The sequence below is a fragment of the Chrysemys picta genome, chromosome 8, assembly GCF_011386835.1.
Source record: "Chrysemys picta bellii isolate R12L10 chromosome 8, ASM1138683v2, whole genome shotgun sequence".
NCBI lineage: Eukaryota > Metazoa > Chordata > Testudines > Emydidae > Chrysemys > Chrysemys picta.
Genome location: NC_088798.1, coordinates 7,632,090 through 7,776,268, shown reverse-complemented (window position 1 = coordinate 7,776,268; position 144,179 = coordinate 7,632,090). Strand labels below are relative to the sequence as shown.

At 44.0% G+C, this 144,179-nt stretch overlaps 2 protein-coding genes across 7 annotated transcripts in view; both read left to right on the top strand.

Moving 5' to 3' along the window:
* Positions 1-31,607, top strand: part of AGBL4 (AGBL carboxypeptidase 4) — a 1,392,624-nt gene extending 1,361,017 nt beyond the window's left edge. The window contains exons 12-13 of the mRNA XM_005284894.5: positions 11,399-11,495; positions 29,148-31,607. Of these exons, the coding sequence (XP_005284951.2) occupies positions 11,399-11,495; positions 29,148-29,268 (218 nt within the window). The 3' untranslated portion in view covers positions 29,269-31,607. The remainder of the gene's footprint in view (positions 1-11,398; positions 11,496-29,147) is intronic.
* Positions 31,608-67,440: 35,833 nt separating this feature from the next.
* Positions 67,441-134,597, top strand: SPATA6 (spermatogenesis associated 6). 6 transcript variants are annotated; one of them, XR_010589589.1, is made up of 14 exons: positions 67,444-67,656; positions 75,500-75,637; positions 77,635-77,683; positions 79,390-79,431; positions 80,722-80,846; positions 87,299-87,379; positions 90,147-90,425; positions 92,301-92,388; positions 95,470-95,510; positions 98,254-98,435; positions 111,432-111,531; positions 119,572-119,660; positions 123,670-130,312; positions 130,869-134,597. XR_010589589.1 is itself a non-coding variant. In XM_042845011.2 (14 exons), the coding sequence occupies exons 1-13, from the start codon at positions 67,450-67,452 to the stop codon at positions 123,848-123,850; spliced, it is 1,602 nt and encodes a 533-aa protein (XP_042700945.2). In that variant the 5' UTR covers positions 67,444-67,449; the 3' UTR covers positions 123,851-123,883; positions 124,517-134,597. The 6 variants fall into 6 exon arrangements, 5 of the variants coding, with proteins under 5 accessions (XP_042700946.2, XP_065409878.1, XP_042700945.2 ...); XM_042845011.2 differs by having other exon boundaries at positions 123,670-123,883; positions 124,517-134,597; XM_042845012.2 differs by lacking the exon at positions 111,432-111,531 and having other exon boundaries at positions 67,441-67,656; positions 123,670-123,883; positions 124,517-134,597.
* Positions 134,598-144,179: the final 9,582 nt, after the last annotated feature.

Genomic DNA, 144,179 nt, shown 5'->3' with positions numbered 1-144,179 from the left:
CTATACACAAAGATCCTTTTTATCCATCACTGAAATGCAGCCACCTCTTGGCTGGAATGTGGCAACGGTGATTGGCTTGATGATTTAGATGTCATTCCTTCCGGACATCCATCTCATTTTATCCTTTCCTCCTTAACAGCCCCTGGAAGCTTCGTTTTCCCAAGACGTTGATAGAATCACTGCGATGGGTCCCACGTAATAATTAATTAACATTTTTTAAAGAAAAAGGAATTCGTCATTAGATTTTTTTATGGAGATGGGTGTAGGAGACGGAAGTGTTGAGAGTCTCTGGGTTAGGCTAAAAGGGGTAAAAAAACAAGGGTGATGTCATGCTAGGAGTCTACTACAGGCCACCTAAACAGGTGGAAGGGGTGGATGAGGTTTTTTTTTAAACAACTCACAAAATCATCCAAAGCCCAAGATTTATTGGTGATGGGGGACTTCAACTATCCGGATATAAGTTGGGAAAATAACACAGCAGAGCAAAGACCATCCAATAAGTTCTTGGACTGCATTGCAGACAACTTTTTATTTCAGAAGGCTGAAAAAGCTACTGGGGGGAAACTGTTCTAGACTTGATTTTAACAAATAGGGAGGAACTCATTGAGAATTTGAAAGTAGAAGGCAGCTTGGGTGAAAGTGATCATGAAATCATAGAGTTTGCAATTGAAGCGGTGGATGTGGTATACCTAGACTTTAGTAAGGCATTTGATACGGTCTAACATGATATTCCTATCGATAAACTAGGCAAATACAACTTAGATGGGGCTACTATAAGGTGGGTGCATAACTGGCTGGATAACTGTACTCAGAGAATAGTTATTAATGGTTCCCAATCCTGGTGGAAAGGTATAATAAGTGGGGTTCCGCAGGGGTCTGCTTTGGGACCGGCTCTGTTCAATATCTTCATCAACGACTTAGATATTGGCATAGAAAGTATGCTTATTAAGTTTGCAGATGATACCAAACTGGGAGGGATTGCAACTGCTTTGGAGGATAGGGTCATAATTCAAAATGATCTGGACAAATTGAAGAAATGGTCTGAGGTAAACAGGAGGAAGTTTGACAAAGACAAATGCAAAGTGCTCCACTTAGGAAGGAACAATCAGTTTCACACACACAGAATGGGAAGAGACTGTCTAGGAAGGAGTATGGCAGAAAGGGATCTAGGGTTTATAGTGGACCGCAAGCTAAATATGAGTCAACGGTGTGATGCTGTTGCAAAAAAAGCAAATGTGATTCTGGGATGCATTAACAGGTGTGTTGTGAGCAAGACACGAGAAGTCATTCTTCCGCTCTACTCTGCGCTGGTTAGGCCTCAACTGGAGTATTGTGTCCAGTTCTGGGCACCGCATTTCAAGAAAGATGTGGAGAAATTGGAGAGGGTCCAGAGAAGAGCAACAAGAATGATTAAAGGTCTTGAGAACATGACCTATGAAGGAAGGCTGAAAGAATTGGGTTTGTTTAGTTTGGAAAAGAGACGACTGAGAGGGGACATGATAGCAGTTTTCAGGTGTCTAAAAGGGTGTCATAAGGAGGAGGGAGAAAACTTGTTCACCTTAGCCTCTAAGGATAGAACAAGAAGCAATGGGCTTAAACTGCAGCAAGGGAGGTTTAGGTTGGACATTAGGAAAAAGTTCCTAACTATCAGGGTGGTTAAACACTGGAATAAACTGCCTAGGGAGGTTGTGGAATCTCCATCTCTGGAGATATTTAAGAGTAGGTTAGATAAATGTCTATCAGGGATGGTCTAGACAGTATTGGGTCCTGCCATGAGGGCAGGGGACTGGACTCGATGATCTCTCGAGGTCCCTTCTAGTCCTAGAATCTATGAATCTATGTGTTTGTCTTTTAAGTGGGTAATATGTATTTTATTACATTGGCTTTGCTTTCATTCTTTCATGCAATACAGTGAGCAGTTTGATGGTGGGGACCGAGTCTCTCATATATGTCTATGTGGGGCTGGCTGTGTATAAATGTGAGGAGTAGGGAGAGGGATATATATGTGTGTGTGATTATTATTTTACAGAGGGGAACTGTTAGGCAAAGAAGTTTGCAAAGGCTGGCTCACGGTCACAGGAGGACACCCTGGGAGAGCGGGGTTTGGAATAGGAGTTCTAACTCCCAGTCCTACATCACCAGACCACGCCTTGCTCTCTCCAACGTTTGTTGCCCCACAGTGGGATTATACCTCACACATGACTGAGCCATGAACGGATAAAGAGCTTGTTCTCTGACCCTGAGTGGTGCTTGCATTGAAAAATAAACTGGTGTGATATAGAGAGAGCATCTTTCCTCCCTGGTCTGGCACACGCAGAATCTGCCAGGCGTGGCCTCAGCATTCCTTATCGTCAGGTGGAGCATTTGCAGTAAATGTCCTGTGCTTCCAAGCTGTTTTTGCTCCTTCTCAGCATGGTAGGAATCCTATCAATTCCATCTGTATCTATGGGTGGCTTAAGGTTTGTACCACAACAGTTCCCAGTGTTAGTCCCCATGATAAGTTCCTCTCTGTGTGGGTCCAGCTCTTGTCCCTTCACAATGCCCAGGAACCTTGCAATGGTGCCAGACACTTCCTTATATTATTTAAGGGCAAGAGGGAAAAGGAAAGAAATCCACTAAGGACCAGATTATCCTCTCCACCTTCCTGGGTGGATGGCTGAAGGACCTGACACTCGAGGTGCAGAATGGGAGAGTATCACCTCCTGGCACCATCCCCTCCTCAAACCCCAAAGAAGCCCCTTTGCTCTGCCCGTGGGGAATGACAGCATCTTCCCCCAACCTAGCTCATGGGGAAATCAGCTAAATTCACTCTGACCCAGTCTGCATTAAGTCCTTGCCTTTCCCCTCGCCCTGGAGAGTGGCAGACACCAAAGAAGAACGTTGGAAACCACCGGGAGCTGTGCTCCTATGGAGACCAGAAGTTAGTGTGCAAAAACAAGGGCCTCTGCATGAAAAGCCTAGGGGTCCTTATCACCTGTCATCCAGGGGTTCTGTGACCCACCCCTTCTGCAATCCCACAAGGAGTTTCCTCTTTAATTTAACTAAACTACACAAGGGTGGCTTGGGGTTAGCCCCGCAGCATTACAGGAGGTACGAATTGGGTCATTTCTACTGGATGGTCCCTTTCAGATGTAGTTCAAATTCAACTATTAACACCTGCATGGGGGCAGTTCCTGCATTCCTCATACACGCATAACTCCCACTGACAACCAACTGCATGTGGCCGTACTAAAATGAGGTCTGGGAAACAACACTCCCCCTAAACTGGTACTATGGGAATGGACACAGCATTGACAGCTCTATAACCTGACACGCCTGGTGTCCAGAAAGTGCAAGTCGGCTATCGAAACCAAGCTCCCATTTGAAGGAGGCCTGGGGAAGGAGGCCAAGCCTGAGAGAGACAGGGGGCACAACGATACCCCAGATGTGATCAGTACAACTTAAACCTGGTGTTGCCTAGTTCAGCTGCGCTCAAACCACGAGCAACGGGTGTTTGCCAAGTGAACTCACCGAGGAACGGCTGCTGTAAATGCAGGATGGCCGATGGCTCCTATTCCACTCTTTCAAATGAACACTTTACAGCTAGGCTGGCCAGAGTCACACACAAGGGCAGGAGAGAGGGCACTGGGAGCCCTCTGCATCGTCATATGCACTTAGGCCAGGGTATCCCTGGTCCCGGTGTTTGCACTTGAGCACAAGATGCAGAGAAATATCAGGGACTTAGCTGGGCCCCACGCTGGTTGGAGTTCTGAGGCAGGCACTGTGTGGGAGGTGTGACCTCGAAATGGTCTGAGATTCATTTTGGATAGAGAGACTAAATCCCTGTCCTTCCAGAGCGTGCTTCGTCCTGGGCCGAGGAGGCATTCGAATTGCCTCTGTGCTTCCGAGACAGTGCATCTGGGCACTGTCACTAACGCCCTGCACCTTCACACCTGCTCTCCCCTGCCCCAAGCATCCCTTAGCCACCATTGCCACAGCTGGCGCTCGAAGAAAGAACGTAGCCTGTAAATGATGGGTGAGTTTCAAGTGGTTCAGTGGTGATTCTCGTATACACACTCCCAACCCTATTAAGGGTCTGAAGGCTCTCATTGACATCAGTGATCAAGCCTTTAATCCCTTTTCTTGCCCCATTCCTAAACTCCCAATTCCCAATCACTGACCCTCCAACAGATTCCTTATCATAAGGGGACAGTGAGGCGAGCCATATGCCTAGCATTCTCTCTTCTGCGGGTCCTACCTTGTTGCTGGCTCAGAGGCTACCCAGAATGCAGTCGACAATTCAGGATTTATCATCTTCCTCCCCAAACCAATTCATTCATTCCTAATATCCACAATCTCTTGGATCATTGTGCATCTCAATCTCTCTCATATGTTTAGCTTGAAAACTAAATGTATCCAAGAGGCCTTTTAAAAATACCTCTTCTCTCCCTCCCCCCCCCCCCCCAACACACATTTCTTATTCTTCTTGGGTTCACTCGTGTCAGTGCTAGTAATTATTCCCTGTCCTGAAACACAAGCTGCAGGGAGGGGAAGAAAGAGTCAATTGCTTCCTGCATCTTGAGAAAGTTCAAAATGTGATTTTTCCATTGGCGTTCATTTGCTGCTCTGTACTTTGAGATTCCACTTGGAGCTGGAAATCGTTGTTCCGTTCTTCTTGCATTTCCAACCTAACTGGAAGTAGGAAATAAAACAACTGTTAAAGCCTCCAGCTTTCTTGCCACTCCTTCCCCAGTGTATTTAAGAACACTGGTCATGAAGAGAAGAAAATTGCCAAAGTTGAATTTTCACATAAACTGCTTACTCCCCTGACCCTTCTTTCTGTATATCAAACAAAATCAGCTCTGTAATTTTCATTAACTGCGTGAAGGGCAGAGGTCAGCTATCCCACAGATTTGGAAAGTGATATGAATTAATACAAAGATCAGAAACAGTTCAAATAACTGGAATGGACTTACCCTAGTATCTTTCTGGTACTGTATAAGAACATAGTCCCAGACTTTAATGTGAGTTCATCTCCTCAGCCTGTGTACAGTGGGCCAAATTCATTCTTGGTGTAACTAATGAAGTTGCAGTGTTCTGGTTTTAGCCAGCTTGCTTAAAACTATGTGTACCAGTTTCTCGAGGGAAGTTGGAACAATATGCATTATAACAAATTAAAATTCAATGGTGCTAATACTCACCCTCTTTTTATGGTGGTTAATATGCAGTTGACGGTGTGGTTCCTACCTGAGTCCCTCAGATAACACCCCCCCCCCCCCAAGGAACCTGCACAGCAAGCACAGCAAGAGGGAGAAAACATTTTCTACTTTGTTCTGATACTGTAGGCCTTATTCACATTGATACTACGGCCCCTTTATGCCATCCTGACAGTGCATAGGAGCCTTAAACTGATCAGAAATAAAACTGGATGATATTTTTGGTTGACCAATAGTCAATTAACTTAAAAGTGCAATTTTTGAGGTACTGAAATTGGTCACAACTTTGGTGAATAATTTCAGCTGAAAAATTTTGGAAATGTTGAAACATTTTGTTTGCACGTTTTCAAAACCCAACATTTTTGATAATTCGTTTCAAAACAATATTTTTGAAGCAAAATGTTATTTATGCATCAACATGCAAAAACATTTCAATCAACCTCAACCAAAAAAAATGTGGTGTTTTTTTTTTGTTTGTTTGTTTTGGTGAGAAAAATGAAAAACAACAACAAAAAAAAAATCCAGTTTCAGTTTGAAACAAATGATTCTTTTTTTCGGATTTTTCAGTTCAACCACCCAACTGAAAAAAGAATGATTTGCTCAGCTCTGGATGTCAATATAACTTATGTAGTCATTAGTGTTTATGAGAAATCAGGTCCTGTGTATATAGAATATTTCTGCAAAATCATTCTCCTTTCGATCAATCACATGTGGAGTCAGATATCAAACCATCTAGTCACCCTGTTGTGCATCCGGTATTATTTTGGCTGTATTTGCATTTATTTATTTATTTACATATTGATTTAAGCATTACTCACTTGCTTTATGTGCATGGTAACGATTCTGTAATTCATAATCACTGGGGATTTTCCTTAGGAGAAAAATGCATGTTGTTGGATTGTGCATAATTCCTGCCTATACACTGAGGAGGCAAAGGTCAGCCAGGAATCGCTGAGGAAACACATCTGAAGAATAACAAAGAAGAACCAAATTTGCCATTCTGTTGTGTTTTCATGAGCCTCTGTGCTTCCAGGCCCTGACTGGAACCAGAGACAGAGGACATGGGAATATACCTACTGTGATGTGATATATGTTGGAATACTGGGAGACAGCCAGCTCTTCTGATATGTCCAGACGGACCAGATGCAGGAAGTTAATAGATTCATAGAATTTAAAGCTAGACAGGACCATTATGATCATCTAGTCTGACCACCTGCATAATAACACAGGTCAGAGAGCCTCACCCAGTAATTCCCACATCAAGCCCATATCTTGTGGCTGAGGTAGACCATATCTCTTAGAGAGACATCCAGCCTTGGTTTAAAGTGCCATAACTCTGACCAAAAAGCCTGTTTGAGATATGCAGACCCAGGAGGTTCAGATATTCAATCATCTGAGGCTTTCAGGGTGCTTTCCCAACCTAAGGACCCAGGCCTGTTCCCACTGATCAATGGGAGTTTTGCCATAAGCATCAATGGGAAGAAGCTAGGCCTCAAAACCTCTGACCTTTTAGCAAGTTACCCCATTGCTAACGATTTCTGTGTATCAGATTTACATATATTTCCGGATACACTAGAACATACTTAAGCCTATGATCAGCCACAGTTTTTATGCTTCCCAGAAGTAGCTTTTTGCGAGGAAGGATGTGTTGTTTTGCCCAGAAAATCAGCACTCGCTGTTCAGCTTTGCACAGGTATGTGTGTTACATGGTGATGGCTCGAAAAGAAAAGCTCCCAGGACACCGTCTCTCCAAAAACTCCCACTCTTCGTCACTTTTATCATTGTATCTAACCTGACTGTTATGCTCGCAATCAGATCAGACCAGGGCAGCACTGGATTAGTGATGAAAGATTAATTTCAGCTCCATAGAAACAATGGGAACAAACAACTGAAAGGAGGAGAAAATAGTGCTAATAAATTATTACACCAGGGCTGATCCACCCTAGCATGATATAATGCTGTGGTTTAAAGCCAGTTAACGCCATTTCCAATTAGCATCCTCATTCAGAATGGCAGTTAGAAGTGGCTTCTATCCATTGATGGGAGTGCTTCTAAATGTACAGGAAAACATCATCTATATCTCCTGAGATAATAGGGAGCTGACAATACACTCGCTGCCCACCATCATCTGGGAGCCAAAAATGTCTTCCTCTTTTCATAAACAATATGATTTTTGTTGTGGTGGCTTGAGACTTGCTGGAGAATTCAGTGTTGTCTGATAGAGAGCAACCTCCGATTTCTAATTTGAGCTATTCCAAAGATTTAATCTTTTTTTCTCCGCGCATCTCATTTTTCTTTCCCTTTGTGCCCCTTCCCTTTCTTTAGGGTAACTTAGATGTGTTTGCCTAAACTAAAGGCGTACGCAGGTCTGGTAAGTGGTGCCTCTGGACTGGAAGGTCAATGTTTTAAATCCTGCTGAGGACTAAACTTGGATGAATTCCATAAACTAATAACCCAGCACAGTGTTTCAAATTGATGGAGGTGCTGTCCTCTAGATGAGACATAAAAACAGAACTGTGATCTGCTTGGCAGAGACCCCACAGGACTTATCAAAGACGAACAGGGGCTGCTAACTGGTTTGCCCTTGTCAAATCCTCCTCGTCACCAAAGCTTCACTTCCTGGTCCAAAGAAATGACATCAGACCTTATGAAAATGAGATGCAAACTTGAAGGAGCCGTCCTGCTTCTAATTATTTAAAGCAGTTTGCTGTGCTTCGTGAGAGGGGAAAGAGAGAGAATCCACACCCTGGGAAGTAGAATGACCCTGAATTTCTAAAAAGCAAAACAAAAGCTGATGGATGGTGCCACTGCGCTCTGCAGTAGTGACATTATTAAATGATTAGTGAGCTATTAAAGCAGCAACACTTAGTTTCTCCACTAATGACTTGTACTGCTAACTGGGTTCCAAATGGAGATTGTTACTGCGTCCTGGTGCAGACAGAATACTGGGGGCTGTGAAGCAGGCAGGCGCACAATTGGAGCAGCAAATCTTGATTGAAAACAAGTAATGGATGACTGCCTCAGTTGCCTCGCTCTTCCAATGGTGGGTGCCTTAGAAATGTGAATAATAATAAATAGTAAGAAGTCGGGGGCATTCGGCTTGGTTCGGATGAGGATCCAAAAGTTTATGTCCTTATCTGAACCTCTTGCGTGTGCAAAATTTGGCAGCTAATGTGCAAGAACAGACCCTCTCCTGTACTTTCCCAAACTTGCTGCTTCCCTTCATAGAATCATAGAATTATAAAATCATAGAATATCAGGGTTGGAAGGGACCTCAGGAGGTCATCTAGTCCAACCCCCTGCTCAAAGCAGGACCAATTCCCAACTAAATCATCCCAGCCAGGGCTTTGTCAAGCCTGATCTTAAAAACCTCTAAGGAAGGAGATTCCACCACCTCCCTAGGTAACCCATTCCAGTGCTTCACCACCCTCCTAGTGAAAAAGTTTTTCCTAATATCCAACCTAAACCTCCCCCACTGCAACTTGAGACCATTACTCCTTGTTCTGTCATCTGGTGCCACTGAGAACAGTCTGTTGGCAGCCTTAGCAAAGACATAGAGGTCTGTATCGGGCATGGAGACTGACAAGAGGCAGCTGTAAAAATGGACCTCTCCATTGAAACACAATGGTGGGGTATCATGGAGAAGCTAGCATGATGGTTGCCTAGGCTGCACCTGTTCTGTAGATGTAAATAGAGGGCTTCCCTCCCCAGTGTTGTCAGTCAGGCACTTCCCACCACCACAGCACCTACAACAAAGAAAGACAAAGAGGAGGACAGTGGGGGCTGATTCTATCAGAGGAATCTAAAGACATTAGCCCTGACAAAATGTCCTGGAGACTTTCCTGGGTCCAGTTATTGCTCAGTGTTTTTAATGTGCTGGGCAAAATGAAAGAAAGCATAAAATCAAGCCATAAATGTTTAACAGCCCTCTCCTCTTCTTTCTCCAGCTACTTGGAACTCATAAACTTTGCTGCTGCTTTGAGTTCAGCATCTGCAGGATCATAAAAAAACCCCAACCATCCCCAAATTCCAGCAACAATGAGAAAACTCTTTCCAAGAGATGCTGCCTCTATGGAGTGATAGGATCTTCTGACTCTCTAACATCACACTTCCATGCACATACAGGCAGTAGCCTTGTAATATGTAGCCAGAATGCAAGGAAACTTACCTTATACTCCAGCTATGCTAATTTTCTCCTAGGCTGACTATTACACACATAGGTAACACCCCCACAGCCCATGCATACTCCCAGATTTATAGTTCTGATTGTCCTGAGTGGTATAACAGAGCCCATAGGATATACAGTATAGATGTCAACAGCATGTGAAGTGGTAGGTTGAACATTAGCATTAAAGTCCTATTGGAGAAGCCTTTTGAAACAGACTTTCAGTAGAAGTAGTGGAGCCACTTAAAACACTACTAGGCAAAGCACTGGAAACTATATAGGAGGAACCCGATCCAGGATTGGCCGGACTGCAATTCTGAACAGTCATCAAGGGTCATCTACCACAACTAGACCTTAGCTAATTTACCAGGCCTCTTAGGGTCACATCTGTTTATAACATTTCCAGCTTCCAGTCACAGAGTCAAAACTTTCGACTATTCCGAGTTAATCTTTCCCCCTTTCTGGAAAAAAAAAATGGATAGGGTTCTGACCAGGCTGCATGAACCTGATGTCTCAATCTCATTTGTTCTGATATCCTAAGGTGAGTAGGTGGATAAGAAAAGCTTCATTTAGAAGCTGGCATCTTTATGCAAGTGGCTTAAAAACCCCTGACACGTTGCAATTCCAGAATTTCCTTCTAATGGAAGCACCAGCAGCTAATTGATATAATTTTACAAAATAAAACCGAAAGAGATTGATTTTCCTAAACTGGCAAAGGAAAATGGCACGGAGCAGCTACAATGGAAGGAGTGTTGTGGTCAATTTCGATTCACCAGGTTCTGTACAATGAGGTTCCCAGCTCACATACTGTGTAACTGCCACTGAAACAGTAGTTATTGTCACTGGCCAATGGACACCTTGAAAAATACTGCAGAGTAGAATTTAGATTTTTTTTATATATATAGTGTTTTGGCTTTGATTATCCCCAAGTGCTCGTTGGAGGCCAGCAGTTCATGACTGCGTAGGCAAACATAGCAGTCTTTATGTCCTCAGTAAAATCTCACAGGGCAGAGCCATAGATGATGAAACCTGTTTCATTCATAATGGGTGAAATTCACCCAGTGTTGAAGGCAAGCCCAGAGAACTGCCTTGTGCTGACCCTCAGCACCGGGATGCATTTCACCCAATGCAAACATTGTCCAGGACAACAGTGTTCCCATTTTTTTAAAAAAAACGACCCTGGATTGTTTAATTTCTACCAAGTCAATCACTTTAGTGAAGGCTCAGAGCAGTTGCCTTGCTGTAACATCTCAGCAAGATGCACAGGCCCTCTGATAGCGCAGTGTCTACTTAGTACTGAATGTTAAGGTTGGCATTCGGTGAAATTCATGGGGATTAGAGACAGAGTAGGTAATTTTGTGCAATGCCCTCCCCCCTTCCCAGTTCCAAGGATTAGTCTCTACCGTGTACCTCCCAGTTCTGTTTTCAAATCCAAGTCTCTAGGTCAGGAATTACACCACAGAACCAAAGTACAGGAGCTCCTTCCTAGGTCAGCAGGTGTGTGCAGCTCAAGATGAACCCACGCCAATGTTTCAGCTCCCACCTTTGAGGTTGCGTACTGAACCATTTAGCGTTCATACCATGAAATTCTAGATCTCAGCTCCTGGAGGCAAGTGCAGTACTGCTGAGATGCTGGCTGTTTTCCTGCAGGAGGATACCCTGGACCAGGAGAAGCAAGTTAATGTGCACCGTGCCTGATTAAACTTCTTGGGTATTTACTTTCCCTCATGAGAGAGGAAAGTATGCTGAGATCCCAGTGACATTTGCGAAGTACATCAGAGGGGCCTGTTTCTTTCCCTTTATGATTTCATGCAACGTATTTTCTGCCTATGAAAACAAGAAGCAAACCAGACGACACTCACTTTAGCTGCTGACATAAGTTATTTTGTTGACCCTGCCCTGACGCTTTTGGCATTGTGGGATGGTTAATGTAAAACTTGTTCATGCATCAAATAACAGTAATTTACCTTTACACTCTGCTTGTTTCCCCTCACCCCCAAGTCCTTTTCAAAGAAGTTCCTTAACTAAAAACTCACAGATATGAAGTTAGGGAGAAATGTGGCCAGAACATTCTCGGATTACTACCGGCTAAACACCATATCAGAGAGACCACTGGCACCTATCCCCAACACACGGTAGGTCAGAAAGTGATCTCAGCTCTTTTTACGTTTGTTTCTCTTGCTTTACCAGGACTACATTTTTAATACCCTTCCTGACTACACTTCGCTGGTATCTACGGGATTGTGGCTTTCTAATAAGTTTGTTATTCTAATTCTTTTTTATTTTATTGAAATTTCTTTCTAAACCAAGCAGTTACGATCTGAAAAAGACCTGGGTTATGCCTAAAATATTATTCCAGGGATTTTGGAGATCTCACGCTTGAATTCTTCTCTCCTGCTAGCTGTACGCCAAACTGCAATGTCTTCAATGGACTTATTCCTAATTTACACCAGTGTAAGAGAGAGGAGAATCAGACCTGCTGTATTTTAAATACCTTTCATTCTGGAAGTGAAATCTTGGGTGCTCGGGGGAAACGGCTCTGTTTCTCTTCAGACCAAGTCTGGTACCGGCAGTAGTGTGATAGATTCCACACACCGCCCTGCCAATGAGCCTCAGCCCTGAACGAAGGGATCACTTTGAACAGGGAGAGAGCAGCTAATGCTTCAGGTCCACTTGACACTTAGCTTCGCTGCTGAAGCAGGCTGATAATCTGACAACCGTGAACAGACCCTGGGGTTAGTCACATGTATATTTATGGTTCCTCGGCCCTCGGGACCAGTTGTAATGGCTGTTGTGATGCAGACACATGTCTACTAGGAAATGGGGTGAAACCACCTTACAAGGCAGCGTAAACTAAAGAGGACATGAGCGGAGCATTTCAAGTTCCCAGTTTCTCATCTCCGCTCTGGCACTGGCCTGCTACATAGCCTTGGGCAATTCACCTCACCTTTCTGTGCCTCAGGGTACATCTGCACTTTAGGATTTACACCTTCAGCTCTATCTCAAGGAGCCATACCAGCGCTAGCTTCTACTGAGAGAGCTCGCTAAAAATATTGTGTAGCCGTGCTGGTATGATATGCAAGAACGGCTAGCTCCCCCGAATACGATCCCATTCAAGACCTTAGGCATGTACCAGGAGCCGCGAGCCCTTCCCACCGCTCACACTGCTGTGATTACACTTCTGTTTTTAGAGCACTAGCTAAAACAGAGCCAGCACAGGTATGTCTCTTTGAGCTGGGAATTACACCCACAGCCTGAAGTGTAGAAATACACACGGTTTCACTGTCTGTGAAGCAAGGATAATAGACTTAGCTCTCCAGGGAGGATTATAATAAATACAATGCTTTGAACGCACAAAGCACTGTGAAAAGTGACAAGCAGACCAAGCAGGACTGGCATTTCCATTTCCTAGGAACGGCTGCAATTTTGACATTTGCTTTCATTCTTATTTGGAGAAAAACTAAAGAATTTGGAAATTTTCGGCCAAATTACATTTTCAGAAAAAAACTATCTTTGGGTCAATCCAAATATTTCAGTGCTGACTTTTTTATTTTGTTTTTAAATTTATTTTATCTTCTATTCCCATAAGGCCAAAACTTGGTTCTGATTCATTTTGTAATGAGGTTTCTGCAGGAACATGCGTCAGTTGAGAAAAGTCGGCATTTTCGGAGGGAAAAATGTCCGGATGGAAAACGTTTGACCAGCTCTAGTGACAATATTTCTATAGCACATTTCAGTCTAGGCCACAGACCAGCTGTCAGAGATTCTTTTGAGAACGCTGCGTCTTAAGTATGTTCCACTTGCAGCCATTTTGGGAGATGCTTATTGACATGGTCAGATTGTACCCGTTCTGCTGGAGTAACTGTTGAAACGTTCTCCATCTCCCTTTCTCCACTGATGACTTTGACATAACAGTTTGTGGCCGGGATGAAGGGGGATCACCAGCTGTGCAGTTCTTATTGCTGTCCTTCTGCTGAGACCAGCAGGGCTGGCAATGAAAAGCATCTAGCATCTTCCTCCTCTCTTTTCCTCAAACTGAATGTATCATTTCTTCCAGACTCCTAGTGTCCACTGCCTCTGAGTCTGGGAAGCCAAACCTATTACAGAACCTAATTACCACCAGGCAGTGTAATGCCCTTCAGTAGCACTACTCAGTTACCTCAGCGTAAGGATTATTTTTTAAATTAAAGAGCCACTGTCAGGGCTAACAGAAGCATTGTAATCTCTTCAGACATCCATGCCCATCTCTATAGAGACAGATACACCAGAAGGGAAGTATATACATGTATAGAATCATTTTGCACAGTGTCAATTTCTTTTGTTACCCCCTCAGCTCTCTACTGGGGGGGAGGAGGGGGAGGATTCTTTTGCCTAGACTACTATCGCATACTACTGTAAATTTCTACATATTGGCTAATACGTACCCCAGAGACGATGTATGTTTAGGGAATAGATTTTAAGTGATCCATGTTGTTAATGTCCTGAAAGCTCAGTAAATATATCAGATTCTCCCAGTAAGTAAGTAGACAAATGCCTTTTCTATTTGTATAATGGGCTTATTTACATAACATATGATCATAGCTCTTGTGTGTGTGTGTGTGTGTGTGTGTGTGTGTGTGTGTGTGTGTGTGTGTGTATACAGGGCCGTCCTTAGGTATATGCAGCATACGCAGCTCTGTAGCGCACCCAAAAATTTGGGGCATCACCGGGACCACAGCGTCAACTTCTCATCTTGCTGAGGGGTCCTCGCCCCCCGCTCCGCTCCAGGCCCAGCCCCCACTCCACCCCTTCCTCAAGCCCTGCCTCCGCTCCGCCTCTTCCCACCCCTGCTCCACCTCCGCCCCACCTCATCCTGCTCCAGAAGTGCTGGGAGGGAGGGGGAGGAGTTGGTAAGCGCAGGGCTGCCAGCGCACGAGAGGCATGGGGGGGGGAAGGACAGAGAGGGGGAGCTTGGATCATCCACTAAATTTTCCCTGTGGGTGCTCCAGCCCCGAAGCACCCATCCACGGAGTCCGGGCCTATGACCGGGACCGCAGGTAGGAGCAGGCTGGCTCCTGTTCACCCGGGGTGCACTGCAGTGTCCTTAGTAGGCAGAAGGGAGAGGGTCTGGGGGTCAGGTCTCTGCGGGGGACCGGGACTCTCCGCACATTCTGTGAATAAATCAGAATTTTTTCTTCTTTAGTGCAAGTATAGTCCATCAGCATTAGAGTGTGCTTCATTTGTTTAAACTGTTTTAAATAAAGTGCATGTGGCAAGTTTTCCAATACAGTAAGCTTATGTTTGTGTTGCTAAGAGCAAGTCGGGCACAGGGACACCAGTTTAACAATGCTGTGTAGGGCCCCATAAATCCTAAGGACGGCCGTGTGTGTGTGTGTGTGTGTGTGTGTGTGTACACACACACACAGAGGTGAATGAAATGAAGTATTTCTTTGAAGCTGTCATGTTAACTGGAAACATGTTCAAGGAGAAAGTCCTAGAGCTACTACTGGGAAGAGAGTTTTGAAGCTTTAATTATGCCTTGGCTCGGAAATGACAAAAGAAATGGATCTGAATATATAAAATGGTACCAAATATCTATGTAATGGGGGCTAATTATATGGCACAGATATTCACTTGAACCAGGACATGTTTTGACTACAGTTTATGAAAATACATTATAACATTACCAGATTCTCCATACTCATGAAAGGAAGGCGGCAAAAAGTTAATACATATGTGAAAGGAAACTAATTGGATCCTTTGTGCCAGCTACTATACATGGAACAATGGTTGTTTGAGGGAATTAGTGCTGCTGAATGGTGCTGGATTGACAGGCCTTAAAATAATAATAGTCTGTGACACTTATGTAGCGCATTTGATCAGAGGATCTCAAAGCACCAAGAGTTAAGTGGCACTGTCCCCATCTGACAGACGGAGAATTTTAGGCATAGAACATGGAAATGACTTGCCCCTGGCTACATTTGAAGTCAAAGACATCTCTAGTAATAGATTTGAGGTTCCCTGACACCTAATCTAATGCCCTGGACCAGGCTGCCTGCCACTTAAAATCATCTGTTTACCGACAGATCTACTAGACGGGTGGTTCTCAAACTAGGGCCGCTGCCGCTTATTCAGAGAAAGCCCCTGTCGGGCCGGGCCAGTTTGTGTACCTGCCGCGTCCGCAGGTTTGGCCGATCGCGGCTCCCACTGACCGTGATTCACTGCTCCAGGCCAATGGGGGCTGCGGGAAGTGGCGCGGGCCGAGGGATGTGCTGGCCGCCCTTCCCGCAGCCCCCATTGGCCTGGAGCGGTGAACCGCGGCCAGTGGGAACCGCAGTTGGCCGAACCTGCGGACACGGCAGGTACACAAACCGGCCCAGCCCACCAGGGGCTTTCCCTGAACAAGTGGCGGACCGGCTTTGAGAACCACTGCCCTAGACCATTGGAAGTGGAAGGCCTTGTTTACATGTGATGGCCACTATTTTGGCCAACGCACCAGGAATTGAACCAGAGGCTTCCAGAGCTACAGCTTGAGCTGAAGTGGGGAACGCTAACGATTCATCTCTCTGCAAATTGGCACACAGAGGGACCTGTAACACGCTCACCAGCCAGCTACTTACACACAAAAGTTGTACCACTTTAACTCTACCGGTAAATAAAGTGGTACAATCCCTCTGCCTCCTAGCACAGATGCCGTTATTCCAGGATGAAAGGGAACAGCTTTCCCCATGAGGGATCTCTATACTGATATAACTGCATCCACAGGAGGGATTGCACTGACACAACTGCTCTGGTTAAAAATCACTGCCCTAAGTGAAATCGTTATCCTGGTACAAAAACTGTGCAGATGAGGCAGGTCGACATTTCCCTTATACTGACTCATGCCCCGTCCATCAATGAGGCTCTGTCCGGTACAGGAGGGGCCACTGCTAAAGTTAAGATGGGATGTCAGTCCTTGAAGTTGCTGCTGAGTCTGCCAACAAGTGTGTCGATTGTGGTGGGGCATTTTGTGTTGTGAACATCTGGAGGCTAGAAACTAATCTCAGACCCACCGACTCGACTCTTTCTCCCCCATCCCTGTTGCATCCCTTAGTGCACATCCATGGTGAATTACAGGATGAGGATAATTGTCGTATTCTCCTCACCCTTCAGTGGGGACTCCAGCCCCCTCCCGCTTCTCATACTTCTCTTTAAAAGGGTAATTGTCCCCATCCTCCCCACAGGAGACCAGCTCCCTCCAGCTCTTCCATGTCCTTTGCCACCACAGGGTGTCCCAACCCAACTCCACCCTCACTTTGCTCCATGCCTGCTCCTCACCTCTGCCTCCCTGACCCCTATAGACATCTGCATCTGGCCAGCTAGCCTTCCGCCTCCCCGTGTCTGAGCCTTTAGCTTAGCTCCCAAGGGAAGTGCATCCCAGAGCTCAGGGATCATTTCTCACTAGGACTAGTTTCAGGCAGTAAGTCCTGATTTGCCCTGGTTCCCTGCTCCTGGAATACTTCCCTGATTTCCAAACCAGCATCCCCTTCTACACCTTAAAAACAGCCAAGGGCCTGCATCATCTGGGAGAGAAGTGGTTATTTTCCTAGAGGCTAAGCTTCCCTTTTAAAATATGTAAGTGTGTGTTTAGATGACCCAATGTGGGGGAAAGGTTGTAATGTCCTCATATGTGCACTAATGAATTAAAAGCATTGCTGGAAACACTAGACACATTATGGAGTGAGGATATATGTGTCCTGGGAATCACTAATTAAGCACCAGAAACCTCAGAATTAGAAATCATTGGTCTGTTAGAGCTGTTTGAGCAGACAACATACCAGCTTAGCGTGAAGGACTTGGAACATTTCAGAGGGACTAAATCTAAGATACAGCTCACCTTGCAGCCACAGGCTGCTATCTAAGGGTGTGTTAAGTGCACACAGACCAGAAGAATACAGTTTAGAAAGTTCTAATGGCTTTATGAGAGACCTGTTGATAAAGCGAAGGGTACGTGACTTCCATTCCTTATTGTGCTCTTCTCCTTTACGCTCCTCAGTAACTCTCAAATTCTGCCACAGTTGTGTAAGAACCATAGAATATCAGGGTTGGAAGGGACCTCAGAAGGTCATCTAGTCTTACCCCCCTGCTCAAAGCAGGACCAATCCCCAGACAGATTTTTGCCCCAGATCTTTAAATGGCCCCCTCAAGGATTGAACTCACAACACTGGGTTTAGTAGGCCCCTGCTCAAACCACTGAGCTATCCCTCCCCCCAAGAGAAGTGGGGGGCTAGATCCCCCTTATTATAGGTGGGGCTGGTTCCAGGACACTGGAACTGGCTCCTGTGCTCCTTGGTCCATATGTAATAACCTCCTGGTAAAGATGGAAAGGCCATTTATTTCATAGGGTTTATGGAGATAGGTGAGGATAGGTTCCTGGGTAGGATTGGGCATGAGCCTTGGAGACGTTCTTGAGCCCATTCTTGTATTTTCCTTCTATTTCTTCCTTTGTTTATCATGTTGTCCCAGACGGTGTCCCTTACTTTGATCCAGCCTATGCTGACGTTCTTGTTTATACCTTGATGCTTCCAGTCTTGGCTAGTGGAATTCCCTCTGTAGTGGTCTTTCTAAATCCCTACTCTGTACACTTCAAGAACCGCATCAATAATACTGTGGCCAGTTTTCATACATGCTATGGGAATCGGGACTGAGACCACCATCTTGTTTCGTAGAAAACACTAAACCGCTGTTTTCTTTCCTCCTCTTCATCTTCCTATGTTGTTCTTCACTCTGCTTATTTGCTGCTGCATCCAACTCTGGGAAGCCTCTTAGTAAAACATTTTTTGATTGTTTTTAGGAGGAACACTATGGCCCAGCTCCTCCAAGATATTTAGGCTCCTAACTTCCACTGAAATCAGTGAACGTTAGGCTCCTAAATACCTTTGGGAATCTGTGCCTAAGGGCTCAATTGTCCCTTGGCCTACATGCCTGTAAGGAGAAGTAAGAGCCATCTTCACACCCCTACCTGGGCTGCCCAGGCCTTGGTCTGCATGTGTAGGAGTGGAGTATGAATAATGAGAGCACTTCACGCCGACAGCTCCCACATGGAGCAAGTGGGCAGGGAGGGCTGAAGAACAGGTGGAGCCCTGACTCTATTTCTCCAACTCTCCAGTGAGTGCAGTGGAGTTGGCGTGGTGAAGGGGGTCATTTACTGGGGATGTAGGATAGCAGCAAATTTATCCCTTCCCTGGGCCAATGGGGAAGCAGGGAGGGAATTATGCCTCCAAGGCACAATTTCTTCCCTGGGCTGTTCCTGGGACATCACTGCTCCATGCCATCCCATACATAGGCATGTAGCAAAGCCACAATCTAGTTCCAATAGAGAATAATAATTGTAACTGTTAGGTGCTCCTGCTAAGGTGCTGAGGTTCCACCCAATGCTTTGCAAATACAATAGGATACAGATACTACACCTCACATACCATCACATCTGCCTAATCACTCCTCAGGCACGAGAACATGTACAGACTAAAATGGTCTTCAATGTATTTCTAAAGACCAGCAGGGATTGTCTCAGATAGGGAACGTCCGGGACCAGTTCCTTCCATAGTCTTAGGGTAGCCAATATAAATGTAGGGAGGTGGTGGAATCTCCTTCCTTAGAGGTTTTTAAGGTCAGGCTTGACAAAGCCCTGGCTGGGATGATTTAGTTGGGGATTGGCCCTGCTTTGAGCAGGGGGTTGGACTAGATGACCTCCTGAAGTCCCTTCTAACCCTGATATTCTATGATTCTATATTCACCCACCAGATTTGGTGCTACCAGACAGAAGCTAGAGGAGCAGTGCAGAGTGTGGTAAATCATGCAGCTGGTTCCTAATGCTAGTAATAAACTGTACTGGAGAGTTGGGAGTCAGTCCCTTTACACCGTAGAAGGAAAACTCATATGGGCGCACCCGATGGGTCAAACTTCAATATAAATTATACTGGGATAAATCTGAAAAATCCCACTGCCTCCAGTGGAGTTGCTTCGGATTTACACTGGGGTGAGATCAGAATCTGTCCCTATTTGTTTTAGCCATGAGTCCTTGGTTACGGAAAGAGATGAGATTGGTGCATTGTTAGCCATGCTGCCCTACTGGTGCAGTGACATGACACAAGAAAAGGCAATGGTTTGCCCACCAAATGCTTATACTAATTGAAAAAACCGACTTTCTGGACCTTTCAGTAAATTCGATTCAATTAACCGTCTCCATAGGCCAGAAATAGTCAAGTCAAACGTACAGTCTTCCACATCTGCTGATGGAAAAGTGACTCCGATTCCAGATTTACATTCCAGCAGCACTGACAAATGGCCACAGCCGCTCAGAGCTGTGTGTGCATGGTTTGAGTGCCTCCACTCCTTCCTTTTGGTGCCTTGTTAATAAGAAATAAAACTGACTTGTGACTTTAATGAGAGACTTCCTTGGAGCCTTCCCCCTCGAGGCATCTGCAAGTCAGGCTGCTTCTCTTGCCCACAGAGGGCTCAGGGCTCTTAACCTCCTAGGGCTGCTTGTAATGTCAACAGCTCACACTTCTCTACACAAGAGGTAGCAAGTAGACTTAGTTAGTTCTTGAGACACTGAAAAGCATCCAGTTTGTAAGTGCTATTGGCAGTGCTTCCTGCACAGACACTGCTAAATAAATGATATATTTTCCTTCTCTCTCCACTACACCCTGCCCATAAGAAGGGGGGCGGGGAGAAATCACATAAATAATATAAGGAGAAAACAAACCTGTTCTCAACATTTCCCATTAACAAATCAGGATCCTTCCCAGAAGAGGAGAATAGCAAACTTCTTCTTGTGAATTTTATTACGACGACATGGGAATGCTGTGGTAGGTGCAGTTCCCACTTCCTACCAACAGGTGTCACCAGCATGAATTACAACTATTCTATAGGTTTCAGAGTAGCAGCCGTGCCTGTCTGTATCCGCAAAAAGAACAGGAGTACTTGTGGCACCTTAGAGCCTAACAAATTTATTTGAGCATAAGCTTTTGCGGGCTAAAACCCACTTCATCAGACGCATGCAGTGGAAAATACAGTAGGAAGAGATATACACAGAGAACATGAAACAATGGGTGTTACCATACACACTATAACGAGAGTGATCAGTTAAGGTGAGCTATTACCAGCCGGAGAGAAAAAAAACTTTTTGTAGTGGTAATCAAAATGGCCCATTTCCAGCAGCTGACAAGAAGGTGTGAGGAACTGTAAGGGGGGAAAATAAACATGGGGAAATAGTTTTTGTCAGGTTGTAGCCATCCATGGGTGATGCCTTGGGATACGTCACAAGCTAACACAGAAATTATGCCTCGTGACAGTATCATTTACCTGCTGCCTACTCTTTTGTGTTCAGACAGCACCAGGCTACATCAGTTTCTAAAAATCAGCATTCCTTTCCCAAGTAGGTCAATGTATTTTAAAAAAATTGCTGAGAATTCAAACAACTTTAATCTGATTTCCAGGGCGGCAAATTGCATTAGAAATGGAAGCACTCTTACAATTTAAAGGCAAATTATATGTTTTGCCTTGAATTAATTTTTGTTTTTCCCCCTTTGCTATTGATAATTATAATCTGTCAGTTTACTCCTACATGCATCTGCACGTATTATGCAGATCCCGATACTTGTAGCTGTCGTTAAAGAAAACCTTTCAGGTTTTAAACTGTGACACATTTGCGTGGGTTCAATGAAAAGGATCCATTTACGGCGTTCTGGGAGATTTGCATTGCTTGGCTAGCCTCCAGCGGAGGGGTTCGCAAAAATACCATGTTACAACAATTACCCTGTCAAGGGCTGAGAAATCACAATCCCGGCTGGAACAATGAAGCCCTGGAGTTCAAGCACACACTAAACACACTCCCAAACCGCAGAAAACACATAAGGTTAGATCATGCCTTGAGGCACTCCCATGAGCAAATGATGGTGTATAAACCGCTGTACTCCAGGAGCAGGCCAGGGGAACATACTATCTCCAGGAAACAAAGAGGGGAGTAAATTTACTGTTGCCCTGGACCATCCATTGGTAAAGTTACTATCCCTTCCTCCCTGCTGGCTCAGCTACTCCCTAGCAAGTGGGATCCTGGAGTCAAAGCTCCATCCCTTCCCTGCCTTCCTCCCATTCCCCTCCCCCAACTCTTCAGTCCCAGAAGGAGTTCCTATGCTCCTATGCAGGTGGCCCAAAGTCTGGGTTGTAGCTGTGGATATGGGAATATAGTCAACATGACAGTCTAATCCAGACTTTCGTTCTATAATATATACGCCCTGACATATGATATTTTGCCACTATGGGATGAGGGGAGACAGAGGGACACCACCCACATAGCAGTGGTTGTGCCTGCGACCGAGAGAGAAGCACTTGCAAGTAGAGCTGGGCAAAAGTTTGCAACCGAAACTTTTTGGGGTGAAAAATGCAGATTTGGGTAGACCGACATATTTTGCAAAATCATGTCGATTTCACCAAAGCATTTCAGTTAAAATAAATGAGATTAAAATCGTAACCTTTGGTTTCACCCTTTTCAAAACGAAATGTTAGGATTCAAGCTGACGTCTTGTTTTGAAATTTCCCTCAATTTTATATAAACGGTGTTAAAAGAAAAAGCTTTAAATCCAAACAAAATGGTTCAATGGATCCGAAACATTGGTTTCGACTTTTTGCTTGGCAAGATTTTTTTTTTAAAAATAATCATTTTGGATCAACCTGAAATGATTTCTCGCAACCCTCCGGGGGTTTGTAACAACCAGTGACCCAAATAATCACTTTTTCACACGGTATAAGGTGAAAGATGGTGCTTCTCACAGCAGTAACCGGGAGCCTTCCCCAAGTGCAGCAGAATGCGTTTCCATTGCTCTGTCCCAGTGAGTAGGTCAAGTCCTCCTGGCAGCACTGTGACACACGGCCCCCTCATCCATGATGGCATGAGCTGGTGCAAATGGTACACGCACATGCGTGCACACAGGGGTGGGGGGTTGAATTTGTGCTTTTTGTCCTTAAAATAGGCAGTTGTATCCACCAAAAAATCAATACCTTGTCAGCTAATGTCTAAGGATTTCGGACCATTCCTATAACGTGGTAAATTTGTTTTCATTGTTTATAATTGGCCTAGGTTTGGAACATGTACATTACCTAACTGCCAGCGCCTCCGCTTGCATTATCTGCTGTGCCATTTGATTTCTGTTTTTATCTTTCAAACCTGTCAGGCGTTCCCAGAAATGTCAAACGTGGTGCCAGTTACTTGTGCCGCTCAGAGACTGAAACATTTGAATTAATCAGTTGTTAATTGTTTGTTTGGAAAATGTGCGTCTTGTATACCTAGGAAACATTGTAAAAATTAGATCATCAGCTACAGCAGTGCAGGAAGAGTCCATTGTTTTGTAACCATTTTCAATTCCAATGAGCCTATTTTGATCCCTGGCATGTGGACATGTATAACCCTCTATTTCTTGCCCTTTCAACATAAGATCCAATTAAATTTGTTCCCCTTTCATTTGCAGGCTGCAGAGTCACTAGTTAAAATCTACCCCTTATCAGCTGAGTGCTTAGTCTGTGGACAAACCTAGGATAAAAAAGTAGGCGTGTGGTAATCATCATCGATACAAAGGAAGATTGGAATATTGTATAGGAAGATCTGGATGTCCTTGAAGATTGGAGTAATGGAAGTGGGGTGAAATTCAATAGTACAAAGTGCAAGGTGATACACTTAGAGTCGAATAAGAAGAACTTCTGTTATAAGCTGGGAGTTCATCAGTTGAAAGCAAGAGATGAAGAGAGAGACCTGGGTGTGTGGGTCGATCACAGGGTGACTATGAGCCACTAATGTGATGCAGCTTCAAAAAAATCCCTGAGATCCTAGGATGTACCTGGTAAGGCATTTCCTGTAGCGACAGGGCAGAGTTAATGCCATTGTACACGGCACTGGTAAGATCTCATTTGGAATATGGTATACCATTCTGGTCACCCATGTTCAAGAAAGATTAATTCAAGCTGGCACAGGTGCAGAGAAGAGCTACTAAGGAGGGGGAATGGAGGCCCTATCTTATCAGAGGAAATTGAAGAGCTTGGCTTGTTTAGGCCAGCGAAATGAAAGCTGAGAGGGGAGCTGATTGCTCTCTATAAATACATAAGGGTGGTAAACACCAGAGAGGGTGAAGAACAATTTAAGCTGAAGGACAGTGTTGGCACAAGAAAAAGTGGGTGTAAACTGGCCATGAGCAAATTCAGGCTGGATATCAGAAGAAGGTTCCTAACCATCTGAGGGATGAGGTTCTGGAACATCCTCCAAATTGGAGTTGTGGGGGCAAATAACTTAATTAGGGTTGAGAGAGAGATGGAGAAATTTAGGAGTGGGATTGTATGATGGGGTTGCTTGTGATGGGTAGGGGGTCCCATCCAGTTTATGTCTTATGTTCCTAAAATCTCATGCTTCTGGGCTTTAGACAGTCACCTGCAGGGATCAGGAAGGGAGCTGTTAGCTACCTTTCCACACTGTGTGGGCAGGAAGGGACAAGCTGCTTCCAGCCACAGGGGAGAAGGGGGGGGGAGGGGAGAGAAGAGATGAACTCTGCTAAGACACAGGCCAGGTCATCCCTTCCCCCCGAAGCAGCTCCCGTCCCTTCACTCCCGCACAGTGCTGAAAGGCTGCTGCTGGCCACATTCTGGTGTGAACCCTGGCGGAAATCTGAGGAGGGGGGCATGTGACCCTGCGTGCCCCCGTACATGTTGCCTCAGGAAGACACTGTGCCAGGTACCAGGAGAGGTGGGTCTGTCCCAGGGGCCCAGCCAGGCATGGAGGGCAGAGAGCGCAGGGCAGGAAGGGGAAGGTCCGTTGGTCACACCCCCTCACCCGTGTGAGAGAGGTGTATAGGAGTATGTGTGTGTCACCTCTCCCCGTGTGAACCCTAAAGCCTTAAAGATAAGAAGTAAATAAAAAGAATCCAATTATACAGTATTTCTTTTTAATGGGCTCAGTCAATTTGATGTTAATTTGAACCTTTGTACTGCAGAGTTCTGATTGGCTGCTGTTGTACTCGCTTGAATGCAGATAATTTTACCAGGTGTCCCATATTCAGCATAGGGAAATATGGTCGCCCTAAACTTGTGCATTGGTGCACCTCAGTCCCTTCTGTTCTTTGCCTGTGGCCCATAATAGGCCCATGATATACAGATCGGACGAGATGATCTGTTGGTGTCTTCTGACCTAAAATTCTATGACTCTATAATCTGTGTGTATAAAAGTGCCCAAGACCAAAGACGGTGTCTTGCTTGCACTGTGAATCCCAAGGCAATAATCTGCCCTCCATTATGTACTTTTTCTAAAGTCTATTCTTTTATATACACCACGTTCTTGAGTTTACTGGACCATTTGCATAGCCTAAGAATTACAAATTCCTAAAGAGTTAGAATGACTCAGACAGTTTCTGTATTTGTTAACAACGGGTAATACATTGGGCTTAGGGCATATGTGATCTTGGCTCTCTGTTGTCTGGCTTAGATAGCTGATGTAAGTTGAAGTAGTAGCCCCATTTTGCAAACAAGGGAGGGAAAAGAAGGCCCTAGGACACTAGTCATCAGTGTGGACTCTGCCAATGCCAAGTTGCAGACTTGAACTATTTTTCCTGTTGAAATTAGAGTGGTTCAATTTTTTATACCCTAGGAAAAAATTGTTTTCCACATTTCCTTACCTCAGAAATGGTTTTTTTAGGGCGCAATCAAGTGTGGCAAATTTCAGCATAAAGGTGACTGTGTTTAGATTGCTGGAGAGGTATGTTTTGGGTACATAGTAAGTTGACTGCAAGTTTTGATCTAAGTATGGCCTTGTAGCTGGCATGCCAAGTGCCCGGGAGAGTTAAGTTTGCAGAACAGTTTGCCATTACTGTAACATTAATGATCATGTGCTCCATGAGCACCTCCGAAAAGCCATAGTTAGATCACTGGCTGCTGTCAGTTTATTGTATTTCCAAAATCACCTTGTCGTATGGACCTGAAGTGAACAGTGCTCGTGGTATTCATGAACCAGCAGATGCTATAGTTCACCAGGTACTTAGATTACATCTAAAAATCACACCGTAAAATCTATTGCTGCGGCTGAAAGGTGAAGCACTGTTTCCCTTATCTGTGTTACAAATAACACCCTAGATTATTAAAAATGAGTGAGTTTTAAAGATCTGTTTTATCTTCTTGCCCCTGATCATATTGTTGTACTTCTTCACTTCACTCAGTGGACCGGGAGTAATGAGACTGGTCAGTTTCACTTTCTGGGGATGGGTCTGGACTATGCTAGTCTAGTTTGACGCCAGAGTAACTGCATAGAAATCAAAGGATTTGTACCGGAGTAAAGAGGGAGCGATGCTGTGAAGAATCAGGCCCTTTGTTTCTGATCAGTTTCATGTTTGTTCTTAAGCATTTACTGCAGCTGCTGTTGGGTTTCGGTTTCCATCACTGAGCCCAGAAATATTCATATTTAATCAAATAAAACATAAAAAGCCCGTTCTTCATTCAATCTCCAGGCACATTAGGTTCATGAGTCCCCCATTTCCACGCCAAACCAATTGTTTTATTTAAATGTAAACAGTCCCCTTTTCAAAACATCATTGTGCCTTAGGATGGTGATTTAGCAAAAGGAAGTACCGTGTAAACGTCCATTATTTTCACATCTATTTTAACAAATCTTTCTACTAATAAAAACAAAGGAGCTAACCAATATCCAACTACGGTTACAGCTCCCGGGTGAAAGTAGATCCCTCCATATTATCAATGTGACATCAAGGAGTAGCGGCAACTTGGTTCAGTGCCTAGGATTAGGAATCAGGAGACCTAGCTGCTCTTCCCAGCTCTGCTCCAGAGCTGCTGTGTGGCCTTGGACAAATCCCTTCACTTTCCCCCCCCTTTGTTTATTTCAGTTGTAAATCTCCTTGGGGCAGGTACTGTCTCTCATTACTTGTTTGTACAGCACCTTGCACAACGGGAGCGTGATCTTGGTTGGGCCTCTAGGCGCTGTGGTGGTCCATGTAAGTAATAATACTCCTCAAGGTGATGCTCAGAGGACAGGCAGGATGTTGCTGATCACTTAAATATTAGACCAGGAGTCTGGGGCCAGCTCTATTTGTATCTTCTCAGAGCAGCAGCGGATGAACAAACAGCACTGGCAGCATGACAGCTAAATGGACTCCTTCATCGGGGAGAGACTCAAGAGATACAGACTGTGTAGAATAAGGCAACTGAGTCAGTGAGGGCAGCACGGAGGGTTGATCTAAGCCTATCAGTCATTGTGAAGCAGGTTGATGGCATGTTTTGTTTTCTCTAGTCAGGCTGGAAACTGATCCCTCGGTTTATAATGGAGAAGAAAATCAAAAGTCGTCTCTGGTTTTATAGCTGCCCAATGGCCAGGTTGGCTGGAGCGAGATAATTACGTGCCATGCCAAGATAAGGAAGAGGTGAAATAGAAGGATATTATTTGTGAACCAGGCAGAGGGGTAAGTTATGGCCGCCCCAGTGCAGGTGGCGTACAGGGAGGCCTTTCTCCCCCCGCTGAATGCACCTTGCACAGAGGGCAGCCATAATTCACTCGCAAGCTTGCAGAGCTCAGCGGACGGGGTGCTGGCTAGTCTACTGCTGTCAGCACTAATCGCCCCAGAGAGGGCGTGTGTGGGCAGGGAGGGACAAGTACAAATGCCTCTTTGCACTGCGCTCCTCCAGCGCCCGAGAGACGTTGCTGCTTTTCAACAGGAAGATGCCTAGGGTCTCTGCAGCTTCTTCCCAGATGCAGCATCCGGAGAGGCAGAGCTCAGCCTAAATCACGTAACGCTTTGCGGCCTTTCAGGCCCAATTCTGCACTGCAGGCCCACAACTGCCAGGAGCTGCATGAGTGGCATCAGAATCCGGGGTGGAGGATATTGATTTAGTTCGGCCCAGCCAGGGGCGGCTCCAGGCACCAGCGCAGCAAGCACGTGCCTGGGGCGGCAAGCCGCGGGGGGCGGCCTGCCAGTCGCTGTGAGGGCGGCAGGCAGGCGGCTTTCGGCGGCATGCCTGCAGGAGATCCGCCAGTCCCGCGGCTTCGGCGACGGGGATGCCGATGGCGCGGGACCGGCGGACCTCCTGCAGGCATGTTGCCGAATCTACGTGACCAGCGGACCACCCACAGGTGCGCCGCCGAAAGCCGCCAGCCTGCCACGCTTGGGGCAGCAAAAAACATAGAGCCGCTCCTGGGCCCAGTGCTAGATTTTGTTTAAAAAAGAGAGGGGCATTACAACCTAACAGGAGTTAAATGTCTCAGGAGTTGTAAAGAATGAAGCGGAGAGAGGCTTATTTAAAAATAAGAGTAGCGAACACTTCCCTGTGGTGCTGGGCACAACCAGGACAGCACTCTGCTTGGGCGTGAGAAGCAGGAAGTGAAACAGACTAGAAACAAAAGTGACACTATCTGGGTCTGTTTCATTGAAGAAGCTGAAGGTGAAGGGCAGAAAAGTAAACAAGTAGCAAAAGCAATGAAAAGAAAATGAGACATTTCCAAGGCTTTGAGTCTTAATAATCTAAGTAGGGCCTGGATATGTAGGGTGGGAAGTCGCAGGGGTTCTGAGCTGGTCTCTCTCTGCTCCCGTTGAAGTTGGTGGTGCAACTCCCTTGGACTTCACTGGCAGCAGGGTTTGCCCAGTGGAAAGAGATAGGACCCATCGTGGTGACAGGATTCAGCCCAAGAGCTGAGGCACTCTCAATTCCTATCGCAATATTGGCAAAGAAGCCCAAGGAAATTCCGGCTGTTTTACACCCATGGATGAACTTTGCATTAGCAAGCTCAAGGTTAGAGAGGTTGGAAGGAATTCGGAGAAGAGCATCAAATGTCACTGAGGCTGGAGGGGCTGACTTCGGAGAACATTTGAACAGTATTCAATATAATAGTTTGACTCAGGGCTCGTCTACACGGTGCCGCAGTCCAGATGACGGCGGTGTGAATTGTAAAGTGCTCTAACGTGCTGCGCTCAAACTGCCCTGTGTAGACCCTGCTGGCATGAACGAAAAGCTTTATGTCAACATAGTCCTGGCTGAACATGACTACGTCACGAGAACTTGGCACCTTTCTGTTTGCACCAGCAGTGTCTACACAGGACGGCTAGAGTACCCTGCAATTCACACACCCCTAATCTGGACTGTGGCGCTGTGTAGACAGGCCCTCGGAGGACATGTGTGTCTGCCAGTAGTGGGGGAAAGGGCATACGTGTGATGGCCACCATCTCAGGGACTGAAATGGGGACCTCCAGAGCTAAAAGCATGAGCAGCTATGACTTGAGCTGAAGAATGAGGCTTTGGAACCAGCTGCTTTGGATATCCTCTGTGGACTGGCATAGAGGCAGGACCTGTAACGCACGTTCGCCAGTGGGTTACATACACATTGGAGAAATACTCCACAGTGGTGCAAGGGGGGATAACTAGGAGAAATTGTGTGGAATAAAGCAAAGAGAATTTTTAGTTGAACACCAGGAAAAATGGCTGTGAGATTACTAGACAGTGGAATGAGGGAAAAGGTAGAAACCTTCTCCAAACGGAAGAGGTAGAACCCCCATCACCAGGAATATATAAAGTTTGATTGGAGAAAACACTGGAGACTTGTGGAGGGAATAATCCTGCACTGGTCTGTAATAAATTAGACTTCCAGTTGAAGTCTCACTTGCAAACACACTCATTGCTCTGAGATTCTGCACAAAGGTTTTCCTAAGAACATCTCAAATGTGTGGTTTATGCAGTGCCGCAAGACTGTGTTACTTCACAATGGTTTTCTTCCCTCTCTTTTCCTTTTTCAGGAAAGAAAAAATGCCCTCCTTTAAATGTGCCACCCAGCGGGGCCCAGGGAATAGCCACCCAGGCCGCAAGCTACAGAAGAGAAGCCAGACGAACCCTACGGAGCTCTCTCACTCGTCATAAGGACATTGGGAAGCAGGCACTGCAGAAGTGGAGTTGGATCAGCCCCTTGGGGGGTTGAAATTGGTCTTTCTTGTCCCCCCAGATAAGTAAAATAACAAATAGTCGGGGTGGGGTGGGGGGGAGGCGAAATCAGCTAGAAATGTTACTCTTGATTTTCTTTTTACCAATGGTAAATCAGTTCCAGGTCTTTTGGCGCAGCTCTGAAAAATGTGAACAGATTGATTCACAAAAATCATTAATGGCAGCTGAACAGCCATTAGTTACAAAGCGGGGGGGGCCCAAACCTCTCCCCCTCTCTGTCTTTAAAGGAGTCGTTGATTCACTAAGCAAACAATTCAAAGCCCCCCATCACCCAGTGCAATGTCTACCCCTTTAGTGTAAAATTCAGAAGGCTTTATGCAAGTCTCATGTGCTATTGAGATACCGTGTGCTATCGTGTATAGAAATAGCCCCTGGGGGTAAGCAGGCATGCTCCCATGTACCTGGCTTTGTGCCATCCTTCATTTCCTGGCACATAGTTTTGCTCTTCCATCAGCTCTTGTCATGAGAGACTCCTGTAGCACTGTTAATTGCGAGAGACACATGCACACCAATGTGTGTGATGGTTCTCGCTCACAGAGCCTGAGCTGAGCTGTGATGGGGGAGGATGTGTGGTGCCCAGGTAGGACCCTTGGGTGTCATTATTGTGCCTGCAGAAGCCAGTTCCAGGCATTACACTCCCCAGCAGCCCAGGCTAGACCTGTATAAGAGGCATAGCCTGTGTTCCCCAAGCAGCTGCTGGGTAATGGACAGGAATACGCCCAGACCTGCCCCCAGTGCAATGCAAACTGTTGGCAGCATTGATTGGCCTCCCCTTCTTGGTTACTTCATGACGGGGCTGAGGAGCAAAGCATAGGGGGGACCCCCTGACTCTTCTTCCCCCACCTCCACAAGCTAGTCTGGCCCATAGTATCTACACGCATTGAAACTTGTGCTAAAAGCCATCTCCAGCGGGCAGCCTCCTCCCCAGGCCTCATGTGACCGACCTGAAGGGTCCCTCTGCTTTCCAGGGAAAGCGAGTTGAAACCTGACCACTGTTCCCTTCTGGGATCACCTTCTGCAGGTTCTATGGGGTTAGTGATGGGCTCGAGCTCTCCATTCCCGAACCCTGGGGAAGTTTAGATCTGGATCTTAGGGCCAGATTCTCAGCGGCTGATCCCCGATCCTGGGCCGGCCACGGCGCTGAAAAGGCCCTATGCAAAACTGAAAGCAGCTTTAGTTCATTACACTGGCTGCAGTTGTGTCACATGGACATGCAGCAGCTGGGCATCTGGCAAAGCGTCGGGCACTCCGCCTCCCTCTGAATATCCTCATCCTGTCCCCAACATGCCCCTGTCTGGTGAGTGTACATGGCTCTCCGTGGCAAGAGGATTCCCCTCTCTTAGGAGAATGCTTGGCTGGCCCATTAGGGCAGCTTTCCACTTGCTTTGCACTGACAAGGAAGCCCAGAGCAGGCAGAGTCAGGGCAGAAGATACGGCTTCGAGTTCTGCGGCTCGGGTACAGGTCTCACCCACAGCTATACGGCGATGTTTGAATAGACAGCCAAACCTACAGCCTGTGCATCAGTTGTGTCATCCCCCCCCCCCCACACACACACACACAGCCTCATGGTGGGGGTAAATGAGGGCAGAATACGGCCCTGTTTGGATCTGAAAAAGAAGCAAGTCCCAAGAAAGCGACAAAACTGTAAATGCACAGATGTTGTCAAATACAATCCATCAACCTGATTTTTTTTAATCTCTGGGAAGGGGAGAGACGGGAGAATAGGAAACAAGTTGAGAACAAGAAATAAGATGACCCACGGGAAGGAAAATGATAAAAACAAACTCAATATTGTCAGCATTTCAAGGTTACAGGGTTAAACTGTGTGCATTTTTAAGGAGGGTGAAATGCCTTAATATGATGAATACCAATGCATCTAAAAGGCACAGTGCTGCTTTCCTGGCTCTATAAGCAGAGTAATGAAGAGTGGGTGACAGCATGATAATTAAAATGACCTCTTGGAGATATGGATTAGAAGGCACGCAGAGCGGGGATAACTTGTCCTTTGAATTAATCTAGTGTTAATTTATTACTATAGTTGGATTTTATAAGGTTTTAGTGGAAGACTTTCAAAGTTGGTTTACTTGGAGGAAAAAAAAAGTTCCCTTTGCATATTGATTGAAACAAAACAGTTGCAGAATTCCTTGGTGTTTCTTTCTGAATGGCTCCATGTATCTAGGATTTCAGGATATTCTAGGATATTCGTTGGAGAAGCTACTCTGGAAAGAATGAATAAAGTGATAAATGCAACAACTGAGCATGTCTTTGCATTTTCCTTCTCTTCCTCCCTGCAGCTGTGCTCACAATCCTTGGGGTTGGCTGGACAGTGAAGGATGGCTAATGGAGGCATGGTCACTGTCCTGCTACCAGTTCTCAAAGGTTCCTATCATTTGGCTTCTGTATTCCTACTGTTTTAATTTACATGGATATTTATTTCTTTACACAATGCACTCTTTGCCAGAGGATGGTGTGAAGGCCAAGACTATAACAGGGTTCAAAAAAGAACTAGATAAATTCATGGAGGATAGGTCCATCAGTGGCTATTAGCCAGGATGGGCAAGGATGATGTCCCTAGTCTCTGTTTGCCAGAAGTTGGGAATGGGCAACAGGGGATGGATCACTTGATGATTACCTGTTCTGTTAATTCCTTCTGAAGCACCTGGCTTTGAGATAGTCAGGAGATAGGATACTGGGCTAGATGGACCCTTGGTCTGACCCAGCATGGCCATTCTTATGGCTTTATTGCCATGGAGATCAATCTCTTCACTCCTGACCTGCCTCTTTCCATTCAATCCTGCATCTCAGCCTGACCCTTCCTCCAATGTACTCCACCATCACCTCCTCTGCAACTTCATGTGCATTTCTACAGTACAGTGGGGGTTCAATCCTGCCTGTGGATCTGGCCATCACTACAATAGAAATATTAAATAATGATAATATCTGGGACCCATCATCTCCCAAGCGATAACCCTGGCCCTGCCACCAACTTGGGCAAGTCATTCCACCTTTCTGTGTTCCCATCTGTAAACAGAGAATAATAATAATAAATTGGGGCCTGATTTGACCATCCTCCCATTGAGTAGTATTTTACTCTGCAAGCAGTCCCATTCAGAGTGTGGTACAACATGAGTAAGGGTGGAACAGGCAGGCTCTTAATGTTTGTACTATGTGAAATGCTACATAAGTGCTAAATATTGTACCAAATTAAATCTCTCCTGGAATTCTGCAGGGCCAGCTTTGTGGAAGTTGTTTCTGATAGTCAAGGTGTATGTGTTTTGGATGGAGACAGATGGACCAATGCATGCAAAATGCAGGCAAGAGAACTCCCCCATTCCACATAGATTAGCGACATACAGTGATCCTATATCTCCTAGCTCATCATCTCCTTTACGGTCAGTTTTTTTGGAAGGGAAAACAGTTATCTACACATAAGGGTGAAGATTTTCTTTAAAAGAATGATGTCTATTAAAGGTCTGTGGATTAAGGGGACAGATGCCTGTATGGAGCATACAAAGATCTCCAGGGAGGACAACATGACACAGCTGTGTGATGAGGTGGTTATTTACAGCGACAAAAAAGGAAAAAGAAAGTGCTTTCAGGCAGCTGTATTTTACAACCAATACCAAATATTTATAATATTTTTCTGTCACAGCAAGGTATGGTTCTGTCGTTAATATTAGCAGCAATAAGGTTGTCCTCTGGTCAGAGCTCAGACCAATGGATAGGAGAAAAGGCTCCTTTTTTTTTGAAGCAAGAGGAATGTGTGGGGCTAGGAGCCAAATTCAGCACAGGTCTAAGCAGCCCCAACTCCCCTTGACTTGACTAGGAAAACCAATCAGTTCCATTTTATGTGATGCCAAATGGTCTCTGGAAAGTGCATTTAGAAATACTTCTTTACACATCACCAAGTTGTCTGACATGCATACCCTGCAGCAGTGAGTTTCACAGGCCAATCAAATACTAGGAGAAGACTAAATAGTTACATTACTATTTTGCAAAGAAATAGGAGCTTTTATTTCCTCTCAAGGGCCATTTATTAGATTTATTTTTTGCCTATGGATGGACATATGGGGCCCTTGTTTAAATGAAATGACAGCTGCATGTGTGGATTAGAAACAAATGTGTTCCTTATGAAACAAAGATCTTATGGAGAAAGCCCACGGTAAGAGACGTGCATATGAAATACACATGTATATCGGTATGTAGAAGAAGCGAGGAAAGCAAGAGATGGCTGGCTGGCCCCGTCTGTTAAGGTAACCTAGACTATAAGGCACAGCCCTGCATTGGGAGTGGTGTTGATGCATTGCCCATGGAGTCACCTTGCAGCCCAGTGTGTGAGGGGAGCTCGCCCACCTTCCAGATGCATGCGGTGTCCACTACCACAGCAGGCTGCCTCTGCTAGCTGGTGCAGCAGGGGCCAGGACGCCCAACGCTTAGGGGAGAACAGCGCTAGTGTGGAAGCTGGAATCACCTGGCTCTTCCGCTCCCCTCTCCCCCGCTCCCCCTCCCTCCCACATAAGCAACACCTGGGCACGTAGGGTTTGAGCCCAGGCCCACTGAAGTCCAGTGGAAAGACGCCAATGAGCTTTGGATCAGGCCCAGAGACAAGACAATAGAAGAAAAGTGATCTCTAAAAAGAAGACTTGTCCCAGTTGCCAGCTGTGAACCATTCCTGTGTCGTCTTCTTGAGAAGACACTCTGTGTCTCAGAGGCACTTGGACGTACATTATCGATCTGTACGATAAAACACTTTGATAACTCAGGGATCGGCAGCAAGGCAGAAGACAAGGGTCAGGTGCAACCAGGGCTATTTTAGAGGTTCAAAATCCCCGAGACGGGTCCCAATACTGGGCATCGTGCCAGATTTTGGAAAATGCATTACTATGTAAAATGACTCACCCTTTTATTCTGGCACAAATCGAGGCTCTTTGGTTTTGGGGAGGTGGAATCAGTTACATGCGCGCACTGGTCTCTCCCTGATCCTGGGAGACTACGCCCCTAGGACGTGCAATGGCGAATTAGCTCCCTGTACACAGAGGCTGATTCATGAATATTAAACCACTGAAATTACCTTGTTTTCTGTGCATCCCGCTCTCCTGACATGAAAATCCTGCCGCAACCCCCTGCGCAGACAGTCTAACTCTGTTGAATTGGACCCTCGCTGTGAGGGGATTATATATTCTGACTGGGGCTGCGTTTGCAATTATTTTCTCTGCTGCACCAAAGACCTTTACTGCAGAGCTGCAAACCAGTTATAGGAACATGAAATGCTTTGACTTCTTCACTAGGGAAACATTAATCAAATCACAGGTTATGTCCATTACAGACTATGGCAATATTGTATACAGGAATTCCCGGGAGAAGCGTCTACAAAAATTGGAATCTCTCTATAACCATGTTATGAGATTTACTGGTGTGGATAAAATGGGCAGAGTTAAAATTACCAGGCTGGCTATCTCTAAAAGACAGGTGAAGTCTGCTGGCTATCATTGCTTCATAATATTACAAATGGAAAAGCCCTGAAGTAATTGAATAACACATCTGCTGAAAAACCCTGTGAACTGCTATAACCTAAAGATAGACTGCAAGGAAACAATATATATACAGCAGCAAGTTAAAAGGAAAAAGATGCTTTCCTTACCTGGCACCAGAGATATCACAAATCTGGGGTTTCTCATTGCCTCCATAGAGAGAGAGAGATGAGAAACCAATTTCATCAGCACCTTAAAGAATGGTAGAGGATGGCAAAGACTTTGCAAACAGAGCAGGGCAAGTTTCCCTTTGTAGTGGGGCCTTCATATGGTTGGCAATGCTTGTGGACCAGCTTGGTTGTCTCTTTCATAACAACAAGTAAGGGTCATAATAACAGGAAGGATCTCCAACCACTTAGCGAGCATTAGTCAGGCCTTGTCTATGCTTGGAGTTAACATTCAGCAATCGGTGGCCGGTGAGTAGGGATACGTTCGGCTGGTACAAATAGCAGCGTTCCTCATCTACACTTGGGCCACTGATGGGTGCATCTCAGATACAAACAGGTCTATGTCTCATAACCCCCAGCTGAGGTAAGTATATCCTATACCCATCGTATGTATGGGGAAGCTGACACACAGGCTTGTGACTGGCACAAGACCTCTGCAAACTGGGTTGGCTTAGCTTTAGGCACGGAATGCCCCTAGACTCTCTCAGAACCAGAAATTCTGATCCCAGCATGGGCAACTCAATCCTCCAGCCTTCTAAGGTAAATCAGATGGAGTATTGGAGGTTTATTATGTGTGGGTCTTCTGAGACGCCATAAAAATGGAGGCCCTTTTTGGTCCGCATGGCCATTAAAGATCCCATAGCACTGTTGGTGAGTCGTGTTCTTCACCTGCTGAAGTTTCCGAGTGATGTTCCCAGAGCATCCCATATGAATTGCATTGCAGGAATGCAGTACACCTCTACCCCGATATAATGTGACCTGATATAATACGAATTCGGATATAACGCAGTAAAGCAGTGCTCCGGGGGGATCAGATCAAAGCAAGTTTGATATAACACGGTTTCACCTATAAGGCAGTAAGATTTTTTTTGGCTCCTGAGGACAGCGTTATATTGGGGTAGAAGTGTAGTATGATAGTCAGGGGGTTATCTTAACTAGATATCAAATATAGGAGAATCTGATTTATGCATTTATTTATTTATTTGTTAATAGATCACCCAAGCTTGTCTCTAGCAGGCTGGCATATACGTAGTAACATTTTTAAAAGAATGACTCTAAAAGGGTTTAAATAGCCTTGTTAAATGAACACTCAGAATGCGGGGGATCCTGAGTCCTTTTCAGCCTGGTAAGCTGAGAACAGTGGAAATTAGAGCTGGTTGAAAATGTTTTGTTTTTTGTTTTTTTTTCATAGAAAAATTTCAAAGTTTGAATTTTTTGACCACCTTACAGAGATTCTATTTCTCTAGCAGCGCTAGGACTTTGTCTCTGGAAAGCAGCGCTATTGAATACTCAGGGCTGAGGCACGCTGGGCTGTGATCTCATGAGGCCTAAGTAGGGGTGTGCTTGTTAATACTCGATGGGACACAATGTGGGGGGGGAAACCAGGGTGTTGCCACAAGTTGTGCTAGTCAGGGCCAGCTCTAGGATTTTTGCCGCCCCAAGCAAAAAAATTTTTGGCCTTTTTTTCGTGCCCCCTAGCCCCGCCCCAACTCCGCCCCTTCCGAACCCCTTCCCCAAATCCACGGCTCCACCTCCTCCCCCGGGGTGCCGCATTTCCCCCCCCCATTGCTTCCTGCTGCCCCCGCCACGACCTCCCGCCCTAGCTCATCTCCGCTCCGCTCCGCCTTCTCCCCCGGCGCGCCGCCACTCCACTTCTTCCTCCTCCCTCTCAGGTGAAGGACGGGGGAGCAGCGGCACGTTCAGGGGAGCAGGCGGAGCAGAGGTGAGCAGAGGGGGGGGGCGCAGGAAGTAACCGGGGGGGGGGGAGGAAGTAAGGGGGAGGTAGAGGAACCGCTCCCCGCTCCAGCTCACCTCTGCTCCACCACCGCCGCCTCCCCTGAGCGCCCTGCCGCTCGGCTTCTCCTCCCTCCCAGCCTTGCTGCGGGAAACAGACGGAGGCGGAACGGGGGCGAGCTGGGGCAGTGGGGGCACTTTTTCTCCATGCCATGGAGTCGGTGCCTATGATGGCCGGCGCCAGAATGCCGCCCCTAGAAATGTGCCGCCCCAAGCACCTGCTTGTTTTGCTGGTTCCTAGAGCCGGCCCTGGTGCTAGTGATCCGGAAGGTGGCGCTCTTCTCTGAGTCAGAATTTAAACCTGCCCCAGCACGATCACACGTTACAGATGGGCTCTATAAGTAGGGGCATTGAGAGCAGATTGACCGACATGATCATTCCCCTCTATTCGGCACTGGTGAGGCCTCATCTGGAGTACTGTGGCCAGTTTTGGGCCCCACACTACAAGAAGGATGTGGAAAAATTGGAGACAGTCCAGTGGAGGGCAACAAAAATGATTAGGGGTCTGGAGCACATGAATTATGAGGAGGGGCTGAGGGAACTGGGATTGGTTAGTCTGCAGAAGAGAAGAATGAGGGGGGATTTGATAGCTGCTTTCAACTATCTGAAGAGGGGTTCCAAAGAGGATGGATCTTCTAGACTGTTCTCAGTGGTACCAGATGACAGAACAAGGAGTAATGGTCTCAAGTTGCAGTGGGGGAGGTTTATGTTGGATATTAGGAAAAACTTTTTCACTAGGAGGGTGGTGAAGCACTGGAATGGGTTACTGAGGGAGGTGGTGGAATCTCCTTCCTTAGAGGTTTTTAAGGTCAGGCTTGACAAAGCCCTGGCTGGGATGATTTAGTTGGGAATTGGTCCTGCTTTGAGCAGGGGGTTGCATTAGATGACCTCCTGAGGTCCCTTCCAACCCTGATATTCTATGATTCTCTGAGCTGTAAAACTGAGCTGCTGACTACTCATGGGCATTAAAGATCTCACCGCACTCTTTTGGCAAGAGTAGGGGTATTGTCCCGGTGCCTGAGGTCAAATTTCAACCCAGCTAGTACACAATTCCTCATCGTTTCAGATGAGCATGGTTTTGTTTTCACTTCCTGTCCAAAATAGCTGAGTAATGCTGCTGTGCAATGATAAACAGCTGCCATGTTTCAGCCCAGAGGTGGCTGCACATCTGTGATGGTAAAGTGATTCCCGCACAGGTAAGTTGGGGGATTCTCTGAGGTGAAATGCGCTACATAAATAGTACCAAGCCACCTTCGCCTGCACTCATTTACGCTCCTTGGCTGTAGCTCAACAAACTGGCGCCTCAGCTGTGTGTTGTCTGCAGTTCAACAGAAGGATGCTGTGTTCTTTATGGGGAATTTGCCTTGAAAGAGCCATGCACCATTTAGAGAGATTTCGTTTCCTGAATTAGACACCATGTAAGAACAAAGGAAACCCCATTTCTGTCGGGCCCATCCCCGTCACGCACCCAGAGCATCTGAAAAACTGGGATCCCAAGTTGCAAAAGGCAAAACATGCAGCACGTCAGATTGTGCAATACTGTGGAGAAAACCTGATGAAGAACTTGCGGGAGGGGGAGCTGCAGCCCAGCTTAACTCTAGGTTTACAGGCTTTTCACAATCCAGGGTTATAAAAAGCTGGGCTTAGGCATCAGATGAGAAGTCCTGCCACCGACTGACATCTGTGGGAGTTTTGCCACTGATGTCAATGAGACCAGCATGCCACGCCAAGAGTTCTGTTCCCAATGCTCCCACAGAGTCCGTGCCAGCCCGTGGGCGAGTCACATAATATTTTTCTGTGCTTCATCATCATCATCTGCATACCGAATCATCTCCCCTGTGGCACATGATGATGGGCTAGTCTCTGGAGGGCTGTAACACTTTGGTCTAATTTCAGTTCTTGGGTTTAGTGTGGTGGTGGCCTGTGATGTACAGGAGGTCAAACAACATGAGCTGGGAGTCCCTTCTGTCCTTAAACTCTGTCTGGTGAAGCTGGGAACAGAACCTAGATCATAGAATATCAGGGTTGGAAGGGACCTCGGGAGGTCATCTAGTCCAACCCCCTGCTCAAAGCAGGACCAATTCCCAACTAAATCATCCCAGCCAATGCTTTGTCAAGCCGGGCCTTAAGAACCTCCAAGGAAGGAGACTCCACCATTCTAGTGCTTCACCACCCTCCTAGTGAAATAGTGTTTCCTAATATCCAACCTAGACCTCCCCCACTGCAACTTGAGACCATTGCTCCTTGTTCTGACATCTGCCACCACTGAGAACAGCCGAGCTCCATCCTCTTTGGAACCCTCCCTCAGGTAGTTGAAAGCAGCTATCAAATCCCCCCTCATTCTTCTCTTCTGGAGACTAAACAATCCCAGTTCCCTCAGCCGCTCCTCATAAGTCATGTGCTCCAGACCCCTAATCATTTTTGTTGCCCTCCGCTGGACTCTTTCCAATTTTTCCACATCCTTCTTGTAGTGTGGGGCCCAAAATTGGACACAGTACTCCAGATGAGGCCTCACCAATGTCGAATAAAGGGGAACGATCACGTTCCTCGATCTGCTGGCAATGCCCCTACTTATACAGCCCAAAATGCCGTTAGCCTTCTTGACAACAACAAGAGCACACTGTTGACTCATATCCAGCTTCTTGTCCACTGTGATCCCTAGGTCCTTTTATGCAGAACTGCTACCTAGCCATTCGGTCCCTAGTCTGTAGCAGTTCATGGGATTCTTCCGTCCTAAGTGCAGGACTCTGCACTTGTCCTTGTTGAACCTCATCAGGTTTTTTTTGGCCCAATCCTCTAATTTGTCTAGGTCCCTCTGTATCCGATCCCTACCCTCTAGTGTATCTACCACGCCTCCCAGTTTAGTGTCATCTGCAAACTTGCTGAGAGTGCAGTCCACACCATCCTCCAGATCATTAATAAAGATATTAAACAAAACCGGCCCCAGGACCGACCCTTGGGGCACTCCGCTTGAAACCAGCTGCCAACTGGACATGGAGCCATTGATCGCTACCCGTTGAGCCCGACAATCTAGCCAGCTTTCTATCCCCTTACAGTCCATTCATCCAGCCCATACTTCTTTAACTTGGCGGCAAGAATACTGTGGGAGACCGTATCAACAGCTTTGCTAAAGTCAAGGAATAACACATCCACTGCTTTCCCCTCATCCACAGAGCCAGATATCTCATCATAGAAGGCAATTGGGTTAGTCAGGCACGACTTCCCCTTGGTGAATCCATGCTGACTGTTCCTGATCACTTTCCTCTCCTCTAAGTGTTTCATAATTGATTCCTTGAGGACCTGCTCCGAGATTTTTCCAGGGACTGAGGTGAGGCTGACTGGCCTGTAGTTCCCCGGATCCTCCTCCTTCCCTTTTTTAAAGATGGGCACTATGTTAGCCTTTTTCCAGTCATCCGGGACCTCCCCCGATCGCCATGAGTTTTCAAAAATAATGGCCAATGGCTCTGCAATCACATCCACCAACTCCTTTAGCACCCCCGGTTGCAGTGCATCTGGCCCCATGGACTTGTGCACGTCCAGTTTTTCTAAATAGTCCCGAACCACTACTTTCTCCACAGAGGGCTGATCACCTTCTCTCCATACTGTGCTGCCCAGTGCAGCAGTCTGGGAGCTGACCTTGTTTGTGAAGACAGAGGCAAAAAAATCATTGAGTACATTAGCTTTTTCCACATCCTCAGTCACGAGGTTGCCTCCCTCATTCAGTAAGGGGCCCACACTTTCCTTGACTTTCTTCTTGTTGCTAACATACCTGAAGAAACCCTTCTTGTTACTCTTAACATCTCTTGCTAGCTGCAGCTCCAAGTGCGATTTGGCCTTCCTGATTTCACTCCTGCATGCCTGAGCAATATTTTTATACTCCTCCCTGGTCATTTGTCCAATCTTCCACTTCTTGTAAGCTTCTTTTTTGCGCTTAAGGTCAGCAAGGATTTCACTGTTTAGCCAAGCGGGTCGCCTGCCATATTTTCTATTCTTTCTACACATTGGGATGGTTTGTTCCTGCAACCGCAATAAGGATTCTTTAAAATACAACCAGCTCTCCTGGACCCCTTTGCCCTTCATGTTATTCTCCCAGGGGATCCTGCCCATCTGTTCCCTGAGGGAGTTAAAGTCTGCTTTTCTGAAGTCCAGGGTCCATATTCTGCTGCTCTCCTTTCTTCCTTGTGTGAGGATCCTGAACTCAACCATCTCATGATCACTGCCTCCCAGGTTCCCATCCACTTTTGCTTCCCCTACTAATTCTTCCCTGTTTATGAGCAGCAGGTGAAGAAAAGCTCTGCCCCTAGTTGGTTCCTCCAGCACTTGCACCAGGAAATTGTCCCCTACACTTTCCAAAAACTTCTTGGATTGTCTGTGCACCGCTGTATTGCTCTCCCAGCAGATATCAGGGTGATTGAAGTCTCCCATGAGAACCAGGACCTGCAATCTAGCAACTTCTGCTAGTTGCCAGAAGAAAGCCTCATCCCCCTGGTCTGGTGGTCTATAGCAGACTCCGACCACGACATCACCCTTGTTGCTCACACTTCTCAACTTTATCCAGAGACTCTCAGGTTTTTCTGCAGTTTCATATTGGAGCTCTGAGCAGTCATACTCCTCTCTTACATACAACGCAACTCCCCCACCTTTTCTGCCCTGCCTGTCCTTCCTGAACAGTTTATATTCATCCATGACAGTACTCCTTTCATGTGAGTTATCCCACCAAGTCTCTGTTATTCCAATCGCATCATAGTTCCCTGACTGTGCCAGGACTTCCAGTTCTCCCTGCTTGTTTCCCAGGCTTCTTGCATTTGAGTATAGGCACTTAAGATAACTCATCGATCATCCCTCTTTCTCAGTATGAGACAGGAGTCCTCCCCTCTTGCGCTCTCCTGCTTGTGCTTCCTCCCAGGATCCCATTTCCACACTTACCTCAGGGCTTTGGTCTCCTTCCCCCGGTGAATCTAGTTTAAAGCCCTCCTCACTAGGTTAGCCAGCCTGCTGGTGAAGATGCTCTTCCCTCTCTTCGTTAGGTGGAGCCCGTCTCTGCCTAGCACTCCTCCTCTTGGAACACCATCCCATGGTCAAAGAATCCAAAGCTTTCTCTCCGACACCACCTGCATAGCCATTCGTTGACTTCCACGATTCGACAGTCTCTACCCAGGCCTTTTCCTTGCACAGGGAGGATGGACGAGAACACCACTTGCACCTCAAACTCCTTTATCCTTCTTCCCAGAGCCACATAGTCTGCAGTGATCTGTTCAAGGTCATTCTTGGCAGTATCATTGATGCCCACGTGGAGAAGCAGGAACGGGTAGCGATCCGAGGGCTTGATGAGTCTCAGTAGTCTCTCTGTCACATTGTGTATCCTAGCTCCTGTCAAGAAGCAGACCTCTCTGTTTTCCCGGTCAGGGTGGCAGATAGATGACTCAGTCCCCCTGAGGAGGGAGTCCCCGACCACCACCACCCTTCTCCTCCTCTTGGGAGTGGTGGTCATGGAACCTCCATCCTTAGGACAGTGCATCTTTTGCCTTCCAATCGGTGAAGTCTCCTTCTGCTCCCTTCCCTCAGATGGGTCATCTAGTCCACTCTCCGCATTAGTACCTGTAGAGAGAACATGGAAACGATTGCTCACCTGTATCTCCATTGCTGGTACATGGACGCTCCTCTTTCTCCTTCTGGAGGTCACATGCTGCCAAACTTTTTCACCATCCTTCTGTCCCTGCTGCGCCTGCTCTGAATCTTCAGAACATTGTGGCCGTAGAAGCATCTCCTGACGTCTGTTCAGGAAATCTTCATTTTCCCTTATGCAACACAGAGTCGATACTCGTTTCTCCAGACCTCAAACTTTCTCTTCCAATATGGAGACCAGCTTGCACTTTGTACAGACAAAGTCGCTTCTGTCCTGTGGAAGAAAGACAAACATGGCACAACCTGTGCAGGTTACAACAGCTGATCGCTCACTTTCCATATCACCTTCCTCTTAAGAGCTTCCTCAGCTGTTGCAGGATCTACTCAGAGAAACCTGCAGATGAAAGCCTCAGTGAGCTCTCCCCAGGCGAACTCCCTCTGTTAGCCTCTGCTGTTCGCCGCTCAGCTGGTTCGCTGCTGACTGCCCTTATATACCAGTCAGGCCCACTCAAGGCCCACCTGGAACAAAGTACTCCCAATTCACACTTTTCAAACAAACAAGCAAGCAATCAAGCACACGGTCAAACTGACAAACTGTCCCAGCAACAGACACTCAGATACTCACCAACACAGCCCCCCTAATGCAGCACTTAGCGTACCTCCTCTCGGACAGATCCCAGGCAAACTCCCTCTGTTAGCCTCTGTTAGCCTCTGTTAGTTGATGCTTGTAAAATGCTCACATGGCTGATGCCGTGGAAGAGGAAAGTATATTATTATTTACAGTGGCTATTAAATAAAATAGCTTTAGTAAAAAAAAAAAAGTGTTTTGCAAAATAGTTCCTCTCCCTTTCCAGTGAAATATAAGTGTAATAATATCTTACTGTTATGCACGGCATTCATGTGAAGACCTCACTGTTATTTATGAAAATAGCACTACGCCTTAATGCCCCCTCCAATGTAATAGCATTCCCATTCTACCGAGGGGGAAACTGAGGCAGGGAGCAGTTGAGGTGTTTGTTGGATGGCACGTGGCAAGACAAGGCACAGGCAGGAGATGATCGTTGCTCTAATCATTGTGTTCTACTGCCTCTCAGGCCAACGGTGCCATTTGTTCTGTGATGAAAGCGCTTTTATCCCTTTGCTCAGCCTGTTTGTAACTGCAAGTTTCGCACATCCATGTGGCACGGCACCATGAGTTTATTTTGTAATGAGCGAAAGAGACTGGCCAGTGGGCCCGGGCTGGTTAGCTGGACCATTTCTGTTGTGTGGGCCTAGCGCTGAGTCACTTCTCATTGCTTATGAAAGGTAGGCCCATAGCCCGGCTTGAGAGGACAGTACGGCTAGGGGTTGCCAACTTTCTACTCGCACAAAACCAAACGCCCTTGCCCCGCCCCCTGCCCTGCCTCTCCTCTGAGGCCCCGCCCCCACTCACTCCATCGACCCTCCATTTGTCGCTCGCTCTCCCCACCCTCACTCGCTCATTTTCACCAGGCTGGGGCAGGGGTGTGGGGGTGGGGGTGTGGTGGGGGTGTGGGATGGGGTGAGGGCTCTGGGGTGGGGCCAGTACTAAGGAGTTCAGGGTGCGGGAGTGGGCTCCGGGCTGAGGCAGTGGGTTAGGATGTGGGAGGGGGCTCTGGCTGGGGGTGCGGGATCTGGGATGGGGCCAGGGATGAGGGGTTTGAGTTGCAGGAGGGGGCTCCAGGCTAGGAGGTGGAGCCGAGGGGTTTGGAGTATGGGAGGGGGTTTCGGGCTGAGGCAGGGGGTTGGGGGTGTGGGAGGGGATACGGGCTCTGAGCTGGGGGTGTGGGTTCCAGGGTAGGGCCATAAATGAGGGGTTCAGGGTGCAGGAAGGGGCTCCAGGCTGGGGCACAGGGTTGGGATGCAGGGGGGGTGAGGGCTCTAGCTATGAAGGCGGGGTCTGGTGTGGGGCCGGGGATGAGAGATTTGGGGTGCAGGAGGAGGCTCCTGGCTGGGCCTGAGGGGTCCGGAGTGTGGGAGGGGGTTCCGGGCTGGGGCAGTGGTTTGGGGTCCAGGGGGATATGAGGGCTCCGGCTGGAGGTGTAGACTCTAGGGTGGGGCTGGTGATGAGGGGTTTGGGGTGTAGGAGGGTGCTCTGGGCTGGAACCGAGGGGTTTGGAGGGAGGGACGGGGATCGGGGCTGTACCAGGCGTTTGGGGTGCGGGAGGGGGTGAGAGGTGCAGGCTCCGGGGAGCGCTTACCTCAAGCAGCTCCCAGAAGCAGTGGTATCTCCCCGCTCCACCTATGGGGAGGCGCGGCCAGGTGGCTCTGTGTGCTGCCCCATTCACAGGTGCCGCCCCCGCAGCTCCGATTGGCTGCGTTTCCCAGTCAATGGGAGCTGCGGAGCTGGTGCTTGCGGTGGGGGCAGCGTGCAGAGCCCCCTGGTTTCCCTGTGCAAAGGAGCCAGAGGGGGAACATACCACTGCTTCCAGGAGCCGTGCGGGGCCACGGCAGGTAGGGAGCTTGCCTTAGCCCTGCTGTGCCGCTGACCGGACTTTTAATGGGCTGGTCAGCATGGTGGCAACTAAACTAGCCAGGATTGACAGGCCGGAGTGGGGCTTAGGCTAACCCTGGCTAACCTTGGGCACCTGGCTGGTTGGCTGGAGATAGGCACCTGCCTCTACTTGGGATCCTCAGCCACAAACTCTCCCTAGGAGCCACGTCAGCTGCTTAGGTAGCCCCATGCCCCAGCAGCCAAAACCATGTCTCTCCACTTCCTGCTCACGCCGCTTACCTCTTTGTGTTTCCCAGTGGCTTCGGGTGACCGGATGTCCCGATTTTAAAGGGACAGTCCCGATATTTGGTGCTTTGTCTTATATAGGTGCCTATTAACCCCCCACTCCCGTCCCATCACACTTACAATCTGGTCACCCTACGGTGCTCTCCCCTTCCCCCCATGGGAGGATGAGAGGGAGAAAAAAGGGCCCCCAAAATGTCTGTAACTGGGGTAAGATGGGATGAAATGGGAGGGGATGGGGCCTCAGCAAACATGATGGGCCTGCCCCAGCTGTCTTTTGTGCGGGTGCTGGACTGCCCAACCTCATCCCTACCACCTACCAGTGGCCTGTACCCAGCGCTGCTGCGCAGGGTCTGACAGCTATCAGGTCTTAGGCCTGCTCTGAGCACACCTATGGGATCAGGCCCAGATGGTAAGCGAGAATCAGAGCAAATAGTTTTAAAGGGCTACTCATGCAGCAAGCTGCGCAGCAGTGGGGCCCACCATGCAGATGCCGGCTGCCAAGCGAAATAATAAGACCTCGCTCTTGCACAGCACTGTTTGTGCCTGGGTCTTGAAGTTCTTTCCAAAGGCTTTGTGGGTTCATTGTCCTCGCTTCACAGGTAGGGAAACTGAGGCACGCGATGGTTAAGTGGTTTGCACATGGACACGCAGCAGGCCTGTGGCAGAAGAGCCTTCCCTTGACTCACATGGCCTGCCCCATTGGGCCACACTGCAAGGATGGCCTCTAAGCAGTTGCTGCGACAGGTGAAAAGCCCGCTGCGGTTGGTGTAGAATGGTGTCGTGGCTAAAGGCCAGCTGCAACGCTTTCCCCAAAGGCCAGTCCACGAAAGGATCAGGCCCCTAAAACTGCAAACAAAAACAGAGGAGAGACGCTTCTACACTCCGCCAGCAAGTCAACGGAGCAGCAAGCACCGCAAGCCTCAGACACACAAGCTGGGGGTTTAATGGAGGCGGGATTGTGACAGGTAGCAGATTCTTACAGCCACTGGTTTCAGCCACAAGCCTGGTTGCCAGTTGTTGATTGTGGATTGTTTACAGCAGGGCTGATGGCCATCCAGGTAGCAGCGCTTAAAACCAGAAGTATATGGTTGTTATTAGTCAGTAGGTGCTGGCTCTCTCTCATGTTACTAATGCTCCTTAATTAAAACTTGCATTTCTGTGGTTCTGTGAGTGATATATTTTGATCCACTGGCGCGGGGTGAGTGAGTGCCTTTTTCCAGAATAAATGTACCGATTTTCTCATAAACATTGAAAATCTGCAAGGGGGGCAGAAACCCAACCGTCAAGTGTTTGTTTACATTCAAAATCCTGACGAATGAGAATGATCTGCCTGTTACCCTTATGCCGAGCTGAGCTGGTGCTCGGGTTGCGTTTGTGTGGAATACAGGCAGCAGGCGACGGGCATTTATGGTTGATTAATCACAGCCGTGTAGCCTTTATTTCTTATTTACGGGTGATACAGTAGGATGAATTTTAATCAGCGCTCAGTTGCTTTGCTGTGCTCATCATGTTCTCTGCTTTGAGGCCTCAGAAGTTAACTGTTTCAGGAGATACAAGAAAAGCAGACCAGCTGAGCAATGGGACAATCCGTTTCTGCTCGCACTGACTGATTTGCTGTGGACGGGTGGAAAGTCGAGTGTGAAAATATACATACTTAATGACAATGCAAGCCACAGAACAATCGACACAGTAGGGAAAAACGCCATTCCTGACTACATTTATTGGGCCTGGTACTCCACGGTGCTGCAGCGTATCTAGTCATTTAAATCTGTGCAAAGTGGGTGGGAAATAAGAACTCAAGAATGACGACAGTGGGTCAGACCAATGGTCCATCTAGACCAGCATCCTGTCTTTCAACAGGGGCTTGGGCCAGATGCTTCAGAGGACATGAACAGTACAAGGTAACTTACTGAGTGATTCATCTTATATTGAATAGTTCCCGCTTCTGGCAGTCAGAGGTTTAGGGATACCCCGAGCGTGAGGTTGCATCCTGACCATCTTGGCCAATAGCCACTGTTGGGCCTATCGTCCATGAACTTATCTAGTTCTTTTTTGAACCCAGTGATACTTTTGGCCTTCACAACATCCCCTGGCAACGAGTTCCATGGTTGACGGCATTTTGTGAGGAAGTACTTCCTTTTGTTTGCTTTAAACCTGCTCCCTATTAATTACATTGGGTGACCCCTGGTTCTTGTGTTATATACCCCTAATCATTTTTGTTGCCCTTCTCGGTACCTTTTCCAATTCTAATATATCTTTTTTGAGATGGGGCAACCAGAACTGCATGCACTTTTCAAGGGGTAGGTGTACCATGGATTTATATAGCGGCATTATGATATTTAATGTCTTATTATCTATCCCTTTCCTAAAGGTTCCTAACAGTCTGTCGGCTTTTTTTGACTGCTGTTACACATTGAGCAGATATTTTCAAAGAACTATCCATGGTGAGCCCAAGAGCTCTTCCTTGAGTGGCAACAGCTGATTTAGACCCTGTCACTTTGTATGCATAGTTGGGATTATGTTTTCCAATTTCCCATTTAGCTACATTGAATGCTACTGCTAGCGCGAGAGATGACTCGGTGACTTCTAATGTGGTAGTGTTTTACACGCACTTTCCTAAATCCACGTGGCTAGTGCTAAGCAAATAAAGCTCACAATTTTGTGTCACAGTTTGTACATACCTGAGAAGGTTGTGAAGGCTAGGACTATAACAGTTTAAAAGAGAACTGGATACATTCATGGTGGTTAAGTCCATTAATGGCTATTAGCCAGGACGGGTAAGGAATGGTGTCCCTAACCTCTGTCTGTCAGATGGATGGCAGGAGAGAGATCACTTGATCATTGCCTGTTAGGTTCACTCTCTCTGGGGCACCTGGTATTGGCCACTGTCGGTAGACAGGATACTGGGCTAGATGGACCTTTGGTCTGACCCGGTACGGCCTTTCTTATGTTCTTATGTTCTTATGTACATAGCCGCTTTTAAACCAAGAACTTTTAAAGATTGAGCTGCCTGTTCAATAATGCACTTCCTTGATTACTCTTTGTGTTGGTAAATCAAACCCATTATTATTCACGGTCTGGTTAATGGGCAGAATCAGAAGATTTATCCTTGTCTGGATTGTTTAATTGTCTCTGTGTGAGGGCTCTGGCCAGGGTTTTGTACTGTCCTAGCTATGAAGTCCTACACAACCTTTGTGGACCTCTTCTGATTTCAGTAGAGCTTCGTATTGGTGCACGGATTTTTCTGTGCACAATCAATTGCAGGATCAGGGTCTTCATTCTTAATCCTTTTAATCCTTTGCAAACTATATCCAATGGGAGGACGTTGTCTAGCACAGCAGCTGTAAGCACATTCAGGTGTTCCTTTGACAGAGGCAGGGGGAGAATAACAATTCATGCAGAGTTTAGCTCAAATCCTTGGATTATGTTCATCTTGGGCCCCCTACGATGCTGAAATGGCAGAAAAATAAAAATCCTGGGTTAGATTCTGACCTCAAGTACACTGATGTAATTTTGAATCTGGGGTCACTCCACTGAAGTCATTAGAGTTACTCTGGATTTAGGCTAATATCACTGACATCCATATATGGGGTCAGTTAATGATGGTAATTACACCAGCCTAAACCCATGTGTGTGTATATAGAAATGGATATGTATGTATATATTATATAATACACACACACATATAATCAGACACACAATATATCCATTACCTGTCTTAGTAATAACACTGTAGGTTATTAAAACTGAAAGAGTTTTGAAAATCTAATCTATGTTTCACCATCGCACCATTTGGAGCTAGGCCTAATTTTCAAATTTCATCTCTGTTTAAGGAGAGGGCTGAGAGAATTGGAGCCTACAAAAAGTAATTCCTCCCCTTAGGTTAGTGGGGCTGGGAGAGGAGAATCCATTGAGTGAAAATGAATTCTTACAGAGCTGGGCACTATCATTAGAGTAAGATGAGATGTGAAATTAACAAGCATCTCAGGTTGGTTCGCTCTCAGAAATATATTTGCAAAATTGATACAGAGAAATGATGAAATCCTGCACCTCATGCCATAGTTTCCTTTCAAATAAGGGCCTGTAGGTGATGGGCATTTTTCCAGGTATTAGGACTCCGTCAGCCCAACGTAAAATACAAGACCAAGAAAGTAAATGGAAGGAGTTACTTTATTACAGATAATGCTACCGTTTCCAGCTAGCAATGCTTCAGTTAAACCCACCGAACAAAATTCCATATCGCAATTCAGTCTGGAAAGTAGGTGCCCTAAGATAGGATGTAGAACTAGCAAAATTACTAAACTGAATGACTTTTAGGACTATCATCACAGGTACAGTCAGCTGGATTTTATTTATTTATTTTATCATGGCTCTTTTACCTTGAGATATTCTGCTCAGATCCAGTTCTCCTGGTCTAGCCTAAAAAATGGACAAGTCTTTATAAAAAGCAACAGAGGGTCCTGTGGCACCTTTGAGACTAACAGAAGTACTGGGAGCATAAGCTTTCGTGGGTAAGAACCTCACTTCTTCAGATGCAAGTCACTTGCATCTGAAGAAGTGAGGTTCTTACCCACGAAAGCTTATGCTCCCAGTACTTCTGTTAGTCTCAAAGGTGCCACAGGACCCTCTGTTGCTTTTTACAGATTCAGACTAACACAGCTACCCCTCTGATACTTGAAGTCTTTATAAAAGAAAGCAGCAGCAGGATCATCTACTACCAGATGAGTCAACAGAGCAGGACCAGCTAAATCCTGATCCCATTAATGGCAATGACAACACTTCCGTTGACTTCAGTGGAACCAGGTTTTGGCCCTAAATGAGCTCAGGGATTTGGGAATAACGTTATAGACTTCACCACTAGGTACTTACTTCAAAGTCAGCCTAGGTCCGTAGAGACTCAAAGACCAGCATTAGTAGCTACCATTTGTTGTTCTCAGTCCAGTTCCGAGTGGCTGGGTAGCCACATCACACAACTACTCTCAGAACGGCCAGGGCATCTTTCTTGACAGGAGGAGCTGAGGCTTGAACAGGTGATGGAGATCATTACCCTCCTACCTCCAGAGGTGGTCTTCCCTTCATACAGGGCTGGGGAAGCCTGCACTACCTGTTCTGGGGATTAACAGAGCTTGGGCTTCAATCATCAGTACTAAACAGACGGAGTCAAATTTTGCCACCCAGGGGCTCGGCGGAGCAAGTGAGACAAGTGTTGTGTCTGTAAAGAAGGGAAGAAAACAGAGAAGGAAGAGGATAAGAAATTGCCACGGTAGGTAGAACTACTGTTGAAGTGGAGTTAAGAAGAAAGTACAAACTCTGCTCCCAATTACACCAATGTAAAGCTAGCTTCCTCGGAGCTAGACGGTGGCTCGCTTTGGTTTTTTTTGAAGAAATATCCTTTGCAACTGGCTTTCATAAAGCGAGTGGGAAAATAGTGTCCCTTGGCATTTATGCGTGTGCGTGGGACCGGGTGTGTTTGTGTGTGTGTGAGAGAGAGACAGTGTGTGTGCGTGTACACCAGCTTGTACGGCTTAAACCAAAGGTCTGTTTTTCAGTGACTGAGAACGACAACAGCCGCTCCTCTAAGTCTGGCCCACGTGAACAGCATGGAAATGAAGTACATTCTCCTGAATGCTGTTAATAAATCATTAATGCTCAGCACTCGTGTAGCACCTTACAGCTGAGATTTTCAAAGCTGCCCAGCTGCTTTGGAGGCCCCTTTCCCATTCATGTTGGTAGGAATTCAGCATTCAGAGCCCATCTGCGGCTTTGAGAATCTCAGCCTGTGTGTTTGACACTCTGTGCAATCCGTGATTACTTAGCTCTCACGACAAGCCTCGTCTACAGCTAGATAAGTAGGCGAATATTATTCTTCATTTTCAGGCAGGCAGAGTGAGGCACAGAGAGGTCAAGTGATAGAGATGGACCTGGCCACAGTAATGTGCACTTTTGTGACCTGCAAGTTTGACGGCTGTAACCCAACATACATAGGAATGGCAGCAGGTACATTAAAAAAAGATCAAGCTTCTGGTTAGCCAATCTGTATGTTGTGCGTATAAAACATTGCATTGCTTTGTATATTATATTCTATGTATTATTTATTACATATGAATGTTATGTAGTTATGCTAATTCATATAAGTGTGAACTGTATTATGGTGACAGGTTTCAGAGTGGTAGCCGTGTTAGTCTGTATCAGCAAAAACAACGAGGAGTCCTTGTGGCACCTTAGAGACTAACACATTTATTTGGGCATAAGTTTTCATGGGCTAAAACCTACTTCATCAGATGCATGGTGTATATATATATTACAGCACATGAAAAGATGGGAGTTGCCTTAGCAAGTGGGGGGGGTCAGTGCTAACGAGCCAATTCAATTAAGGTGGAAGTGGCCTATTCTCAACAGTTGACAAGAAGGGGTGAATATCAACAGAGGGAAAATTACCTTTGTAGTGCTAACGAGGCCAATGCAATCAAGGTGGATGTTGCCCATTCCCAACAGTTGACAAAAAGGTGTGAGTATCAGCAGAGGGAAAATTACTTCTTGTAGTGACCCAGCCACTCCCAGTCTTTATTTGGGCCTAATTTGATGGTGTCCAGTTTGCAGTTTCTCATTGTAGTCTGTTTTTGAAGTTTTTTTGTTGAAGAATTGCCACTTTTAAGTCTGTTATTGAGTGTCCAGGGAGATTGAAGTGTTCTCCTACTAGTTTTTGAATGTTACAATTCTTGACGTCTGTCTTTGTGTCCGTTTATTCTTTTGTGTAGAGACTGTCCGGTTTGGCCAATGTACATGGCAGAAGGGTGTCCCATGACACTTGGCAACAGTTGAACTTGGCTTTTTGCAGAAGCAAAAACAAAGCCTCTCAGAGACTAGATATATTAATAGTATGTCCTGGTAAAGTGAGGGGTGCCTTCACAGCCCCCTGACACCTGGAATGTGGTATTCAAAATAATATAAGGAAAGGTACAGGATGGTACAGCAAAACAGGTACAGACTGGCGGATGATTGTAGAGTGCTCTTGAACTTGGAATCAAGTGTGCTATAAATATGAGTAGTCTTATGAGAAGCATGTTTTTGAAGCAGACCTTCTAAGTAAGGTGAACACTGGAGATTGCTTCCTGATATTGCTTCTCCCTTTTTGTGTACTGATCTGTTTTTGGCTAATAACCTGACTAAGGTTGGCTATTTGGTCTTGTGAATAATTTTAACTTTGAACTGAGAGTGTAGTCAAGTAATTGGCTGTATCTACTCAACGTGGTATGACGTGCAGCCTCCCATCTGCTAAGAAATACTAGCTGCTGTGAATGCATAGTCCTGGTATGCTCATCGCTACACTGGCTTCCACAGAATATCGACTCTGGGTTGTGGTCTTGATCTTCAAGGGTTCAATCCTGCATGGTGCTGAACACTCTATCCTGATACAGCAAAGCACTTAATCATGTAAGTATCCATTGAAGTCACATGCTTAAATGAAAGCTCAGTGAACAAGGATGGGCCAGTGGGTTAGAGTGCTGGGACTTGAAAAACCTGCTTTCCATTCACTCCTCTGCCACAAAGTCCCTGTGTAACCCTGGACAAGTCACTTAGGACCTGAATGTTAAGTGTATTTAGGTGTCAACAGATGCAGATGGGTGCTGAGTAGGATTTTCAAAAGCACCTAACTCCCATTGGCAGTGAGGCACTAGATCCTTTTGAAAATCTTTAGGCACCTAAATACCTTTCAAAATCTGTCCCTTAGGGTAAGGAGAGGACCCGGATCGGCAGGTAGTGATCGATCTATCGGGGATCGATTTATCATGTCTAGTGTAGAGACATGATAAATCGATCCCCGATCACTCTGCCGTCGACTCCTGTACTCCACCGCGGCGAGAGGCGGAAGCAGAGTTGACAGGGGAGTGGTGGCAGTCGACCCCATGCCATGAGGATGTGAGGTAAGTCGACCAAAGATACGTCTACTTCAGCTACACTATTCTCGTAGCTCAAGTTGTGTATCTTAGGTCAATCCCCCTTCCCCCCCACAGTGTAGATCAGGCCTTAGTGTCTCTATGCCTCTTCTATAAAATGGGATAATAATGCTTCACGGGGTGTTGTGAAGAGTGTGAGGTGCTCAGACAGTGTAGTGATGGAGGCTACATAAGTACCAGAGAAAGACAGACGCTTGCAGGATTGAGCCCCAAACCCTAAATGGCACAGACTGAGTTACCTCAGGGAATGTTTTTTCCTCTGCAGCTCGTGGATGTCAATGGAACAATCAAAGACAAGACGCATAAAATTAGAGGTTCCTAGTCAGAGGGATCAAAGCTTTCCACGTCCATTCTAAATGTGAAACCCACCTCGTCAGCTGGTCTTTTCCATAAGATGGTAATATACATCCATCAACGACACCCCCTCACCCAGGCAGTAGGAATTAAAGAGAGGCTCTTCACTTTGTCAGGTTTTTTCGCCGTTGTGAAGTCCTCCTAGACCATGGCTCTACGTGGGGTACAACCACCCAGATTAGAACAGAAAGCTCTTCCCAGAACGCATGTTTTCCAGCAGCAAAGATGCAGCTTTAGACTGATGTTCATTTTATTTCTTGATAGTAGCTAATTAAAAGAAATTAATAGAAGCATAGCCAGATCCAAAAGTTTATTAGATGAGGCGCATTGTAGTTTAATTACACTGGTATGTTGTGTACGACACAAAGCCCACTGAAATATGAATACTTGATGATCTCTGGAATTTGTCTGGGAACTCTTCAGCCGGAGGGAGAATCTTCACAATTTCTAATCTACATACACTGACACTCTCTGTGTAGCGGGGGCCCCAGGAGGGTCTTTAATTGCTCTGTAAACTTCAGACTGGAGTGTTTTTCAATAGTATGAGTCAAGATGCTGTATTAAAGTTTAAAAGAAACCATAGTCGACATGTTTATTAACTACCCCTACCCGCAAAGGACACCAGGGTGGAGTAAATTATGCATGGAAAGAAAGAGTTAGTAAGTGCAAAACAATTATGCTTAAATGTCAAGGTGTGGCTACAGCTGGGGGAGTTCTGGGGAAAGCTATTGGCAAAAATTTCCCAAATTCTAAGCCACACCTTGGTTCTGCCATGTCTAGACCCCTCTTTATCTGCTTTCCCAGCGGGGTGAGTGGTTTCTATTTACACCAATGTTAGGGGATCAGCTGCTATTTGTGGAAGTAGGTTTCTATTATACAAGACTATAACAGGATTCCAAAAAGAACTAGAAAAGTTCATGGAGGATAGGTCCATTAATGGGCAGAGATGGTGTCCCTAGCCTCTGTTTCTCAGAAGCTGGGAAAAGGCAACAGGGGAGGAATCATTTGATGATTACCTGTGCTGTTCAACCCCTCTGGGGCACCTGGCATTGGCCACTGTCGGAAGACAGGATACTGGGCTAGATGGACCTTTGGTCTGACCCAATATGGCCACTCTTATGTTCTCACAAGGACATGTATTTGTTTGAGATGCATTAGCCCCCAGGTCACAAAATAAATAAGTAAATGAAGGAGAGCTGAGGTTGTCCTTTACATTTCTATTCATGGAGTTCTGCTGCCTCACCATATCAAAGGCCGCCTTGGACCGGTTAACCTGTGTGCCTTCACCCTTGCATGCTCTCTTTACTGAGAAAAGCAAGATGCTACTCCAGCTCATTCTCCCACCGCCAATGCTAACCAGACTCTCTTCTCCCTTGTGCATCATGAACGCAATTGCCAGCACCATTCTGATTGCAGAATCTTTATTTTTGTTTGTTTGTTTTGCATCGCACTGCAAGGCACCCCTGGAGCTAGACACTGTACACACCCAACAGAAAGATGGCTCCTGCCCCAAAGAGCTTACAATCTTCGTATGAGATGGGAGAGAAATGGATGCAACAAACTCATAGGGAACGGTAACCGTGAGACCATTATAAGTGTAAGAAGCAGCGGACACAGAGCACCAGCTGCCTAGCGGTTGGAGAGCAGCTTATAAACATGATGGCAGAGCTGAGATGTAAGGAGAGACTTGAAGGAGGATAGGGTAGTGGTCATATGGATTTTTATGGGACACTCCGCAACTTCTGATTAGGGGTCTGGAGCACATGACTTATGAGGAGAGGCTGAGGGAACTGGGATTGTTTAGTCTCCAGAAGAGAAGAATGAGGGGGGATTTGATAGCAGCCTTCAACTACCTGAAGGGGGTTTCCAAAGAGGATGGAGCTTGGCTGTTCTCAGTGGTGGCAGATGATAGAACAAGGAGCAATGGTCTCAAGTTGCAGTGGGGGAGGTCCAGGTTGGATATCAGGAAAAACTATTTCACTAGGAGGGTGGTGAAACACTGGAATGCGTTACCTAGGGAGGTGGTGGAATCTCCTTCCTTGGAGGTTTTTAAGGCCCAGCTTGACAAAGCCCTGGCTGGGATGATTTAGCTGGGAATTGGTCCTGCTTTGAGCAGGGGGTTGGACTGGATGACCTCTTGAGGTCCCTTCCAACTCTGATATTCTATGATTCCATGATTCTGGTGTTCACGTAAGAGGCAGAAAGAGCCTAGTCCGCAAGAGGAAACCAGAATCCAGCTGCAATGTGGGTAACCTCATTTAGGAAAACTCTCTTGTGGTGGAACAAAATTGATCTTGGGCATAATTGAGAGAGAATAAATCTGGAAACTCACAATGTCATTTTTTTTACAATCGCTCTTCAGCCTCTAATTATGCAATCCAAAGCCTTGAGTATAGGGGATACATAAAGGCAGCACTTCAAAAACCTTACCTCTATTGGGGCAATTGTGCTTCTGTAATACTTGTTTATTAGCAGAATGCATCTGATCTCAGAGGCCTGCATGACAAGTTCATTACATATCAATTTAATTAGTCGATTTACATTTAATTTACATTTCAATTAATGTCTTTAGCCTTAATAGGGTAATTGCCTCTTAGGCAATATGTAAAAGAATAAATAGTCACATTCTGAGGAAGAATTCCTATTTTCAATTTTTTATTACCATAAATAACCTAAATAATTATTGCTCTTAAGGGGCCACATCCCAGTTCCCTTCTGGGCCTAATTATAAAGACTTAGTACCTCATTAAGCAAAATGGTTTTGGAGTCACAGAAAAGCATTACTCTAATCGTGACTCATTAGTTTCAACAAAAGAGGAGAAAACTGCAAAAGTCGGCACATTTAGCCATATTATTCTTGTGGTTCATAAGCAGCGGCCCATTTGTGAAGTGGCTGTTACAGCTGTGTAGGCGTGACCCTCATAAAGCCCAGTTCTCGGAAGGTTTTTTGTAACTTTGGTTGTTAAAAAAAAAAAAAATCATGCCAGGCTGAAAGTTGGTATGGAGTGTAGTGGCATAGAGCAAGCACGTTTAGCCAATTTTTCCCCCTTTCCATGCCAGTGCCCTCGCCGTCCTCCCAAACAAAACAAATCCGTTTGTTTGGGTTTTAAATTAAGTTCATGCAGGTAAAACATAACAAGTCAAATTCTGCTTTCAAAGACTGAAATTCACCAGCATGCAGAGGGTCAACCCAAGGACTATGAACCACTTAAGTGCCAGTTAAGGTCTGTTTGCACCTAGCGACACACCAGAATGAATGCCTGTTAAGTTAGTGGAATCGGTCCTTATTTATTCTGCTGTAACTGAGAGCTGAACTGAGCTCTTAAGGGTTTATTGATCTAAAATGATTTCATGGAAGTGGGGGGAGGAGCGGGAGAGGGTAAGGTTGATTACAAATGTGTTTGGGAAGTGATTAGTCTGCAATGTGTTCTAGTGAGTTTTAGTATTTTTAAATCAAAGTGTTCAGTTGGAAAGATCTCAAGCAGTGGAAAGTAACCACTATTCATATTGATTTTTTTTCTAGCATGTCAACATTTAATCAGCAATCCACAGACCAAGCTCTGCTAAGGACCATTCCTTCTTATGTTGCAATTAGCAGAAATTAAAAATAGATTTTAGTAGTGATAATATTTTGTACTTAAGTAGGGCCTTTCAGATGATAAGCTAGTGCTTTGCAATGGGGCTAAGTTTTATGCTTGATGCTCAAAGGTGGGTACATATTAATATCCCCACTGTACATTGCAGACTGGAGGAATTGTGACTTTCCAAATGTCATACAGACAGAGCTGAGAAGAGACCCCCACCATGAGATGCTAATCGGAAAGCTCAGAGCACAAGGTGTCTCCCTATATTCTACCTCCCGCGGACATTTTATCCTACATTTGTGCTGATCTGGAATTCTCCCCTTCAGGCTGACAAGTCACTTTTGCTTTTTAAAAGCTCATTTTAAAGCTTTCCTTCTTCCTTTAGCCTGTGATTAACAAAAATCCTCACTCACCCTTCCCCTCCCCCTTCCTCTTACATTCACCCTTTGCAGCAGCCTGCCAGAATCTTAACTGACAATTGCACTTCTTTTGGGTTTCAATTCTTCTCTTTTTCGTGGCTGCATTTTCATTCTGTTCCTGTGCAAGCTGTTCTATGCTTTCACCCCCACTTCTGCCTATTGCCGCGAATGATTTTATGGTGCTTGGTAGGAAAAGCACCAATCATAGCCATAACACAGTGCTGGCCCTTTAAAAATAGTTTCTTTCCACGAGGGAATTTCCTGCTTTGTGGAGTGAATTCCTTTGAAAACACTGTGTTCCTGTAAAAAGGACCCTTTGTTCCTGCTGGATCCGAGCAATTTTAAAGGACGAAAGATTCAACCAACAATTTCAGGACTCTATATTAGCTAATGTAGCCTCAGCCCTTATTTAAAGAAAGTATAATTGTATCTACTGTAATGGTGCAAAACACTACAGCTTACAATAAGGAAAAGAGCCAGACACCACATGAAATTCACGACTGACTTTATAATTGCCATTCTGCTTAATGTGGAAGCTGCTCAGATGTGACGTGACGGGTAGCAGTACAAACTCCTGAAATAGATACAATATAAAACACTGGCTTTTTTTAAAAAATAAGTCACAAGGCGCCATGTGAATTAGATAAATATTGAGGCACACAGAGGCTAAGTGACTTACCCAAGATCACTCACAGCAACTCAGGAACATAAACAAAAATTCTCGACTCCCGTCCCCCCCCCCCACGTTAGCCTCTGCACAACCCTCCATCTTTTATTACTGCATTTTATTAACATACTTCATAGATTCATGGAGTTTAAGGCCTGAAGGGACCATTATATCATCTAGTCTGCCTTCCTGTATATCACAGGCCATTACATTTCCCTCAGATACTCCTGTATTCAGCTCAATAACTTGTGTCTGACTACAGTACAACTTGTGTTTTGACTAAAGCATATTTTCTCAAAAGGCATCCAGTCTTGATTTGAAGACCTCATGATCCAATGGCTGGAAGTTCAAACTAGACAAATTCAGACTGGAAACAAGGCCTACGTTTGTAACGATGAGAGTAATGAACCACTGGAACCATTTACAAAAGGCTGTAGTGGATTCTCCATCACTGACCGTTTTTAAATCAAGATTGGATGGTTTTTTTCTAGAAGATCTGCTGTAGGAATTATTGTACGGAAGTTCTCTGGCCTGTGTTAAGCAGGAGGTCAGACTAGATGATCACAATGGTCCCTTCTGACCGTAGAATCAATGAAATAGAGAATCCACCGCTTCCTTCAGGAGTTTGTTCCAGTGGGTAAAAAACCCTTCCTGTTAAAAATGTGTGCCTATTTCTAATGTGAATTTGTCTGGCTTCAGCTTCCCGCCATTGGTTCTTATTATGCCTTTCTCCACTAGATTAAAGAGCCTTTTAGTAACTCATATTTTCTTCCTGCAAAGGTACTAAGACACTATAATCAAGTCGTCTCTTTTAGTTTCCCTGACTGGCCACTTAGCTATTGTTGTTGTGGACAGAGACATCACTGCACACTTTTCTTAGCAGAAGCCCTAAAATACAGTACTATATTGTCCAGCTCTTTATATGCTAGCAGAACGACATCCATTCCCTTTTCTACCCTCCCCAGCCATTTACACTGAGTTATTGCCAAATCAGGATCATTGGCGTTGGGGTGGTACAACAATGAAATTCCACTTTCAGGTGCTACATTCTAGTTCCTCCACCACAATCATCTGGAGTCACTTTGCCAGCCTGACACTGTTCTTTGCTTTGCTTTTTTCAAATACAAAGCGGTACATACATGAGAAATAAACCCCCCTAATTTATTCTACAAAAGTGTTCATCAAGTGAGAGACAGGACTCTTGGAAAAGATTAAGAGCTTACATTTTTCATTTGACTTATTTCACATAAAATTTCATAGAGGATAAAATGATGGGAGGCAAAGAGGAGAAATGATATTTCTGTTTTATCCCTGTCTAAGGACCATAAATCTTCCTGAAGTATCATTAATTGTAGCAGCTCCATTCACACGGCTATTGTTAAGGGGCTATCAGCAGTCCCATTATAAACCCCCATTTTCAGGAGTTTATAACTTAGTTGGAAGAATTTTGTTTCAGGCTGAAACTTCTCTTGTGCAGTGTCTCCACATAGGAGAATCCTGATTGCATTTTTTACATAATCTATGAAGAAGTGTCACCTGTTTTGAACTGATAAAAGGGTGCAGCTGTGACCTTTTAGATGTGTAAAATCATCCTTCATATGCCAGAGAAGGAATGAATGTACTGTTTGTAGCTGTGATTGGGTTGACTTCACTGGAATTACAGGCAGGATAAATACGGACCAATGTGTCTGACATTCAGTCATATGGCGAGATTCTGATTAGTACCACTGAGTTCTGATTTGCACAACTGGCTTATTCCTCCAGTGGCTATGGTCTCATCAAAACTTACCAGATAAATCAGTACTTTGATGGGAGCCATCCAAGAAAAAAAACAAAACAAAACCAGAAGACTGCTACAGGCTGGCTTGCCTTTGAAAAGCTGGAGGGCCTGGTGCTAGACAACTCTGATTACACCTGGGTTGGAGTAGGTGATTCCCTATAAGGAGCAGTAGGAAGCTGCAAAGAGTGCAAGCTCCAGAAATTGCAGGGAGTGAGTGAAGCTGCTGCAGGAAGGACTTTGTTTGACATCAGGGTAATTTGGATGCCAGAACCCAGTGAGGAGGAAGGTCCTGAGAGAAACCCTGACTGAGTTTGGCCCTGAAGGTCAGAGCTGGAGGGCTGAGTTTCATAGAATCATAGAATATCAGAGTTGGAAGGGACCTCAAGAGGTCATCTAGTCCAACCCCCTGCTCAAAGCAGGACCAATTCCCAGCTAAATCATCCCAGCCAGGGCTTTGTCAAGCCGGGCCTTAAAAACCTCCAAGGAAGGAGACTCCACCACCTCCCTAGGTAACGCATTCCAGTGTTTCACCACTCTCCTAGTGAAATAGTTTTTCCTGATATCCAACCTGGACCTCCCCCACTGCAACTTGAGACCATTGCTCCTTGTTCTGTCATCTGCCACCACTGAGAACAGCCGAGCTCCATCCTCTTTGGAAACCCCCTTCAGGTAGTTGAAGGCTGCTATCAAATCCCCCCTCATTCTTCTCTTCTGGAGACTAAACAATCCCAGTTCCCTCAGCCTCTCCTCATAAGTCATGTGCTCCAGACCCCTAATCATTTTTGTTGCCCTCCGCTGGACTCTTTCCAATTTTTCCACATCCTTCTTGTAGTGTGGGGCCCAAAACTGGACACAGTATTCCAGATGAGGCCTCACCAATGTCGAATAAAGGGGAACGATCACGTTCCTCGATCTGCTGGCAATGCCCCTACTTATATAGCCCAAAATGCCGTTAGCCTTCTTGGCAACAAGAGCACACTGTTGACTCATATCCAGCTTCTCATCCACTGTGACCCCTAGGTCCTTTTCTGCAGAACTGCTACCTAGCCATTCGGTCCCTAGTCTGTAGCAGTGCATGGGATTCTTCCGTCCTAAGTGCAGGACTCTGCACTTGTCCTTGTTGAACCTCATCAGGTTTTTTTCAGCCCAATCCTCTAATTTGTCTAGGTCCCTCTGTATCCTATCCCTCTGTATCATATCCAGCGTATCTACCACTCCTCCCAGTTTAGTGTCATCTGCAAACTTGCTGAGAGTGCAGTCCATGCCATCATCTAGATCATTAATAAAGATATTGAACAAAACTGGCCCCAGGACCGACCCTTGGGGCACTCCAGTAGCATAGCTAGTGGGGGTGCAGAGGAAGCAGCCACTTCCCCTCAGCACACTTTGCAAAAGCGGCCGGAGGAGCGAGGGGCGGTGCGGCTGGAGAAGGGGGGGGCACAGGCTGGCGGCGGGCCGGCAGCCGCGGCCAGACGAGTGAGGGAGCGGGGTGCAGGCTGGCTGTGGCCCAGCAACCGCGGCCAGAGGAGCGGGGGGGGAGGGGCGGTGCCGCAGCCGCAGCCGGAGGAGCAAGAGGGGGGCACAGCATGGCAGCCGGGCAGCTGCAGCCGGAAGAGCAATGGGGGGGGAGGGGCGGTGCGGCCGAAGGAGCCAGCCAAGGGGGGGCGGGCGTGGAGTGGCTGGAGGAGGAGCCTGGGGGTGTGGCCAGAGGAGGAACCAAGGGGGGCACCTTTTTTAGGTTTGCTCCCCCTCTTCTTAAAAGCTGGCTACGCCACTGGGGCACTCCGCTTGAAACCGGCTGCCAACTAGACATGGAGCCATTGATCACTACCCGTTGAGCCTGACAATCTAGCCAGCTTTCTATCCACCTTATAGTCCATTCATCCAGCCCATACTACTTTAACTTGCTGGCAAGAATACTGTGGGAGACTGTAACAAAAGCTTTGCTAAAGTCAAGGAATAATACATCCACTGCTTTCCCCTCGTCCACAGACCCAGTTATCTTCTCATAGAAGGCAAATAGGTTAGTTAGGCATGACTTGCCCTTGGTGAATTCATGCCGACTGTTCCTGATCACTTTCCTCTCCTCTAAGTGCTTCAGAATTGATTCCTTGAGGACCTGCTCCATGATTTTTCCAGGGACTGAAGTGAGGCTGACTGGCCTGTAGTTCCCTGGATCCTCCTTCTTCCCTTTTAAAAAGATGGGCATTACATTAGCCTTTTTCCAGTCATCTGGGACCTCCCCCGATCACCATGCGTTTTCAAAGATAATGGCCAATGGCTCTGCAATCACATCCGCCAACTCCTTTAGCACCCTCGGATGCAGTGCATCCAGCCCCATGGACTTGTGCTCATCCAATTTTTCTAAGTAGTCCCGAATCACTTCTTTCTCCACAGAGGGCTGGTCACCTCCTCCCCATACTGTGCTGCCCAGTGCAGCAGTCTGGGAGCTGCCATGTTTGTGAAGACACAGGCAAAAAAAGCATTGAGTACATTAGCTTTTTCCACATCCTCTGTCACTAGGTTGCCTCCCTCATTGAGTAAGGGGCCCACACTTTCCTTGACTTTCTTCTTGTTGCTAACATACCTGAAGAAACCCTTCTTGTTACTCTTAACATCTCTTGTTAGCTGCAACTCCAAGTGCAATTTGGCCTTCCTGATTTCACTCCTGCATGCCTGAGCAATATTTTTATACTCCTCCCTGGTCATTTGTCCAATCTTCCACTTCTTGTAAGCTTCTTTTTTGCGTTTAAGATCAGCAAGGATTTCACTGTTAAGCCAAGCTGGTCACCTGCCATATTTACTATTCTTTCTACACATCAGGATGTTTTTTTCCTGTAATCTCAATAAGGTCAACAAGTTTCAACTAGGAGGAGCGGCTGTGAGAAGAGACTGGGATGGAAGAAGCGCTGTGATTGAATAGAAGATGCTAGAGCTAAATAGAAATGTTTGTGTTGTGGTGATGGGCTTTATTTTGGGCACCTGATGATTGTTTTGAACTGTGTCTGTTATATCTTACATAAGAATGACCATGCTGCGTCAGACCAGTGGTCCATCTAGCCCTGTCTTCTGACAGTGACCAGAACTAGATGCTTCAGAGGGTGTAATCCATCCCCTACCACCCAGTTCCAGCTTCTGGCAGTCTGAGGTATAGGGACAACGAGAGCATGAGGTTGTGTCCCTCATAATCTTGGCTAAAATGTATTTAATTCTTTCTTTAACCCAGTTATACTTTTGGCCTTCACGACATCCTCTGACAAGTTCCACATGTTGACTGCGTGTGGTGTGAGGAAATACTTCCTTATGTTTGTTCTAAACCTGCTGCCTATTAATTTCATTGGGTGACCCCTGGTTCTTGTGTTTATATGAATGGGTAAATAACACTTCTCTTTTCACTTTCTCCACACCATTCATGATTTTATAGATCTCTATCATATCCCCGTTAAGTGATGATCTAAGTAAGGGTTGTTTTCCAGAACCAGGGCCTAAATGATGACTATGGGTATGTGAACTTCATAAAACAGTCCTTGGTTTGTGACTGAGTGAAAAATGATTGAGTAATTTTCTATAGTTTACTTCAGCCAAAGCCAATAACACTGAGATCTGGAATAAATGTTATGTAATGAAAGCACGTTAAAATAGATCCATCCATTTCTTCTCCTCTCTTAGACTGTTCATTTCAATGGAGAAACTGTTTACACTCTGAAACGTCACTGTAATAATGAGATTGTTGAAGACACGCAGAATGTAGGTATCAATGCTTAGGCTGACTATCGAGATATGTTGTCCCTCCGTGAAAATATAACCTTGGCTTTACTTCAGTCACAATTTACTTCAAAAGTCAAAGCTTGAGATTCACTTCAGCCAAAGTCACTATCTGCTTAGTAGCAGAATAGAGATCACTTCCCCCGATCAGAACTGAAAGAGAGGCTGTAAAAAGCAAGAAACAACATCGAGATTGAGGCCTGGTCTACACTGGGGGCGGGATCGATCTAAGTTACGCCACTTCAGCTACATGAATAACGTAGCTGAAGTCAACGTACTTAGATCGACTTACCGTGGTGTCTTCACTGCGGTGAGTTGTTGTATCAACCAGGCAAGGTACTAACAAGCTTCAGCAGGACTTTATTTTTACAGTGGAAACCGCTTTACCAAGCTGCAGCGGCACCCTCTGTAACTCTCACTCAGCCTCCTCAACTCCTTCCCCCTCCTTCCTGTTTCCTGTCCTTTCAGATCCCAACAGCCAGTGCTCCCAGTTCTAATAATACAAGCAGCATCTAAACACCACATGAGTCAACTGCTGCCACTCCCCCGTCGACTCCACCTGCACCTCTCGCGGAGATGGAGTACAGGAGTCGACAGGAGAGCGCTAGGGGGTTGATTTATCGTATCTAGACTAGACGCGATAAATCGATTCCCGCTGGATCAATCACTGCCCACCAATCCGGCCAATAGTGTAGACATACCCGTAGTCAGGCTTGTTCCAGGTGGAACGAGAAAGCTCTCTTTAACAGAGCGTGGTGAGATTGGAGAGGAACAGAGAGCAGAGGCTCATGCTTGATATAGACTGGAGAGAGTGACAAAGTCCACGGGGACTTTTGCCCATAATGATTTTATGGGCATTATAGATTTTCATCTATAGCCTATCATTCTATCTTCCCTGGCATATGTGTCTGTGGTAACACAATTTACTTTGCGTTACTTTACTTTGCTCCTCAAAGATCCCATGAGAATCTCTTGCATTACAAAATTCTCTCTGCTTTACCCCACCACCTGCAGAGATCGTTTAACATTAGCTTTTTCTGGGAGCTCCCTTGTACAAATCAAAATCTTGCCATATGACTGCACTGTGCAAGGTACCGTTATCCCAGTAATTAATCTAGAGATAAGAGTGAGATGTGAACACAGGTATTGTCCTAGTAGATCAGACAATAGGTCCATCGAGTTCAGTATCCTCTCTCACACAGTGGTCGGTTTCAGAAATTTCTGAGGCAAATATTAAACCCCAACAACTATGCAATAAGATGCCTATGGGAGAAGTTTCTTACTAACCCTAAGTCTGGTCTTGTAGCAGAGCACATCCCTTTATGTATTATAATTTATTTATTGGCATTGCATTTGTGCTTAGGTCCACTAGTCGTGGCGCAGGATCCCACTGTGCTAGGTGTTGTATTAACACAGAACAAAGACAATCACTGCCCCAGCTGCAGGTATTTCTATTGTTCATATAAATATCTAGCTTTCCAAATCCTCTGAAGATCTTTGCTTCACTAATTTTTTGTAGCAGTGAGTTCCACGGATTAATTATGTCTTTATAAAGCACTTTCTTTTAGAATTTTTGAACAGGTTGCCTTTTGATTTTCATATTACCTTGTATTCTTACCCTCTATAAAATGAGTCCTAAACTTTTGTTTCTTTTCATATGGAAATCTTTCCATGCCTAGCAATTTTTTTGTTGCCCTCCTCCAGGTCTGCACATAGAGCAGATGTTTTCATTGAACTTGCCACAATTATTGTTAGGGCAATTACTCTCAGTGATGAAATCTCAAGAGAAAAGAGGCCCAACTCTTAGTTAAGTTAAGGCTCTTTTATGCTGCTCTGTCAATACGGAGGCTTTAAAGGTAGAGACAAATTAAACGAAATGGAAAATAATTGGATCAAGGCACAATTGCTCTCTGATCTAAACTATCTACTCTGCCTCTCTCTAATCCAGGGTACTTCCAAGACTTTGATCACCACAATATCATCTACTGCTTTATGTATGTGATTTCTTCCCTGCTCCACATTTCTGGATCCCTGAACCCCCATCAGCAGGACTCAGTGAATAGTCTAGAAAATGTCCTGCCGCAACAGATCTAAAGCCTGATCCTACTCCCACTGAAGAAAATAGGGTCATGATTCTCCTCATGTTTGTCTGGTACTGGTGTAACTCCAATTCTTTTAGCGGTTACTCCGATTCTCACTGGTAGAAGTGAAAGCAGAATTAGGAGGAGGAATTTTTCCATTTACTTCCCTGTTGCCAGGATTTTCACTTTCTCTGTACATTGCGCAAATAGGGGGAGCAGCAGCAGAAGGTGCACTGGGTTCTTGATCGTATCATTTAGATGGAGCTGAGTGCAAAAAATTAATATTATGCAAGGCAGCCACCGAGAGATCTTTATTCACCTCCATAAAACTGAGCGGAAATAATGCTAAGAGAAGATTTATGCCTGCAGAAGCAAAGGAATTCAGAGTTGAAGAGGCACTTCCATACTAGGGGAAAGCTTATATCCTTTTAAACCCCGAATCCTTGAAACTAGCATGTGTTTCTTGTACCTCTGGTCACCAGTGTTGCTAATCAGTAAATGTTTGTGCTGATAGAGGGGTTTCCTTCCCTAAAAGCCTATCTATCAGAGCTGCTTGGGTCTATAGTGCAGAGCAGTCATTGGACCAGATCATGACTGAAAGATCCAAAGGGCTCTCATCCCTCCAGTTAAACAGGATGGGGAGGAAAATTGCTTCTGCAGTAGGACTCAGATCCCCGTAGGGTGCGGGAGTGGGGACTTTACAGGCTGAGACAGGGTTGGGGCGGTGTATGGGTGCAGGATGGGAATTGCAGCAGTGAGATGCAGGGCCGTATGTGAACAGTGGGGAGAGGGGTGGTGTGTGGGCAGTGGGGTGCTGCAGGGTTTGGAGGGACAGTTGGTGGGCAGGGAGGTGCAAGCAGGTTGGGGTGCTGTGTGGGTGCAGGTTGCGGATAGCAGCAGTAAGGTGCAGGGGGGGTGAGGGGTTGTGTGTGGACTGGAGGAGAGTGGTGGTGTGTGGGCAGTGGGGTGCTGTAGGGTGGGGATCACAGCAGTGGGGTGCAGGGTTGGGAGGGGCGGTTTGTGGGCAGTGGGGTGCTGCAGGGCAGGGATCACAGCAGTGGGGTGCAGGGTTGGGAAAGGCGGTTTGTGGGAAGTGAGGTTGGGGCGCAGGTTGTGGATAGCAGCAGTAAGGTGCAGGGGGGGTGAGGAGTTGTGTGTGGACTGGAGGAGAGTGGTGGTGTGTGGGCAGTGGGGTGCTGCAGGGTGGGGAATCACAGTGGTGGGGTGCAGGGTTGGGAGGGGCGGGAAGTGCAGGGTGTTGGGGCGCTGTGTGGGTGCTGGATGGGGATTGCAGCAGTGAGGTGCAGGGGGGTGAGGGGCTGTGCAGGATCCGGGAGTGCAGAGGAGGGGCAGTGTGGGAGGGGCTCACAGCTGCGGAGCGATGCGAGGGTGCATGGAGGGGTCCCACCAGTGGCGCCTGCAGCTGGGGGCACGGTGCGGGAGGGGTTGGAGAGACGCTGTGAGCACAGCGTAGACACCACCACAGAGCTCCGCCCCCCGAGCGCTAGTGCCACTGGGCTCCGCCTATCGCGCATGCGCATAGCCGCCGAGGGCTTTGCTCGGTCTGACCCTGCCCATGGCGCTAACGTCATTCCATTAGCCCCGCCCCGGGTCACATGGTAGCGTCCGGAAACGTTCCGGTTGCCACGACAACGGCGTCGTTCCTTGCGGGCGGGGCCGAGCTAGCGGCGCGGCGCATCCTGTGCGGGCCCGGAGCCGCCCTTTCCCCTCCGGCCAGGGCCCCGGGCAGCCCCCCCGCCCGGCCCGGCCCCCCAATGCCGCGGAAGGCGCTGGTCTGCGCCCTGGAGCTGGAGCTCTGCTCGGTGAGTGGGCGGGGCGAGGCCTGGCCGGGCGCCTGCCCCCAGCGGGACCCCGCGCTGCGACCGGGGATGTGCCGCCGCTGCCCAGCGGGGAAACTGAGGCACGGGAAGGCCGCGGCCGCACGCCCCAGGAGCTGGAGTCCGGCTCTCATTGCCCTCGGCTCTGCCGCCGAGCTACTCGGTGACCGGGGCTGTGGTTCGAGCCGGCCCCCGGGGGCAGCACCTGGGCCGCCATCCGAGCAGGCCGGTGGGTTAAAAGGCCCCGCGTCCCTCTTCGGCCCCGCCCTGCCGCGCGGTGATGGGCTGCGGCGCCGTTAGTTTCAGCCTCCTCCCCTGGCCGCCCTCGCCTTGCCCGGCCCCCTGGCGGGTTGAGCGCAGGGCCCGAGGGTCCGAGTCTTCCTAGGGAGTGAACCCGCGCAGACTGGGGGGGCCACTGGAGACCTGGGGGGGGGATTGAATTAGTTTAGGCTGCTGGTATTTCTGATGGCTGGGGCCCTACCAAATTCATGGCTGTGAAATCTGGTCTCCTCCTGTGAAATCCGGTCTGTTGTGTGCTTTTACCCACTCTTATACAGATTTCAGATATATTTAAAGATATACTTTAAATACCTGGGTAGTGTCATATCCAGTGATGGATCACTGGATAATGAGATCAACACACGAATATCCAAAGCAAGCCAGGCACTTGAATGTCTGCGTGTCAAAGTTTTAAATCACCACAACATCCGGATGTCAACAAAACTGCTTGTGTACAGAGCTGTTGTTCTTCTATCTCTTTTGTACGGGTGCGAAACATGGAAACTGTATAGGCGTCACATCAGGCAGCTCGAAGCATTTCACATGCGCTGCCTCCGCAACATCATGAATATCCACTGGCAAGACAAAGTGCCCAATCTCGAGGTCCTTGAGAGAGCCCAGATGACAAGCATCGAAAACCTGGAAATCCTGGACGCCCCATCATCTCAGGCATTGGCACCCTAACATCAGGCTTGTCTGGTTATGTGGACTCTCTCCTCAGACCCTACACTACCAGCACTCCCAGCTGTCTTCGAGACACCACTGACTTCCTGAGGAAACTATAATCCATTGGTGATCTTCCAGAAAACACCATCCTGGACACTATGGATGTAGAAGCCCTCTACACCAATATTCCACACACAGATGGACTACAAGCTATCAGGAACAGTATCCCCGATAATGTCACAGCTAACCTGGTGGCTGAACTTTGTGACTTTGTCCTCACCCACAACTATTTCACATTTGGGGACAATATATACCTTCAAGTCAGCGGCACTGCTATGGGTACCCGTATGGCCCCACAGTATGCCAACATTTTTATGGCTGACTTAGAACAACGCTTCCTTAGCTCTCGTCCCCTAACGCCCCTACTCTACTTGCGCTACATTGATGACATCTTCATCATCTGGACCCATGGAAAAGAAGCCCTTGAGGAATTCCGCCATGATTTCAATAATTTCCATCCCACCATCAACCTCAGCCTAGATCAATCCACACAAGCGGTCCATTTCCTGGACACTACTATGCTAATAAGCGATGGTCACATAAATACCACCCTATACCGGAAACCTACTGACCGCTACACTTACCTACATGCCTCCAACTTCCATCCAGGACACACCACATGATCCATTGTCTACAGCCAAGCTCTAAGATATAACCGCATTTGCTCCAATCCTTCAGATAGAGACAAGCACCTACAAGATCTCTATCAAGCATTCTTAAAACTACAATACCCACCTGCTGAAGTGAAAAAACAGATTGACAGAGCCAGATGAGTACCCAGAAGTCACCTCCAGAAGACAGGCCCAACAAAGAAAATAACAGAACACCATTAGCTGTCACCTTCAGCCCCCAACTAAAACCTCTCCAGCGCATCATCAGAGATCTACAACCTATCCTGAAAGATGATCCTTTACTCTCACAGATCTTGGGAGACAGACCTGTCCTCGCTTACAGAAGCCCCCCAACCTAAGGCAAATACTCACCAGCAACCACACATCACTGAACAAAAACACTGACCCAGGAACCTATCCTTGTAACAAAGCCCGATGCCAACTCTGTCCACATATCTATTCAAGTGACATCATCATAGGACCTAATCACATCATCCATACCATCAGTGGCTCGTTCACCTGCACATCTACCAATGTGATATATGCCATCATGTGCCAGCAATGCCCCTCTGCCATGTACATTGGCCAAACCGGACACTCTCTCCGCAAAAGAATTAATGGACACAAATCTGACATCAGGAATCATAATACTCAAAAACCAGTGGGACAACACTTTAACCTGTCTGGCCATTCAATGACAGACCTGCGGGTGGCTATCTTACAACAGAAAAACTTCAAAAACAGACTCCAAGGAGAGACTGCTGAGCTGGAATTGATATGCAGACTAGATACAATCAACTCAGGATTGAATAAGGACTGGGAATGGCTGAGCCATTACAAACATTGAATCTATCTCCCCTTGTAAGTATTCTCACACTTCTTATCAAACTGTCTGTACTGAGCTAGCTTGATTATCACTTCAAAAAATTTTTTTTCTCTTACTTAATTGGCCTCTCAGAGTTGGTAAGACAACTCCCACCTGTTCATGCTCTCTGTATGTGTGTATATATATCTCCTCAATATACGTTCCACTCTATATGCATCCGAAGAAGTGGGCAGTAGCCCTCGAAAGCTTATGCTCTAATAAATTTGTTAGTCTCTAAGGTGCCACAAGTACTCCTGTTCTTTTTGCGAATACAGACTAACACGGCTGCTACTCTGAAACCAAGCATCGAAATGATGATCATGAAGTCACAGCTACGTTGGACCGGTCATGTTAGCCTCATGGATGCCAACAGAATCCCCCGTCAGCTTCTGTATGATGAGCTCTCCCAGGGCATCCAGCATATAGGTCGTCCACGGAAACGTTACAAGGACACCATCAAAGCCAATCTGCAGTACAGCAGTATCAAACCTAGGAATCTTGAGGACGCCGCCAGCGACAGAACACAGTGGCGTGCAACAGTCAGAAATACCTGCATCGCTTTTGAGGAAGACCGCTGCCGGTGTCTACAAGAGGCATGCGAACGACGTCATAGAGCATCAGCAGCGCACAATCCACTGACCCGCGAACTTCCCATGCACCATCTGCAGCAAAATGTGCACCTCTAGAATTGGCTTGTACAGTCATCAGAGGGCACACCATGAGACCAACAATAGATGATCTGCACAGATTTGTCATCATTGGATCGATGGACTACCAGGATACAGATTTCGGGGGGGAGACCAGCGTTTCTCAAATTGGGGGTCCTGACCCAAAAGGGAGTTGCAGGGAGGTCATGGTATTGCCACCCTTACTTCTGTGCTGACTTCCAAGCTGGGTGGCTAGAGATTGGCGGCTGTTGGTCAGGCGCCCAGCTCTGAAGGCAGTGCCCTGCCAGCAACAGTGCAAAAGTAAGAATGGCAATGCCATACCATGCCGCCCTTACTTCTGCGCTGTTGCTGGTGGCTCGGCCCTCAGAGTTGGGCTGGCCAGGAGCTGCCGCTCTCCAGCTGCTCAGCTCTAAGGCAGCGCCGCCACCAGCAACAGCACAGAAGTGAAGGTAACAGAACGGCAACCTCCCCCCTAAAATAACTTTGCAAACCTCCCCTCTTTTTTGAGTCAGGAGCCCTACAATTACAACACCATGACATTTCAGTTTTAAATAACTGGGGGGAGGGATAGCTCAGTGGTTTGAGCATTGGCCTGCTAAATCTAGGGTTGTGAGTTCAATCCTTGAGGAGGCCATTTAGGGATCTGGGGCAAAAATCTGTCTGGGGATTGGTCCTGCTTTAAGCAGGGGGTTGGACTAGATGACCTCCTGAGGTCCCTTCCAACCCTGAGATTCTATGAAATCATGAAATTTATTATTTTTAAAATCCTATGACTGTGAAATTGACCAAAATGGATCGTGAATTAGGTAGTGCCTTACTCATGGCAATCATGCAAGGGAAGTGATCAATTTTTTCTGGTAGAAGCTCCTGCCCTGCAGTTTCTCCTTTGGACTAAAACGTTGTTTTAGGTAAAAGGAGGAGTGGAGCCTGCTATATTTTACCCTAGACTTGCCTGGAGACAAGTGTCAGTAGCAGTGTAAATGGTGATGTTTTCACTTTCATCAGCTGGAAGTAGTGTCATCTGATTCAATTGTGTGCAGTGCAGGACATGCCAGGACTAAATACAATTGGAATTAAAATCCATATATTTCTCCAGGTGACTACTGTGAATTGAGATGTTATGGAGGAGTCATGTGACCTCAACATAACTGTCTCTTCCCATGATCCCCAACCATAATTTGTAGACCTTTGGAGACACCTTGTGTGCCAGCTGGCAAAGTGAGGTTGGGATTATGGGTGACTCTGCAAGGTAATATTAGCCCACTGGTTCCTGAATGCACTTTGCACAAAGGAAAATCGTGGATGCCATCTAAAATATGAAAATGCACTGTCCTCACATTGTCAGTGAGAGCCTATGATGGAAATGGAGCTGGTGTTTTTGCTTTCTGATTTGTTCTTACTGCTGGTAATTGCATGTTTGCTCTAAAACAGCCACATGGCCATGCACTTATTATGAGATGAAGGATGGGGAGGGTACTAGCTTTCCTACAGTTGTTCAGGGATGGCAGCTTGGTAGGTTTCATATCAGCCTGTATCTATGGCTGTCTGATTTAAAGATGACCTTCCCCCCCAAAAAAGCCCTTCTTGGCTGCTGGAAAGAAGAACTAGTATTTTCTCTTGGTTCTTCCTTGAACCCCAGGTTCAGGGTGCTGTAATGGGGTGTGGGGAAGGGTAGCCCCTACTTCCTCGCCTCTGGCTGCTGCAGTTAGGGATATTTGCTACTCTTCCCACCCTCAAGGTTCCAGATTGCAATCAAAGGAGGCTTTTTAGTTATGTCCACCAGCCTCGGTTCTGAATGCGCCTTTCTAGAGAATAGCTCCAGTGTCTGCATTTGATGCTGCCCGTACCTTTCCCAAGTAGCCGCAGAGTGAACTTCACCCGATTCTTCATTTCACTGCCAACTAGAGAGTTCTTACCTGCAGCAACATACTGAGTTACTAGAGCCGTGTGTCTGCAGGCTAAGGAAGTTAGTCTTGCACCTGTTTACATTCCATTCACATTTGGAAGGTTACCTTTGCAACCGTATTGGCTAACACCTCATTGTAAGTGAAAACTCTGTAGGAGTTGATGGGCACTGTTTGTCCTTGACACTGAGAGCATCTTATTTGTTAGTAGAGAGTAGGCAAGTGGATTTTTGAAGCCCTGAGTCTGGAGTTAGTTAAATACACACACCCACCACAGTCCTAAAACTGCATGTAAACTCAAAGAGCAGGACTCCCCTTGAAAGGAGATCATGGTTCATTATAATATGCTGTCCCCTTATATGAAATGAGTTTGGTGGGTCTCATTCCATTTCTTATTGGATGCCTATTACATCACAAGACCACTGTGACCACACATTTTTTGGTAAGCTTGGCACAGAAGACACAAATTGAATGAGCATGGATGCTGATCTAGTTTGTTACTGTATCTTTACTGGTGGTCCCTCCAGATCTGTTCTGAGATCAGTTTGGGGGTAGCACTGCCGCTCCCCTAACTGTACTTGTCTTGGGGATAATATTAACATATTTGTACATAGCATGTCACAAAGCATAGAGTAAAACTGTCCATTGTCCTTAAGCGATGCAATCAAATAGGGGCTTCAGCGTAGTTGCCAAGGTCTGTGCAGCTCCATGTGACACATTATGGAAATTATTTAGTGAGTTAAAATGTATATTTGTAATTCATTGGTATATTCCCATAAATTGGCTTTAAAAATTGTAGATTTAGTGCTTTTGCAGCTCTGCTAAATGAAGCCCTTAGTTTGTCTACAGGGCAGCAGAAGTGCAAGCTTCCAGCATACCCAAACGGTGATCTGGGAAGAACTTCATTTTTCTGGCAAGGCAAAATGGGAAACTGAATGAAACTTGGGTCTGTCGGATTGGAGACTTGGATTCTGTTCTCAGCTCTGCCTTCAGTGACCTCCTTCAAGCTTTCTTTTTTTCTTATCTGTAAAATGGGGGAATGCTAGCTGCCTCCTCTAAGGTAAAGATATGAGGCCTTGGTTATAAGGGTTGTGACGTGCACAGAAATATTAAGAACATTCAGTTGAAGAGCTGAGACAAACTCATTGTTTCTTAGCTTGTAGTTCAGGGAATCTTCCCCTAGGCTACAGGGGGTTGCATGGGGAAGTCTCTCTTGCATTCATACTTACGTATGCATGAGTTTCATGCAAGAGCTGTAATACTTGGCAGGTCTGCTTCAATCCTTAGGACTATTAACCTGGTGCCTTTCATCAGAGGAATAGCTCTTGGAGGGGGAAACCTTTTGCTTAGCTAATATATGTTTTAACAGACTTTCTTGTTTAGACCATAGGTCCCCATTAAATTCCACAAATCCAATGCTTAATTTGTGCTGGGTTGAGCTCTGGCACCTTTAGGGTTGGCCGTTCATAGCCCCAGCACATCTGGGTTTGCTGCGTCAGTTATGAATGTTAAAAAAAATTGCTTGAGCCCCGGCACCTCTTTCATTACAAATTAAGCACTGCACAAATCCATTGGATTTAGCCTCCATAACTTCTTTCATTCAAGGATTATTTTTCTGTGATATATGAAGAATCTTTCTTTAGGTCCAGTAGGCATTCCTCATGCAAAATGTTCATCTGAGAGAAGGAGAACTGTAGCAAACATACCTCACTTCATTCCTGTCACTCTGCTCCCTTTCTCCTCTAGCTGGCAATTGAAAATCTGAGCACTGCTTCTCCTGCAACCTTGTGTTGCAAGAGGCAACCTCACATTTATAATACTGTGATAATATGAGAGCAGCATAAACTGAAGTGAAAGGTGACTGGGAATTCTCTAGCTGGATCACACAGCAGAATCATCAGAATTGGAGAAAATAACATATAGCTGTGGGGAAGAGATTTGTGTGTGTTCTTAATGTGAGAGAACAGCTGAGAATTGTGTGATGTACATCACAGCTTGGAAAAAGGTATGAGATGCTCACTAGCCAGAGGACTAAACCCATGAGTTAGAAATAGATGTGAAAGACAATGCAGTGGCCACCCACCAGCAATGTCCAGGAGTATCTCTCTAGTAAAAAAAGTCCAGTCTCCCTTTGGTACTCCTGCGGTACCCAAACTTTGCAACATCAGGAATTGCATTGGCAACTTCCCAGGAGCCCAAGAGCTACACTTAATTCCCACATACACTTCCATAAACTTAAAAAAATCCAACCCTGAAACAAATGTACCTTTCTTAGGCAGATTGAATTAGTTCACAAGCAATAAAAACTACCGGTTCATCAGCTGAGTCCTCACTGCTGGGAGGCTACATTTTAGGACTTGGACTGCTTTTGGCTCTTGGGACGTGTTTTGGATATCTCATGTGTCATTGTTTGTTCAGTATAACCCTTAATGATTAAATGATGTGGATCGTGAACACCAGCAGCTATTATAAAGTGTGACCTTAAGATTGAGGAGTCAGGTTCAGCTCCGGCTGAAGTTAATGGAGCTGTGACTTCTTACGCTAGGGGAGAACTTAGTCCTAAATATTTTAAAACGATAAGTATTTGCCTTACTATAAGTAAGGACGGCTAGAATTACTTTAGAAAAGGAGGGTGTGCCACCGAAATATGTTACCATATGGTTCCCAAGCAAACAACTATTTTCCTCTTCGCCCATTCTATTTTTTCTCCCAAATATAACCATTAATTCTAATGCTGAAGCTCAAGTTTGTATAATAAATATGTTGTTCTTCCAGATAACTTGCCCTGGAGTATTGCTGAAAGACAAAAGTGAGCTCTATCTCAGCGCCTGTGTATTTGGACAGTACAAAAGGACTCAATGTGTCCCTGCAGCATTTCCACTCTTCTTAGAAGAGAAACTAGTATTTGAAAAGGTATGAGCATAACATCAGACATGAGCATTTAAAAAACAAAGACCCAGAATCCCCAAACACAAATGATCAAACTGAACATGGTATTGTATTACTACTAATTTCAGCAGCTCTTCAACACAGAAGACATTTGTTTTTTCAATATAGATATGGTAATTTAAAATAAATTTGTGAGGATATGACCATAGTATATCATAAGGATTTTTTGGTTTTTGTTCGTTCTTCTTTTACGAAATGACCTTTTTTTCCCCAATAGTTCCTCTTAGTTCCTGCCAAGTGTTATGCTTCTTAAATGTAGGTCAAAATGGAAAATAAAAGTAGGGAATAGGGAGAAGAATGAAAATTAAAAATCACAGAATTAGATTATAAAAACTATTGGTAGCAAAAAGATGGAATATGAGATTGGGCTTTCTGGTGACAGCTCTCTCCATATGAGCTGTTCTTTCCTGGTTTGACGTCGCAAGAGTCCCCTTGATGGCACTATAGCCTTGTAATTTACCGTTGCCTATCGCCTCTTCTGTGTCCCTACTAGTTTCATTGTGAGTGCCATAGGAATAATGAAATTCTGTACCTTACAAACATGATTCCGGTTTTTGACTACTCATGAATAACAATACTTTGCATGTCTCTAGTGCTTTTCATCCAAGTATCCCAAAGCACTTTCAAAGACTGACTAATTAAGCCTCAACAATACCTTTGTGAGATAGGTAAGGCATGGAGAGGGATAATTTCACCCACCATTGAAAGGCAAGGTGGAAATGGAACATAGCAGCTATTTAACAGTGCATAACTAGAGTACAAAACAACTTAGGACAGGAAGTGCTGATTACTGTATTCAACTGAAACTGAGGGAGAAATCTAGGTGTATTTATAGAGTGCAATTTCTTAAGTAGGAATTTAGCCAGAGCAGTGGGAATAACATCCGTGCTCTTACAAAGAGTGTCATTTAATAGCTTGAGGTATTCAGGTTCTCTACTTTTACATCTTCAAAAGTTTGGTACCTCCAGCAGTAGGGTGTCCCTCAACAGCATGCAGAGGCAGTGGCTCAGTATTGAATTGGTAGGAAGAGTGCCAGCTGCTGAACGTCCAACACTACTGTCTGCAGCTAAAATTGCTGTTTGCCCTCTAATTGGGTGTGATGTTTGTTTACAAATCTCATTGAAAGATTCTGTAATGCTACAGTCCATATTCTGAGGATGAAAACTTAGCATATTGTCAATAGAGTACAATTTAGGCATGCTTTGCAACTGTTCAGCGGAGTTGTTCTTCTGCAGTTTAACTATAACTTAATCTGTTTTCCCCTAGAAATTATAATAAACTAGTCATTATTTTAGCAGGACTTGCAAAAATGTTTTGGAGAGCTGCTCTTCTTGGCTTTACAGCGGTAGTTAGTGAATGAACGGTATTCCCAGGGTGGTGCTGACATGATCAGTAATAGTTATGCACAAACAAGAATGTAATGGAAATGTGCCACATTATTTTAAGTTCAGTTACAAGTGCCAGAAGAATTATCAACATTATACAAATGGAAAGAAGAAAAAACAAAAGGGAAAATAATTCTATTTTCAAATATCTAAGAAAATTGTGGGATTGCTCAGTGTAGAAAACCCAATAATTAAAAAAGCTGCTGACATTGTCCCTTTCATCTTTTTCAGTTAAAGATGAAAAATGAACTTTTCTAACAAGATTAGCTATTTGTCTTTTATATTGCTGAAATTTGTGCAGACTGCACTTGCATGTTCATGTGATTGGCTCACATAATTTAGATGGAGAGGAAGAATCTTGAAATGGTTAGAAATCAGCTGACCAAAAGTGCCGTCTTTCTAAGAAATAGATTCTGTCTCAGTGCCAGGTTATAATTTCAGTTTTCTGTTGTTTTCCCTATGGGGAATAGTACTGTTTGCAATAATCAATCAAAGGCAAACTTTAGTTTTCTCTAAGCACATCTTTTATTTCTGATCAAATGTGTCCATTACATTGCTTTTAATCTTTTGTTTTAGGTATTTACTGATGTAGTTGATCCTGGAGAACTTGTTGAGCTACTTGAATGTAGGTTTTGCTTTTTATATACATTATATTGTATGCACCTAGGGCTAGATCCTCAGAAAGAGGGCTTAGGCTCGGTATTGTGGTGCCTAATATGTAGGCATTCTGCTTCCCAGCAGAATTCATGGCCCCGAGTTTGGTGCTTGGACTCTGTATAGAATGCAGTGGGGAGTTAAGTCCCTTAAAAATAATCATGGGGCAAAAGAAAAAGAGAGACTCTGTCTCCTAGTAGTTAGTGCTCTTTCCGGGAGACTCTGGTCCAGTCCCTGCTTCAAGGAATATTTAAGTATTTCATATAAAGTAGAACAGCTTTAACAGAAGAGATTGAGAGCCCTGCATGAGCTGGGTTCCGAGCTGCTCAGCAGTGTCAGGATTTAAACAGTTTTGCTCATGCCCACAGTCACAAATTTAGATGCTTAAGGGACTTTACCAGTGGAAACTTAGGGGTCTGGTTAATGTAGGTTCCTACGGGATTATGTGACCACTGAGTAGGGGTTTTAGAAGATCTAAAGTTTGAAACTTGAGTGCCTAAAATGGCATTTAGATACCTGAATTCCTTTGTGGATCTAGCCCTTGGTGGCTAATATATTAATAATATGGAATCTAAAGATATTTTTGAGAGTTGAGGGGTTAGATAGGAAAACATCCTTACTATATCTTTGAAACACTAGTGGCTTAAGAATGATCTGCTACAAATACGTGTGATCATTCAAGGAAATACTCATTGCTCAATGTGTGATCCTTCAAATGTGAGCCTAGGAAAGTTTTAGAGATGTGATGGCTTCTTTTGATAGTAATAACTTACCAGGAATACAGATAAATAAGAGGTCACTTCCAGAAATCTCTAAATTATACATTTCTTCTAGTGTATTCAAGAGAGCGAAATTTAAAACAGTTAAAAACGTAGCTTATTCACATACAAAGACTTCAGGAACTCAACAAACTGACCACATATAGCAAGCTCTGTTCAAATACACCTCTACCCCGATATAACATGACCCAATATAACACGAATTCGGATATAACGCGGTAAAGCAGTGCTCCGGGGGGGGGGGGGGGGGACGGGACACATGGACTGTGCACTCTGGTGGATCAAAGCAAGTTCGCTATAACGCAGTTTCACCTATAACGCGGTAAGATTTTTTTGGCTCCCAAGGACAGCGTTATATCTGGGTAGAGGTGTACTTTGAACTTCACTGAGTGTTTAACCTTGTCAAGTGATTGTGATTTTATTAAACAGAGTGACTCCACAATGAACAATGTTGCCATACATTGAGCATGATGAATCGTATTAAAAAAGTATTGTTCCTGAACTAAAACTCCAAATCTAGGTCCCCTTAAACAATGCGAGAATTATAGTCCAGAACAGGATCCAAAGTTCATGGCTTCTCTGTAGTCTCTTCAGAGGATTGAATCCATCTACTGCCAAACTTGACAGTGTCTGTTATAAGCTTGAGCCAATAATTTATTATTTGCATTATGGTAGTGCCTAAGGGCTCCATTGTGTTAGCTTAGATTTGTAGTATTCATATAAAGTGTTCATAATCTGCTCTTATTATTGGTACATCATAATTGTACTTATTCCATTAGCCCATACATTGTTGAGATGTTTAAATCAGTGAATGGTTGCTCTTTTACTTTGCATATTAAAATTACTTCTGATCATAGTTTATTTTTTGACTTATGAAAAAACTTTTTTTCCTTTCTAGTTGACACAGCAGTACTTGAACTAATACAACTTGTTCCTCCAGGTATTGTATCAATCTCTTCATAAATTATGCAGTTTAATAGGTGAATTTCCATGAGGACGTACAATCATTTTTCTCAACATACAAACCATGTAGAAAGCTCTTCAACAAATAGTCCTCCTGAATATAAAATGTTAATAGATCAAGAGGATCTCATTTTTGAAAGAGAATAAAGCTAATATTGAAATGTTCCATTTTCAGGCTTACAAAAGTGATAATACTTTAAAAATTGAAAATAAACCGAAATCACTCAATGCACACTTATTAAAGGCATCAAAATTCACTTGTGGTGTGTCTGCCTGTGAGGTTTGAAAGTGCATAATCTTGTTCTCAAAATGACACTTTTCTTTTATTTTAATGGTGACCGCTGGGGAAAACCCTTATCCACGCTATAAATATTACAGGTCTCTGGGGAGAGGTGAAGATAATAAATAACGATTTGTCATATTTCTGTTATAGGTTTGTGTGATTATAAAAAATCTATCTTAATGAAATTCAAATGTTCCCATGGATAATATAAATCTGCATTTGAAGCAGGACTTGTTTGAGAACTGTGGAATTAAAAGCACCCATAGTTACAGGTCCTTAACACCACAGCAAGCAAGAAAATACTTGTTTCTCTCAGTGGCTCACTGGGATATTTATACAAAGAAACACAGAGTGTGGATTTTGTTGTTGTGGGAGTGTAGGAGATTTTAGAAGGAGAACGTTAATTTCAGGGGCTCTGAGATAGCTTATAATGGACGTTTGGAAAAGTAACTGTGGTAGAACAACTTGAAAGTTTTATATAATCTATCTTGTGTTTTTTCCTTAAAGAAAATAGAACAAGATTTGAGGATCTTGAAATACTCTTTTTCATTGTACCTAAATTCCTTTCTGACAGCTGGCTAAATCTCTGATTAACAACCGTAATTGTTCTGTAATACAGAGTAACAGATGTGAAGTTGGCTACTGTTAGAAAACCATTGGCTGTACATAGGAGAGGAAGAAGGAAAGAAATTGAAGAAATGTTGTAGGAAAACCTTTTACATGTCTCTTAATGCAACAAAGGCAGTCTGATTTACATACATTTGATACAGTATTGAGTAAAAGTTGCTTAAGGGCCCAATCCTGTGCATTCTTACTATCGGGCATAGTCCCACTTTAGTCAATGGTCTTATGGCCTAGTGTAGTAAGAGTTTACTCTTAATTTTTAAAGGTAAAAACTTGTATTAGTTTCGGCATAGTCTTGTGCATGGGTGTCTACACTGTGTAACTGTTTCCCAATACATTAAGTACATATTTCCTTTTTAGTGGGAGAAATTTTAGCCACTTATGAAGAAAATACAAGAGATTTCCTGTTCCCTGACCCTAAGCTTACTCGTGGGCACCATGGTTCAGATCGTGAAGTTTTAATGAAGCGGTCTTCTAGTTTTACAGTAAGTGCATACTGTGTATGGTACTTATGATACAGTGTGTTTCACAGAAACAGCTTCGTGATCTACCTCAAGCCAAAAGTGATTACTTTTGACAGATAATTCAATACCTGAAATGGCAAGTCCTAATCCAAGGCTGAACTTTGTGAAGATAGAATATGTCTGCTGGAAATGTTATTTTAACTTGATGTGCAAACAATACTTGTATAATGTGAACAAGTTAGTATCTAGATTGCTTTGATATATAGTACCATAGCCCTTATTTCTTCTTTTCACCCATCCAGTGGGTGGGAAGCCAGATTTACTACCAGCAGGAACCATCAAATTTTACAGCAGTTGAACTATGTAACAGGGTAACTCTCTCCCCCACTTACTCTTTTTGTTGCATTTTTGTCTCCAGTTACATCGGAAACCCTCTGGGTGAAGGTCCGTTGATCCATCTGTTTGTACAGCACTGTGTGCAGTGTGTCTCCAGCACTCATTGGGGCTTAAGGGATCTCACACAATAAGAATGAATAATCATAACCTGTATTAAAACTTGGTTTAGACACTGTTATAGCTTTGGTTGTCCCTTCTAGAACTTGTCAAACTCTCTTTAGCCTCCATTCACATTGACTGGCCAAGCCATTTTAGAAACTAGCCACATTTAGGCTTTCAAAAAAGCCATAATAGCTGAGGGGTGATTGGCAAAGTGAACAGAATGAATTAGCATTGATCTTTTGTAGCTGCGGGCTCAAATGTACACTAAATGAAAATAAGTTTGGTCTCAGCCTGCACCTTGGTAGGCGTTTAAAGCTGACGATTCTCAGATGGGAATGGGGTAGTCCTGAAAGCAACTTTAAAGGAGATATCATTAAAGTGACAGAACACTGAGATTGGGATGATTTGGGGCTCAATTGACCTGTCAGTTACTACTAGATTTCTTAAATTCATGATTAAAGGTCAAAAATGGCTTGCAGCTGGTACACTGTGCCCCATAAGGGCAACCTGAAAATCACCCTGTCAGTTACAAATAGAGGTGACAGGTTTCAGAGTGGTAGCCGTGTTAGTCTGTATCAGCAAAAACAACTAGGAGTCCTTGTGGCACCTTAGAGACTAACACGTTTATTTGGGCATAAGCTTTCGTGATCTAAAACCTACTTCATCAGATGCATGGTGTATATATATTATAGTATATATATATTACAGCACATGAAAAGATGGGAGTTGCCTTACCAAGTGGTGGTGGTGGGCGGGGGGTGTCAGTGTAACGAGACAATTCAATTAACAGTAGAATATCAAGGGAGGAAAAATCACTTTTGTAGTGGTAATGAGGGTGGCCCATTTCAAACAGTTGACAAGAAGGTGTGACGGTAGAGGGAAATTAGTATGGTAAAATTAGGTCTTGTAATGACACATCCACTCCCAGTCTTTATTCAGGCCTAATTTGATGGTGTCCAGTTTGAAATTATTTCCAGTTCTGCAGTTTCACATTGGAGTCTGAGCATACTTCATTTAAATGACTTGAGTAGCAGAGATGGGCTTATGATGATAGGTTGTATTTGAATGAACTTTGTTTAAATGAACATTTAGTTGGGTGAGTTGGAATCCAAATAGGTGTGTGTAAGCGATTTCTCCTGTACCACAAAATTGTAACATCATGTGATGCAATTTGAAGCCTGCTTATAACCAATCCAGATCTGGATCAGGAGTGTTTTTATGTCAAAATTCAATACACAGGTGCACCTTGTTTTGGAAGATTCCCCAATAACTGTTCTATACATACCTTTTTTTTTTTTTAGCATCCTATCTGCATGTTATCAAATATATTTAGTTTGATGATAGATACAATATAAAAGCAAATCATACTGCATTAGGGTAACTTCTAATATTAATAGGAAGGTTTTTTCCCAAAGAAAATAGTCCTAATATACATTGTTGTTTAGGACTTACAATAAAGTAGGGATAGCTCAGTGGTTTGAGCATTGGCCTGCTAAACCCAGGGTTGTGAGTTCAATCCTTGAGGGGGCCACTTAGGGATCTGGGGCAAAATCAGTACTTGGTCCTGCTAGTGAAGGCAGGGGGCTGGACTCGATGACCTTTCAAGGTCCCTTCCAGTTCTAGGAGATAGGACATCTCCATTAATTTATTTATTTATTTAAATATTTGATGGTGGAGTAGTATTAAATATGAAGCTTATTAGAATTTTTTTAATTAAAATTTGGAATTCTTTAATTCCATTGAAAAGCTAGTTCATGTCTCCCCAAATTCTTTATGGTAAATCAAACGTATTTGTATTCATTTTGAAAGGCTGTCTACCTCTTTGTGATACAAGCGTCCAGATAGTTGGCTTTTTGCAACAATCCCTGTAATGAACCATAGTAGTTCAGCTGTGCTTTAGGGCCTTTGATTCTTGTTGAGGTGTTGAGCAGAGCCAGCTGGGGCATTGGCAGCTGCATAATGAAGCTGTAGCAGCCCTAAAAAGACTGGAATGATGGAATGGGAAAAGGTGCTCCAGTCTCTCTCACCCCCAGGAAAGTATGTGGAGCAGTTTAGATGGTGAAATCCGTTCCTGCAGAAGCATGTGTACCTCCTCCCTCCCAGAAACATGGAATGGTTTATATGGGGTAATGTGGGTAATGACTGTACCCCAAGAATAATTTAAACAATTTGCGTCTCCTTTCTCTAGCTGATGGTTTGGGCAGCCATGAGGGAAACAACCTCCCCTTCCAAACCAAGATGATAGAGTCTCAAATGTTCCTTCCCAGATCCCCATCATACCAGCTGTGTTTCCTTTTGAGTGGGTCTCCCTCTACTCTCTAAACTGCTTCAGATTCCTGAGGTTTGGAATGATGGGTGTTTCTGTGCTTCTGTCCCACCCCTTTGCTCTCTTCCCTCTTGGGCGAAGGGTGTTCTAAGCTGCACCAGTAAGATCTACTTGCTGTTCCGGTGGGCAGCAATCAATGTATGTAAATTTTATTGCAAATGGTAAAATATTAATCATGATCTTGAGAACCAAAAGTACTCACCTTATTTCCACACTAGTCAATTGAGTTCTTCCCACAAGAAAAGTTATAACAAGCTGCCGTAATAAGTGTATGTGACGGGTTCGGTCACAGAGATCCCCTTGGGACTGTCACCTGATATGCTGAAATTTCCTCTGAGCCATTTTTTCCTGCCAGCTTGGGACTCCAGAACCCTGCCTTGTTGAGCCAGACACGCCGGCCTGCTGCAGCACAGACCCAGGGGCTGGGCCATGCCCCCAAAGCTGCAGACTTTAACCAAAAATAGCTCAGCAGGTTACTTGTCTGCAGCACCAGACACCCAGCTCCCAATGGGATCCAACCCCCAAATTAAATTTATACAGGGTAAATTCATAAATTGTCCGCCCTCTATAACACTGGTAGAGAGATATGCACAGCTGTTTGCTCCCCCAGGTATTAATCACTTACTCTGGGTTTATTAATAAACAAAAGTGATTTTATTAATTATAAAAAGTAGGATTTAAGTTTCAAGTAATAACAGGCAGGACAAAGTAGGTCATCAAGCAAAATAAAGCAAAAACACGCAAGTCAAAGCCTAACACGTTAAGAAACTGATTACAGGTAATATCTCACCCTCAGAGATGTTCCAATAAGCTTCTTTCACGGGCTAGACTCCTTCCTAGTCTGGGCCCAATCCTTTCCCCAGGTACAGTCCTTGTTAGTTCCAGCAGACATCACAGGTGGTAAGCAAGGGTTTTCTCATGACTGGCAGCTCCCTTTGTCCTGCTCCACCCCCTTTTATAGCTTTGGCACAAGGCAGGAATCTTTTGTCTCTCTGGATCCCCACCCTTCCTACTAAATGGAAAAGTACCAGATTTAAGATGGATTTCATTATCCGGTGACATGGTCACATGTCACTGTAAGACCCTTAGTCTCCATTCTTCCTGGGTTGGCCCACACATACACAGGAAGGCTTGCAAGTAAATAAACCATTTACAACCAGTTGTCCTAGTCAAGGGGAGCCATCAAGATTCTAAACCACCATTAGTTGCCCACACTTTGCATAATTACAATAGGACCTCAGAGTTATACTTCATATTTCTAGCTTTAGATACAAGAATGATACATGCATACAAATAGGAGGAATATATTCAGTAGTTTATAACCTTTGTTATGATACCTCACAAGAGACCTTTTGCATAAAGCATATTCCAGTTACATCATATTCACACTCATAAGCATATTTCCATAAAACATATAGAGTGCAAGGTCACAGTATATTTGACTGATAGCTGTGCTACAATAGTGCTTTGTTGCCCAGTAACTTTTTCTTGTGTTAATACTAAAGGTAGCAAAAGCAAGGTTACAGTTCTGGACTTCAGCTAGGCAGTGACAAGCAGTGTCTGATTAGCACTGCTAATCTGCCAGTTGGAAAGAATCCCAAGATTAGAAATCAGAACTCCTCCAGAAAGCTGGCACTTGTCTGATAATGTCTCTAGCTAAATGTCTTACAAGGCTCACAACACACAATACGAATACAAGGCATTCCTGGAGTTCTCTCAGAACAATTTTATTTCTTTTTTCCTGCTCCGTTGTTGTCCTGCTGATGCTTTTGCTGATTCTTCAACATTTCTGTGCAGACCTCACCTCTAAGAACATGATTAACCTGCTCTGATTGTGACTGCTTATATAACATACTATCTTCTCCCTCTGTGAAATATTTGCAGCATCACTTAAACAGACCTTTTTTCACCTCCAGTATCTTTCATTAGGGGCCCAATTGGGGAGCTGAGTTTTTTTTTTTTAACACAGACTGCTTTTCCTCTTACTGCTAACAGTTGCAAACCTGTCATCTGATGCTTCCAAAGTCCCTTATAAGCATTAACTAGCTTTACGGTGTTCCCTTGATCTAGTTCATTTTATACCCATTTGACAGCTGGGTAAACAGTTGGCACAGAGAGGCTGAGTAATTTGCCCAAGGATGCCTACACCCTCAAGCCAGTGGCAGAGTAGTAATTAGAACAAAGGAGTTGAGACTCTTTGTCCTCTCTTGTTGCTAGTCTGTGGGGTTTTCTGAGGCATCCATTGCTATAATACCTAGGTGCTAGTCCAAACTTGCTCTCAAGAAACGGTTTCTCTGTTGAACAAATGTCTAAAGTTTCTGTAATAATTCTTGGTCTCTTTAAGAACAGTAGGCACTTTACTGAGGCTTTTCATAGGAGATGTATTAATTCTAATTTTCTCCTTTTTAGACAGTTGATAATTCATGTAGATAATAAAAATGAGTGCTGATTAAAGAAGGTCAGCTTTAAGATGTGTTTATACCCTGTGGTTTGACTTTTTCACTAAAATTAACCACTAGATTGAATTTGTCACCATCCAGGGCGCTGATGATTGTCATGGCTAAAGGTAACGAAGATCACGTTGGGCTTTGTCTCTTGCACTTCTGATTTCAGTACTCTACGTTGGGGCCAGATCATGCCATCTCATGGAGGGTAGGGAAATCAGTGGCGTAGGCGTGGGGGAAGAAGGGGCAGAGAAAGGTCTCACTCATGGAGTTCCCCCAAAATTCTTAGGGTGACGGAAGCAGGGTTCACAATGGAAGAAGGCTACCTTGAAATCTCGGATGATCTTGGAGATCTACTGGGGAAGAGGTCCTTTGCCTCCATACTGAATCCAAAGCCCCTCTGTCTTTCTGTGGTAGTACACCTTCTCTACCACCTGTGACAGTGCCCAGGACCCCCAGGCTGTCCTGCAGAATGTCCCAGCCCTTACCCTCCTGTCTCCCTCTCCCCACCATTTCCATGTTCAGATACCTAGACCCCAGTGTCCTCTGCAGGTCTGGGGATCTGCACATGGATAGATGTGTGGTGCTGGGAGGGGCTGGAGGATAAGGTTCCCTAGGGACAGCCAACCCCTAGCTCTCTTCTGCACAGCTGAGAAAAATGCATGTGTGGATGGGTCCCGCTGTCCCTTGATCTGCAGAACATGGTATGGCCCTTAATTCTGTATACATTTTTTTTCTAACATTATACACAGTCAGTGAATACCAAAAGTTCACATATAAGTAAATAGAAAAACAATAGTTTAGCATAAGCCACAAGCAATAATGTGTTTATAAATAAGTTTGCGAAGTCAGTAGGAATGAAACTTGCAAAGCATTACTTGAATTTTTATTGATGTTGTAACATGACATGAAAAATCTTTAAAACTGCTTTTGACAAAGAAATATATTAAAATAAAAGTCAGACCTTAATTGTTGTACAAAAGCAATGTAATCATCTGTAATTGAATTGTCAGAAATGCAAATGTTATCTTCTTGACATTTACCATTGCTGTTCTGTCTTTTCTAATTATCTTTATTAAAGGCTGAAATTAACAAAGGAAATGGTTTAAAATTAGGAATGGTTTGTTACATTAGGTGACATTTATTTCTTTGATACCCTTTATCTTTAGTTGGAGCTTGATGTTCAATTATTGTCTCTCTTCTAGGGAATTGCACCAAAATTGAGATTTTCTACCAGCTCCCTTATTACAGAAAGCCTGTTAAGTTCAGGAAGGATTCATGTACAGGTTAGCATAATTTAACTGTTTGTGATTTAATTTCCAGATTGAAATTGACAGCTGCGCTGTCAAATGTTTGCATGTGCTACTCCCTACAAACTTTTTTCATCCTTTTGTTTTGAGTAAAACAGTTGTCAGAGGTGCTTGACAACTTGATTAAATTTTTAATCAAGCATGAGTAAAGAGAAGGCTAGGTGCTTGACAGTAGGTGCTGAGAGTTCCTCCAATACAAAATAATTAACAACTGCCATATCCTGTGATCAGCTGAGGGGCGAGTCCCTGATGTGTGTGGAGTTGGGAAGTTGTCTTCTCGTCATTATCTAACAGTAGCTGGGTGAACCTGGAGATGACAAATTATTAAAAACAAAACAAACCAATAAATAAAGTATAATTGTAATTATCTTGAGAAATTATTTTTGTAATGGAGATGAAGACTTCATTTTAAAAAACAACAAGGAGTCTGGTGGCACCTTAAAGACTAACAGATTTATTTGGGCATAAGCTTTCGTGGGTAAAAACCTCACTTCTTCAGGCGACCATCAATTTGTCAATCAAATATCCATCTGAAAATTATGAAACAATGATAAGTAATGCTTTAGATGCCCTAACTGAACAGACTGGAGGAAACTATTTTTCTGCATTTTGTTTACTTTGTGTGTTTGACAGCATTTTGTGTATAGTCAGTTTCACTGTTTTGAGCCTCCGTTGGGCTTCCTGTCTTATGCACTTATATGATGACATCACTCTTTTCCACGTTGTTCAAAATGGTGTTTATTAGTAATAGCGACAGCAAAACTGAAAATGAACAGGCGGTAGGCAGGCATGTGCACAGAGAGCGAAAGGGGTAGCCTGTGAATTTTTGGGTGGTGGTGATGATGTTGGGTCTATCCTTAAGCAGGGGAGAAAAACAAAACAAAAACCCTTATCAACATTTTTAAAGGAGGATTTTTTTTTAAAAAAAGGCACATTCTATTAGAAAACTGAACGCTTCTAAACTGATAAACCTAAAAAAAAAAAAAATCAAGTTGACATTGTCACTTTAAAGAGATGCTGTCACATTGGTGTTTTTCTGAAATGTATATAGCATGTACTTGAGATTTTTAATGTACTAAAAGGTACCTGATATTCTTAACTATATAGTCTTAAACACGTAACCGTGAGTGCAGATGGAAAGGCAAGCAATAAACATTGAATACAGCCCAGTTACTCTAGTCAATTTCTGTTTCAGTTCTTATGCACCGATGTAGTGCAGTTGCATTGCATATGCACCAGAATATTGTCTGTCATCTCTTTTTATTTTAAAAGGAAAAGTAATTTCCAAAGGAAAGTCATAAAAATATACAAAATGAAATACCAATAAAATAAGGTATTTGGAGCCAAACTTTACCTGAAATTCCAGTTCATTATACTGTGACATCAAAGTCAAAATGTGCCATTGAGAAAGCATTCAAAGCATAGCCTTTCTTCCTAGCATGTCTCAAACTATAAAGCTTGTAGAGGCAGCTGAAAGATGACTTTGTGCTGAAATGACAAAAGAGTGATAATGTATTTCAAATTAAACTTCAGTACTGAACGTATTAATCTTGACAGTTGACTTTTAAACTGGTAAGTGAAGAAGTTAATAGTTAGGGCTGGCTCTTTCCTTAATAACTCTTAGTTTGGTATTGCTGGTTAAAAAGAATTGTGGCTTGTTAATATACCATGCATGTCACAATGTGGTATTTTTAAAGCTTGTGTCAACTCTGAGCTAGACCCCTATGCTGGAATTTTAAATGGTCTCCAAACTTTGCCTCCAAAACCTGTATTTGTGGATGCAAAAAATGCCATTTTTACAGGCAAATGTTTTGGTTTTGCATTTGTATTATATTATTCTTTAAGTGAATAATAGTCTTATTATTATATTATATTATATTATATTATATTATATTATATTATATTATATTATATTATATTATATTACTATTGAATAGTAGTCTTTAAGGTGCCACCAGACTCCTTGTTGTTTTTGTAGATACAGACTAACACGGCTACCCCCTTATACTTGATATTCTATTATTGGCATAACTGAAGAGGAACACTGGAAAGTGGGTCCTTAAAGTTGTATTATTATAGCTTTTTGCTAATAGCCTTCTCTTTAACAAAATACCCCAGTAAATTCCCCATCTTTCAAGAAAATGCATTTTTCAAAGCAGTTAACTAATTATGAATCTTTGGTCAGCTTCTAAAATGCATATAATTTAACCATAAACAAGAATTCAGTCTGTTGCCATCCACTGTTTTTTAAAAAAATAGGCAGATTTATTTAACCTTACACTCAGAAAGGTAAAAACTTGAAAGTATTTTACAAAAAAAGATGGTAGCAAGTTGAGCAAATATTTTTGAATCTGTAAACTTTTAATCATGTATGCTAGGCAGAGTTGTCATTAAATGAACTAAAGTAACGTAATTCAACTTAATTTCATATAGTGTCTTTAGCACCAACTGTGTGAGCAAGCTAATTGGATAAATATCAGGCACTTAACCTTAAAGTCTGACATTTAACAATGTGCATTTTATCCTTCTCCTGTTTTTAAGCACATTATTTTAAAAGGACCATCTCTGTTTTTTTTCTAAATTGCTGTGTGATTATAGTTTTGTTAGGGTAACTTGAACTGACATACGTCTATTTCTGTCGGAGATGTTGGTTCCCGCTTTGCAGATGTTTGTTTGCTGTATTATCAGCAGCAATCTTTGCTCGGCATGCTGTCAAGCCACATAATTTCTCTTTTCACTTTAGGATAATTTGGATCGGGTGCATCATTCAACACCAAATGGAAGATTACAAACAAGGTCACCAAAGAAAAACACCCCTTCACCTGAGAAAAACAGGCACTGCTTAGCAACAAAGAACTATGAGCAGCCCACAATAGCTTCTAAATCACGATCTCCATCTCCATACACAAAAAGACGAATGTGTGAGCTATCAGAAGAAGCCAGACAACGACTGGCCCATTTAAATCTGGGGCCTTTTGAATTCAGAAGAGAAACCGATAAACCTCCATTTGTAGTTAGACATGTATGTATTCTCTGCAAAGTGTTTCCCATTTAAGCTCAGATCAAACATTATTCTTTTGCTAAATATTACTCCCCAAATCCTAGTTTATGTGAAAAATCTTTTTTTCTCCTAAACAGCCTGCTACATAGTGATTTAAATGTAAAATTAACTAGAATAAAAGTCCTTTTGTCAGCGTTGGTAACTGACAAGGATCAAACTCTTTCATGAATACCAGGTTTAAATTCTGAGTGCCCGTTCTTTTTCTTCTAGCACACTGGACAGCATAATAGGTGCATAATTCAAGTTGGAAGTAATTGGTATTAGTATTAAAAGTGGCTGAATAGGATTTGAAAAGAGTGCAGTGACTTTATGAAAAGTCAGACTCCCTCCTTCGTACCTTTCTTTACGTTATCGTCTTGTCTTTGAAATTGTCCCTTTACTAAAATATAAACTTAATCCTTCAAGTTCCTGAGCATTCTGACCCTGATCTAGCAAAGCACTTATGCATATGCTTAACTTTAAGTACGTGGGTCGTCCTGCTGAAGTCAACAGACTACTCTTGCTTAAAGCTAAGCATGTTCTTAAGTATTTTGCTGGATTGGGGCCAGAGTGCTTAACGTCTTGAAGGATCATATTGTTTGATATGTACTTTGTTAATTTTCTTTTTTCTTAATATTTCCCATGATCACTATAAACATCTACCTTAAGAATCCAACCTTGAAAGATTGCAGAGAGAAAGAGAAATTGGGCTCTTTTGTTTCTGTGCTATGATATCAGGGCTTGCGTGCAATTCCAGCGATCTTATCTGCCACGTTACCTGATTATCTTAGTTACTTCTCTGATTATTCCTTTTTTTTTAGCTTATTACTAATTAATTCATTAGCATATGTTGTCAAACTCTGGAATTCACTTACAAGTTTTTTCTTTTACTCTTAGATACCCTTTAGAAATTCAGATGAGCCTTAAGCAACCATTAATCTTCATCCTACCGCTTATCGTACTCCCATGGATATTATTTTTTCTTTTAACTCAAATTAGTCAGTTCTTCTGTTTCTGATCTATAGGTGATGTTCACAGTGTAATTACAGCACCTTTACATGACAATTGCTGCTTCTGATTACTGACTACTTTTGTGCCTCTTCTACAAAAAGAAAATGTGTTTCTGCTGCATTCTTTTAATGTGCCATATCCAGACTTCCATTACATTTCTGATGTGACAACACTCCTTACGGGTATCTTTAATGCTGGGGTCGTCTTGGACTGGGAATTCTGTGTGTTACATTAAGATCAAAATTTGAACTTGCTAAAACGTTATCCTTTAATTAGGAAGAAGAGCAACACTTTAAATATCTTGGTGAGATCAGAACTATTTCTGGTAAATATTAGATATCTAATTTGTAGTGAATGCAAAAAGGAAGGCCTTTCCTTTTCTCCTGTTATGTAACTGGTGCCTGTAGCAGACCATCTGTAATGAAGCTGCATGTTTGGCAAAATTCAAAACAAGAACTTGTATTTATTGGTTACTTTGAGTTACTGTAAGAAGGTTCTAGTGGATTTGCATCAATATATAAGACAATAAGTTACATCTTGTTCTGCTGCGTGTCACCCTCTCACCTCCTTTCTGGTTTGCTTTATAATTTCTCATCTAAGGGTTTTCATAACTATGTTCTTACATTATTGTCTGTGTATATGTAATAATGCTACATTTACACAGACAAAATTCTGAGAATAACTTCCTAAATATTATCAAAAATCTTAAATTTATAATTGAACCAGAAAGGAGCAGAGGTGTACATACAGGAGAAGGAAAGATAATTTAATTTATTTGTGTGTGTGTGTGGTCGTATAAAAAGTTTACCTCCAACACTAAACGTTTTAACAATGTTTTGGCTCCAGATTGAACATCCGAGCCCCACTGTTGACGTTCATACTTGGCATCCCACCAGAGACAGTGGACGAGAAGGTTGGTCCAGGGTATCTTATGGTAAGTATTGACTTGTGTATCTCGTCTTAGATACTCCTGTTCCATACAGCAGGTTAGGCTTTTTAACCCCTTAGTGTGGAAAGACTGTCCTTTCTTCCTAGGATTTAGCCAGGACGCTGGGATGAATGAAACTACTGTTATAAAAAATGTGGCTTAGGATATCTAATTATTCCAATGATTGGGTCCTTAGTTATGTATCATCTGAAAACAGTGTGTCCCCCAACATAGGCTGGTGCCTTGGTAAAGTACAGCCTATGCTAGCAAGGAGCAAGGCACGGAGAACCCGGGGAGAGACACTCACTGACCCTGGCTTGGAAACCTGCAAATACCTGTTTGCTTGAACAAAGATGACACTGGAGAGGGCACTCCAAGCACTAGGCCTGAGGAGCCCTGACAACCTGAACAAAAATCCCTAATACGCACTTTGAACTGTAACTATTTTAAGCCTCTGTACCTAGGATATCTGCAACCTTTCCCTTTCCCTTTCCCTTTCCTGCCAGCCAAAGTAAAATACCCTTTCACTTAACCATGTGTCTGATTGGTTATTGGGACCCACCTAGCTGCTGAAGCCCCTATAATGCTTGCCTCTGAATTTCAGTACACCCGGCGTGCTACTGTTAGCCTACAGGGTTGGTGTACTGGGCAGGGAAAATAATTACTTATCTTCATATGCACTGAAAAATACTGGCCTTCTTACAGTGTTGGCTATGTTTGGCCATTTTATTTAGCTTCTTATCTCTTATTTCCCATATGCACGACATGGATTATTTGTTTTGTTGCTTCCAGTAATCCATGGATTAAAGTTAGAATCCTTTAGTGGAGAGCTATGTTGAATCCTCCTTCCATATAGTATATTTCCACAGACTTTGGAGATTCCCTGTCTGTCTCAAGTAAAATTAGGGAAGGTGGTACTTTAAAACATGGTTTAATTTGTTCAGTATTCCTCATGTATGAGAGCATGAACTGTAGTGACCTTCATCGGTATTTACTGTTTACATTTTATTGTGACTCCTCACTAGTAATACCTTCATTGCAATTCACTGTGAATTAAAGGTACTTTGCAGTTTGCCCATAGTGGAAGGACTGGAGGCTCCAGATGTAGACATTGGGATGCAAAGCCTTTCACCTCAGGGTCATAAACTTGAATCTGTTGCAGTTTGATAATATCAAAGCCACGTTACCACCTTAGAAGCATCAAGCACTTATATGAAATGAGTTAGTGGTCTTGGGCCAGTCACTAGGGGACTGAAATCTACCTCAGAAAAGAGTTGTCACTTCTAACAGTCATAAGATTCATTGGTAGAGAGAAACCCCCTGCCTATGTCCTGGGGTGTAACAGTTATAAGGATCAGACTTCTGGAAAAATACAGATTCCTGGAATCAAATGTTCTAATCCTAGAAATGACAGCTCAGTCCTCTTTCATCCTTCTGGAGGTAGCTAACTGAGTCCATGCAGTTTACTGCAAGTATATAGTGATCTTTTGGATGAGACTGAAAACTGGAGGTCCTGTCTGCTTTCTAGGAGGGGATTTAGAAATTTGGTTACTCGGTTGCACCCCCAAATTAGATACTAAATTCATTTTGTGCCTGCAGAATCAGAGACAGTTATTGAAAAATTGGCTCTACAGATACTATAGTGCTTTTAATTAAAGAAGGGTTTGCCCCAGTGCTTAAGAGGGAAGCTTTCATCCTGAAGGATCCCAAATATATGGCCTCTTTTAGATATAAGCACATTGTATCAAAACTTGGGAGCCATTGATATCAGTGGGATTTCTGTGCATGTATCTGTAGATAGAATGGTAGCCCCTTTCTGTTTCTCCTGCTCTCTGGATATCTAAAGTTGCACAGAAGAACTAAGCATTAGATATTATTAGGTGAACTCATTCTTACCTTGTAGGTACACCTCTACCCCGATATAACGCTGTCCTCGGGAGCCAAAAAATCATACCGCGTTATAGGTGAAACCATGTTATATCGAACTTGCTTTGATCCGCCGGAGCACGCAGTCCCTTCCCTCCCCCCGGAGCGCTGCTTTCCCGTGTTATATCCGAATTCATGTTATATCGGGTCGCGTTATATCGGGGTAGAGGTGTACTATCCACCAAATGGATTCGAGGCATAGCAGCACAGAGTGAGAATAGTTGGGACATTTCCAGTCCTGTGGATACACAGTGGACTTCTCTTTTAGGATGGAAATTTGACATCCTTTTCAAAGTGGCTTACTATCGTGTAGTAGAAAATATGGGCAATATTCTGGTTATAGTTTTACTTTACATTGGTTTAAGCAATGAATAACAATATGAGTCACTTCAGTTCACTCACAAAACTGTACTCATCCTCCGTGATGAGATCCCATTAACTTAGGCCATGTCTACTCTACCACTTATGTCGGCAAAACTTATGTCACTCGGGTGTGGAAAAACCACTCCTCTGAGCATGAGTTTCTCCGGCATAAATGGTACTGTGCACAGCACTATGTCAGCAGGAGAGCTTCTCCCACCGACATAGCTACCGCCGCTCGTTGCGGGTGATTTAGTTATGTCTACAGGAGAGCTCTCTCCCATTGGCATAGAGCAGATACGTGAGAGATTTTACAGCAGCACAGCTGCATCAGTACAGCTGTGCCACTGTAAGGTCTCTAGTGTAGACATAGCCTTAGGTTGCAGTCAAACCTGAAGTTATTGTTGTCAGATGAAGAAATTAAAACCCTAAAACACTAATGGCCGTGACATTACATGGTGTAATTCAAAATATCACGTATCAGAGGGGGAGCCGTGTTAGTCTGTATCCACGAAAACAACGAGGAGTCCAGTGGCACCTTAAAGACTAACAGATTTATTTGGGCATAAGCTTTCATGGGTAAAAAAACACTTCTTTGGATGCATGTAAATTGCCTCTGAAGAATGTAAATGCATGTAAATATATAACAACAGTAAATTGCTTTGGCTACTGTTTGAAAGGTGAGTTATAAGTGATTTTTGGGAAAGACTTTTAAATTTTTTTTCCTAAACTGCATGTAGCTTCTAGACCTATCGTCTCAAAACTTGGTTAAAAATTCTGCTGGGGTGCACTTTTTTCCAGATCCTTCTCTTCTTGGCAGCTATAGACCCAAGCATACTAAAGTAAGTAATGCAAATAAAATCGCATGTACATTTGTCTCTGTTTTGGAGTATGTGGAATAGAAAAGTGTGTGGGATTTCTGTTGAAGGTGCCTGAGTGAAATCAAGTATACAACTTCTTCATCTTGTTGTTTGATGCTGTATATTGGACCATTATTAAATATAGATATTGTTCCATTTGTACTATAAAGCATTCTCAAAACATTCTGCATAAACAAACTGTTAACACTATGGACATACATTCATAGTAAATCATGTTCTGCAGTTATAGAACCCAATTTTTATTTACAGTAAAGTCACTTTCACTTTATGATGCCGGGGTGAGTCAAGGCACTTTAAAGTGGGTGTGAAATTACATTTACGTTCACTTCAAGAGGATCCCTTGTCTCACCAGAGCATTGGTGTAAATGAGAACAGGGCCCACATTTTTTATTTTTAAATTGCTGCTCATTACTTCAAATGTTTGGCTCTTGTGCTTATTCTCAAGTTTTGTCTTTCCTTTCTCAGCTAGCTGCTTTCCCCAGGTTCTTGGTTGGGATGGAGGGGCTTGTTTATCTCACCCACCTGATAGACGTGTGAAATGAGATGTAATTTGTTTATCCTTTTTTTCCTAATTTTTGTTTTTCCTGAAATACCCCGGAAATTTTATTAGCAGACTGTAGACCGTTAATTATTGTGTGTGTGCCCTATTAGATTGCCTAATGGCTGGCAAGAGAGGTGATGCAGGGAGGGAGAAGGAAAGTGAATTAAAAGGATAAAACTTTGGTTCAGGCCAAACTGTCTTGTCAGCTTCTCAACTTTCACTATGTAGGACTGCAGTTTTATGTGGCATGTAAGTCTAATATATTGTGCTGCTTCTGGATTATTCCATAGTGATAAGTGATAAACTGTACAGAGAACTTCTAAATATGCTTTTATGATGGATGTTTTAATTCAAATCCATTTTTCTCAAATGGGGAAGAAGATGTTAGTGGCAGTCATTGTTTGGAGCACATAGATATCAAAGCTACAGATTAAATTCATCACTCTCCTGATGCCCTTAAGCATTCCTGGTTCCAACAAAAAAATACAGGCAAAAGGGAATATACCTTTTATGTTGCCAAAAATAATTGTATAGCTCTGAACTAGATGTTGTTAATATTGTGTAGAGTAAGAGGACCTGAGAATTACTATTGGTGTAATGTAGCTCTTAAGGGGAAATCAGTGTTAAATTTAATAAAGCAGATGATATTTGGGCATGCTGTTTGTGTGTGTGTGTGTGTGTGTGTTTAATCTGAAGATTACATTTGAATGGGATTCTAATTTTGTAACAAACATCAGCTGCCTCTTTTAAAGTTGTTAGGTGAATTAGCTCATGGGGCCAAAATGTTAGGACTCTCCTGGCTTTTATTTGTTAATTTAGGTCTTCTGTATGGTGTGACTGGGGCATTAAACTTTGGTTAAAGTTCACCTAAAAATACTGTCTTATACAATGGGGTCAGATACAGTCCTGCCTTTCAGAGGGTTTCCTGGCTAGCATGGACAATTCCATGGAATATTATTGAGTTCCTGTACATGTGTGGTGTAAAATAACAAATCAAATTCCTTTCTCCCACAGGGTACAGGAAGCTTTAAAGGGCAAATGGTGTGAAGCTTTAGTCAAGGTTACATTTGAATAAGGCTATGATGACTCTCTTTGTAGGAATATATGGGAACAGATTGAATCTTGATCTAGAAATGCTATTTCTGCATAAGTGGGCATGGCAAACAAGATGAGACATGGCCTGTTCCCCTAAGCTGGAAAACGTGCATCTTTATCCTGCCCCACATCTTTGTCATGGAGCCTTTTCTGACATCTCTACAGTGTCCAAAGATCTCCCTTATGGGGCTGGAGCAGTATCTAGAGATCAAGAATTTGGCCCTAGTTGATGGGACCAGCAGGGAGTGAGATGCTGGATCAAGATGGTGGAATACTAAAAAGGTTCATCACAGTGGGGCACCTTTCTGTGAAACTTAAGGAATATAGCAACCTTTCTAAGCCCTTTGCACTGCTTGCACATTTTTCATTAGCAGCAAACCCCATCACTCAAGCGTGCAAGGTGTAACTTTCCGTAGCACTTTACAAGCTTAGAGAGAAAACCCATGCAAAATGCACTGTATGGGTGTAGTAGTCAGTTTTTTAAAGGGTCATAACTTGGGCAAATAGAGAACACTTCCAGTGGAAATCTCCAAAGTCTCTTTTCACTAGAAACCTGCAAGGCACTTTCTTCAGTGAGGGCTGTTTCAGATTTTTGCCTCTAATTTTTTTCAGCTCTGTAGCTGGTCCAAAAAAATTGCAAAAAATTATTTTATAATGGGGAAAATGTTGTCTCCCTCCCCACCACCATCTTGTTTGATAATCCAATATGGCTGAAGAGCTTTTGCTGAGACTAAAAAGTCCCTGTTCAGAACCAATCCTGGAAAATTTCAGCCAGAAAGGTGAAAACTTCAAAAAGATATCAGTGACTGAAAACAGGGGGTTAGCCTGAAATGCAATCTTAATTATGGGGGGTGCTGCCGTTCCCACTTCTATGTTATATGCAAATCTCTATAAATAATTGCCTTATGTGTATTTCTTAATACAGACAAGTCTAATTTTTAAACTTTGTTTTACATACAGAAAAAGTGGAAAGTGTACATCTCTGCTCCCTGTTAGCTTATGCACAGGCATAGCCTAGCCACTTATAATATATTGTTTGAAGTTCTGCTGCTGTTTTTTCTCTGACAGATTATCAGGTCTCATCATGGGAAAGACTTAGATGGCTCTTCTGACAGCTGTGATGAGCACCCGATGTCGGGTACTGCTAGTAGACAATTTCGTTCTACTAGTTCATTAATACGTTCAGCACCCTCCTCGTTGCAGAAACATTCCTCAAGTCCTGTACTAAACCGTTCTTCTCTTAGAGAAAGGTAAAGGCTTGTTTTCATTTGTTGTCTGTGAAATTTTAGAAGAATTGGCAATAGTGAATAACAGTTATGTTTGCATAACTGTAGGTTGACTGTTTGGGATTATACAGGCTAAAATGACTGTGGATTTCCTGTTACTTTATGTAGTCATTTGAGCTGTCATCAAAGGATCACATGTACAAAACTTAGGGTGTCCATCTTCTCTCAACTGCATCAGTACAGCCCAACTGACATGGGTCCCAATATCATGGCAATAAAAATCTCTTCTCCAATTGCATGTTTCTAATATTTGGTATAACTCAGTCCAAGTTTTGGCTCTGAATGTTTATTATATATCTCAAGCAAAATGCTAATATTCCAAAGACTGACTTAAACATCAAGAACTTAAATGTGGTGATTGCATTGGTAAAATATTCTGAAGGTGTTTTCAACTTTTTACTTCTGATTGGTTTTTCAACCCCAATATTTGTTTGTATTTATATCTAATACAATTACAGCTTCTTTTTATAAATAGAAACTTTACTTTAGGGTTTTCTTTAAAAATATGTAGAAATATAGTTTTAGTGGGGCATATGTGGGCTGGATTTTAAAACATCGTTAGAGTTTAAGTTGGTGTCCCTTTACCATCGCCCTCTGCCTGACACTTTTACAGCGTTCTCACTGCTATAACTGAGAGGTTAGTGTGTATTGTGTGTTAATGTTTCTCTTTTTTCTCCTTGTTTGTGTATTTGATAACTCTGTGTGTGTAATTAAGGGCACTATGCCTAATCAATTTTACCCCCTTTTCTTTTGTGTGGGTCTTTCACAGGCAGTAGACAGGCGAGAACAACACTTTGAAAACAACCTTTAGCTTTTTTTTGCATGGTACTCATCTTTGCCAGTCCAGCTCAAAATCAGGTCAACATTCTTGCTGTTTCACTTCACAGGTCTCTCCCCAGCAGAGATTCAGAACGGTGTCAAGGTATAGTCAAGGTCCAGACTCCGGAGAAAATAATAAAAAAATAACAATAATAAGTAAACAAACAGATTTTTGGGGTCCATTCAAAAGCACCTGGCAGTCCGGATTTGGCCTGCAGTCTGCCTATTGACTACCCCTCCGCTAAAGGCTGTGACTCTCAAAAAGGGCCCAAAAGCATTGTAAGACTGGTCCATAACTTGCTTTTGGAAGAGGCTCCAATAGCGCATACGTACAGGTAGTTTTCTCCTATGAAAGTATCCCCCCCCCCATCTCCCCAAGCACAAGTAATTTGGCAGCTAAGCCTTGCTAGATGATAAAGCCTGATGCAAAATCTCAATCCCCTTGTTTGGGATTCCTTTACAAGCATTGAAATGGGTTCCACCAGCTAAAGATCGAAGTTCTTTGGTTGGAGCTGAGAAGAGAATGCACAGGCATGATACTTGGTCATTTCTGGTGTGCTGAGAGACAAATTGGGCTTTGAGAATCATGCATCCAGTTTGAAGTAATCCTTTCCATTCTGCAACTGGCACGTGTAAAAACTTCCTAACTGCTGATTTCAGTCTGAAAGGTGTGGAGCATCATGAGTGGTCACTCCTGCCTTCAGGTGCTTGTGTGATTCCTGCCAGGTGGGATCGCTGTAACATGGATTCATCTGCTCCAAGTCAGAACAACAAACCACAATCAGGTTTGCTTGAGAACAGTCAAAGATCTATGTGTAGGACTCCTTTCTTTTGCATTGCCAAGAGAGTCTCCTTTTACTCCTTTCTTCTGGTTTCTCTCATTCCCAGAGTACTGGGAAAGTTTTGGCAGCATAGAGTTGGATGATCTTAGTTAATCCAATATGGGTCCAGTTGATCATGTGTGTCCTGGCTCCATTGAAGTCTATGGAAGTTTTGCCTTTGACTTCAATGGAGTCATGATTTCATCCCAGGTTCTTGGCTTCTAGTTTTGTCCCAAGGTTGTTTATTCACTCGCTCCCTGAGTCAAGATCCCCTGTCCCAGAAGGGTAATGCATCCAGACTTCAAGGTCCTTCATCTCATGTTATAGAGATGTCTTAAAATGGAGTCCAGAAAGCCACCTCCACTAGAAAGCAGAATGCTGGTAAATATAACTGTTTTTAAAAGTTTGCTCACCGTAGAGGCTGTGACCCGGTTTCCTGTCCAGTTCCAATTGATTTAGACTTTCTTCTGTCTCTGTTATCAAAGCTGTTCTTAGGTAAGCATCTGCAGTTTCCATCTGCTATTACTGCTTATGCTGGCCCTGAACCTGGCCCTGTGACAAGGTGCTCTGACTTTGTCTGTTCCCCGGTGAAACACGTCTTTAAAAGTCATACAAACTTGTACACTCCTGTTCAGGAACCTACTCAACTTTGGGACTTGAACTTGGTATTAAATAGACTCATGGGAGGGTGTTTGAGCTTTTAGGGTCTTGCTTTCTTCATTGCTTTTCAGTGAAGATCTCCTATTTTGTCACAGTTAACTTGGCCAGGAGGGTTTGAGTTACAGGCCTTGATGATCTGTCACCTTATACCGTACTCCACAAAGACCAGTGGCTACTTTACCCCAATCTAGACCAATTTATATCTGACTTTTCATCTCAATCACTGATATCTCTGCCTGTCTTTCACAATGTCCCATAATTATGCTGAGGAGGTGAAGTTGAACACCATGGATGTCAAGAGCACTGGCTTCTCCTTAAACAGGACTAAGCCATTTCAGAAGTCAGAAAATTTATGGTCTCTGGAGAAGAATTTGAGGATCAACCACCTGAGCTCAAAGACTGTCACAATGGATAAGAAAATGCATCCAGTTTTGATATATACCAGATGTGCCTGAATGCTTAAGGGTTCGATCAACAAGGGCATTGCAAAGTTGATGGTGTATACATGCAATGTACTCTTATGTGAAATTTGTAGGGCTGCTACCTAGAGGTCAGTTCACACCTACGAATCACTATTTTCTTGACACCACATCCAGAGCAAATGGTGGTATTAAAGGACATTATTTAAGACCCACCTCCTTAGAAGCTGATTGGCTAGCCTTCATGCTTTAAATTAAATGAGTTTACTTATCAGCAAGTTTCAGAGTAGAAGCTGTGTTAGTCTGTATCTGCAAAAAGAACAGGAGTACTTGTGGCACCTTGGAGACTAACAAATTTATCAGCAAGAGCTCTTGTTCTCTGTGTGCCTCCACAGAGCTACCTCTTTTCTGCTTCAGAGCCCAGCTCTATACAGGGCTTCTGGGGGTGTAAAGGAACTGAGGGACCATTAGAAGGGATGATGCATTCCCTGTCTACAGAATTTAGCACTCAAGAGGAATTGAGTGCACCCACCAGCTACTGCTCAAAACAATTATGTACTGCCATCGTATGACTCTTAGTACTTGTCTACACTTCAAAAAAATGTGGTTGTTGTAGCTATTCCTTCACACTTAAAGCAGCAAAAGCGACATAGTCTGGAAGCAGCGATATCAGTATAAAGGTGCTTATACCAGTATAGTTTCTTGTGATTGGAAACTGAACTAAGCTATATACTATAAACCATATAGCTTTTACTGGTATAGCTATATCTACAGGTGGGCTTTTACTGCCATAATCAGGTCAGCAAAAAAAAAAATCACACCTCTTCCTGACATAATTATGCCAGTAAGACCAATCCTTACAGCATCTCTCTGTGTTGGTAATATATGCCGAGAACAGGTTGTTTTTGGTAAGTAGCCACTTCCTATCCTTTAACTGGGAATAAAGTTACTTCTTCTGGTTACCATGAGTACTGCAGAGATACAAAGTATCCAAGTTCTAGCCATTTGGTTTTTCTGGATGATCTCTCATGTTACATGGGTAGTTTCTCAAAGATTCTTTTAGCTGCGTGTCTGATTATATTTAGCTAAGGAGTTATTTCTTTTTTTTTTTCCTTTTTCTGTCTTGCAATAGAGCTCTCCAATTGTGAATCTGCTACTACAGTACGTTATTGATTTCTGTCCTGTGATAGTTTGTCCTTCTATGTAGTTTCTTCTCAGCATGACGTTTCTGCTTTGAAGTTGATAAATTCTTCATGGAGGCCACCTGCGCACATTTACCCACACAGTTGGAAGGTTTGCTGGTGGGGAAGGAATTATACCTGATTCAAATGTTCTGCAGTAAGCTTTTGCATTAACTCTGCTATCCAAGATGGCGTAGGGTTTCTTGCTATGTGCAAATGAAGGTTTGGACTGTCTGACATTTGAAAATACCTATTTTTTATACAAGTTGAGAGTTGTAAGCTGGTGTTTAAATAGTATACACATCTATTTGAATTTCTAATAGTCTGTTCCATCCTAGTGGATGTCTGAGAATTGTATTCATCTGTATTATAACATCCAGACTTAATGCACTAAGGTAAATGTTGTCTGTTTGCATGACTTGAAAAAAAAATCCTTACCTCATAAAAGAAAATAAATGTCTTTAGTCACATTCCAAGGGAAAATAGTTTTGTACCTTAGATCGTACTTGACATAGCATCTTTGAAATGAATGATGAGAACTTCTCTGATCTGGCGTTTTCTAGGTCACTGAGCTATACTTCCAAAGTGTTTATACAATCTATTGGAATCAATAAACAATTTAAACTGATGTAACTGCAGAATGTTTGCAAGGCCCAAGGAAAATCGGAAGTATGACAGAATACAGCTATAGAAGTTTATCAGGGCAAACAGCCATTGAAATGAAATGACTTCCTCCAACATTGCAATAGAATACTGACACCTTAATCACATAAATAAGTAGCTAGTGGTTTTTAAAATGCATTATTAGTGGTTTTGGGCAACTGAAATTCCTTTATTTATAATTTAAGAAGCTGTGCTCTGAAAGCCATTTTATAAAATATCTCCAATAGGAGTTATCACATCATTAGATGGTTTCAATTTAGATTATGGGTGTTACATTTTCTGGCATCATTTTATTTTCGGATGACTTTTGATTGGTGTAAATATTAACATTGACTTAAAATGTGGATTAGGCTTTATAGTTATTACTAAATTTAGACAGTAAAGATACTGGCAAAACTAATTAAAAAGGAGCTGATACTGTTTTTAATCATACTTAAGGTTTTGATTTTTGTAAATTAAGTTCAGGGCTGATGTGATCAACAAACATTTCTTATACCACAGTGCAGACTAGTGGATTGTTCAGTAATGCCACTGAAGAAATGCATATAGGTTTTGCACTAAATACTTTGTCTTCTGCTGTGGTACATGGATACATCTCATATGAGTGACTAAAATAGCAAATATGGTTTTATATTTTCCAAGATAGAGCATCTGACCCCAATGGATATTTATAAACATAAGATCAGTAACAGTGCTTTGAAATCCTCCAAACAAACTTTAGCCGCTTTATTTCCTGTTTCAAAAAAGCAAATACTGTAAACTACAGCAACATGTCTGACCTCTCTTTCCAGTATTAAACAACACAAGCAAATCTGACAAATTGAAATTGCTGTATACATGAGACAAAGTGCCATGCTCTCATGGACTATGTTTCATTTGTGGAAACAGGAACTGGCACACTTGAATTGCTTGCAAATCTACATTTTTTTACATGCACAAGTTCAGCAGCAATTTACCCAGTGCTAGGGTTTGAAATTAGTGACCAGAAGTTAGAAGATCACATTACTAATCCTGCTCTTCTTTTTTTTTGGTGGGGGGGGGGGGTGTCGTTATTTCATTCTAACCTGCTCTAGTTCATTCTCTGTCAGAGCATTTCAGCAGAGCTGCAGGTTTCTAGCAATTTATTGGATAATACTATAATGTATTCCTTGTAATGTTCAGACCTAGTTCAGTTACATGACGAAAATGCAGAATCCAGCCCTCTCACCCATAATTTCTCTGATGTCAGATCAATTAAGAAAAGTCAACAGACCACTCTGCCTTTTTCTAAGAATGGTTACTTAAAATCTGTTCCTCTGACAAGATTTGGTTTGGTTTTAGGTTCTACCTCGAGAAGAAAAGAATAATTTGAACTGTTCATCCACACTGCTAGGTTTTAAATTAACTGTAACCATTCCAGAAAAAGACATTATGTCTGGCTTAATGGAAAAAAATCTGCTCAGTGATGGTTAAACAGCAAACAAAATCTTAAACTATATAAGGAATCTGAAAATATGCTGATATATAAATCAGTGATAACCCTCACCTGGATGACTGTGTCAGTTCTACGCATTCTCTCTCCAAAGGAAGACAGTAGAAACAGGAGGGGGTCAAAAATGGATGACAAATGATTAGATGCATGGAAATATTCTGTAGGAGGATAGGTTGAAAAGATTGGGACTGTTTACAGGGAAGACATGGAGGCATACCAAATAATGAATAATTTAGAACAGGTAAAATGGATACAGAAAAATGGAGGAAAGAACAGGAATCTTGAAGTAGAACACGTATGGAATAACCTGCCCATATCTGGAGTTAGAGGTTGGTTATTCTCTGAAGCATGAGAGTTTAGATCACATCGAAACCTTTGGGTTATCATTGTCATCTTTCTTGCCACTTCCCTTTTGGGGGTCGATGACTTTGAGTCTTCTTCCAGAACTCATGATCGTACACGAGGCTGTTGTGCAGATTGACCAGATATCAATAGACCTTAGAAAGGCCAGTGTGCAGTGCCTTTAGTCTTTCCCCTGGGTCATCTTCTGTGCACAACCATGAAAGAGCCATCCTACTGATGTAGCTGTCTGATCTCTGCTTGATATGCCCATACCAATGTAGACCAGCGTCCCTCAACTTGTATTCACTTGGAGAAACCCACATTAGGCCCCTTACAACCTCATTTTGTTTCCTATCATAGAATGTCCAACCATTTCATAGAATCATAGACTATTAGGGTTGGAAGAGACCTCAGGAGGTCATCTAGTCCAATCCTCTGTTCAAAGCAGGACCAACACCAACTAAATCATCCCAGCCAAAGCTTTGTCAAGCCAGGCCTTAAAAGCCTCTAAGGATGGAGATTCCACTTGGTAACCCATTCCAGTGCTTCACCACCCTCCTTGTGAAATAGATTTTCCTAATATCCAACCTAGGCCTCCTCCACTGTAACTTGAGACCATAGCTTCTTGTTCTGTCTTTGACCATCTCAGTGACTTAATTTCTATGGTGGAGAGCATACTGATTTCCTTTATTGTGGCTGGCCAACTCTCTGTTCCATATGTTAAGATGGATCGAATTACAGTTTTAGATACTCTGCCTTTTAACATTATTGAGGTCAGCTGCTGCCACCTCCACCACAGAGCTTTAGAGTAGTGCCAGGCATTACTTGGGGGGAATCCTCATCCTAAAAACGACCATACTGGGTCAGACCAATAATCCGTCTAGTCCACTATCCTGTCTTCCAACAGTGACCAGTGCCAGGTGCTTTAGAGGGAATTAACAGAACAGGCAGTCATAGAGTGTTCCATCCCGTTTTCCACTCCTAGCATTTGGCAGTCAGAGGCTAGGGACACCCAGAGCATGAGGTTGCCTCCCTGACCATCTTGGCTAATAGCCATTGATGGACCTATCCTCCGGGAACTGATCTAATTCTTTTTTGAACCCTGTTATAGTTTTAGCCTTCACAACATCCACTGGCAACGAGTTCTCCAGGTTGACTCTGCATTGTGTGAAGAATTACTTCCTTTTGTTTGTTTTAAAGCTGCTGCCTATTAATTTCATGGGGTGACCCCTGTTTTTTGTGTTATCATGAGCCATTGATCCTAGATATTTAATCACTTTCACTCTTCTAAGCTCTCTGCATATATCATCTTTTCTGGTGAGTCCTCCTCCTTCAATTATCCTAGCCTTGATCTTACCAACATTCACTTGAAGTCCGACCACTCAAAACTATGTTGCCATTGTTCAAAGTTGGCTTGCAGAGTCTCTCAATCTTTCACATATATTACTAAGTCATCAGCAAACAGCAGATTCCAAGGCACCTCCCTTCATCTATTCTCACTTAGCACATCCATGACAACCACAAACATAAAGGGGCTCAAAACTGACCTGTGACATAGGCCAACATTTACTGGAAAATCTCTACTGCGGCCCCATTCAATTTGTCTATGGTAGTCACTCTGTCATACATATCCTGGATATGATGGGGTATCCTTCTGGGAAACCCTTCTGTTACACACTGTACCGAACTATTTCTTATGGTACATAATTATACGCCAAGACCAGACTCAACTGCCATCTTTTTTCTCTGAACTTCTCCGTGGGGATTCATCGTGCACATATGGCATCAATCGTGCTCCTCCCTGGCATGAATCCAGCCTGATCCTTCCAAATTTCAACCATTCCACATAAATACTTTTCAATAATCTTCTTCCATACTTTCCCAGCAGGTGATATCTGCTTAATTGGTTGCTAATTAGCACACAATGGAATATCTCCTTTATGTTTAAAAATAGGCACCACAAAGCTTTCATGCCATTCATCCAGCATTTTCCCTTTCTTAAGAATATAATTAAACAAACGTATAAGATACTTAATACTTTCCATTCCCAGTGATTTCATTTCACTCACTAGTACTTCATCTGGCCCAAGTACTTCCCCTTTTTCATTTTCTTAAGTGCCTCTGTAGCCTCTTCCTTCTGTATGCAATCCATCAGGCCTCAGTTCAGCTTACATGTTCTTATTTCCTCCTTTGGGTTCTCCTCATTCATCACTCTTTCACAGTAATCACTCCAAACTTTGCTAATTAATTCTCTGTTTATTTGCAATATTCCTTATTCATTTCTAGTGTAAGCAAACTTGTTCACGTCTCTCAACATTTTCTCTCTTGCCTTGGCAAGTCTTTTGATGGTCTTCTCTCCCTCATGTCCTCCTAGTCGGTTATATAACACATCATGGGCCACACTTTTAGCCCCCACAACACTTGTTTTGGCTGCTTTTTTGCCTCCATGTATGCCATGTTATCTCTCCTCAAGCCACTGACCAGCTTTTTTTTTGAAGGTTACTATTTTTCATCCCCAACAGTTGCTTTAACTTGAGGAGTCCACCACCCAAATCTCCCTTCATATCCTTTTTGGCGTTGGTTACATCATTTCTAGGACTTCATGTGCCATTTCTAACAGTTTACTTTCATTTGAATCAGTTGTCCTCTACCCATCCCTGTGTGTAGTCAGGAAGTCTATGCATTACTCTTTGTTTGAAGGTTTTCTCATTCCCATCTTTAAGTTGCCATCACTTAGGCCTCGCTGGTGCCCAGGGGCTCAGACGTTTCTGCATCCTGGAGTCCATAAGGAGAAGTCTGTGCTGTCTCACAGTGCGCTCTCTGGGTATTACCTTACAATTAATTATTTGTGATCTATCTAAGAAATCAATTTGGGACTTGTCCTCCACTGGCACAAGTTATGAGATGGCTTTCCCTTTTCTGCAAGTGCAGTCACCAATTCCAATGCCAGACAAGTCTGTAGAACCTTTCCCCCCTCATGGAAAATGTGTTTATGGTTCCAGTGCCTTATGGCCTGCTTCATATCCAGCCTTGTCAGTTCAAATCTGTGCATTTTAGATCTGTTCCAATAAATGTCTTCTCATTGGATGGTATGTTTCCAATAAGGCACAGCAACTCATCGAAAAACTTCTCTTTTGATCCTCTCAGGATTCTCTGCATCTTGAGGTCTTTAAACCACGATTTGAGGACTTCAATAACTCAGGCATAGGTTAGTGGTTTGTTACAGGCGTGGGTGGGTGGGTGAGATTCTGTGGCCTGCGTTGTGCGGGAGGTGAGACTAGATGATCATAATGGTCCCTTCTGACCTTAAAGTCTATGAGAACTCTCCTAACTGTGGTGCACGTCAACTTATTATACGGATAGTGACATCTTCCCAACACAATTTAACATCCATTAGTCAGTCCAACCTTCTGGTAATCTCCATCATATGCCTGTGCATGGTTTCATCTGGAACAATTTACAACACTATTTTAGGAAGTTTAATTCCCCGAGTAATAGATTTTGTAACCCTCCACCAGCATCTTGGCTCTACAACTTTCCCTATGATCTTTTGTATACATGTCATGTTTACTATTCGTCTCATTTTCAGACCTCGCATAGTTCCAGACTTCCTCCAGAGAATGTTCTACATTCCAACTTGCATGTCTGCGTATTCACTTGCTTCTTTAACTTCTTTTAGCGGCCTTTTCCTAGTTACAGTAGTCAAACAAGGCTGCTGTACATAGCTTGCAGGGAACATCTTAGCTCTCTGGGGTACTTGACATAGACGTCAGTTCACATGAGCATGTCTGCTGGGTGAGCTTTATAGGTCAGCTATCCAAACCTGCGACCTTTTGGTTTGAAATTGGAGTTTCCCTTCTCCTAGTTGAGCTGCCTACCAAGGGTGACAAGCTCCACCTGCCCTGGCAATACCTTTGGGTTTTTTTATAAACATATTTAATCATCATCAGTTTAGCCTTCCTTCTTTGCAAACTCTTGGTCAGCAAAAAAACAGTCTCTTCCTCCCCCCCCACCTTTTACCTAGCAACTGTGCCTAAGCAATCAATAATAATTATAGGCTGGGGTGGTAGCCCGGCCTATTATTAAGATTGCCCAACATGTCCCATAAGACCCTATTTTCAGTAGTTTATAACTTTACCAGACTTCAACTGTTTGGGCTGAAATTTTCCATGCTGGGTGTCTGCCTCGGGCTGATTTTGGTTTTGAAAATTTCAGCCAAAACGATTCCCTGAGTTCCGAGAAAGAGGCTAGTGAAAGGTACATTTTGTCCATGTTTAAGAATTTGAGTTCTCTTTCCTTTAAACAGCGCTAGCATCTCCGTGCTTTTGAGCAGGGACTTGAAATTTCTCAGAGTATGGCCCTGTGTTGTCCACATTAAAATCGCCCCAAATTTGGCCAAATTGTAAGCCATTGAAAAATTGCAGTTCACACATGTTCAGTAGAGACTTCTTAAACTGGGACTTGCTGGACAAAGAGACTGGAGCTAGGAACCAGTGTAGGTGGATACTGGGGAAAGTAATGGGGGAGGAGGCGTGGGGGTGACTGATGGGATGAGGAGCCTGAGAGGAGAGACTGGGAGCTGTGTGGGGAGCAGAGAGAGACGTCAGGTGTGGAGCTGGAAAGGGGGAAGTGGAACTAGCTGGGCAAGGTGACAGGGCTTGGGGGGAGAGATCTGTGAAACCTGCTGGCAAAGGTCCCATACCACTCTACTGCTGGTCCTCACAGAGGTTGACAACCTACTATTGCTATCAGTTACTCCATTAGCTCAAGTAGCAGAGGACTGTGTAGTGGATCTAAAGGTTCCATCCCTGCTAATATGATGCAACATGGTAGAAATCCTGTTTTTTCAGTTGGCTATTTTAAAAATCGAGGAAATTACACACAGAAAAACTGTTAAAAGAACATTTTTAAGGTTGCAAAGTCAAACACTCTAAAGTTATGTAATGGCAGAATTAAAATTCTCTGTGCAACCTTAATTCGTCTCCCTTGTGCATATGCATTGTCATAGTCTTTAATTGCATGATCACATACTGTTAGTGACTTCCTCAGCATCACATAGGAACACTGTGGCAGCAGGAGGAATAGAAACCCATCCTCCAGGCAGCATTCAACTCCTTAACCAGAAGACCAGCCTTTCTCTTCCTGCGGTCCTTGGCCTCATTCACTACATGCCTTCCAAATTCTGCAACAAATGAGACAGGCGTTGTACAGATAACAGCCTCCTTCACTACACAGCCCTGTTTTATCTTCAGAAGAAATCCACTGCACTGATTGATGCAGAGGTCTTGTGGGAAAAAATTGTACTTGATCATCTAATGAAAGACTGTATCGTAATGCGTAGATGTAAGGGGGCTGAATTAAGGTTGCACAGGGAACCTTAATTCTGGCATCTCCTAACTTCTGAGTGCTGGACTTTGCAACCTGAATAATAATATTCTAACATAGTAAAGAGTTTGGCGAGGGGTGTGTGAGACAGACAGCAAAAGTGTAGGTCAGCAATGAAGAACGTGTGTAAAAAGAGCTGATCCCAAAAATCTTAGTGGAGAAAAATAACTATTTAAGATTAACTCCTATTCTGAAAAGTTAAATGCATGGGGAAAGGTAAAACTGAAATCTTTTTAAATTACTTTTTCAAGTAAAATGAAATAAACAGGGTGCATGTCATGAAAGAATAAAATCCATCCGTTTGTTTTGCATTAACAGATGGAGTTTCTTCTTTGATATGGGCGTCTTTTAAAAAAAAATTAAGACTTAAAACTTTGCTACGTCTTGTAAGATGGAAACTGAATTTGCAGTTTCATAAAACTGTTTTGTGACTTTCAGGGATTTTTTGGTGGTTTGGGGTTTGTTCTGTTGATTCATTTTGGTGGAGGGAATTTAATGAATCTAATTCTTCATGTAAGAAGAGAAAATGGGACTTCATTGCTGGGGATGAAATGATTGTTTAGCTTTTCTATACCATAGCAATAGTACAGATATGACCCACAAACTTTACAGTTACATACAGATAATATGGACAACGCTTGCACATCATTGAAATTGTGGCTATCTTTTCCCAATGCACACCTTCGAAAGGTTTCTTTAGCTCAGTGATACTCATACTGAGGTTCATTGCTGCACACGATATTAAAATGCTGTGTGATTTAATTATTAACCAATCTAAGTTATTAACCAATCAGGATGCTTTTACTATGTTATTAACCAATTGTAGTTGATAAAATAATAATACTTGGTCATTTTTTTGTGAGAATACTAATATATATATATATATATATATATAAGTATTTCCCCTGTTGTACTGCTTAAATATGAATATATAGTAAATGAAACAATAAATTCACACTACTGTGGCTCTTTTGGGTAATGTTAATTGTTAATTTGGCTCCTGAATACCACCAAGGTCTGAGTATCACTGCTTTAGCTCTATCCCAGAGGAGAAAGAGAGGATTGAACTTTAACCTTCTATACATTCCAAACAGAAAGTAATAATTTGTGTTTCTTAATTTAAAAAAAACTTCACAGCAAAAAGTGTTGGCCCTCTTTAAACTAAGAATATTTCTTCTATTTCCCCCTCTCTCTTATAGATTTAACTCTGGTTGGTCTACACCAGCAAATGGAGAAGAGATCCATAAACGAGTGAAAAACATTTTAAGGACACACAGTGCTAGGCAAAGGCTAACATTTGTAAGTTTTATGTTCACAAGCTAAAAAACATTATTTGCCACAAAATATTTTAGGAAAAAAATTGTGCCTCCTATAGGTTTTGTGTAATAAAAGGTTTATTGTCTGTGTAAGTCATGGACAGTATGGCAGGCACTATGCAGCCTTTATGGACGGGGTGTGGGTAACTCCCTCACAGAGCGTCAAGGGATACTGACATTGTGTTAATCTTTACATTTCTCTCTCCTGCTCCAATTTAAAATAAACTTAAGAGAAATGTGTTATGTGACTTCAGAAAGCTTAATTCCCAGGTGCCTGAACGTCACCCAGCCGGGGATACTGTATTCAGCTGTTTTGTACAGGTATCTTTATTCCTCAGATGCATGTAATTTTTTCTTCATTACCTGACCTTCTCTGAATGGTGGAGGAAGAGAGTGTTCTCTACGTAAATAAGAAGTTTATGCCCTAGATCAGTGAATTTCATTCTTCTCTCAGTTAGAACTTAAGGGCATTTGTAGTCAGATAAGTGAACCCATATTCTAGTGTGTCGGAGTCCTAGAAACATAGGCCAAGATTTTTTTAAAAGTTAAGCTTCTACAGCCATAAAAGCAATTCTGCTCTGAAAGTGATTTTGTAAAATTGGCATAATGAGATTCCGTTTTTGTGTCTTGGTGACTCCAGGTCAAATCAATTTACAAGTAAAAAGATTTTATTATAATTGCCTAACTCAACCTGGAATCTGAAAGTCGGTATGTGTTCATTCTGCCTCATGGTCCCCCAACAATAATTCTGTAGTTGAAATGCAATTAACAGTGCTGCTGATCTGTAAGCGAGACTGGAATCCAAGTCACTCTCCTATAGCTGTATTGGCTAGTCAGAGGTAATGAGAGTAAAAACACTAGTAAAACTCAAATTGGAGCAGATCTACACAGTAGTGATAATACTTAAATGTTTTCATCCATGGAACTTAAAGGGTTTATGAAAGAGAGCTAGTGTTAGAGATGGGGAAACTGAGGTGCAGAACGGTGAAGTGACTTGTCAAGGTCACCCAGTAGGTCAGTGGCACAGCTGGGAATAGAAACTGGTCTCCTGACTTGTTGTGCTACCCTATCCAAAGACAAGAAGGCATCTCTTCTTCTTTTTTTCATAACACTCTTCAGAGTAGAATTGTGCTTAAAAAACCTCAAATCTATGTAGCCAGAAATCTCTTTAGTCTGAACCTATTTCCTGAAGTTTCAAGTTGCTCAAGTTCATCTATGTCCTTTGTGCTCTGTTGACAAGTTAAACAGTATGACAATCTGTTAAATGCTTTTGTGATGTTCCATTTAGTCTGATAATTCCCCTCTTGAAGCTCTACCATTGTATGGGGTGAATACTGTTAGAGAAATTTCCCTTCGCGAGATCTCTTATCTCCAAAGCACAGACTTCTCTTGTCGCTCCACCTGTGCATGCAACATAGCTGAGGGTGAGCAAAGCATGTTATATCCCATACCAGCTTACTGCAGCACTGAGTATCTTAAACCATTCTTTACTGAGAACTTCACAAATACAAACTCCTACATCTTCAGCACTCCGGCACAAATAGCAATTATACCTGTACTCAGGTTTCACTGCGAGTATGGATAGATCAGTTTTGTTCAAAGGTTGATTTGAGATGTTGGTGCTGTCACACTTTTTTGTCACTGGTCATGAGACCAAGCCTCCTTCCTTCCCTCATCTTTATCCTCTACGTTCTCTTAATATTAAACATTCCCTTGTTTTTCTCCCATCATGAAAATCTTACTGAATCCCAACTATTGTATTATACTTTCCCTCCTCTCTTGATCATATGGACAATTCCTTCCTACCAACTCTCTTTGACACCTTGTGACTAGCTTTCTGTAGAGTCAAGTGGCAAAATCACTCTTGCAAAAGAAACCCATGATAATATCTTGGCAAGATCTAATGGCTTTAGCTCTCTCTTCACCTTTGAAAGGACTGATAACGCCTCCTTGTCCCTGGTCTTCCAATTCAATGTACTGTGTCTTGGTTTTTCTCCTTCCTTTCTAACTAGCTCTATAGTCTATGGCTCTATCTTCTCCTCCTCTCCCTCTTCGTCCGAGTTCCTGGGACTCCATCCTTGGCTCTGTCCTCCCACTCTCTCTGGGTCATCTCATCCATAACTATCTTTACAGTAGTAGTTATCCATAAATCTACTTCTCTGCTTCTTATTGTTACTTCCAATTCTGCATCTTGCGGCTACCTATGATTCACGATAGTGAACCCATTCTTGGCTGTTCCCCTCGCCCCGTTGTCTCATGCCACCACCATTTTTCCTGTATTACAGGCTCTCATTCCTAGTGTCATTTTTGATTAGTCTTTGATTCTTCCATCATGGCCAAACCATTGCCAAAACTTGTCATTTCCTTTTTTACAATACTTCCAAAATTAGTCTCCTCTTTTCACACCCACTGCCAAGGTGATAGTCCATGCTCTAGTAATTTCCTCCCTAGGTTACTGTAACCTCTTCCTCATTGGCCTTCCCCTCTTCTCTTCCTCTTTTAGTGCATCCAAAATGTATCTGCTAAGATCCACATGTTGTCAAAGCTCTCCATAGCTCCACTCTGCTTTTATACTTTCCCTCATCTCTACCCCCAACCCAGCCTCATCACTATGTTCTGCCATACTTCCTGTTTAACTCTACCTTGTCTCCTTTTCCCACGCTAAAATTCATGTCTCCTTTCATGCTTCCCCGGCTTCGCACTCCAAGTTCCATGCAGCCTCTCTGGGTATGTCTACACTGCCAGTTGGCCTGTGCCTAGTGGCTTCGAGCCGGGGGTTCAGCGCCTGCTGGCTCTGGATTGCGAGGCTCAGACCCTTAGCCCAAGTCAACAGGCATGGGCCAGCCATGGGTGTTTAATTGTAGTATAGATATACCCTCTGAGAGCGATACTTGTTCAGTGACGTGTATCCTTAGCGCCCTCTACCAGCTGTGTGTTATATTGTACCTGCTCTGACTTTAGACTGTTGGATTTTCCTATTTACTGAAAGGTACAGTTTGACACTAATGGTGCTATATATATATCAGAGGGGTAGCCGTGTTAGTCTGAATCTGTAAAAAGCACCAGAGGGTCCTGTGGCACCTTTAAGACTAACAGAAGTATTGGAGCATAAGCTTTCATGGGTGAATGCCCACTTTATCAGATGCATCTGACAAAGTGGGCATTCACCCACGAAAGCTTATGCTCCAATACTTCTGTTAGTCTTAAAGGTGCCACAGGACCCTCTGGTGCTATATATAACTTCTTTACATGAAGGGATGAGAATGAATTGTTACTGATTAGCCTAAAATGACATCCATGAGCTCCTGCAACTTCTGTTTTGGAGGGAGGACAAAAATTTGACTTTTCAAATTATTAATCTACAAATTTATTTACAAAACTAGGTGTACGCACAGACTGAAATTCTTGTCAAATGAAAGATATTCGGTCTGAATCCCCAGATTTACAGTATAGACAGTAACTAAAATTCATATAATGCATGTGTTTGTGCCCACCCATTCATATTCAGGTATGAGAACCTAGTCTCCTAATCTGATTTTTTCTGTCCACCCTTGGCTATTTTTCAAAGCTATTAGAGAGACTTTTTTTCTGTGCGTGTTAAGTCTATTTGACTAAATGTAAGTGCACACGCTGTACCTTCCCTAAACTGTACATGAACTTCATGACCTTGTGTGAGCTGCACTGCGGCCCGTTAAATACAAGATGTTTGTAACATTTTTCTGTGTTCTAAGCACTCAAAAGCAGGTACAGCTCAGGTCAGCCTCTTCTGATGTTCCAATGAATTTAGAATGGCAAACTGAATTTTATGATGGTCTAGCACCTATGTGTAATGAAAGTTTGCACAGCCTAAACCAGCTCCAATAGTCCTTGACTGCTTCTCCTGAACACCAGACCATGACTCTAAGATAAAAGGATTTACTAGTTTGCTAAAACAGCCTGATGACCGGCTACATTGTCTTCCCATGAAGCCATAAATGGCTTTTAACTATTAAAGAGGAACTGCAAATGGGGAAATGTGAGTCTTTTCCACTGGCCCTGTCTTGAAAAGTCATCATTTGAGAACACAAAAATAAAGCCTCATGCCACTCCTGAGCTGTCTCTGCACAAGGGGCTTCGTGTCTCTTACCGCCATATTGAACCATTTCTCCCTCACGCTCACCCAGACCTGACAGGATGTGCTGTGTTGGCTTGAGCAGACATGGCCAGTTCTGCAGGTGAGTGGATGGGCTAGTATAGGCTGTGTTGAACAATGGTAAGGCAAGTCTCTGTGACCCCCTCTCCCTGCCCAAAAAGACTATCCCATTTAGGAGGGCAGGTGGGAGTGAGACCCACTGGGAAGAAACAGGAAGGCAGGACATCAGGCAGGATGGGATCTTTTATTTTTGGTACACTTATAACTGACTGGCTTTCAGATAAAAGCTCTGCGTCTTATTCTCTTTTGTTCATGTTCACATCACCTTTCTTCACTTAAATAAGCAGAGAATTGCTTGAGCTGTGGTCCAAGTGTTGTATCATTAATTTGTGTTGCACTATCACCTGAGGCACCATAATTCAGGGTGCTCTATAACACCCGGTAGAAAGACACTTCTTATCCTAGAGATCTCAAAATCTAGGTTGTGATAGAAGGCAACAGGTAGGTGAGGCAGATGAGGAGGGGAGGTAATAATACAGCAAGCAAATTAGCATACAGGAAACTGAGATCTTGGCTTAGGTCTCCACTCCTTTCCAAATTTGTTATACTACGGAATGGTCTCTAATTCCTGTTATTCCAGAGAGCAAGGGCCTAATGTCTCTAACCTTTCCAAATAACCACAGACCTTGAGATCAAGTGCAACATCAGCCAACTGTGTTTTGCTAGTTTTTATATCTGTAGTGCCTTCTTAAAATACTGTGACCAAAACTCTGGAGAAAATTCTAAAGGGGGCTACTACAGCTCTAATTATAACATGTGGGAAAACTAGAGCTGGGCGAAATATTTAATCTGAAGCTCTTTCGCCAAAACATGTAGCTTTGGGTGGCCCAAAACGTTTTGTGGATTTGTTGATTTTTGGCAAATTGTTTCAGTTGAGAACAAGAAAAAAACAGGAAGTGTTGAAATTTTGCCGTAATTGAAATAAAATATTTAGATTTTTTAGGGGGGGGAGGGAAGGGCTGGCTTCACCAGGAGACGTAGGTACCATTCACAAAACGGAAGAGGAGGCAATGGTTGTGCCCCACTTATACAGAGTAGTTCAGTGGTTAGAGCACCCACCTGGCACTTGGGAGACTCTGGTTCAAATCCCCACTCTGGAAGAAGGACTCAGGTCTCCCACCTTCCAGGTGAATGCCCTAGTCACCAGGCTATAAAGTATTCTGTGTGGGGCTCTCCGTCATCTCCTGTTGAAGCTGTTCCACATAGTATATCCGTTGGGCCAGAGAGAGGGAGAACAACTCTAAACTATAATCCTAGTGGTTACAGCGCTCACCTGGGTGTTCCAGTCCCTGCTCCTATGAATATTTATTTGATTTCTTTTTCTTTTTTGGACCTGCTAGCAAACCGAAAACTCAGTTATTCAGACAGCTCTATGGACAGCATCTTCCTGTTTACATTTGATGCATCTTCTTATGCCTTCCAAAATTTAATTTGCTTCTGGCAAACATTTCAGGGTTTATCACTGCACCTGATTCCTTCTGCTCGGTGCTTTGTAGAGTGTGCCTGCTGAGGGCAGAGTCAGATTTCCTGTTTACACATGCACCCTCATTACCTTCTATTTCTCCATGATAAATAGCGTTAGCCTTTCCACAGTCCTAGGCCTTTCAGCTTGCTCTCCATTTTATTTCTCTTTTCCTTTATATTCATTGTCCTGTTTCCCAGTTTTGTGTTCTCAACCAATTTGATGATATTAACAGCATACGTGAAAGGTAATTTGTTCACTAATCCTTGCAGCAGTTGGCTTCTGTTGAAAACATCTTCTAGGTTCGACTCTGTACAGTCCTTTATTCTATTCCTGCACAGTAGGTGTGGATAAGCAAGGGAAGGGTGTGACACTATGCCCCCATATTCTTCATAAAGATATTGTTATGATATGATTATGGCATAACTGTGATGTATTTTATACAAGATAGGTCATGTGATGTATCATTGAAAAAGTTATGATTTACTGGATAAGATTATCCTATTTGTAGGCATGTATCATTTTTGTATCTGAAGTTGGGAATATTGTTTATGCATCTATTACAAATGTGTTTACACCTGGGGAATGCCCATTAGGCGGAATGCAATCAATCTAGATGGCTGGTTGGGAAGGACCATTAGGGAGAACAACAGGTTTTAGAGGATGCTAATCTCCCGCCAGGGGAGCCTTCCTGGGAAGCCTTCCTGGGGACACTGCAAACAGCCTCTGAGACATAGCTGTGGGGCCCTACGGGCACATGTGACCAAGTCACCTGGTACTGGACTCCATGATAATACTAGTGTTTTTCCACTGACCCGGCACGGGAATCAAACTGGGAGACAAAGGGTTCCCACCATATGTTAAAACTGTTTAAGGCAGGGGAGTGACATCATCGTGATTCCTTCTTCACTGGCTCCCCGCCCAAGATGACTGCTGTAAACACCTAGGAAACAAAAAGACTGAGCTGGGGGAGAAGGGCTGAACGCAGGCTAGAGGGCTGTCTGTCCTGTGAAAGGAATAACTGGAGTTTTAAGTTGCAAGCAAGTGCAGCTTGCCTTCAAGATGCTCTGCAATCTGCCTAAAACAACATTTAGGGTGAGAATTTGCTACACATCTCCAATTTCTTTAGTATATTAAGCTTAGATTGTGTGTTTGTTTTATTTACTAGGTAATCTGCTTTGATCTGTTTGCTTTCCCTTATAATCACTTAAAATCTATCTTTTGTAGTTAATAAACTTGTTTTGTTTTGTCTAAGACCAGTGGGTGGAAAACATAACTGTGGGGCCGAAAGCTGTGTATATTCCTCTCCACGTTGAGGGAGGGGGCGAATTTCATGAGCTTACACTATACGAATCTCTGTGCAGCGCAAGATGGTATAATTTTGGATTTACCCTCTAGAGGGGGGTGGGGTGCACTTGAGTACTGGGTAGTTCCTTAGCTGAGCCTTTCCCTGCAGAGCTGATCTCAGCATCTGTGTGAAGCTGCAGCTGGGTCTGTCCCTACCTGTACGTGTGCTGGTAAAGTTCAGTCTGAAGCCCGAGGAAGGGCTTGGCAGGCTGCCCAACAATACAGCGGAGAGGGAACCCAGGCTGGTGGGTCAGGCGGGCCAGTAGTACCTCAGTTCTAAGTGGCACCCCAGGGGGGCGGGGGACCCATCACAAAGGGATTCCTACCTTCTAGTCTTGGTTGCTCTACTGACTTTCAGTGGGTATTATGCTACTTACCTTTTGCACAGGGGACTAATTCTTTAATGTTTGTTAAGCTCTTGGAAGATGAAGAATCCTAAGTAGTTACTTTTTAAGACTATCTCTACTGAGTCAGTAAATACTGGGGTGATCAGATAGCAAGTGTGAAAAATCGGGACGGGGGTGGGGGGTAATAGGAGCCCATATTAAAAAAAAAATTCCAATTATCGGGACTGTTCCTATAAAATCGGGACATCTGGTCACCCTAGTAAATACATCACAGTTACCTTAAAGTCCATTAAACTAAAGACATACCCTTCTCCTGAGCCCCACATACCCCTTCTGCAAGATACAAATGCAGTGCTGCCACCAGCATGCTTCCTAGCACTCAACCCTGTGTGTGTATAGTGAGCATGAGTGACTACCATCCTCTGCACAGGCCCTTGGATGTACACCTCCCAGAAATTCTTTCCAGTTTATTACCTGAAAATTATTAGCTGAGTTCCAGTGATTTTAATTAAAACTGATCATAGGTAGTATTTGGTTCATTACACCTTTTCCTTTCTCTCCCTCAAGAAATGTAAGCAGTTTAATAGTCATTTACTAAATGAAAGGAAACTATTTCTAAATGAAACTATTGTAATCAGAAACCGAGCTAATGAGAATTTGATTTCTGTTTTTTAGGATGAGAGTAACTCATCGAAAGGAGACTCAAGTAAGACAAGAGACATTTCATGTAAAGACTCATTATGTGGCAGTGAACTACAGAGCAGGTATGAAGTTTGGTTACTACGATATATACTGTCCTGTCTGGTAATTGGTATAGAAACAACATGTACACCACATTGCTAACATCTAGCTGCAAAATGGATACTTAAAGAATTCATTTTCCATTTATGCTGTAAGATGGCCAAATGCTTCTCTGAGTTAGTCCTACTGAGATTTTTTACCTAAAAGCAAAATACAGTTAATTATCATGGTGTCTTCCATGCTGCTATGACTGACACTGTCAGTCTAACCTTCATTAATCCCTATTTTCAGGATGTACATGGTCATAAAAATGATCCTGGGGCAGTAATTTGGATTTTATAATCTCAGCCAGAGAACCAAATACTTTTTACAAAATAGAAAATTTGCTATCTTTTAAATGATAGAAATGTGAAAATTGATGCTTAGTAGCTAGACAGCTTTTCCCAGGCATGTAACTGAGAGAGGATTTTTTTTTTTTAATTTAAGATCAAGTGTCGTACTCTATGCTTCATCTGTGATAGGGTGGATTAAACACAGTACTCGACAGTTTAGTGTATGTATTTCAGATGAGACCTCAAAAATTGAGGTCCTGTCTGATTTACATAGGCGTGGTATCTTCTGGCACTCTTCATCTGAAGAAGCTCTTGCTCCAGCGTTCCTACTCATAGTGCATTCATTGGTTCATTGCCATCCCGTATCCTAGAGATGGTTGCAGTTGCGGGGGTGGGAGGGTGAGGAAAGGGTGTTGGTGGTAGTTTGTGAAACACTTAGTGCCTTTCATCCTCAGAAATCCCAATGTACATATAAAACATTATTAGGTCTATGTACCTTTGCTTTTTGTTTTTTAAAAAACCCTCCAGAATTGCAGTGCTAAGTCTAGGCGGTTTTGACCTAAAATAACTATGTTTTGATACTTAAATGTGATGCAAACTTTCACAATGACTGCCAAGTTGTCATTGTATGTACAGACAGGAAGAAGAACAGGAGGACTTGTGGCACCTTAGAGACTAACAAATTTATTAGAGCATAAGCTTTCGTGGACTACAGCCCACTTCTTCGGATGCATATGGAAGAACATTCATATTGTGCAGTGTAGTGAACTTGTAACATTTAGTGGTTTGCTATTAGCATCGTTTAAAAAACCCTACATTTTAATTTCTGCAGTTAGGGTGTAACTAAGGGTTACAATAACAATCATACTCTCTTCTGTCAGAGAACACTTACTTTTCTCTTTATTAAGTTTTAGAGCAATTGCTACATAAGCGTTGATAACACTTCTATACTTACACTTAGGATAAGGGAGTGGCAGTATCCCTTATGTTCCCTTGCCCTGACAGTTGAAGCAAACAAAGTATCTGTGTGTCTGTGTACACACATCTCTGTGTTGAGGCAGCTTTGAGACTTTAAGATTGATGTTGAAACTTCAAGCCTTGAGGGGGTCGGGGGGAAATAACCCCAGTACTACAGCATCAAGAAATGACGGGATATGAAATGGGGCATTCAAGTTGGGAAAGTACTGCATCTTGGGGTTAGACACTGGCAACACTAATTCCACTCCACAAAAGGCAAAGAGACATAATCTGACTGCTCAGGGTTTGCACAGTTTTTGTTAACAGGATACAAGGACAGAGACAGAGTTCAGAGAAGGACATGGTACTGCCAACGAAATGTTTGCAGTAAAGTAGATGATTGAAAACCACTGGGAGTATGGAAAAGGTCCATGTTGTGTGAAATATTTAGTGTATGACTCACTCTGAAAAGAACTTCTGGGACTCCTAAAGGAGATGTATGAGGGAATAAAAGCACATGACAGGTATTTCAGAGTGGGGAGTTGTGTGCAGAAATTCTGCTGTTAATGATTTGTGTGTGTAATTCCCAGGTCACTTAGCTCAGATTGTCAGGATGCTTTCCAGTTAAGACAGGAGACTGGCTTTTCTGTAACATGGCTGTCTTTGTCCATACCAATGCTGAATATCTCATGAGCAAGGAGTGACTAATGGAAATGCACCAAAAATAGACAGCCCTTAAGCTTTAAGGCTTTGTCATGACCTTGATATGGAATTTGCTGACTTTACTCTCATTCTTCATGAGTCAGCCTTGTTTGCTACTGTGATGGTTTTTGAATGGAGGCATGTGAGGAACTTTAGTTTTTCTGGCCCACATTACGTTTTTAGTAGAAGGAAGTGCAAATTCAGACTATAGGGAGCAATCTATCTAAATAAGGAAGTAGAACTGTTGGTTGGGTTGTATACATGAAGGTGGATGCATTGTCCTACTAGGATATTTATTTGCTGGACTGTGGACTGTGACTTCTCTTCTGGAGGATAGATAGTGGTATGGGCTGTGTAAAAGAAAATACAAATCTGGTATCTTGACCTAGCCTCCAATTCTATAGAACTGTCCAAATTCACTATGGGACTATGAGGATCTCTTGTTGATTTGACATTCCTTGTGTGTTGATTTCTTAAGAGTCAAAGCTGTAAAGTGCAGTTCTACCTGGATGGTAAGGAAAGCTATGTTTAATTTACTGCAAATAGTCAATTGATTTAAAATACCAAGGCCTGTTTTTTGGGGGGGGGGGGGATTAAGTGTCAAGATGGCCTTTATGCATTTTCAGCCTTGTGCCCACAATTGTGGGCACAGCTGATGCATTTTTCACCCAACTCCCTGTTTCTATAGCCTGTAGACTGGCTTCCAAATTACATTGTTTGTGCCCCAGCATATAATTGTAAGTGGAAGATTATACCTTCTGTTTATCATGTGCAAAAAGGGAGACCAGGTTTTAGAGATCTGGCCCTAAATCTCTCATCCTTCCCCACCCCATTCCCGTTGTTTTAAGTGCACCTTTCAGTGGAAACCTCAGTACGAGATGCTGTTGCTACCTAAAAATACCCTCATGAATAATTTCACATACATTGGTTCCCCCTTTTGTCACATCGTTTAATACATATTAACTTCAAGACAGAATATTAAAACCTGGAAATTCTGTCACTCTGCTGGAGTGGTGTGACTTGACTTGATCAATATATGCATAAGCAACACAATTTTGAAGTTTAGCTGTAAAATCAAATCTTACTTCTATTTTCTAGACAAAAATGGCCACCAGTAAACTTCACATGTCCAGTTTATTTTCCCATTCAGAAGATGGTAGGGTTGGGATCTGAACCTTTAGAGAACAGGGGTAAACATTTCAAAAACACCTAAGTCATTTAGGTGTGTTTGAAAAATTTACCCCAGAACTGATTTTTACCTTTTTAATGTTTGATGACCTAATTTCAGATATAATAACATAAAATCAAACTGGTTGGTTTTATTATAATGCAACCATTTATTTCAAAGGTTCTAACAGAAAGCAAACAATCCATGAAGCTTAGATATATAAATGCATTAAAATTTGTCAGTGCTTGGTAATGAAGACTTTCAGAGGATAAATTCTACTTGATGGTTCTAGGAAAATGAATTCTGGAAGCTACTGGTATATGAAAATCTTTTCTTACAAATATTAAAACACTGACACATAATGGGAAGAAACAAGTAACGTTCCATTGCCATTATATCATAATGTATTTGGTAAAATATATTTTTAACCTGAGATGGTGAGGATAGAACACATTATAGCTGCAACTACAGTCATTTAATTTACCTTGAATAGATTGTCTTCATATTGAAATAGCTGCTTATGGTTACATTTTGACCTTCAAAGGACACACACATCCTGTGTAGCTGCTGCATAGGGCTCAATGCCTAGTCACATTGCCAGTCAAAATACCGTAAAGCAACCACATTCTGTTCCAAAACGAATTCTGCCTCTGTTGCAGAGGTATTTATAAAGTGTACTTGGTTACATGAACTAAGTCTTCTGTATTTTAATAACATGGGCTTCTGTTTCTTAGAATAATTTCAGTATAATTATATTTCTATTTGCAAAATGTCTCTGTTTCTCAGCACTGTATCTGGGTTCACACTGCATTTGCAGATTCATGATTCCTCTTCTCCTCAGACTGATCATTTTGGCTTTGCTTGTGTTAACAGTTCATCGGCTCAGCAGAACACCACCGTTCACTTGGATAATGGTGAATATTGGTCCAACCGTGCAGCTGTGTATAAAGGAAAACCCCACAGAGCTATCTTTGAAGACAGCCTGGAGAAAATATACAGAAACATGTACAAAAAAGCTTGTGGCACCATTTCAAAAAGAAAAATACCCTCCTGATAACAATACAACCAGAAGTGTACAGTGCACAAGGTTACTATTTTTAATGAGAATTATTTTTGTGTAACAAATATTTGTATTCTATTTTTTAACATGGAATGTTCACTGGGAAGAACTCTTCTGGGCTAGTGGGGCTTTGAGGCTGGGACCCCAAAAGCAAAATTTTAAAATAAAAAGAAAATGCGAAACAATTAAAGTTAAGCAGGCGCATTGTTCCCTTAAGAAGCTAGGATGGTGCTATTTCACCCCCCCCCCCTTTGTCCTTTTCAGTTCTGAAGCAGGCGCTGAGTAAAGTGGATGCTCCTATCAGTCATCAGTGCAGGCTTTGATTGCAGCCAACTCGGTTTCAGTTATTAGCAATTTAAATATAAGTGGTTGAAAGTGAAACCTGCCCCAGTGTTTAAACAGCTAGTGAGATGATCATAGTACAAGACTATCTGTTTGGAGGGATTTTTTTAGAAGGATAATGTCTGCTCATTCCAGGTCTAGAAATGGAGAAGGGAAAAATTCTGATACAGTAGTAACCCTGTAGCTGTGTTGAAAGTGTTTCTCAGCACTCTCAGCCAGGAAATTTCTATTACTGGTAAGCTCTTTTGAAAATAACTATCTATATATTGTAAGAAAACATCTCTTCTTCATGCATCCCAATGTAACGATGTCTAAAAGTTTCCAGGATCACTTTCGGAGCTCATCGGCTAGAGCCAGATGCCCCATGCAAGCATTATGAAGTCCCTGCATCACAATCCCACCACATTTGGAGCCCATCCTTACTAGCCTGCTGGGGATGTATTGGCAGAAATTGCATCTTTTCGTTAAAGGCCACCAAATGTTCGGCAGTAGTTGGATGCTTTCCCAGGAGAAGGAACCTTTTCAGCCTCACAGTGAACAGCTCCCACATTAACAGACCAGGGCAAGCTGCCCATCTGAGTGATTTAAAAGGGCAAGCATGTCCATCTCCCGCTTGTTTCTCCCATTTCAAAAGGAAATGTGTATCCTGGCGCATTCGCTACAGAAGCAGGCAGCTGGGACAGATTCAGTTACACTAGTGCCATCTTATATCTTGCTTTTGGACAAAGCTAGTTGTACAGATGGCAGAAATCTAGGACTGTAACCTGTCAACATACGGGGATGGACTAAATGTTGGCCTACTCCAATCCGTGCTTTAATACTAAGATAACCTAACTGATTTAAGGAAGCAGCCAGCGAACGAGTAAGTCAGGTGCAGATCACATTGAAAGGCTGTGCATCGCAGCTTTGGGAAAGGGGGCTTTTGAAGGAAATGTACTGAATACAGGCATTTCTGCTCCTGGTAACAGCTAAACCAATGGCTGGATTAACAACTCCATGTTCCTGGCCTTGCAGTGCTTTAGATTTTCAGAGTGCAAAACAAAAATTAACCAGTTATTTAACCCTCACGACCTCCTATAATGTAGAGAAGTATTAGTAAGTCACTTTTTAGAGATGGACATGTACAGCACAGACTTATCAAAGCTTGGTACTCACCAGCACAGCAGGGTTTAGAATGTACAAGTTTCTGGATCCTAGCCCTGTGCTCATCCATTAAACCGGGCTGTTTTTCTGTGGCTCCGGTTCCTATTGGTCTGTACTACAATAGTTTTGTAATAGATAAAAATGACCAATGTAAAGATGGCAGGAAGAACTGGGAAGACCACTTACACATCATGAAAAGCCAAGGCAGAATTTGATTGGCTCTCTGCCAGCATGTGACCTAGAGTTACCCAACCAAAATCTACATTGCAAGTGCAGGTTGAAATGATTTCCTGATGTGAAGGAGCATTCCACCATGAGTTCTGTCTTCCTGCCCATGCAGTCAACCCCTCCTTGTTCAGTATTCCCTCCTGGCCTGACCCCAGTGTCATAGCTGAGTGAAAACTGTAAGCATGCACTTTACTACTGTTCAGGTAACCAGAGCAAAGCTGGTGTTTGCCCTAGGCATGTTAGACCTGCAGGACATGAAGCGTGTGCTGTGTATGCACACGCTCTGTGTGCCTCACCTTGACTGCTTCCTGTTGTCTAAAAATTTTTAGCAGCCACAAGCATCCTTCACAGTCTCAGCAGGACAGGTATAATTGTGGTGTAGGGACTAAGAATATTTAGGATATCACCTCCTATCCTCTGTTTTGCACCTTGACCCATTCTCTCTCTATAGGAAGGGGTAGCTCAGTGGTTTGAGCATTGGCCTGCTAAACCCAGGGTTGTGAGTTCAGTCCTTGAGGGGGCCATTTAGGGATCGGGGGCAAAAATCTGACTGGGGATTGGTCCTGCCTTGAGCAGGGGGGTGGACTAGATGACCTCCTGAGGTCCCTTCTAACCCTGATATTCTGTGATATAGGAGTGCTACTCACCACTACCCATCTCGGCTGATTCAGTCAATTAGTTACTAATTTGAGCCCAATTAGTTAAACACATGGGAGGTGCTGAACATAGAGGTGCCATCTCCTTGTGTGTGAGACTGGAGACCCCAGCCCCACATGTGCAGCCAGAAAATCAAGGAATGGGGGAAGACAGGATAATGAGTTGGAGCATAGAAAGAAAGTGTGGGCTAAAGGGGCAGGAGTTTGGTGGGAAAGACGAGGCTGTAATTTAAGTTCCATTTTAGCCTGATTGACAGGTGGCAATCCTGGTTCTTTAAATTTGTGGGGAACTTACAGGCTTGCTTAGTCTGGGCTTCCTTTAGGAAGAATGGGAGAGGAAATGAAGCGTTCATATTTGAATTTTGCTGGATAGGAATATTCTCCATATGAAGTTTTGCTATATAACGTAACGTGTGCTATAAATGGAATGGCCACCCTTTGGCCCTGCTCCTATTGTGTGTAGATGTTTTGCCTCTTAGAATCAGCTAGTATCATCAGTATCCGCTAACCACCTCTCTGATAGCAGGATTGTGCTTGTAATATGTACACCTTGATATAGCTGAGGGTTTTCTTCCAAAGCCTGTATTGGAATCCAGTTCTGTTGTTAGGGGAAAACGTGTATGCGAAATGTGACTTAAGAGTCAAGCCACACAGCTCTGTCCCTCTGAAATCTGCAAGCCGTTTTTAAAACAAGTGTTTGGCCCCCTCCCCTGTTTGTGTGCTTGGCTAACCTTCTATTAATATGCATATAACTCAAGTGCAGAGAAGACTGATTCTCCTCTGCTACTGCAGTGTGCGATAAGTATAGTCTCAGGCAGTGAACCAACATAGTAATAAACTGTGATTGTTTAGTGCACCTTGCCTTCTAATACAATTTAAATCCCTTCTATCAAATGCAAATTTCTAGGTTCCTGAGCAGAGCTTTAAATAGCATTTTCTTGCTCAGTCCTTATCTTTTGCCATCCACAAAGTGGTGTGTTAGTGACAGTAGGATGGCATAATTCCACCACCACCATTTTACCTGCCTACTCAAATCTAGAAATAATGGGATAGATTGAGAGAATTAGAGTTTATTGCATCAGTCTTTTTTTCCTCCCCTGGACTGTCATAGCCCGGGAGTATTCTAACCAGACATTATTTGCCTTTTTGGTATTGTGTGTGACACACAATGTAATCAGCGTAATATTTTAATCACTTTTCTTTTAATAAGTCAAACTGAGGCTACTTTTGTCTCAATTCCCACTGGGGCAGAAACTTGGTTTGCGCAAACACAAACTGTACAAACACTGGGGCTCAATCACAAGTCAGGCTCTTTGCTAAATAGCAGTCACTTTAAAAATCCCTCAGCATTGCCCTGTAGTGATTAAGAGGTGGAAGTGTCAAGCTCTTTAAGGATCAGCATTATCTAGCTTCCCAGCTAGAAGGATAGAAGCCTCAGTCTGGTCCCTTGAGCATGTCAGATGGAGCGGACGATGTGGAACGCCTCGGGTAATGAAGACACTGAGAATTTTTAGGCTAAAAATTTGAACTTCTTTCAACTCATTTGATGAGGAAAGTGCTCCAGGTTCTCTGTACTGTATGTGGTTTGGGTTTTTATAGACTAGCTCTTCAAGATTTCTTCACCTGAAGTTTTCAGTGAGTCACCAGAAAACTAAGAAATCTGTTAAAAGAAGCTAGTCTTCTTTGAGGTGTGTCCCTATGGGTGCCTCACTTCAGGTGCACATGCACCTGTGCCGCTGATCGGAGATTTTTGGTAGCAGTGCCCATTCAGACTTCGCCTGCGCCCTACACATCCACATGCCCCATTCTGAGGCTATATAGGGCTGTGTGAGTGCAGCGCCTTCGGTCCTTTCTCACCCACCTTCCCTTTACAAGCTCCTGGCCATATTGCAGACTTCTACTTCAGCACAGGTGGCACTGCCAATTAATGATGCTCTCCTTGAGCCAGCCCAGACCATCTGGAAAACTCCAGCAGTGGAACCCCCTACGTGCAAGTATGCCAATAAAAAATAGAATCCCTGGCTGGGGACATAGTGAGTTTTTGTTTTCACAAGGAGATGTGCCCCAGTGGTTTGGCCTGCTAAACCCAAGATTGTGAGTTCAATCCTTGAGGGGGCCATTTAGGGATCTGGGGCAAAAAATTGGTCCTGCTAGTGAAGGCAGGGGACTGGACTCGATGACCTTTCAAGGTCCCTTCCAGTTCTATGAGATAGGTATATCTGGCACCAAATTCTCTAGTCATGGACACAGTTAATGAAAGGGGGAGTCAGCGTATTTCTAAAGCTACCCCGTATAACAAGGACCAGAAGTGGCTGGAGTTTTTTGGTCATAAAAGCTACTCTTTGGCAACATTACAGTTTGGGATTGTGAGTCACCAAACACTGGTGTTGAAATGTAACTACCAGAATTATGAGACGTTTAATGCTTTCATTGACCATTTACCGAGATCCGTATAGTGCCATAATAAAGGAGGGTTAGCTCGTGGCAAAGACATCTTTGCAGGCTTTACTTGATGTGGGTGACACTGCAGCCAGGTCTATTTCCACTGCAGTAGTGATGTGCGGACTCCACAGACAGCTCACTTCATTCCCTAAATGACTCTAGGTCTACGCTTAGGTTCCTGGAGATATACATGCCTGCAAATAAAAAGAAATTCAGCAGGACTCAATCCGTGCAAAGATCCCATCCTGCTTAATGCTCCACCCTCCGTAGACCATCTGAACCGCCGGCTAAGAGGTCAAGATTTTCTAAAAAGGAGCCAGGGACTAACTTGAATACTTCATCCGAGCCGATCAACATTTCCCAAACTTCACTTTTGAGGGTTTAGCCGAGAGTTTGAACCACCTGATAGGGTTTCTCGGCTACACTATTCCACCCCTTTCCCTTAATTTGGACACTGTCTCTTGCTATACCAATAGGTTACTGTCTCCCATGCATCAGACAAATAGGTATCAGCTGCTGTTACTTCTGGTTATATGATCCAATTTATCTCCATCCTGCCCTCCCACCTGCCTTTTCCTTCTCCCTTCAGGGACCTTCTCACGATCAATTGCTGACACAAGATCACATCACTGTGAAGTCAAAGGGCTATAAAACCAGTTCCACTTCAACATAAAGGACAAGGGCTTTGTCAAAGGTATATTCTGTTACCCAAGGAAAACGGGTTGGAGGCCAAAAGTAGATCTCAAACAATTAAGTACATCAGACATTCAGAATGATTTCCCTAGCAGCTATAATTTCCTCCCCCAAGTCCAGGGACTGGTTTGCAACTCTTGACCTCAAAGATGCTTACTTATGTCGTGCAATTCATCCCTCTCTCAAAAGATTTCTTCATTTCATAGTCGATCACTACCAATTCCTACCCTTCAGCCATTCTTCCACCTCAATGATTTTCTCAAAAATAACGGTGATTGTAGTCGCCTACCTCCATCGTCTAGGAATAAGTCTGTCTGTACCTCAGCGACTGGCTCCTCAAAGGGTGGTCTTATCAGGAGGTGTTTTCAGCAATTCAAACAACAATTTAAATTTTCCACAGTGTAGACTGTGGAAATAAATATTGAGAAATCGGCCTTGACCCCTATACTGCGTATATTTTTTATAGCAATGTTCCTGGGTTCGATGATGAGCAAGTCTCCAGACGGGTTTTTTGCTCTATCCAAAGAATGCAGTTCAGGCCTCACATACCAGCTAGAACATGGCTGCAACTTGTGGGTCATCTGGTAGCTTGCGTTTTCGTAACATAGAACACCAGGTTACATCTTCAGTATGTCCAGGACATACTGTCAGAACAGCATCTATATCCAACAAACAGTCTGAAACTATACTTAGCCATTCACCTCGTGGAAGGATCCTTGCGCAAGAATCCTGTTCATCCAGCATCCCCCTATGGTCATGATAACATCAGACTCTTCTCTCTTGGGATGGGGAGCACACTTGGATCCTCATGTATCCCAAGGCAAACGGTCACAACAAGAACAGTGCTTGCACATCAATCTGCTAGAATTGAGGGTGGTCAGAAATGTTTGCCTCTACTTTCTTCCCCTAATCAAAAACAAGTCAATCAAGATCATGATGGACAACATAGCTTGTATATATTATATTATTTGTCAGCAGGGAGTGTGTCCCCCCTCGCTCTGCACCGAATCGATAAAGATTTGGAATTGGTAAATAGTCAACCAGAGAGTCATTTCAGCTTCTTACTTCCCAGGTATACAAAACACCATGGCAAATGATGTCAGCAGACATTTTACCCTAAATTGCGAATGGGAGTTGGACTTGTGAGTCTCTACAAAATATTCCTAATTTGGAGGTTTCCAGAGGTTGACTTTTGCACCACTGCAGCCAACACAGAGTGCAAAAAAATCTGCTCCAGAAGAGGACTCAAGCCTTTATCTCTAGCAGCCACCTTTCTCATTACATGAACAAAGGGTCTTATTGATGCTTATCCACTGATTTCACTGCTTTTAAAGGTTTCAACACGATCAAGCAGGACCAAGCCAGGGTCATTTTGATTGCACCAACTTGGCCAAGGCAGGTTTGGCTTCCTTACCTCATCGAACTCACCTCTTGCCCTCAATTCTCAACTATTGTCTCAGAATACAGGTCAAACACTTCACCCCAATCTGAATGTTCTGCAACTCCAGGCACGGTTCCTCAATGATTCTTGGAATTAGGGGTGTCCTGTTCATCAGGAGTACAACCTGTACTGTTAAATAGCAGGAAAAAATCTACAAGATGCACTTACCTCCAGAAATGGAGAAGATATCATCTTTGGTATAACTACTTTCATCACTCAGCTGTCCAGTCATCTCTTTCCACAGTCTTGTATTTACCTGTTGGAACTGAAGATATCAGATCTATCTGAGAGTTCCATCAAGGTTCACTTAGAATTAATAACAACTTTCCACTCACCAGTAGAAGGTTTCTCAGTTTTCACATATCTAGCCACAAGGAGGTTCCTGAAAGGTCTTATGAAACTTGTTCTGTAAATTAGAGATCTGTTCTGCTTTAGGATCTCAGTCTTGTCCTTAACTGTCTCATGAAACAGCCCTTTGAGCCATCAGCTACATGCTCTCTGTTACATTTGCCTATGAAGATGTCCTGTTTGGTGGCCATCACTTTTGCTCGAAGGGTTGGGAAGATTGGGGCTCTAATGGCAGGCCCTCCATTTACTGTCTTCTCCAGGGAGAAGGTATCATTACAACCCCATCCAAAACTTTTACCTAAGGTTTCTTCTGAGTTTCACATTAACCAGATTATTCACTTTCCAGTTTTCTTTCCTAAGCTGCATAAGATAATACCCAAAGCCACCTTCCATACACTAGATGTTAAAGGGGCATTCACCTTTTACTTGGACAAAACTGAACCATGAACCATTCAGGAAGTCCCCTAGACTTTTGCCATTATTGCAGACAGGCCTAGGGGATCCACCATCTCCATGCAGCGACTCTCTAAATGGATCTCTGAATGTATTCTTACCTGTTACAGTTTGGCTGATGTTCAACCTCCGCTACAAGTGACTGCACATTCTACTCAGTCACAGTCTACAACTGTAGCCCAACTTGAGGTCGTTTCAGTTGTGGAAATCTGCAGCGCTGCAATGTGGACCTCAGTACTTGCTTTTCCCAACCATTAGGTTTTGGGTCATGCTGTAAGATCAGATTCTACATAGACAACACAGTCCTTTCTTCGGTGCTGGACTCTGTTATGAACCTTCTGCTTCCTTAAGGGGCTACGGCTAGGAAGTCACCTGAAGTGGAGCACCCATAAGACACTACTCGATGAAGGAGAAGAAGTTACTCACCATGTGCAGTAACTAGAGTTCTTAGAGATGTGTGTCCCTGTGGGAGCTCCACTAATCACCCTTCTGCTTCAGAGATTCCTTTGTGGGACTTTGTAGTACAGAAGGAACAGAGGGCGGTTTGCCCACTCAGCCCTATATAGGCTTGGTCACAGGGCGCATGCGTGGGATGAACGGGCACTTCTCTGATAAAGGCACAGAGCGCATTCGGACCTGAAATGGAGCACCCCGGGGACGTATCTCCAAGAACTCCAGACACTGCACAAGGTGAGTAACCTCTCCTTGTGGTTAAGTTATAGAACTGGGAACAAGAAGACTTGGGAAGTCTGTGGTGAATCACTCTGCCTTTTTGTGCCTTTGTTACCCTATCCATAAAATAGGGAGACTATACCTCTCCTACACAGGGAAAAGTGCTTAAAGATCCTGAGAGAGAATTTGTTACAGAAGCGATTTATTCCTAAAAAAATAACCTCACCAAGTCCCATCTACTATTCAATAAAAAGGGCTTTACTGTAGATTTCCCAATTTCTTACTTTTTTTTATCATGTAACTGTCAAAATTTAAACAAGCACTATTCCTGTTGAGATGGGAGTCTGATGTTAAATCTGACAGAGTCCATTGAGAAAGAGAATATACAACTCTGACAGCTTGTGGCTTAGAGTCTAATCATTATAATAAAAATCCTAGCCAACCTCATTGGTTTAGGTCTTGATCCTGCATGTCTAATCCTGCATTGTTCCTACTGGAGTCTCTTCTACTCTATACAGGTTCTGATACTTCATCTGTGTGTATACATGTATGCATACGTATGCTGTGCTATTAATTTATCTTAGTAGAGTCAAGGTCCAAATGTGCCTTGCACTTAGAGTGGAAGGTGGTGAGTCATTCTATCACTATATAATCTTCGTCTTCCTAAGTCCTAAACTTGATGTTATTTTAGCAACATTGAACTGTGCAAAGCAAAATTTTGCTAGTTGCCTCAGTATATAAATACTATAATTTAATAGAGTCTTTGGACCATGTGAAGTCTAACAGCTGTCTTAATTATGACAGTGTGAGTTTACTTGTCTGATTAAGAGAATGATAAAATTTATCAGAGATTATTATTGAGAAGATTTAAAAATTGGAATTAGTTGTGGAGTGTGACAAGGACTTTTGAGCTTTTTTTTTCCTCTAAAAAGTTTATGGGGAAAACCCTGAAACTTTAGAAGTCAGTGACCAAGCCATTCTACAGCAATAAAACCACTAGAAGCCAGCCTTTGGGTATAACTTGAACTAACTACCTCATTGACAGAGATGATGCAGTAAAGAGGGAAGTCTTTTTAGATCAAGTCCTATGTCCCATAACAAACAAATTGGTATTCTAGGAAAAGATCACTAAGGTCTTCCAATAATTCCTATTTCTGTCATGTAGGGGGGTCGAACACACAAACCATCATCAGTGGTCGCCACTAGAACATCTTGATCCCAATCTTTTAAAAAAAAGAAGAGGGGGCGGATTGTGGCTCTGAAAGTGTTGACTGTTGTCACCACAGATTGAAAAAAGAGACAAGGAAACTCTTGCTCTCACTCCCCTTTCCCCGCACCCTAATCACCTACCACCCTTGTAGTTTCATGTGCTTGCTTTGTGAGGGAAAACTATTCTGAAATCCAGGATAATTTTCTGGATGAAAACCTGTAGGAAATTTAAACCTTACCTTTGGCATATCAACTTCAGAGATCATGCAAGCTTTCTGCTGGGGATTCCCATCCAGTCAGGATGGTTGGTTTTGATCTAACAGAGCCGTGGCACCTAGCCATCTGAAACCACTTTCCCCACAATACTCCATTATGACGGCTGCTATCAGCTGAGCTACTCTTGCTATGGTCCCTAGCTTTGAAAACTTTTAGGCCTAGAGGCCGACATGTTTTGGTGGAGAGTCTTTGATTGTAGAACTTTCTCTCATTGTTCCTCAGAGTTTACCACCTTTCAGGGCATAGGGTGAGCTGCTGTTCTTTGGTCAGGCTTTTACTTAACTCTGTGGAATTGCTGGGGAGGTTTTTCTTAGGATGGGTTGGGGTGACACAAAAGGAGGAGATCTTTGTTCAGTCTGTTGGGGGCAGTTTAATGCGTCGCTTTCCATATGCATCAACGCACCCAGATGCCATGGATGAGGGGTTTATAAAACAGTCATTTAAATAAATCGTTTGAAAGTAACACAGCCAATATCCACTTCTCCGAACTTCTGTAGATTGGATGCTTATGTTTAGATCATTAAACCAACTGGAATTTTTGGACTTTGAGCTCCATGTGTTCTTTCAAAGGCGATAGCTCTGTGAACCGGTTCATTCAGCACTCCAGTAGTAAACACTTGACAGAAGGTTGCTTTCCCTGCCTGCCTTGTTTTCACCACAATCATGGAGTGTTTACATACATTTTAGCCTCTGTGCCATTTTTTGAAGGCTTTATTTGTCTCATTTACGTTTTTGGTTTGGATAATACTTAAATATGAAATCCATCTGTGAAGCATATTGTATATGCACGTTGAAGGGTAAAACCAATTTTTAATTAAAATTTTATACAGCGCTTGTATTTCACTTTGTCCTGTTTTATTATGAAACACTTCAATCTTCTTCCTAAAACACATATGTCTCGTACGTTTCAAGATGTTCCGTGTTGCTCATGCAGAACCAGTTTCTGAGCTCTGTCAGCAGAGCGCCATATGTTCTGGGGTTCATTTAGCGTCTCTCTCTGGCATTTGTGTAGGCAGCATCTTGGATGTAGTGCAACTAAGCTATATTCCATTCTTCTCTTTTGTAAAACTTGTCAGGAGATAAAATAGCAGGGGAAAGAAAACACTGAATTATGCTCTAGTGACTTGCATTATAAATAATTGATGGTAACCTGGCCAATCGAGATAAAAACATGTTGTATGAGGATTTCATTTAATTGTGGCTTGTGCAAAGTATATAAAATATTCGAATGTTCCAGTGCAGCCCAATGTTGCGTCAGAACTTAAATGCTGGAGATGAAGATACTACTTGTCCCCACAGAAAATGACACTTGTCGTTGAATAACGACGTAAAAGTACAAAAGCTGAGTTCTGCAGCACGTGAGTAAAGGTATGAGGCTTTGCTTTGTTGTCTTCTGTCTTCATGAAAGCTACATTTCCCCATTAAATGTCTGCAACTGGAGAGCGGTCCTTCATCCCCATGGGCTCGATTGTCTCATCCTGTAAGAAAACCTTCATCTTCCACTTTATAAGCAATCCATTCCCACCATACAACCTTGGCTTACCGCTCTTACAGGCTATGAAGCCATAAGTTACATCCACTGATGAACTCTCTTGCTCTATTCCGTTTAGTTTCAGCCTTTAGAAATTGACCCAAGCATTTGTTTGCCAGGACTTCTCTGGTGACATTTTAGCTTCTGCATAACATAATTAGATAAGAGGAGCCAAATATCAAGCCCCAACTTCCAAGATTCAGTGATGTTACAAAGCAGCAAGCGTGGGGAGCATTAGCTTTGAAAAAGTGCTTCCCCTCTGTTCAGATGGTTTAAAGGGGGGCTTCAGTGGAAGCCCACTCTGATCCTGATCTTGTTTACAGTGGTGTAAGTCAGGACTTACCAGTGGCGTTACACCCGTGTAGAGCTTGCATAAGTGACCGAAGAATCTGCCCCGTGGACTCTGTTGCCATAGTCTTTCCTGAAGAATAAGCTTTTTAAAAAGCTGTTTACTTGGCCTTCAGCTCTTCTATATGAGGGAATCTGATTTATGGGGGTCGTAGGTTTTACCGTGTCGAAGAACAAAGCAAAACTACTGACATTTCTGCTTTGATGTGTGTCTAGCTGCGATTTGGTTTTGAAATCTGAAAGTAAACTGAAACTACCTCCAGTTTAAGTCTTGTTTAGTAACCTTTAAAGTTCTCAAAACCTTTTTCCCGGGGGACCAGACAAAATTATAGCAGTAATCTTACTTATGGCTGCACGTCTGCAGAGACAGTGGCTGTAGGTTAATGAAAAAAAATGACACTGTTACTTGCCCGTGCTTCCAGCGGAATTTTTTTCTTCAAACTGATGTGAACTCTTGCACTGAGACAAGTCTGAGTCTCTCCTACTAAATTGAATGTGCCTTGTGCAACTCACACGTGAACATTTTCCCCAATGCTGTTTTTTAAACGGATGCAATGCAAATTACACATTTCTCTTAAAAATAAGCCGCCTTTGTGCCTATTCCAGAACGTGGTCAGAAGAATCTGCCCCGAACATTGAGGGAGTGACCACATAGCAGACTCTACTGTTGCGTTAGTCCTCATATTAGCCTATCAGGCGAGGCAGCGGCCACGCTACAGGGTAATAGATGACTGCTGCAGGAGATAGATTGCCGAAATGTCTTGTGCCCATAGCGGTGCTCTGTTTGCTTACGTGTGGCAGCTGGGGACACGTCCCGTGGTTCGTAGCACTTCTATAAACTGTGTCTCTCTGTGAATACTTTTGCAGTGTTGTGTGAGAGAACTTGTCTAGCCCTTCTGGAGAACCTGGGTGGAAATGGCATGAACCTGGCAATGCCTCAGATAAGCTAGTTCTGGCTTGGCGTGCTCCAGCTTGGGATCCGCTGCCATCTTAATCCCTTGGTTTTTCTCCTGGCACTGAGGTCCTGTTTGATGGAGCCTGTGCTCAGACAGTTTGTGAAGTATCACACAGCCTGGCATTTTGGTTCTTGCTCCTGAAACCCTGGGCCCTGCTTGCATTGCACCAGAGACCCACAAGTACCATGGTGTCCGGTCCTGGCCATCTGGCAGCATGCGTGAGCTGTCACATTGGGGCGGGGGCATTCTCCAAAAAAAAAAAAAAAAGAGTTCTGTACCAGGGATGGATGAGTCTAGCTGATGCATGGAAGCTGCGTGGGGACATGGACACGAAGAGAGGAACAGGCCTATTTGCAGTGGTGGATGACTTCCCGTCAAGCAGCAGGGAGCAGTTAGTTAACAAGAAAATACCATAGGGTTGTGGGGGCCTGTAGGAAGCCTGGGAAGGCATTGGAGCACCGCCTCAATGGTGGTTGCAGCACCGTGTCCACACTATGGATACCTTGTTAATGGGTAACATGGTGAACTTATTCAAGATCTGCCCAATGCTCACGTGTGTGTCAGCCAGCCACCCATGAGGGGTTTTTCTGTGTGGATAACGGTCAAGTTAAGGGGAAGATGCAAGCTGTACTTTTTGTTCATTCCTATACTGGCTTGAGTTGGCCACTGCCACCTCAATCAAACGGTGTTTTTACTACCCTAAAGCCAGTCACTTACAGATGACTGCAGCGAGATGCACATGCACACTCTCTAGGATGAAATTCCTCCCTGTCCTTGCAGGCAGTAGCACTTGAGTCTCGCTTGAGTAGGTTCTGAACAGTGCAGAAACCTTCTTCTGAGCCTCTGCACGTGGGCAAGTTGTGCCCTCCGGCACTGTTTACCACTGCTCAGATTTCAAATTTGGCTTCCGATGGCATGTTACGTGATCCATTTCTGCATAGACTAGTTAAAGTGAGATGGGATCCTTTGTTTTCTCAATAGGGATTATGCAGCATGACAACTGAAGCTTCTGCAGCGGGGGACAGAATTTCAAATACTTTGTACTTACAACTGGAGCAGATTTTCCAAAGAATTTGGCACCCACCGTACTGAGTTCTTTTGAAAATTGGAACCAGCAGCCTTAATAGTCTAGTACAGCCCCAGTTCTATTTGTTTCAGTATTTCAATGAGCTGCTAACAACATGGTCAGAGTCTTATAACTTCTTTGGTGCAGAGCAGGGCAAATCTAAGGATCTGACCTTCATGCAATTTATAGTCGGCACTGCCCTTGATTGCTGCTGGCGGTTGGTATTAAGGTGGCTATTCGAAATATTGCAAAAGCTATTGCATTCTAAAAGCTTTAACACGTCTGCTTACAGAATGCTCATAGCTGCAACCTTAGACTCTTTGGCGAGTGATGGACAAACAGCGGGGCCCAGAGAGGAAAAAACACTGGTTAAGCAGGGCCTTGTACCCTCTAAAATGTGAAATGCACCAATACTTGACCCTCTGCAAAACAGCAAATGATGAGTTAAAATAATTTATTATGGGGAACTGAAAAGTTAAAGTAATGCAACCTTGAATCTCTTAAAACAGGAACATGCAACGAAGGAATACACCAGGAATTAAAGGTACACGTCACCTCCTCCCCACAGCCACAACTCTGTCCTCGATGTGCCAATATGTCAATAATACCCAGCCTGGCTCCCTGCCCTTACTGATGCTTGACAGAGAACACTTTCTGAACTGAGCATGTGAACACTGTGGAGCAGGGGTCGGCCACCTTTCAGAAGTGGTGTGCCAAGTCTTCATTTATTCACTTTCATTGAAGGTTTTGCGTGCCAGTCATACATTTTACATTTACAGGGGCCGCTGGCTGGGGCCCAAGCCTGGCAGTGAGCTGAGCATCTCAACCCGTTGCCAGTCTGGGGTTCCGTCCGCTGGCCCCTGCCAGCTGGGGTCCTGGCCGCTGGCCCCGCTCAGCCTGCTGCCGGCCCGGGGTTCAGTCCATCCAGGCCAGCAGTGGGCTGAGCGGGGCCGGCGGCCGGGACCCTGGCTGGCAGGGGGCTGGCGAACAGAACCCCGGGCTGGAAGCAAAGTGCCACTGACAATCAGCTCGCATGCCATAGGTTGCTGACCCCTGCTGTAGAGCAAAGTTTAACCCAGAGTCAGCAACCTTTGGCCCGCAGCTCTCCAGGGTAAGCCCCCTGGCATGCCGGGCCAGTTTGTTTACCTGCCGCAGCTGCAGTCTGGCCGCTCGCAGCTCCCACTGGCCGCGGTTCGCCACTCCAGGCCAATGGGGCCTGCGGGAAGCGGCGGCCAGCACATCCCTCGGCCCACACCGCTTCCCACAGCCCCCATTGGCCTGGAGAAGCGAACCGCAGTCAGTGGGAGCCGCAATCGGCTGAACCTGCAGCCGCGGCAGGTAAACGAACCGGCCTGGCCCCCCAGGGTGCTTACCCTGGTGAGCTGCGTGCCAAAGCTTGCCGACCCCTGGTTTAACCCTTTCTCTTTGCTAAGGCAAAAGTTGGGTTGAGGTGGGGCATAGGAAACAGGAGCAGCCTTGCCTGAGTCACAGAACCCGCCCCCACGCTCGAAAAATGTTACCATCGCTTCACCCCGGAGAGTGCCTTTGGAGACCCTGAATTCAGGTGTCCTTGAGTAAGCCCGGGAGCCTCCCATCAGGTATAGCAGCAACCTGCTGCCAATTCACATGGCAAGAAGGGCACCATTGTGCACCTCTGCTGACAAAACGGAGGGACGCGGTGCCGAAATGAGGCATACGTGCTCATTCAGGGCACACCTGCACCTCTCCGCCTATCACAGCCCCAACTCTACCCACCGGCTCCAGTGAAGCTCTCATTCAGTGCACAGTGAATGTGCCCACAGACAAGTGTTGGCGTTTCAGTCTGTGGTGCACCATGCAAACAAGGGCACACGCTTAGAAATTCCTCATGTTTGCCTGTGATGAGCCCACCCTCCTGTAACCATCTGCAGGGGCTATTGCTAACCCAACGTGACGGTTGTGTGGTGCGAGTGGCTTGGCCAGAAAGTCTCCACTTCCTGGTTTTCGGAGGGTTACATACTGAATGTCCCAACGCTGCCTGTAAGGATGTGTTTGGGGGGTGAGCGGTTCTCAGGGTTGGGTGCACAGTTCAGTCCCCTAAACCACTTGTGTATAGATACGTCAAAGCCAGTGCTGCAAAAATCTCAAAGCAGGGAGCTAGCACCTTTCACCTATAAAAACGTGCTATGTTTGGAGCTAGGGCTGTGAGTTATGGTGCTAATGCATTCAAACCAGTCATGTAGCCATGATAGCACTGGCAGGGGTGGGTGGCAGGGTAGCTGGCCCCGGCCCAAGCACAAACCCTCGTGACTCTGGGGGTATGCATTTGGGGCAGTTAGCCCGGGCCACCACTCGTGAGAGCCCATACTACCAGGTGACCCTTATTTTTAGCGTGCTAACTTGATGAGCGCACACCTCAGTGAGCTGGGAAAGCTCACCACCAGCTCCAAGTGTAGATACAGGCTAGAAGAAAACCCGTCACCAAAACTCTAGCCTTAAAAATAAATCCACCCTCGCCGCCAATCCCTTTCACCAGATACCCTGAACTTGGCTGCTGTAGGTCTAACTCTGAACTGTGTGGTTAAACGAGACACCAGCAATCGGTAGACACCGTAATCCACTTGACATATTTGCGGAGATTAACTGGGACTGGTTGTCATCCCACAAGAATATATAATAACCCTTCACTGTGTCATATGTTCCTTACCGGAGCCCTGCCCTGGGCCAATGGCTAGGGGACGGTCAGGAGCCCCGCTTTCTATTTGTGGCTAGCGTTGTGCTTGCTTGGGTCACATCCCTCTGCCTCAGTTCCCCGTTTGTAAAATGTTTCTCGCGTTATGAAATGCTTTGACATCTTTTCTGAGCATAGATGGCTCTTTGATATAGCAGAAAAAGCATAATGAGATCCAGCCATTGGACGTGGGAGTGAGAGAAATTCAGACTAGATATAAGGCACAAAGTTTCAGCTGGGAGCGTAATTAACCATTGGAACAACTTAACTTATCTAGGGATGTTACAGCCTCTCCATACCTGATGGGCTTTAAATCAAGACTGGATAGTGTGCAAAATGTTAATCTGTAACATCTGTAGTTCAAGCAGACGGTCTTAATGCAGGAATTATTGGTTAAAATTCTCTGAGGTACCTGTGCAGGACGTTGAACTAGATCACTGTTTGTCAACCTGGGGGGGTGGTTGTGACTGCTCAAGGGGGGTGATGGGACTGGTTTTCGGGGGGGGGGGGTTGCAAGCAGGGCTGGAGTTAGGGGTAGGAAGCAGGGGAATTGCCCGGGCCCCCTCGCCCCAGGGGCCCACGTGAAGCTAATTTACTTGTTTCAGCCCTGTGGGGAGGTCTAAACCCCACAGACTCTCAGCCCCGTGGGAGTGCGGGGCTGAAACCCCGAGTGTAAGGTAGGGGGGTTGCAATTTTTTTAGTGGAGGGGCCATTTTTTTTCAGTCCAAAGAGGGTTGCCAACACAAAAAGCTTGAGACGCACCAGACTAGATGATCATAATGGTACTTTCTGGCAGTAATCTCTATGGCTAAATGCGCCGAGTAATAGCTAAAAATTGTTCCTGGCCAACAGCTTTGCTAAACTGCCAATACTACATATCAGTAACTCACGGGTGCAACAACCTGGCCCGGACATTGTAGTTAAACGCAAGGCAGCATTCAGGTTAATTTTTCAAGCAGCTCAATTATTTAGCTGTATAACCAGTGCACAGTTAAGCCACCCTTAACTGATGTGATGCTCTGTCGTTTTCAGCCTACCATGTTCAACTACCGCAGTAACTGATACAAGTGAGTGTTGGTCTTTTTTTCTCCTCTTGGCTCGCTGCGGTTGCAGCCACATCCAGGACTGGCCCTCAAGGTCTTCTGGTGGGTCCAGATCAGCTTTTCTTTTTTGTTCTGTAGACGGGCAAGGATGGGTTGGTGTTTGTTCAAATCTCCCCTGAAGATGAAAGCGTACGCTTAGTGCTGGAGAGATGAAACGGCTTGTTAGACGCCAGTCAGCTGAGCTGGTGTGTGTTTTGCTGCCCCTCTGCACTACAGCAAAGCACAGGCCGCACGCCTCTTGCGACTATATAATCACTTTGCAACTGCAGCAGCTGGAGGTCAGCAAAAAAAACAACCCTATTTTTTTGACGTGGGTTTACAACAGTGCTGCTAACCAGGTGGCTCAGTGAGCTAAGGTGCATACCCACCAGGAAGGCTGGATCTTTATTATTTTCTGGATGAGAGACACTTACCAATACATAATACAAAATTGTTTTAACCAACCCCTGAGGCGCTAGCACGGGAAAATGCGGGCCAGTGCCAACGAGTTTGCTTTCCACTGTGAGGATGAAAGCAGTTCCCAGCCTTCCTTCAGGGCAGGGACAGCAAGGATGGAGCATCAGTAAAGCTAGTAATAGGGTTAACTTAAGGGCCCAATCCTGAAGACACAGGCACAGAGGACTACTTGTTTGAGTAAAGTTACTCATGTCTTTGTGTAGCTGAGACGCAGGCACGATGAGACGGAAAGGGCAGGTGCAGCATCAGGAAAAACTTCCTGCCATGAAGAGCTGTTAGACGGGCAGTGGTGAAAGCCCCATTGCTGGGACCCTGAAGTCTAGGCAGAGCTGGGCAACTGATCTACCGAGGGCAAGCCTGTGTTGGCAGGGATAAGGCCCATGGACACAGTTGCCATCGGCAGCATGCACCTCCCCCCTCAAAGGCCGAAGAGATCCAGATGGCCATCCTCACATCTCACCGTAATTGTCTTGGGTCATGCACATAAACAAACCCAGGTGGTCTCAGCTGCCCCATCCCCTGGGACTCCCCATCTCAGCTAGCCCAGGGCAGGCCGGCTTCCCACTTGGAAGAGCAGAGCGGTTGTAAAACCCTTCTCTAATCCACATCAGTTATCAGATTGTTACCAACTGACTAGCAAATCCCCATCCGGTAACCTGATTTTGGACCTTTGACTGTCACTTCACTCCCTGTTTTTTCATTAGTTGTCCCAAGGATTTAGTTGGTTCCTGGGTCCAGTGGTCCCTCCCTCTAGGCTGCGGGAGGGGCCTTTAGAAGTGGGCGGGTCAGCCCGCCCACCTCCCAGTTGATACCAATAAGGGAACTGACTAGCAAAGCAAAAGCACCCACCTCCTCCGGCATGAACCAAAACCCACAGATAGCCCCCACCGCCCAAATCCTAAAAACGAATGCATGCAAGGAAGAGCGAGATCACCCCAGGGTGTGATGTTCTCAGCGCACATGCCAGCAGGTGTTTCGCTATTAACTTCAGTGGGGCTCAACAGAGAAAGCCACAGCAGATGAGAGTCTCCCACGGTGCTTGTCTGACTCTCAAGCATCTAATCTCCTGGGCCAGAGCTTTTACACTGGGGCCAAAGCATGCAGAGTTTTTGTTTGGAGGGCTTGCTGCTGGCGGGGGCAGTGGAGCCTGGTGGGTGGGGCATTGACTGGGAAAAACACCAGGGCTCTTCCCAGCTGACTGTCTTCGCTCGCTGCTTCCTTTACCACCCATTGGCTGCCTTGGCTAGACGGCAGGCTCTTAGGGACAAGGGCTCTTAGTAGTGTATGTATCTGCCCTGCGTCTTCTCACCTCTCCCTTCACTAGTCAGATCCCCTGGCTGTCTTAGTAGGGTGGCCAGGTGCCTGGTTTTCGACTGGAAAGTCCGCTCAAAAAGGGACCCTGACAGTGTCCGGTCAGCTCTACTGACCAGCTACCCAAAGTCCGGTTACTGCAGGTGGGGGCAGCCGGGAGGCGCCGGGGTCGTCACCCGTGCCAACCCCTACTCAGCTGGGGCCACCTTCTACCTATGCTGGGTGGCTTCAGCTCCCAGGCCTGGCTCTACAGGCAAATCCCTTCTGACTTGGGTGGGTGGGTAGGGGAAAAGTAGTGAGCAACGGGAGAGAGAGGGAGGAAGAGGAGTGGCTTGGGACAGGGCCTCTGGCAAAGCAGTGGGGCTGGGGCAGAGGCAGGGGCTTGGCCGGCTCCAGCTTTTCTGCTGCCCTAAGCAGCAAAAAAAAAAAAAAAGAAAGACGAGCGGCAGCACTTCGGCGGCAGTTCCTCCCTCTCGTCCTCTTCAGCGGCAATTTGGCGGCAGCTCAAAGAGGAAGAGAGGGAATGAGGGACCTGCCGCCGAAGACCCGGACGTACTGCCCCGCTACCGGATGGAGTGTCGCCCCTTTGAATTGGCCGCCCCAAGCACCTGCTTCCTACGCTGGTACCTGGAGCTGGCCCTGGTGGTGGTGCAGGGGAGGGGCTTGGGGGGGGATAAGTGGGACAGGAGTGGGGCCTCAGAGGGAAGAGATGGAGCAGGGGAGGTTCCAGCAGCGCTGCTGGAGTGTCTGGTTTTTAAATATTACCAAGTTGGCAACCCTATGCCTTAGCTGTAATGTTGGTACAGTGATTTGGAGAGGCAAAGCACCACATAAGTGCTAAATAGTATTAGTCGCATATGCTCGTGTTCCCATGGGAGCTGCTAATGCGCAGCCATTTTGTGATGACAGCAAAGAGGAACTGGATTTGTAATTACACTA

Coding starts and splice junctions, on each gene's coding strand:
- SPATA6 (XM_042845011.2), top strand. CDS start 67,450: ATGGTAGCGTCCGGAAACGTTCCGGTTGCCACGACAACGGCGTCGTTC. Junction 90,426..92,300: donor CTCCATTTGTAGTTAGACAT/GTATGTATTCTC, acceptor TTTTGGCTCCAG/ATTGAACATCCGAGCCCCAC. Junction 98,436..111,431: donor CGTTCTTCTCTTAGAGAAAG/GTAAAGGCTTGT, acceptor TCTCTCTTATAG/ATTTAACTCTGGTTGGTCTA.